Raw genomic sequence first — 144,179 nt, forward strand, 5'->3', positions numbered from 1 at the left:
CCAGATCCTGTATTTACTTTTTTAAGGAAAGAAGGTTACTAAACATTGTCGATTAATATTAATGTAGTGAGAAGTCAAGCAAAATGACACCTTTTAGTGGCTAACTAAAAAGATTACAATATGCAAACTTTCGAGGCAACTCGGGGCCCCTTCTTCAGGCAAGATGTAATGATAAGGGGGCCTGAGTTGCCTCGAAAGTTTGCATATTGTAATCTTTTTAGTTAGCCACTAAAAGGTGTCATTTTGCTTGACTTCTCGTGTCGTCAGTTTGCACACTTCTCGATGGTCTGGGATTTTTCAGGTGATTTTCTATGTAATAAATTTAATAAGTTATAGCGTAATGAAAATTGCATAATTAGATCTGGACCACCCTATACATCCATAATGGCTAACATGGTACAACCCCCTAGTACTACATGATTAATATTAATAAACAGTAAAATGAAATGTTAGATAGCAGTATGTTTATTTTGTCTTTGTATCTCAATGTACAATATATTCTTCTGCCTTAGGCCAAGGATACACAATGCATGTGCTTGAGAATGCTGCTACTGCACAAGCAATGTACTGAATACACTTTAAGTAAATCTGGAGGAATCCACCAGGTGGCAGTGTGAGCAATCATCACAGTGAGAAAACAACATCCGCTTTCGCTGTGTTGTGAGTTGAGGGAAGAAAGATGGTAAAGATCAAAATTCTTTGCATCCTGATGCTGTTGTGGGCAACAGCAGCAACATAGAAGATGGTATATGAGACCTTTAAATGTATTGCACTATTACAATGGGGAATATGCAACGCTTGTATTGCCTATGTGAGAAATGGAGGAGGAAACGCTCCATGAATACTTTTGTATGTCAGCGTTTAAGTTTGATGATTTGCTTCACCGCATCGAACTGTTCATCAAACAGCGAAGCACTCACATTGATTCTGTTGGAGCTGCAAGCCTGCTGTCACATGTTGATATTAAACAACATTGCTGACGTCCCGTATCAAAACTTGAACACACACATCACTCATGTTTTTGCTGGTACTGCAACTTGCGCATTCATTTCTGACGAGGTGCTCAGAGGACATGTCCAAAGAATGGCTGGGAACACATGGCAGCCATGATGCATGTACATAAGCATTCTGAGTGTGAAGTATAAACCAGACCTTAGTGTGACAAATTCTAAAACTTGTCTAAAAATAATGATACACCCAAAAATTTTGACAAAACTAAAACTATTGGTGGAAAGGACCTGAATGAGATAGAGAGAGAGAGAGAGAGAGGGACTTCAATAAAGGGATGAGACTACACTTGTCTATTAAGACGCTCTCTTTCAAGAATTCCATTCTTCTTAGCAGGTGGTTCCCAGCAAGTCTTAATCTTGGCTTGACTTGCCTGAAAATGGTGGGGAGGAAGAGGAAGTTGTTACTTCAGACACCACATGAGCAGAGGGAGACTTGGAATAGGCACAGGCAGGAGTGGAATCTTACAGCAGGAGCACCGCGGCCATTGTGGAACTGATGGTCCTTTTAAGGGTCATTATCTATCTATCTACTGTCACAAAACGAGTCAAAGACAGAAAAAGGTTTGGGGCAGCCACCCATGTAATTTGGTATCCTGGCTGCAACTTCGTTTTCTTTCAAATACCAGCACTGAAGTGCTTACAACAGAGTCCAAAACAAGACTGACACAGAAGGGAAAAGGGAAGGCTTTTAAAGGGGGAGACAGGAAGTGAGGTCATAAGGGTCGGCACGTGTTCATTGGTTTAGTCCCGGATGTGACATCAGGGTGGCCGGAGCTGGCAAGGTCTATCTCCATTGGCTCGGTCCCAGAAGTGACGTCCAGAGAGACAGGTGGAACCTCCCGGGTTAGGTCTACAGGGAAGTGAGAAAGAGAGTTAGTGCGCTCTGCCACATCCCGGCATGGCTCAGAACTGCCTTCACTCGAGCCCTTTAGCTGCCTCCCATGCGCGCGTGTGTGACACTATCTATCTATCTATCTATCTATCTATCTATCTATCTATCTATCTATCTATCTATCTATCTATCTATCTATCTATCTATCTATCTATCATATATCACCTTTTCTTTATGTATATTATATGTTATATAGTACCTATTCTATCTACCTATCTATCTATCAATGCCTTTCTTTCTTTCTTTCTTTCTTTCTTTCTTTCTTTCAGTCACAGGCTTGAGCAATACGTCCGGTGTCTTGTAGAAATGTTGTCCAGATGAAGGCCCGCTGTTCTGAAAGCAGGCACAACACACACACCACTGCATAGATGTACCAACTCATTGTAAAATCCATCATTTTCCATATACTCTTGTGTAACCCTTATTTTAAAATTCTGCTCTATTTTGACGGCTCAGTCCAGTCCTGTATCTTAATCTTGTATTCTTTTTAAATGGCTTTTGCATGTTGTGTGCTGTTACTGTACTTTATAAACTGAGACCTGCCAGATACTTGCATGTTATGCTTCAACTTCTTTCTCATTCCTTTTGTTCCATCTCTGAGGCTCCATCGCACTGATGCCAGATTTAAAGACATCTTTCTTCTCTTGCTACACCCATAACATTTCCAACCGATGCTGCTTTTTACAGCCTGTACAGGTCCCGATTCTACTGCATTATCAATCTGTTGTCAGCCCATCCATTACTATGCAGGCTTGTCACTTGTCACATATTGAATGAACTCGGATTTTTGTCTTGTTACTTTCGACTGTGAGCAGCATGGTGTTGTTATGATTCCTGCCGTTGCCTCATGAAGCCAGTGAGCCTGGGTGTTGTCTCTGTACAGCTTGCATATTCTCCCTTTGTCTGTGTAGGTACCTCCTGTTTACCAAAGATTTGTGTTTTAAGTTAATTAGTGATCCTAAATCAGCCTTTATGGTTGAGTCTTGTGAAGGACTGGCACCTTTTCCAGAGCTTGTTCCTGCCTTGTGCCCAATGCTGCCAAGGTAGGATACAGCCTCCTGTTGTGTTGGCTGAAGTGTTCACTCAAGTGGCACCACCGCTGTCAGCTTAGTTGGCAGAAGCATTACTTGAACTCAAGACCTACAGATTACAGAGCAGACCTTTTGGATAACGGAACTAAAGACAATAGTCCACCTCATTAAAAGAACATGTGTATGTCTATCTGGTTATCCATCTGGTTCTTTTGTCTCTGTTATTCCAACAGATGGTGCATCACAAACATTTGTAGTAATAAAATGCATTGTATGCAATAACACAGTAATGCATTTCATTACAACAAATGTTTGTGATGTGCCATTTGTTGGAATGACAAATTCAATGCATTGTATTACTACATGCATTACAAAATCCATTCCAGTCGATTGTGCACTGTAAGTGTTAATGCTGAGGTGTACTGTACTTTGCTTACTTAAGATTTCAGCCTGTCCCAGATGGGCAGCACAGCTAGTAATTCTCTGAAGCTGTAAAGCAGACCTTCTCCAGCCTCAGAGAGCCAATTGGGCTCCTGTCTGCCAGGACGTCTCACTCTTACTTGCGCTCTCTTGGCTTTGCTCTGTTCCCCCCACACATTACACCTAAGAGCCAGAAAATGAATTAAGCCAGCTAGAGAATGGCTTGGTAAGGGCTGAGCCAGCAAACTGCAACTCCTAGCGTGCTCTGTGGGAATTCGAGACACCGCTGCAATGCAGGGGGGCTGCCATCTAGAAATCTGGGGACCTGTTCATTATGAAGGCGTCCCGGCCAGAGCCCTTACCCGGCCACTCACCACATTGCTTGTGTAACTGATTTATTGGTTGACTGATCACATTATTTATTGTATTATTGCTTGATTACTTAAATGATTGAATTATTGCTTGCTAGACTGATGTTTAGAGTCCTTATTAATTGTTTGCTCAATTAATTAATTTTGGAAATTGATTTATCAAGTGGTTTATTGATTGCTTACTCACTTGATTTACTGACTGACTGGTAGATTGATTAATTATTTGATTGCTTAATTGATGTATTGAATCACTTAATTGATTGATAATGATGAGGTGAATTACTAATTGCTTGCTTAATTAATCAAAGGCATTATTGCTCGATTACTTAACTGATTGCAACAATTAATTATTAGTTGCTTGTTTGCTTGCCTGATAGACCGACTGAATAATTATTTGATTGCTTTATTAAACTATTGCTTGATTGCTTAATTGATTGATTGGTTGAATTATTCATTGCCTGCATGCCTGATTCATTGGGTGAATTGCTAATTGCTTGAGTGATTAAATTCAATTGTTATTTTATTGCTTAATTGATGTATTAAATTGTTTGTTGGACTGATTCATTGATTGAATTATTGCTTGATTGATTAGTGGAATTATGGCTTCACTGATTGAATAAGTGGATAATTATTTGCTTGCTTAATTGATTAATTGAATTCTTGCCACCTGATTTTTTCACTCATTAATTTAATTATTAATTGTTTGCTTTATTGATTAAATTATTTTTTTCTTTATTAAAGTATTGCTTGATTGTTGAACTGATTGTCAGAATTATTAATTGCCTGGTTGCTTGACTGATTAAATAATCAAATGATTGAATTGTTATACTGCTTAATTGATGTATTAAATTACCTGATTCATTAGTTGAATGATTAACTCTTTGACGGCTGAATATTTTTTCTAAAAAACATAGTTTCTAAAAAGTAATGGTTTCACACAGAAATCAACATAAAACGTCTGGTGCTGCGTGCTGCGGCTGCCGTTTGCCAAGAATGGGTGGCAGGCTTGCTGCCAGGCTGTCTTCGCGTGGCTGGGGCGGCAGCAGCATCAGTCACAGTCACAACGCATTGCAATCTGGTTTCTACTTCTTATCATTGTTAAGTGACAGTCCTCCTGGCAAACATTGCCGTAGGCGTGTCAGCTCCACGATTAGCTGGGGACCAGTCAGCTGAAGCTGGAACCTCACATTCGTTTTCGATCACTTGTATCAAATTCGGAGTCCGGCAAGTCATAGTCCAGTTCAGAGATAACAGGCTTCTTCCATGGAGTAGTTTTCTTTACGCATTCGTTTTGATCTTGCGCCATTATGTCAGTGCCATTTTTGCTCTTGTTTGTGCCTTGCTACTCACACGAGTGCAGGAAATCTCGATCAATCCAATGAAGCTAACTTTCCTTCTACCAACGAGAGTCCAACCAAAACATAACGGTTGGTGTTGTCACAATTTACAATTGATTACCATCGTCAACTCCTCCTTTTGACAAAAGTCAACATCAGCCTTAAAAGAGTTAATTGCCTACTTGCTTGACTGATTGAGTGAATTATGAATTGCTTGATTGAGTAAATAATTGAATTCCTGCTCGATTGCCTCACTGATTGATTGAATTATGAATTCTATGATCAATTGATTGGCTAAATGAATGAATGCAGGATGGCTTCCGTGATCGACGGAGTTATTAATTGCTTGCTTAACTGATTGATTATTGATTGATTGCTCGACTGACCGATGGCTTCTCTTGGTCTAGGGAGTCTCTGAACAGCCACCAGGTGAGCTCTGCCCGATGTGCTACTCAGAAATGGACAGCTGCATGTGGCTACCATGCTGCTGACACAAAGCGGTCAACATGTCGCTGGAGTTCTGCTCAACCTCCAGCCTTTCAGGCCTACTTCCCCTCCACCAAAGAAGGTCTCAAATGTCTAAGACAAAAAGCTAAAATAAAGCTGAAGGAACCTAAAAAAGTGAAGGCGGCCTGGAAGTATGCACATATGTGACTAAGAGGCTGGGTGTGTAGCAGTCATAAAGTGAAGAAGCAAGTTGATCAAACAGGAAACACACACCAACCCCCCCGCCCCTGTAGGCTATAAAATACTGAAGACTGAAAACCACATTTTTTTTTTCAGTTTTGCAGGAACTTGCAAGAGCTGCGATAAAAAAATTTCTTCCGAGCTGAGGCAGGCCCATGCAGCCAGCAGCAACAGCCGCGCGAGTGAAGTAGGGAACACTTGTCAGGGAGAGAGCAGAAAGGTGTGTCGCTCACTCGCTGTTTGCCTCACACCCCCTCTCTCTCACACGCTCACTCTCACTTTGGAGCTGAACTGATCTGGCTGGACACGCATCTTAGCGATCTGGAGTGGGTAAGACTGCAATGAAACTTTTGGGGAGGGGATGGGATGGTGGGTGGGGATGAAAGAAGAAGCACACGGCTTGCATCTGGCTAATGGAAATATTTGAGCATAGCGGTTCTGACTCTGGGTGTTTCTGTCTCAATAACTTACCATTTCTATACTTTCTCTTAATGTTTTCTAGTGGGCTTGTAGAAAAATGGGGTATTCTCGTTGTAGGATGGAGAACTCAATAGCCTTCTTGGTGTTTCTGTCGCGAACAGTCACCCAGCCATTGCTGCCATTGCAGAATCAACTTACTTGAAGGTCAAAGAGCTATTTGGTGGAAGGACATTCATAAGGGAGTGAAGGGTCGATCACAAGGCGGTTTCCCTCGTTTTCATTGTGCCTTGGTCTTGTGTCTTGATATTTATGGGGCCTCTAAATATGGTTCCTCTTTGAACTGTTAAATTGGATATTGATATGGCTTCTGCTAACAAGATTTACTTCAAATTCTCAGGCCAGTAAGCCTGGCCCAAATTACTTATTTCAAACGGGGTTCTCATCCGTTGTCTGTTGTCACGATTGCTAATTTGGGATATTAAAGTCAAAGTGGCCTGACGCCCCTGCGAGCGCACAACTGAGGAAGGAAGGAAGTGAGCTGTGACACTCCAAGAGTGGCCTAGTTGTCACTTGACTAGCTTATTTGTTTCGCCTTCGATAACCATATCTCAATCTGGTGGTTTCATGTGCCCCTCTCCAGGGCTTTCTGGGAAGGCAAGTCAGATGAGGTGAGGATGGGAAGGAAAGCAGAGAATCGCCTAACACGAGCAGGGTGCTCCCCACAATGAAAAGCTACACAATGCTAAGAAATCTCAGGAAATGTCGGTCTTTCACGGTTTCCACTTTTGCACTTGGGTAGTTCTGTTTTTTTTGTTTTTTTTTCATTTTGTTTTGGGACTTCCCTTGTGAAATGCAGACAGTCCCCAAGTAGACCACCACATTTCAGAAGTACCCCTTGACTCAAATTGCATTTTAAACATGATTAAGCCTTTAAGTGATTAGCTGCTGATCAAGACTTCCATGTTTGGGGGTGGCAGCACTTAATGCTGCTGCTTTACCGCTCCAGCTTACAAATCGTGGCCCTGTCACTGTCTGGGCGTAGTCTGCATGTTCCAGGTTTGACCCCTAACCATCTTAACACATGTCTTAGATTCATTAGAGATTTTTCACCACCCTCTTCTGACTGAGTGTGGCTGGACCCTCTGATGGACAGGTGCCAAACCCAGGGTTGGCTCCTACCTTAGCCCTGATGTTGCTGCCCTAACGTTGGCTTAAGTGGATTCAGGAAATGGGTGGGACAAGTTGTTTTTTTCCAAACCAAAAGCTGTGTGCCATTATAAAGGGATGTGTCCATACCTAATGTCCTTAAAAGACGTGCCTCCTTTTACAGAACATTTACCATAAGGGGGTTTCCAAGATGCAGAAAAATTATATTTTTTTTTTTGCAAAATGTTGCACATAAATAATCAAGCTTGAAAATGGCCCTTTGATCACAATGGTCCAAACATATGGAGCAGGAGAACAAAAGTAAGTGTATAAATGCAGGAATTTAGAAGACTGGAGTATGGATCGTAGTGCTATATATAGTTCAGTCTTTGAGGAGGAAAGAAACAAGAAGATCTGAACCAGGAAGAATGAAACAATAGGGCCATACTGTAAAAGACCACCTGCTGGAAGCTGTGAGAGAAGACAGAGAAGCATTGAAGACCATAGAAGAAAGCAGTTGGACAATGAAAGAGGAGAAAAATCTGATAAAAAATATTTAGTCATTCTGCAGCACAAGAGGAAAAGACTCATCCTGAAAAGGCAGGATCACCAAAACAGAGAAATGGAGGTGGTGAACATTAGGAAGCTCTCTTTAGAAGTAGCATCCCTGATTTTGAATTTATTATGGTACCAATTGTGGGCCACCAGTGCTTCAATAGCAAGGAATGTCAGAGAATGAGGCTTTTTGGATGATTACCTATACTTAATGAACATGATAAGTATCGTTATCCATAAGGGTAAATTGCTGTTGGGGTCAAAGTTCTATCCATATTCTGAACCCACTTATTCCAGTACTGGGTTACCAAATGCTGGAGCCTATCCTGGTAAGGTTAATCACAAACCAGGAACCAACCTAGATGGGATGCCTGTTCAATGCAGGGCACACTCACTCAAATGAGTTATTCTAGAGATGCCAATCTATCTAAATCTTCACAATTTTGAGATGAACAAGGAAACCAGAACAGCAGCATAAAATCCATAAAGATGCAGGGACAATGTGCAAATTCCACAGAGACAGTGACCAAACCAGGAAATGAACTTAGGTCTATGGAGTTATGTGGCAGCAGTACAAGTCAGTGTGCCATCATTCTGCATCTACATCAGACATTCATCATTAAAGGGAAAAAGAATCTACTATAAACTATATATATACACACACACACATATATATATATATATATATATATATATATATATATATATACACACACATACTGTATATGTATACATATATATACAGTATACATATATATATACACATATATACATATATATGTGTATATATATATAGTTTTACTGTCCAATAATGCAAAGAGTACGCGACACATGTTTCATCCTAATTCTGGGTTCATCAGGCATACACACTCATTGTACCCCATCTCTGGGAATCGAACCTTGGACATCTGCGCTAGAGGAGAAGCCTCTTGCAGTGCGCCACGGCGTGTGGTTCGTTTATTTGACAGTATGTAGATCGAGGTAGTTACATTCATGGCATTCGTAGTCTGAATCACAATCTGATTATATATACAGGTATATATACATACATATATACATATATATATAGAAACAATGAATTCTGGCACTTCAATCGATCAATCGCATCAGTTGTGCATTAGCAGCTAAGCGAGGTTCTCTTTCCTCGGTGGTTTCATTTTGCCGACGTGCTCAACTCCTTTGTCTATCAGTGCCTAAGTGAGTTTCTCTCTCCTCAGAGGTTTTGTTTTGATGATGTGCTCGCCTAACTTGTGTATTAGTGGCTAAGCGAGTTTCTCTTTTTTTTATTTGACAACAGAGTCACTTTCTTTGAGCTTCATGCTGTAGCCTCACACTTCCAGGACGGACAGACAAGACACACACACTTCCATGCGTAGACGTTTATATATAAAATACACCAGTTAGTCACAACATTAAAACCACCTGCTTAATAATGTGTAGGCTCCACTTGTATCCACAAAGCAGCTCTGACCCTTTGACGAATGGACTGCACAAGACCTCTGTGCGTATCCTGTGGCACCAAGATGCTAGTAGCAGATCCTTTAAGTCCTGTAAATTGTGTGGTGGGGCCTCCATTGGTTGGAATTGTTTTTCCAGAACATCGCACTGATGCTCAATCAGATTAAGTCAGTTTAAAGTCAGTAATCAACCTAACATGCCTGTCTTTGTGATATGCTAAATGGCCACACAGCTAGTTACCAGGCCAAAGCCACCTCTGGAGTTGAATCCTTTTACCTGAAAAAACGTCAGATACTACTGGCACTGTGTAGCCATCAGAACATTAGAACAATTGTGACATGAACAGAGCCAACAAGCTGCTCCATCCTATTCACTCAGTTTATCCAAATAACATCAAGTCAAGCTTTGAAGGTCTCTAAAGAGTTACACCCCACCACACAACTTGGTAATGTGTCGAGCCAGTACATTCCAGTGTTTTCAAAGTGCAGTCCATTTCATTGTACTGTCAAAAAATAAATTCAATTGAATATTTATGACTGGTGCTCTGTCTGCGGCCGTTTCGCACTTTGTTCCCAAAGCTCCTTGGATTGGCACCAGCTTCACCTCAGCAGGTTGGAATATGGATGAATGAACACGTTGTAGACAAGGAAACCAGAAGATGGGACAGGCCAATGTCAGCAGCAATCAAGCAAGAGAATTACCAATGAGATTTCTAAAAGGAGAGTAGTAGAGAATTTGGAATGGCTGGTATCTGAAATTGAGAGCAGCACTCAGAATTGGGCTCTGTTCTTCTTAACATTTTTCATGAGTGATCACAAAGAGAGCCCTGATCAGTCAACAAGAGTCATGGACACAGAGAGATTTTCACAGGACATGACTCTAATGGTCTTATGTTGAGAAAAGTGATGCAAGGTGGCTAAGAATACGATGGAGTATATATGTGGAGATCACACCCTGATTATCAGGTCTTATGGACAGGAGAGGAGGCTGGGCACACTGTGCTTAGCTTCTGTTCTTACTCAGCATTTCAGCTTGCAACTTCCACTTCACTAGGCCTCTGCAACTTTACACTTGGATGAGTTAGTTGGAACCTACCTGGCCTCTACCAAAAAAAGGCTCAAACTAACTCAGACTTGAACCTTATAGAATAGTGTAATATGGGGAGGCTGTCCTTAGTTGTTTGCATTCCGAGAGTTTGTTAAAATATGGCAGAATGATGATCCTTGGTTTTGGGTGGGGCTGGTGTTGTACTTTTGCTTCAGATCTACATGGCATTGGGTTCAAATTGGTGCCTGGTTCTCAACTTGTGGGGTGTTTTGACATTCTTCCTGTCTGTGATGGGGGATTTTCTCCTTTGCATGGTTACATTCACACAAGTCAAAAACGTGCATTATAGATCAGTGACTCCAAATTTTGAGTATTTGTGCCCTGTGATTGACCAGCATCCTGTCTTGCTTTGAGTCAAATGTAATCAAGACACCATAATATATAAAAAAAACCTTTTAGTTAAAAAAATGGTGCTGCTGCTGGTTGATTTCTACTTCAAGTGAATAGCAGTAAGAACACGAATATTGTAACGATAAAACAGGTATTACTCTGTCGAGTGAACCAACCTTCTCAAATTGGATAAATCCAGAAATAGTAGCTTCGAAAATTAATAAACAGTATCAGTTTTTTATTTCTACTAAATTGAGAAGGCCCTTATTTTTTATGTAAAGTGCATTTCCACAGCACTTCACTCTTAAATAATGTCATCTGATAAGTTGCACAAGACCCGGAGTTAGAATAACCAGGTTTAGAAAACGAATGGGTTCTTGACTTTGGGTAGCTACAAGGTCTGGACTGTATTTCCTATCAGAGTAAAGCTTGCTTGTTCTCTTTGTACACATACACATTTTCTTCAGGAGCTCCAATTTTTTGCTTCTCCAGAGATGGGCAAGTTAGGTTAAATGGCAACTGTGTTTGATTGTTGAGCATGACTGTGTGCTTGTCAAAGTCATGCAAGTGGATTCAGCAGATGGCCCTCGACAATACAGCTCTGTGGTGAAAGAGAATTTCACTTGTTTAAATGATTCAAGTGTTCCCTGTTAGATATTCCAGATGTGTGTCTACTTACTTAGTCACTTGTATTTATCCAGGTACATTGGCCCTTTAAAGTCATTGTCGCTGTCAAAAATAGTCTAAAATTCAATGAAAAACATCATTTCAATAGATTTCTCCCACAGCCCAAACCGAGTTTTGTATAAAGTTTGTTTGGCTGGCCATTCTGAATCAGAATAACCCAATTTACATCATCAATAAAGAAAATGGCCGTCATTAGAACTGTTAGAAGTGCAATATATTCTACTGCCGAAATGGGCAAATGCAAAGTGGACACAAGTGGGACCGACTGGTCATACATTTTGAGGAGCAATATCTCAATAGCGGCAGCATGGTGGCGCAGTGGGTAGCACTGCTGCCTCGCAGTAAGGAGACCCGGTTCGCTTCCCAGGTCCTCCCTGCGTGGAGTTTGCATGTTCTCCCCATGTCTGCGTGGGTTTCCTCCCACATTCCAAAGAGATGGAGGTTAGGTGCATTGGCGATCCTAAATTGTGCTTGGTGTGTGTGTGTGTGTGCGTGCCCTGTGGTAGGCTGGCACCCTCCCCGGGGTTTATTTGCTGCCTTGCACCCTGTGTTGGCTGGGATTGGCTCCAGCAGACCCCCGTGACCCTGTAGTTAGGATATAGCGGGTTGGATAATGGATGGATGGATATTGCAATAGCAGCTTACTTAATACTTTTTTTAGATTCTGTTTTGTCAGCACATCAGCTAAACCATCTCCATGACGTTTACATGCTCTCCCTTTGTTCATGTCAGTTCCTCTTTATGAGCTTCCTCTTTCTCTCACAGACCAATGACTACGCTACACAATTGTCCCAGTGAACCTTGTGTTGGCCTGGCCTGCTCATTCAGGGTCGATTCTTGTGCTACACTCATTTATGCCAAGACAAGATCCAGTGCTCCTAGTCAAGAAACTAGATCTGAATTACAAAGTTTAAATTTTAAATTATTTTTAGACAAACCTTTCATTTGAATTTCACCTCAGCCACTGTCCACTGAGATCTGTCTCTCCCCAGTCACTCCATGGCCATCACATAATCAACACTCACATTCAGATCTCGCGTCAGCTAATGCCAATACCCACTCTCCTCTCACCGAGATGCAAGTAGATGCTGCAAGCCAAAGATGTGTCAACCATTCTCCTCATTGTCTCACAGGATTTCATCCTACGATGGCTAACTGGGACCTGCAGGTGATTGTGGAAGATCTGGGACCTGAAGCTCCCCCCGTCAGCATCAGCGTAGCTGGAGATCTTCACATTGGGGGCGTTATTCTCAGAATTGTGGACAAAACACGTGAGTAGCAAAACTTGGCTTTCACAGTTTAATTTCAAAGCCTACCTCCATTATTCTATTTTACTCGCATCATCCAGCCAACCATTTTTAGCACCTACTTTGTCCAATTAACTGTTGCGGGGTATTATAGTCACATATCAAATATACTGTAAATCAAAGTGGAAGAACTCTTTTGAATGAAATTATTTCTGCTGCAGTTTTTACTATACTAAGATGGATTACAGAAAAAACAAGGCCAACACATGGCAACCAGTTCTTATCTTAAAGAAAGTGGTGCAGGGCGGATCAGGATATGATGAATGTGGGGAATCATGTCGAAATAGGACAGCTCATCAGCATCATGTTACTGAGTCAATGAGAAAAGGGTAGGATGGTCACACTGCTTCTTTTTATGGAAACTCCTATTTGCTTGACTTTATCTGTGAAAATAACAGTAAATAAATAAGGGGGGCACGGTGGTAAAGGGGGCAGCTGTGATAAAGGACGCAGGACTCTACTGTGCATTACATTTGACATCTTCATAAAACAGTCACATATTTATTTGCACAGTTTTACAATCCTTTCCCTCATCTAAGCATATGGGTCTAATTGTGACGATGGGTCATTCTGAGGAACATATGAGGTTATATATTATGGCCCAAGTAATGCCAAGAAGAAAGTAAATAATAAATAAATAATGCATTTCCAGTCAAAACAGAATGTCAGAATGGTGCACCAGTTATTCTTCTTTTCCTTTGTACTGTTATATATTTTTTTCTTGAGCTTCTGTAATGTTTTAATTGGCCCCTTGGGACAAATAAAGCAAGACTTTCTATTATACAGAACCTTATTTATTTATCCATGTATTTATCGATCATATAGTGCCTTATCTATCTACCCATCTATTTACCGATCTATAGAGTGGTCCAGATCTAATTATGCAATTTTCATTATGCTCTAACTTATTAAGTTTATTACATAGAAAATCACCCGAAAAATCCCGGACCATCGAGAAGTATGCGAACTGACGACATGAAGAACCATCTTCACGCCGAACTGGAATCGTTCCCGCATAAATCAAAGTCATCCAGACAATCTGGATCTGCATAATTAGATCTGGACCACCCTGTATTATACAATATAGCCAACCCGCGGCGTACCATACGCCACATAATCAGGCCGGTTTTTTAATGATTTTTAAGCACAGGGAAAGAATTAAGCAACATTGTAACAATGCACGGAACGAACCAACACACAATCGTCCGTGACTGAAGACTGGCGAACCGCCATCGCTCATGTGCCCACCTCCAACTCGTCACTTGAGTCGTTGTCGTCTTTGCACAGTCCAGATGCACCTGTGACTCACGTAGACTTTCCATATTCCTGCAGGAGCATCTAAGAAGACGCATGTTTGTCGCGGATGCGAATTGCTGTATGTAGTGTGTAAAACAGTTGCGTCGACTGCTTACTTCATTGTGTTTTAACCTCAGTTGTAAAGGATTGTTTTAAGGATCCCATGGGATACCCCTCGCAAACCGTTTTACACGCTGCATATGGCGATTCACCTCTGGCGTGGCTCCTTCCTGCGTGCGCCATAGGCGTCTTACTTGCCAGCGACAGTGAATCCATGCTCCTTCCGGTGTGCTTTCCATGGTTGTCTTGCCTTAGTGAATTATATATATATAGATAGTACCTTATTTGTTTATCCTTCTATCAATCTATCTAATAGTGTCTTTATCTATCCATGTATCTACCTATCTATCTATTATATAGTGCCTTCTCAATTCTATCCATCTATGTATGATGTAGTGCCTTGTCTGTCTGTCCGTTCGTTCGTCCATCCATCTATTTACATATTTTACTTATTATATAGTGCCTTCTCTATCTATCTATCTATCTATTATATAGCACCTTATCTACAGTATGTATCCATATATCTATTCAATTATGTATGATACTCTACCTTATTTATCTATCAATCTATCTGTCTGTCTGTCCGTCCGTCCATCCATCTATCTATTTACCTATTTTATTTATTATATAGTGCATTATCTATTTATTTATCTATGATTTTAACACACTACTTAATTAATCAACTACGTCTGGTTCAAGGAATTAAGCTGCTATTTTGCGCTTACCCAGTACTGTTTCGAGACCCTTCTGGGTTGCATTTTATGATCTCTAAAGGGACTTCTCCTTTAGCTTCCAGCTTATTAGTGTCCGAATTCTTTGCCTTTTTCCCTGGCAGAGCACTGTTGCCATTTTCACCGTTGTCCCTAAAGGAGTAATGCCCACTGTTGGTTTGTAGACTGGCACATGCTGTTGGATCTGTTTAATGGTGTCTTTCTGTTTCTCCTGTCTGTTTCTCTCTCTATCTCTCTATATTTTTTTCCCTGTTGTTATACAGCTTTCACTTGCTCTGATGACATGGACTGGATTTGTGTGACAAAACGTTAACCATCTCTTGAATATCTCTACTCAGTTCTCCTATTGGATGCAATGCAAGAACCAAGCCTAGAAGGGACAACAGTCCATGTTTCTAATGCCAGGCTAATTTAGAATTATTAAACTAAGTGAAGGCATGTCTTTGAATTATAGGAGAAAATTGGAACAAAGCAAGGACAAACATCAGCCAGCAGTCAACCAGTGCTGTGTGGTGACAGTGTTAACCAAAGTATTGCTGGGGCACCAGAGTTTCATCAATCAATCATAATAATAATAATACATTTTATTTATTAAGACACTCAATAACACTGTACATACATAAGTTAGAAAACAGAAGAATAAATAAGATCCATCCATCCATCCATCCATTATCCACCAATAACCCGAGGTCAGGTCACGAGGGGCAGCAGCCTTAGCAGAGAAGCCAAGACCTCCCTCTCCATGGCCACCTCCTCCAGCTCCTCTGGGAGGACCCTGATGCGTTCCCAGGCCAGCCAGGAGATATAATCCCTCCAGCATGTCCTGGGTCTGCCCCGTGGCTTTCTCCCAGTGGGGCATACCCGAAAAACCCCCAGGGAGGCGTCCAGGGGGCATCCTAATCAGATGCCCGAACCACCTCAGCTGACTCCTCTCAATGCGGAGGAGCAGCGACTCTACTCAGAGTCTCTCCTGGATAACTGAATTCCTCACCCTATCTCTAAGGGAAAGTCCAGCCACCCTGCGGAGACAGATAAGATCATACAATCAAAATTATAGTCAGTATTTAAACAAAAGCCTTTTTAAAAAGATTAGCTTTCAAAGCACAAATTGTAAAAGACCGTTGAATGTAGAGAGTTCTGTAACCTGGGAGCGGCAGTCCTTAAATGATCACTTACTCAGTGTCCTCTGTTTAGTGTGGGGGTCAAGTATGTTTTCGTCAGATGACCTGAAATTGTGACATACAGTATGTAATAAAGGAATGAGGCATAAAAGCAGACAGGGCTATTGTTATTTGTCTTTATTTTTAAAAAATCCATTAATTTTATAAAGTAATTCTCAGTGGCAGACCACTCATACACACACCACACACTTTTTCTTTCAGTTCTTCTACAGCATATATCCATTAACAAGCCGGAGAACCTCACACATTTTAAAATATTCCCATACATACGTTCTGAATCCAATTCAAGGCTCATCCTGACAGCACTGAGAGAGAGGCAGGAAACACTTTGGGGACAGGGGACCACTCCACTGTATCTCAGGGCCCACACAAACTTTCACATTTACTAAATTAGGTTCTTTACGTGCCTAACAATTAATACTTAAGAATAATGAATGTCTATCCATTATTAAACCCAATTAATCCAATTTTCAGATACCAAAGCTTCCCCCAGCAAACACTGGGCACAAGGCAGGAACAAACCCAGGACAGTGCGCCAATCTATTGCATCACTTTAACACTAGCTAAGCACACAGCACTTTGTGACATGGGAATAAAATGAGTATATGTGAGGGGAAATCCACACAGACACTGGGAAAACAAACAAATTCCAAACAGGCTGGTATTCAAAACCAGTCAAATAAACCTGTCAGGCTATTTTCCAAACCGCTGTGCCCGCTATGCTCCCCTACACTATGATAAGTCTAAAATATTATAACCCAAATAGTGTCTGCAAATTAAGGGGCACCAAATGAGAAGTAGATGGCAATGGAAAGAAATGCCATTAGTGTTTTTTATTTAATATAGCTGCTGCCCTTAAGTGACTGGTGAGTGTCATTAATTCCTCCTCATGCTTCACAGCAGTAGCCATGGCTTCAGTAACTTAGCTAAAGTGGGCGCTACAAACGGGGCAATAGTGGCCACTACAGTGACCATTGATAAACAGATCTCTGTCGGTGCAAATGGCCTGAGATGTCACTACTCTTGAATGATCAATAATACAGAGACAGAATTTCTACAGGTTTTGCCCCTAAACTTCCCTTGCCGTTCCTTTAACTGAGATGGCACAGAGCCCCCTTGCCTCTGCCTAGAGCAACATTATGCTTCAGTGCAGTGACGCCCTCCTGACAGCAGGCCAAAGGCTTGTTAAGTCAGGTCTGAGAATGGGTGATGGAGACTAAGGAGCCAAGCATAAACTGTATAAAGAAAACTCATTAATATGATTCTACTTAGTTATACAGGATTGGCTCCAGCGGACCCCCGTGACATTGTAGTTAGGATATAGCGGATTGAATAATTGATGGATGGATGGATAAAAGCACAGACACACACATTCCTTGCCACTGTGGTGACATTTACAGTCATAATGACAGCTGTAATCACACACTAACACACACATACATGCGTAACCACAGTTGCCAGTGCACAAACCTCAGGGCACATCAAGCGAATTATGTCATCAGTAAGTCATGTGATATAAACAAAGCAAAGATAAAGAAGAAAAAAAAAAAACAAGAAGAATGAAAGAAGAGTTCATGTAAAAAAAATGTACCAAGTACAAACCAGGTTCTATGGGCCTAATTTGAAGGTTACAAAAATGTACAATCCAAAAGCATGCTGGCGTCTCGCAGTCCTACCAGAATTTCCTCACCAAGCAGATCACATGCAGCATCTCAAAATACATAAAAAATGATGGAAGTGGGGAAACCCCATTTTATCAGTCCCTGCTTACAAATAATGCAGAACAAAAGCCAGCCTGGTGCTCTTTTACTGTAGCAGTGGGCCATATTGTGTGAGCTGCATAGTAGTGGACAATCATCTTCTGTTATACAAATCTCTCTTGTTTGTGCAACAGTTCAGCATGGACTAAAATACTAAAAACCAGGGGCCTCATGCATAACGGTGTGTGTAGAACTCGCACTATAACATGGCGTAAGCACAAAAGCCGAAATGTGCTTACACACAGAAAAATCCAGATGCAGGAATCTGTGTGTACTCCAACTTCCACGTTCTTCTGCTACATAAATCCCGTTCAGCGTGAAAAGTAACGCTCGTGCACGCGCATTATGTAACGCCCCAAATCCTCCCAGAATTACGCCTCTTTGAATATGCAAATCAATATAAACAGCCCTTAAGCTCAGCCTTCTATGAAAAGGCAATGGGAAAAGCACGGGGGAAAATATAACAATTTCAGCGAATACCAAGTGGAGGCAAATTAAAAACATACCATTTGTTGATTTAAACAATGGAATAAACAACACAAGGAAGCTGATCGAGTGACACAGCGTGTTGGAGAAACTTGAAAGCTCACATTCACAAAATCACACAGTGCCGGAAATAAAAAAGAAGTCACATATCAAAGTCGCCGTGAAAAGCCGAGTTGTAAGCCCACTGTCTGAGTGTCATATGAAAGCTTATTAGGGTACAGAGAAAAAGGCACACGGTGGGAAAAAGCACGAAATGTCAACTTCAATCTCGACATTTCCACTTTAATCACGTAGTTTATTTTGTCATTAAAGTAGAACATCATAAACTATATCTTAAAATCGTTTAATTAACCAGTTTCTCAAATTACATCGTAATTAAAGTAGCACGTTAAATGCTTTGTTTTGTATTTGATCTTCTACTCTTATGTGATCTATGTGTGTGAATCTCTTCCTCCGACTGGACACAGAATCCATTACATTTGTGATATTACAGCTCGGAATAACTAAAATACTGAGATGTATACCTGATATCATTTATATGATGATAGGAGTTAAAGCACGGTATTAAAGATGGGTTTCATGGCGCAGTGATTTTGGGCGACCTTCGATGAAATTATTTATTGCAGCAGTACTCATGGGTGGCTCTAGGTTCATGGCGGCCCTGGGCAGAGAAAGAATCGGTGGCCCCTTCACCCGCCAATGTCAATATGGTATCTTATGCATGGTGGATGGCCACGTCCGTTGCGGACACTGCATAGCTGCCTCGTGCTCATGACTCAAGCTTAACTTTTGTCAAAATTTGCTGCTGCGTTTTTAGCTGTGTAGTTATTTTCTCTTTCTGTTTTATATTCAATATATACACACCTAAAGGATTATTAGGAACACCTGTTCAATTTCTCATTAATGCAATTATCTAATCAACCAATCACATGGCAGTTGCTTCAATGCATTTAGGGGTGTGGTCCTGGTCAAGACAATCTCCTGAACTCCAAACTGAATGTCAGAATGGGAAAGAAAGGAGATTTAAGCAATTTTGAGCGTGGCATGGTTGTTGGTGCCAGACGGACCGGTCTGAGTATTTCACAATCTTCTCAGTTACTGGGATTTTCACGCACAACCATTTCTAGGGTTTACAAAGAATGGTGTGAAAAGAGAAAAACATCCAGTATGCGGCAGTCCTGTGGGCGAAAATGCCTTGTTGATGCTAGAGGTCAGAGGAGAATGGGCCGACTGATTCAAGCTGATAGAAGAGCAACTTTGACTGAAATAACCACTCGTTACAACCGAGGTATGCAGCAAAGCATTTGTGAAGCCACAACACACACAACCTTGAGGCGGATGAGCTACAACAGCAGAAGACCCCACCGGTTACCACTCATCTCCACTACAAATAGGAAAAAGAGGCTACAATTTGCACAAGCTCACCAAAATTGGACAGTTGAAGACTGGAAAAATCTTTGGGATGTGGTGGAACGGGAGCTTCGTGCCCTGGATGTGCATCCCACAAATCTCCATCAACTGCAAGATGATATCCTATCAATATGGGCCAACATTTCTAAAGAATGCTTTCAGCACCATGTTGAATCAATGCCACGTAGAATTAAGGCAGTTCTGAAGGCGAAAGGGGGTCAAACACCATATTAGTATGGTGTTCCTAATAATCCTTTAAGTGAGTCTATATTGGCGTGGCAGCCCCTGCATTCCTTGCTTTTCTTTCTCCATGTAACCGATCGCCACACAATCAGCTCTGTGATAGACGTTAAGCCATCTGTAAGCTTAGAGCGCCGATTCTTCAAAACGTTTTCCGATCAACTGCTGCTGTGATTCACACTCAGATACAGTGATATAAATACTCTGAGTGATGCAGTGAGAGTAATATGGAAAAAGATGATCCACTGTGGCAACTCCTAACGGGAGCAGCTGAAAGAAGAAGAAGAAGATTAAAAAGATGGTGCAGTGAGAGTAACAACGCTAAAGCAGTTATGGCCATTCCCCGGACCATTATATTGTTACTGGTTAATTACAATCAGATGCAATACACTAATAAACAATATGTGGTTAATTTCAGTGTATTTATAAAGCCACGTCAGGAAAGGAAAGGATAACCACACAGGAACTGTAGCACTGCTTTGACGCTGGGTGCCGCCAGTCTGCAAAACCGAGCGGAGAACTTGCGTACGACAAGGTATGAGGTACCGTGGAAATGTGTGTGGTTTTATGCCAAGTTTAGGGTTTATACATCGTGATTTGAACGTGGAAAAGTTCTTACGCAACATTTCTGTACGTACGCACCTTTTATACATGAGGCCCCAGGAGATGTTTGTTATGGTTAATCCCAAATATCTGAAGCTGTTTAATGTCAGCTGAAATTCTTTAGTTTTGCTACCTGAGCAGAAGTTAAAATAAAGCACCTATTTCTGCTCTAATTCTGCATATGGCAATGTTGACTTCACAAATAAAATTTGGTGAGGCTTAACTGTGGATTTTTTTAAGGTACTGTGGTGTAGTGGTTTAAGATTTTAGACTTTAGAGGTTGTGGGTTCTAATCCTCCTACTGACAACTGTGTGACCACGAGTAAGTCTCTTGAAACGCTTGTCTTCCAATTGGGAAAATAAATGTAACTGACAGTATTTCAAATGTAAGTTATCTTGGATAAAGGCCATCACTAAAATGAGTAATAATCATTTTTATCAAGATGCATTAGTCCCGTCATTTAATCAGTGGAAAGCAGTTATAGTGAGATTTGGCTTATTAGTGGAACATGGCATGTGCACAATGGATAATGAGGCCATCATTTTACAGTGCTCAGTTCTTAGCTGTGTGGTGTTTGTGATTTCTCCCCATGTTTGCATGTCCAACTTCAAGCCCAAATTTATGCTTTTAAACAGATTGATGACTAAAATGCTGAAAGACTGTGCATGTGTGAATCAGTGTGCTCTGAGTCCAATGTCTAAAGTTTCAACTTTCCTGGTACAAGGGACCCTGACCAAGAAATAGTATTTTCAAAAAATGGACAGATGGGGGTTATTGGTTTAGTATGATTGTAAAAAGATGTAAACACACAAATACACTCACATCTTATGGATCTATGCAGTTCCAAAAAGTGATCGACATAGGCATACAATACAGGCTGAAATAAGTCCTTCCTGATTCAAAACACAAACGCACTTCACCTACATCAGACATTTAAGTCTTACAAACAAAAGGTAATCTGAAACAATGCATGGACAAAAAAAAAAAACCCATAACAAATGTACTTACTTTAACAAAATGATGATTTGAGTCCTCTTCTTCTTTTGGCTGCTCCCATTAGGGGTTGCCACAGCAGATCATCTTCTTCCATATCTTTCTGCCCTCTGCATCTTGTTCTGTTACACCCATCACCTGCATGTCCTCACTCAACACATCCATAAACCTTCGCATAGGCCTTCCTCCTATCCTCTTCCCTGGCAGCTCTTTCCTTAGCATCCTTCTCCCAATATACCCAGTATCTCTCCTCTGCACATGTCCAAACCAACGCAATCTCGCCTCTCTGACTTTGTCTCCCAACCGTCCAACTTGAGCTGACCCTCTAAAGTACTCATTTCTAATCCTATCCATTCTCATCACACTCAATGCAAATCTTAGCATCTTTAACTCTGCTACCTCCAGCTCTGTCTCCTGCTTTCTGGTCAATGCCACCGTCTCCAACCCATATAACATAGCTGGTCTTGCTACCATCCTGTATACCTTCCCTTTCACTCTTGCTGATACCCATCTGTCACAAATTACTCCTGACACTCTCCTCCCTTCCCATTCCACCATGCCTGCACTCTCTTTTTCACTTCTTTCCACACTCCCCATTACTCTGCACTACTGAATTGAAGTATTTGAGTCCACCAAGTGAAAAAAGTACACTTTTAAAAACAAAGACAATGAGATTAAAAATTTCATACAAAATGTTTTCTGCTACAGTTTATACGTACATAATCACAAACGCAGTGGGTGGAAGGGTGGCACAGTGGTTAGCGCTGCTGTATCACACACCCAGCATCCTGAGTTTGAATCACATGCATGGTCAGTGTGTCTATGTGCAGTCTTCCGACTCTCCCTGTGCCTCTGTGTAGTGTTTTTCACCCCCCACATCTCACAGAAGTGCAGGTTAGGTTAATTGGTGATTCTATTTTGGCCTTTATGAATGAGTGTGAGTGAAACCAGCAATCAGGGGTCACAAACTCAGTTCCTGGAGGGTCACACCCTTGTTCCAACCACTTTCTTAACTGGCAGACAGTAATTGCTGCTAATGGAAGACTTTGCACTCTCAAATCATATAACAAAAAAGCAAATTGTATCATTATAAGCAAGAAGTTACTTCTAATTCTAAAATGGGTTCCTGCAAACAACTCAAGCCACTGCAACCCTGCTGGATCTGTCCTATTGATTGTTGGGAAGACACATTAAGTAAGTGTCAGCCTAGGATGGATGGATGGATAGATAGATAGATAGATAGATAGATAGATAGATAGATAGATAGATAGATAGATAGATAGATAGATAGATAGATAGATAGATAGATACTTTATTAATCCCAAGGGGAAATTCACATAATCCAGCAGCAGTATACTGATACAAAAAACAATATTAAATTAAAGAGTAATAAAAATGCATGTAAAAGCAGACAATAACTTTGAGCAATGTTAGCATTTACTCCCGGGTGGAATTGAAAAGTTGCATAGTGTGGGGGAGGAACGATCTCCTCAGTCTGTCAGTGGAGCAGGACAGTGACAAAAGTCTGTCACTGAAGCTACTCCTCTGTCTGGAGATGACACTGTTAAGTGGATGCAGTGAATTATTCATGATTGACAGGAGTTTGCTTAGTGCCCGTCGCTCTGCCACAGATGTTAAACTGTCCAACTTTAATCCTACAATAGAGCCTGCCTTCTTAACAAGTTTGTCCAGGCGTGTGGCGTCTTTCATCTTTATGCTGCCTCCCCAGCACACCACCACGTAGAAGAGGGCACTCGCCACAACCGTCTGGTAGAACATCTGCAGCATCTTACTGCAGATGTTGAAGGATGCCAACCTTCTAAGAAAGTATAGTCGGCTCTGACCTTTCTTACACAGAGCATCAGTATTGGCAGTCCAGTCCAATTTGTCATCCAGCTGCACTCCCAGATATTTATAGGTCTGCACCCTCTGCACACAGTCACCTCTGATGATCACAGGGTCCATGAGGAACCTGGGCCTCCTAAAATCCACCACCAGTTCCTTGGTCTTCATGGTGTTCAGGTGTAAGTGGTTTGAGTCACACTATTTAACAAAGTCTTTGATTAGCTTCCTGTACTCCTCCTCCTCCTGCCCACTCCTGATGCAGCCCACAATAGCAGTGTCATCAGCGAACTTTTGCACGTGGCAGGACTCCGAGTCATATTGGAAGTCTGATGTATATAGGCTGAACAGGACCGGACAAAGTACAGTCCCCTGCGGCGCCCCTGTATTGCTGACCACAATGTCAGACCTGCAGTTCCCAAGACGCACATATTGAGGTCTGTCTGTAAGATAGTCCACAATCCATGCCACTAGGTGTGAGTCTACTCCCATCTCAGTCAGCTTGTCCCTAAGGAGCAGAGTTTGGATGGTGTTGAAGGCACTAGAGAAGTCCAAAAACATAATTCTTACAGCACCATTGCCTCTGTCCAGGTGGGAGAGGGATCGGTGTAGCATATAGATGATGGCATCCTCCGCTCCCACCTTCTCCTGGTATGCGAACTGCAGAGGGTCGAGGGCGTGACGGACCTGTGGCCTCAGGTGGTGAAGCAGCAGCCGCTCCATGGTCTTCTTCAGATGTGACGTCAGAGCAACAGGCCGGAAGTAATTCATCTCACTAGGACGTGATATCTTTGTGACTGGGGTGATTACAATATGTTTTCCAAAGCCTTGGGACTCTCCCCTGTTCCAGGCTCAGGTTGAAGATGCGCTGTAGAGGACTCCCCAGTTCCAACGCACAGGCCTTCAGCAATCGTGGCGATGCACCATCTGGACCCGCTGCTTTGCTGGCACGAAGTCTTCTCAGCTCTCTGCTCACATGGGCTGCTGTAATTGTGGGTGGGGATGTCTCACCTATGCTGGTATCAGCAGAAGGATGGTTGTAGGAAGGCATAGCTAGGCAATGCACAGCTGAAAAAACGAAATAAAACATTCAGTACTAGGCTACAGAAGCGTTTTGAAACACGTGAATGGAAGTGTAACTGAGATATCTTATCTGGATGATTGTGTAAGGAATGAGAACACTTTGCAAATTTTTATGTTCATCATGCATAACAAGTTTGAAATCTTGTTTGACTCATACGGGTCAGTCTAGCCAATACAGTATGCCTAGAGGCTGACCATTAATTTGAATTTGGTTTCCGTTTAATGACCAGACCTTATCAACTGTATGTATTTGATTTATATTATGGGGACATTTTTTGTTTATGGCTGTAAGTAAGCCTTGGTTTCTGCTGCCAGCACATTAAAATATTATTACAAGGTCACAAGGAGCTGACAGTTTACCCAGCCATCCCAGGCACAGGAGTCCATGTCAGGGCACATTTATTATAAATGTCTGTTACTGTGAATAATTACATGAGCAGACGATGAACTGCTCACAAAAAGGCACAAGGTTAAACATGACACATTTCGTTAAAACTTTAAGCACATTTAATTTTTATTTCTATCATTCACAGTACAAAATACCAAAAACAAATGATAAGGCCCTGAAGCAAATGTTTGGGCACCTGACATGGTCAGTACTTAGTTAACACCCCTTTGTCGAGTATCACAACTTGTAAACACTCTTTGTAGACAGCTAAGAGATTTTCAATTCTTACTTGGTGTATTTTCACCTATTCGTCCTTGCAAAAGGCTTCCAATTCTGCAAGCTTCTTGGGGCATCTTGCATGCACTGCTCTTTTGAGACGTTTCCACAGATTTTTAATGTTGCTTAGGTTAGGGAACTGTGAGGGCCATGGCAAAACCATCAGCTTATGCCTCGTGAGGTATTCCATTGTAGATTTTGAGGTGATTTTCTTGTTGTAGGAACCATCCTCTTTGTAACTTCAACTTTTTAACAGATGGTGTGATGTTTGCTCCCACCACCAATGCCATGTTCCCTGTGCCACCTACTACAACACAAGCGCAAAGCATGATTGATCCCCCCCATGCTTAATAGTCAAACAGGCGTTCTTATCCTGGAATTCGGCACCCTTTTTTCTCCAAACATTTTGCACATAGTGGCCAAAAAGTTCTATTTTGACTTCATCACTTCATAGGACTTGTTTCCAAAGTGCATCAGGCTTGTTTAGATATTCAATTTGCAAACCTCAGGTATTAAACTTTGTGGCTTAAGCACAGGAAAGGTTTTCTTCTGCTGTCTCTACCAAGAAGGTCATATTTGTAAAGTGTCACAGCACAGTAGAATAGTGCACAACCACTCCTGAGTCAGAAGGTCTTTTGCAGTCAAACAGGGGTTTTTATTTGGCTTTCTAGCAGTCCAACGAGCAGTTTTCTTGGTCTTCCAGTTCTCAACTTGACCTCCACTATTTCTGTTACCTGTCATTTCTTAATAAAAAAGGAAATAGCTACCTGAAAACACTTTGCTATCTGCTTGTAGCCTTCTCCTGCTTTGTGAGCATCACAAATATATACCTATATATATATACACTAGCAAAATACCCGTGCTAGGCGACACGGTGGCACAGTGGTAGTCTTGCTGCCTCGCAGTTAGGGGACTTGGGTTCACTTCCCAGGTCCTCCCTGCGTGGAGTCTGCATGTTCTCCCCGTGTCTGCGTGGGTTTCCTCCGGGCGCTCCGGTTTCCTCCCACAATCCAAAGACATGCAGGTTAGGTGGATTGGCGATTCTACATTGGCCCTAGTGTGTGCTTGGTGTGTGGGTGTGTTTGTGTGTGTCCTGCGGTGGGTTGGCACCCTGCCCAGGATTGGTTCCTGCCTTGTGCCCTGTGTTGGCTGGGATTGGCTCCAGCAGACCCCCGTGACCCTGTATTCGGATTCAGCGGGTTAGAAAATGGATGGATGGATGGAAAATACCCGTGCTTCGCAGCGGCGAAGTACTGCCCTAAAAGTTTTATAAAGAAGAAAATTAAACCTTTTAAAACTGAGGGAAATTATACCAATAATTATTTGTTAAGGATCTCTTTGTATACCATATTTTGAGTTCGGCCCTCTGGTTATAATATGACCAAGCTGTGTGCTGAGCTTACTCTTGAGCATGCAACGTACAGTTGGCCATGTGAACAGTAATCTTGTTTCAAATCTCACAGCTTGGATTGCTGCTGTCATAATCGGTTTGAGTTTCATGGTTTGTTTCAATTACGACAGTATTTGTAGGACTTGTGTTGTAGTGACATTTGGCATCTGTCAAGCATTGTAAGCATACAACCAGTTTCATCGATAACTTTACATCCAGCTTTTGAGAGTTTAAACATTTCTAAACATCAAAGTGTCCACTACTGAAATCGTCACCTGTGAATCTAAGATGTTTAAGAGGCATTGGCGGTTGTACAAAGGTGTAAAATATTTGGCCATTTTGGTACACTTGAAAGCGACAACCGAACAATTCAGCGGCAGCCATCAACTCGCATGCAGAACCATAGGTGAAGGGCTTAAGCATTTCACTCTTCTAGTGCTCCTGTGTAGTATAATTATCTCCTGTACCGTCATCAGTCCACACCTTCAACCTGTCCCAGTCATTCAATACATAAGACACAATGTTCCTCCGGATATCAAGAGTGAGCCTGATATGGCCGTGCAATATGTACCAAAGAGAATGGAAAAGGTAGGTGCCATCTCCGGGCATGGAAACCACTCGGTAAGTGACAGTTCTTTGATCGATGGTGATCACCTCGATAGACATGTTAATGGGGGTACGGTTGGAACGATAAAGGAAATGGGTACCTGAACAATGTAAAGCAAGTCTAAAATACCTACACAATAACTATAATCATAATAAACGAACAATAAAACAGCAAGAAGCCGTGGATTAAATAAAAAGGCTGTAGTTATCAGCAGGGAGACGTGAATCCCGTGGCGAAGTAAGGAAGGGAATGTAGAGACTGGAGCGACGGACGGCCTTATATAGGCAGGCAGCCAACAACGTGGGAGGCGTTGGGATGGGGACCCAACGCCGCTCACACGGTGACCGAGCTGCAGGCTATGGACGGATATATGTACATAAGTAGGATTCAGTTAGCGTTGGGAACCCGCGTACCAAATTTCTTGAAGATGGGCCCATAAGTAACAAAGACTGTTGAAAAGTTCAATATGGCGGCCGACAGTGGCATCATACCACCGAAATAAGTACCAAATTTCAGCCTTCTACCTACATGGGAAGTTGGAGAATTAGTGACATTTGAAAATTCAATATGGCGGCTGACAGTGGCGTCATACCACTGAAAAAAGTACATACATTGGTTTCGGTTAGTGCAGGGAAGCTGCCTACCAAATTTCGTGAAGATGGGGCCATGAATAAGAAAGTTCAACATGGCGGACGTTGTTGACCGTTATAACCGTTACGCGTTGAATTTCGAAATGAAACCTGCTTAACTTTTGTAAGTAAGCTGTAAGGAATGAGCCTGCCAAATTTCAGCCTTCTACCTACACGGGAAGTTGGAGAATTAGTGACATTAGGAACTTCAATATGGCAGCCGACAGTGGCATCATACCACTGAAATAAGTATGTACATCGGTTTTGGTTAACGCAGGGAAGCCACCTACCAAATTTCATGAAGATGGGGCCATAAATAAGAAAGTTCAACATGGTGAACGTTGTCAACCGTTATGACCGTTACGTGTAGAATTTCGAAATGAAACCTGCCTAACTTTTGTAAGTAAGCTGTAAGGAATGAGTCTGCCAAATTTCAGCCTTCTACCTACACGAGAAGTTGGAGAATTAATGATGAGTGAGTCAGTCAGTCAGTCAGTCAGTGAGGGCTTTGCCTTTTATTAGTATATATATATATATATATTGTAATAAAGACAAGAACTATCTCATAAAGGTTTGGGGTTTTGAGCCCCGTACTGTATACTGTAAAACAAACAAGGTCAAATATTTCCACGAAATCACAAGACAAAAAAGGATGGGTGGACGGACAATTTAAAGAGCCGGACCGGAAATTAGGAATGTGGAATGCTGGGAAGGTGTGGTGGTGGATGGGTAGTGGACGTCATCAGTGGGGGACCAGAAGAGAGAAAGGGACCCGGAAGTGTTGTTCTCTTAGTTGTCCAGGAAGGATTATGGTGGCGGCGCTTCATCTTTTCTAATCTTTTCTATAGGAAGAGAGAGAGGTTAGTAGAAATTGTCGCGATGCACATCGGGTCCTTAAGCTGCTCCCCATGCACTCGTTTGTGATTTTATATACAGTATATATATATATATATACCAATGAGGTGCATCACAGTATAGAGTGTTTTAGGAAGTTTCTAATTGAGCATAAAATCTTCACTGTTTCTTTCTCAACCAGGAGCAGCATATGAAAGATATTACAAAATCACTTCTTGTTTCAGCTTTTCATTCTGTGAATGTGCAGTGAATTCAGAAAGTATGTGGACCCCTTCACTTTTTGCACATTTAAAGTAAACCATGCTAACAAAGGGGCTTCTACAAAGTATTGAAATAAGGGTCTGAGCACTTACTGTATATGAATGACAGATTATACATTTGCAAACTTTTCTGAAAACATGTACACTTTGTCATCATTGGTGTGTAAATTGAGTGTAAATTAATAGTCAAAAATGACAAATTTATCTATTTAAAAATTAAGTGCGCAAAACATGAAGGGGTCTGATTATTTTATGAATCAACTGTATAATTTACTTAAACCATTATACTTACATTATGCCCAATAAATATCCATTTTATCTACAAATTTGATTGATTTTACTAATCAGGACTTATATACTGTGTTTCTCTAATATTTAGTTAATTTTCCTTAATAATAAGCATTTAGAAGTGGATGTTGCTGAGCAAATTAAAAAGTACAGAAATATGGAAAAATGGCAAAGAAGTTTTTTTCTGCAGAAGAAGTGTCTAACCAGTTGCAGAGGGTAATGATATAGAATAAACTGTAGAGAGTACTGTGCGCTTAAATATTTAGTTTAGACAAATAATCTCAAATACTGTCTGGACTATACAAAGAAACATACAGTGGTGTCTGTGGTGAACACCAACCCAGGGCATTTTACATTTACTTATTATTATTATTACTATTATTATTGCCTATAAACAATGCAACTTAAAAAACACAGACACAAAAATGCATCTACTATTATTATTATAATTTAGTAAATGCCTTTCTACAGGGCCAATTCAAAAATCAGGACAAATATAAAAATGTTTTTATTATCTACTGTACAGCTATGTTATGTGGGTTGGAGACGGTGGCACTGACCAGAAAGCAGGAGACAGAGCTGGAGGTAGCAGAGTTAAAGATGCTAAGATTTGCATTGGGTGTGACGAGGATGGACAGGATTAGAAATGAGTACATTAGAGGGTCAGCTCAAGTTGGACGGTTGGGAGACAAAGTCAGAGAGGCGAGATTGCATTGGTTTGGACATATGGAGAGTATATTGGGAGACTGATGCTAAGGATAGAACTGTCAGGGAAGAGAAAAAGAGGAAGGCCTAAGCGAAGGTTTATGGATGTGGTGAGAGGGGACATGCAGGTGATGGGTGTAACAGAACAAGATGCAGAGGACAGAAAGATATAGAAGAAGATGATCCGGTATGGCGACCCCTAAAGGGAGCAGCTGAAAGAAGAAGATTAACAACAACAACAACAACAATCATTTTTATAGCACATTTTTTTGCACGAAATGAAGCTCAAAGTGTTTTATAAGATGTCAAAAAATTGTTACAAGTTGAATTAGGCCAGAATAATGATGAATAAGTAATAATAAATAAATAAAAATGAACTGACGTAACACAGATTTATAATTAGAAAAGTAATATCCTTATATACAATATAACATCATATTCCAAGTCTATAAAGATGAGTAATATAATAAGATCAGATGGCTGGAAGGAAAGAAACAAAAAAACTCCAGTTAAGCTGGTGAAAAAAAATAAAATCTGCCAGGAATCCAAGTTCAAAAGACACTGCCCCACCATAAATGCCAAGCGATTTCTATACTGTTATTCATGGATTTATTTAGCAGTCACCTTTATCCAAGGTGGCTTATAAAAATCATTTATATATACAAATGAGTGATCAAAATGTACGCAGTTTTGAAGCAGTTCAGAACTACATTTCGACCGGAACTCCAGCGGGTTCAGTAACTCACCTAGGGTCACAGTTAGTCACAGTAGGCTGCCTTGTGGTTTACACTTCAGTGCCTAAGCTAATAGGCAATGCTTTTTTTTTGTGTAGTTAATTAACACTAGTGAAAATTAAATTCATGCTTCCTCTGTTACAATACAATACAACTTATACATCTTAAGTCAGTTTGTAGAAATTTCAAGATGCTTCCTGTGAACTCAGACTAGGAGAATTTTTACTTTTATCAGACTGACAGGGAAGCTGCCCAGGATCATTAAAGTCAAAACCTGATACTGTATAATAATAAACAGATCAATTGATTCTAAATATAACCTTATTCTACTTTTTGGCGTTTTTTGTGATGTTTAATGACCATTTTAGACTATTTCACAGGGGACTGATTCCCATCCCAGTCACTCTCTGTGTGTCTTTTTCATGTTCTCCCAGTGGGCAGGTGGTCTTTCTCTGGGTATTTTGGTTTCCCTCTCGTATTCCAAAGATATGTGTGTGTGTCAGCTTTTTTAAATGCAGATTTAATTTTATTTAATGTTATAACCAATTAATCAGTATATGAAAAAACAGTCAAATCAAAAATAAAATGAATCTGATATACAGTACTAAAAAAAAGTTAAGATACATTAGTCATAATCAACACATGAAAACTCACTGTTAGTATAGAAAATCACTTTGAGGTCATCCCATTTGATGTTAACTCTGAACACTGCATTAAAAGACTTAGGAATAATTGTAAATCCAACACTGTCTGACAAATAAGCACATACCATCCCTCAAAATAGTCCTAATTTTGGGCAGTCCCAAAACATGATTTTACAAGGCTGGAAGGACATGGCATTGTTCATAATTAGGATCCTGTGTCTGATTTATTTTGGGTAATTTTAATTTAGAAAGACCATTATGATGTGCAGTTTTAAGATGAATTACAGTGCAGTTTAAACCGTTTGATGAAAAATATAGAGTATGTTATGAATGATTAAATTCCACACTTTCTCTGATATATTAATAGAGAGATTGTGTGCATTGATTTGTGTTCTAGTTATTATCATCAGTTTACTAGCATTTAGACTGTGCATCACTCGCTGTATATAAGAAGCTAATTTAAGAAACACTTTAAGGTAGAGACACTGTTCTCATAGTACCTCTACAGGATCATTTCATATTCCTGCCCTTCTTTCCTAATACAGTATATATCGTTTATGGAAGTCATTAAGTATCACAGTCTTTAGAAAACTTTATATTGGCAACATGCTTGTACCCTTTAAACAGGTCAGGTCAGGTTGGGGAGCATACACTTGTACAGAACGTTGTTGCACCCACCACATGACGAAACAGCTCATGATCCCGGTTGGCAAGCCCCCAGGCAGACACGCGGTCCAGTCCCACCCTCCAGAAATGACCCTCTATCTGCCACAGCCAGGGGTTACGTGGACATCCCCTTGGCCTGGTCCAGCCACTCGGGTCCTTAACAATGAAGATCCTGCAAGCCGGATGACCCTCTGGGAATCACGCTACATGGCTGTAGCACCAAAACTGACGGGCTCCCTCACGGACTCCATGAGCAACTGCTCATTCGACACTAAGTCAGACCAGCGGTATCCAAGGATTCTCTGAAGAGACACAGTACCAAAGGAGTCCAGTCTTCATTTCAGGTCACTGGATAGCGTCATGTTCCGCAACCATATAGCAAAACAGGAAGCACCGGGACTCCAAAGACTTGGACCTTCATTGTTTTGTAAAGATATCGGGAGCGCCACACACCCCTTTCTAGTGAGCGCATGACCCCCCCCTCCATGCTCTCCCAATCTGTCTACTGTTCTGTCTTAAATATGGCATTCCTTCACCACACTTCTTTTTCTACGTACAAGTCAAATACAGTGTTGAAAAGAACCCTTCTAGTTCACCTAATCTTCCATCACTATCCACACTTCTATATTTGAGCTACAAATCAGGAGAATATCAGTAGTGTTTCTAAAGTTTATCAATTCATGTCACACTGTGCACTGCTAGACAGTCTTAAGCAGCACTCAGAACGGGTATTCCCAGCTCTAAGTTAGGGTTGTGCTTGAAAGTTTGTAAACCCTTTAGAATTTTCTATATTTCTGCATAAATATGAATTAAAACATCATCAGATTTTCACTCAAGTCCTAAAAGTAGATAAAGAGAAACCAGTTAAACAAATGAGACAAAAATATTATACTTGGTCATTTATTTATATAAAGACTAAGTAACACAAGATACCAATAAGATGTTAATTCAGGTGGAGAATCTAAAAGAAGAAAGGTAATTAACAGAAATATACAATTAAATCCTTGCTTTAAAAAATAAACAATGAGAAAATACCAAAATGTTAAGATGTAAACCAAGAGCAAAACACTAAACAAAATACCTTTGGATAATACAGCTGAAAGTCCACAATCCAATTGCCAAACACAAATCCTAAAATTAAAAAAATGGAAAAGACAAAAGTGGTAAGAAGGCCACAAGAGTAACACAAGTTAAGAGAACAAAGGAGCGCAAAAGAACAACAATCAAAGGCAGTGATCATGGGAATAATAAACAGAGACCCGATTCAAGCCAGTTTGTTAAGTCTGACTCCATTGTATGTAATGTTACTTTCTTTGTTGCTAAAGTAAGTCTTGATTGTATGGAATGATAATTTCTTTAAGTAAACTCTACATAAAACAATCAAGTCAAGAGGTACAGCAGAGGAACTGATTATTAATTAGATTAATAACTAATAATTAAGCCACTTAGGGCCTGTGTCCTAATTAAGGGTCTTCAGCCAGACACAAAATGGAAGTTAATTGCGCTAACAAAAGAAACAAGGGATACATAATTGACAATTTTAAAACAGTAATCATAAACAGATAATTTTATAAAAAGGAGAAACAAAAAAGTAAAAAAAACAAAAACTCCAGGGGCCTCATGTATAAATGTACAGAAATGTTGCGTACGAACGTTTCCACGTACATTTCCACGGTACCTCATACCCTGTCGTATGCAAGTTCTCTGCTCGGTTTTGCAGACTGGCAACACCCAGCGTCAAAGCAGTGCTACTGTTCCTGTGTGGTTTATCTTTCTTTTTCAGATCCACATCTGTGACGCGGCTTTATAAATACACTGAAATGAACTGCATATTGTTTATTAGTTTAATGCATCTGATTGTAATTAACCTGTAACAATATAATGGTCCACAGAATGGTCAAGGTATTCTAAATACCATAGCTGCTTTAGCGTTGTTACTCTCACTGCACCTTCTTCTTCTTCTTCTTCTTTCAGCTGCTTCTGTTAGAGGTTGCCACAGCGGATCATCTTTTTCCATATTACTCTCACTGCACCACTTGCAGCAGCTGATCAGAAACAGAATTATCGGTATACAGCATCAAGCACACGCTGCCTCAGCCATGCTTCCTATTTGAACTGCTGTCATACGACATACGTCTTAAAACATTTCCTGTACAGACCTCGCAGTTCAGAAACAGTTTCATCCCAAGAGCTCTACATGCAATCAATCACTCTATCAACTGCTCCTTGTAGAACTGTTTGTACTTATGAGTACAATTACCTCACTGTAAACTTGCACTACAGTTATAATATTGCACAACCTGAACCACTTTATAAAGTGCGTATTTACATATGATGACAATATCATTTTTAAGATGAAATGCAGCAAAATATGTTTATTGTATTATACAGATAAAACTTTAACTTTATTTAAATAATCCATCCATCCATTACCTATCCCACTATATCCTAACTACAGGGTAACGGGGGTCTGCTGGAGCCAATTCCAGCCAGCACAGGGTGCAAGCCAGCCCACCGCAGTTTAAATAATCTATATTGTTAATAATTAAAGAACACGGTGTTGCTATGCTAGGAAGGATCTGGCGCTCCGTTTACGGATTGTTCCTGCCTCGCACTCTATGTTTCACTGGGACTGGCGTGAAGGATAGAATAATTAAACATGTACTACGAAGATATTTCAATATTCCTTAAAAGTTTTGAAGAATCAGCGTTAAAAGCTTACAGATGGGTTAACGTCTATTACAGAGCTGATTGTGTGGCGATTGGTATTTGGAGAAAGAAAAGGAAGGACAGGAATCGGAGGTTAGTATGTCTGAAAGAGACAATACTGCTGCAATAATTTATTTTATCGAGCGTCCCGCACAATCACTGCGCCATCGTGTTCCCATGTTTAATAACGTGCTTTAACTCCTATCATCATGAAAATGATATCACGTATACATCTCAATATTTTAGTTTTTCAGAGAGCTGTAATATCACGAATGTAATGGATTATGTGTCCTGTCTGGAGGAAGAGAAAGCCCGGAAGCACGTAGTGATTCACACACATAGAGCACATTGAAGATCAAATACAAAACAAAGCATTTAATGTGCTACTTTAGTTACGATGGGATTTGAGAATCTAGTTAATTAAACAATTTTAAGATTAAGTTTATGATGTTTTATTTTAATGACAAAATAAACTACGTGATTAAAGTGGAAATTTCAAGATTTTTTTTCTATGTACCCTAATAAGCTTTCATATGACACTCAGACAGTGGGCTACAACTCACCACTTCATGGCAACTTTGATATGCGACTTATTTTTATTTCAGGCACTGTGCAACTTTGTGGACTTCAGTTTTCGAGTTTCTCTGACTCTCTGTCACTCGATCAACTTCCATTTGTTGATTATACCACTGTTTAAACCAACAAATAGTACGTTTTTCCTTGCCTCCACTTGGTATTCGCTGATATTGTTCTATTTTCCCCCGTGCTTTTCCCATTGTCTTTTCACAGAACGCTGAGTTTAAGTGCTGTTTATATTGATTTGCATATTCAAAGAGGCGTAATTCTGGGTGGAGCTGGGGCGGGGCAGCAGGCGCGTGCGTTACTTTTCATGCTGATCAGGATTTATGTAGCGGAAGAACGTGGAAGTTTGCATATGCACAGATTCCTGCATTTGGATTTTTCTGTGCGTACGCACATTCCCGCTTTTGTGCTTATGCCATGTTATTGTGTGAGTTCTACGCATGCCGTTATACATGAGTCCCCTGGTGAGGCAAAAACGGACCCCTTTATCAGAATCATCTTTTCTTTTCCTTCCACATTCCCATTAAGTTATCTTGTCGCAACACCGAAAGTGGCAATCATGTAACAGTAGAAGTTGTGCTAGAATATTTGGCCACTGCTATGGTGACAACCATTCAGTGTTTCCTATTATGTTTGGATTTTATCTTACATTTTTGAATGCCTACTTCATTCTCTTATATCTAGCTTCTAGTCTCTGCTTTGAGATTAATCCTATTTCTTCTATAGCTTCCTAAAATTAACAATAACATACGTGTAAAGGTGTCATACCTTGCTGTTGGACTGTTTCACCTACATGTTGGTTCTCCATCAACAAGAGTGGCTCTGGAGTATACTGTCTTGGAGACACTGATTACTTGTGTCCTTCAATCCTAGTAATAATGAAAATCTCAGATGCTTTTCATACTGGTAAGCAACCGGAACTTCTGCTTTGCTTTACTAGCAGTTCTAAAACACTCATACTTATTTTTAAACTGAGTAAAGCGTAGCAAAACAAAAGCCACATTTGCTTCTTTCGATTTGAGGCTTAATAAAACATTGCCTATCCTTCTATATAAAAGCGGTCGGGTGTCCTTCCGTCCCGTGAGTGCTACGCAGGCGCGGAGTTTCACACACGCCCCGTCCATTTTGCAATGCATGATGGGATTTGTAGTTTCGTTTTTCCAGGTAAAAGATGATTTTCTACTCCAGACTGTGCGATATCTTCTTCTTCTTTCTTAATACTGTATATAAAAGCAGTCGGGATTGTCCCGTGAGTGGAAAGCGTAGCGGTATTCCACTTATCACAGACTTACTACTTGCAGCTTGCGGTACGAAGCGACATGATGTGAGCAGAGTTCTGGTGCTCCCATCGTTCCCTTGCTTTTGTGTGCGATGCGCTGGAAAAATAGACAAAATTATGCCTCTGGAAATAATTAATGTTGATGGGAGTACAAATGCCTCACCGCATAGTAAATATCAGGGGGGTTCAAAAGGGCGACCTCAATATAGAAGAAAAGTTTAAATTTCATCACAAAAATAACAGAAAGTACGAGTATTAAAGTAATACCGCTCAAATGCAATATAACCAAATGAATGAGTTTGTATAAAATACCAAATTGATCTACATATTGAATTGCCTTAAGAAGTGGTCAACTTAAAAGTCGGTCGCCTTAAAAGGCGGGTCAGCCTAGTCTAATATATAAGTTGTTAGTGAATACAATTTTAAATACATATGTTTCTATAATTACACTGAGATGTGTATGTTATGTTAATAGATAATTAGTGTGAGAGAGTACACACGGGGATGTCCTGGGTTGGTTCCTATCTTGAATCTGAAGCTGCTGGATCAGGTGGCGACACCCCATGACCCTGTAATGGAAAGAAATTTTTAGAAAATAAATAGATTTGTGGATAAATGACATTGTTTTTTTTTTTTTAAGTGAGGCACCCAAGATGATACACACATCAGACTTGGCATATAGTAATTGTGGCACTTCCCTAAATTCACTTCAATTACACAACTCATTGCCAACCGACCATTTTGCACTACATAGCCCTCCCATTCACAAAACACATATAACAACATTTGTAACATTATGGTGATAATCGATGCATTTAGTGGTTTTAATATCATTGAAGATCGCTTCCCCGGTCCTCCCTGCGTGGAGTTTGCATGTCCTCCCCGTGTACTCTGGTTTCCTCGCACAGTCCAAAGACATGCAGGTTAGGTGCATTGGCGATTCTAAATTGCTCCTAGTGTGCGTGTGCGGCCCTGCAGCTGGCTGGCGCCCTGCCTGGGGTTTGTTTCCTGCCTTGTGCCCCATGTTGGCTGGGATTGGCTCCAGCAGACCCCCATGACCCTATAGTTAGGATATACCGGGTTGGATAATGGATGGATGGAATATCATTGAAGAGGCTACGATCTTGTACAATGCATTGTGGGACAAAGTGGCAAATGCTGAAACCAAACAGATGACCATTTCAGAGAATTCATTAGCTCATGGGCTTCTCCGACACTTTTTTAGGGCACATTTAATTTCTGTCATGATCTAAACCTTGTTAAATTTTCTATGTAGTTACAAAGTCTCTAAAAATAATGTATAGATAAGCATAGGGGTTTTAGATAGCAAGGAATCCAATGGCCACGATTATTTGTTTTTTCAATTCATTACATTTTGTTTATTTTAAAAATGAATTAGACCCTTCCATAATGCTATTCTGTTGGTTACAGCCATTTTGAGACACTTTATATGTTGTTTCTGTGCTATTGCTAGCAGATGTTAACCTGAAATGTGAGTGACAAAACATCACCAGATGGTTAAGAATTCTTTTCTTCTGTTTCTTTGACCATGATTTTTAACTTATGTTTTGGCTCTATTTACTTGATTCTTGCCTTTTATTTTATATAAATACAACTGTCTCATTCCATTTCACTTGGCAATTTGCTGCTACTCTGTGCAACCGGTATAATTTCCCTTAAGTATAGCCTGACTTACCTGTCACCCATCAAAACATATGTTAATTTTTTGAGTCCACTTCATCAAACCAGGAACCTAGTGCTACCCTGGCATCATCGGTTGCAAATCAGATGTGATACCAGTCCCTTACAGAGTGCACTCATTCTCATAAGCACACACTAGATGAATTTATTGTTGGCAGTTATCACAATCTACATGTCTTTGATATATGGGAGGTAAACTAGGGAATCAGATAAAAGCCTACATAGACGCGATGAGCAAGTGCAAGCTCTACATGGCTGACATTTGAAGTCAGTCAGTCTTCTGGAACCACGAGGCAGCAATAAATAGCACAGCATCTCCTTCAAAGACACGGATCAAAAAAAGAAAAAACAAAGGGTAAACACTTTTATAAGTATAATTTTCATATCAACATACAGGAGAAACTTGGGGCTTGGTGTCAGGATTGGCACTGTTTCAGTGTGGTGTTGAGGTGTTACCTGCTGCACTCGGGTCCCAATTCAGGTGGTTCGGCGTATGGAGGGTGCGGCAACATGCTATCAGGACATGCTCCCAACCTCTCCTTCTGCCACTGAATGACTAACTAACCTTTTAACTGCACTTTACACTTTCATAACCTTTATCAAAGCTGCGTGTCATCACCTCTCTTGACTTCCACCCACTTGGAAGTCACGATTTGAAGATGAAGAAAGTACAGTAAGTGTCCACACTTTCAAGCATATCATGTACAGCACCCAGTAGAATATCCTGCAGGGAAAAAACTAAAAACAAAACAAAGCAATGAGGAGCTTCTTCACACTTGTCAATGTACAATAAACTGGCAGTGTGTTACCAAGAAAGATGGACTCCAGATTCTCTATGATCTCAGTTGAAGATCAGCTGCTTTAATAAATAAATACCATTGACTAGCTAATATCATAAAAAAACATGAATTACTGTCATTATTAGTCAATCATTTAGCCATTTCAGCTTCCTCAGTGATTAGAGGAAGTTTGTAACAATTAAAATAATTCGTCAGTAATCAAGGGGGTTTAAAACAGAGGGCCCTGTCCCTCACCCAAAGTTAGATTCTGGTCTACACCCCATGCTGCTAGAACAGACTGTGGCCCACCACAACCCTGAACTGGATTAAGCACGTCTGAGAGTTTTACGTTAACAATGTTTTTTAATTTATTTATAGTTGTTGGAAAGGATTTTTTAGTATGTTGGTCAAAGGAACACAACTGAATTATGAATAAAAGAAAAATAGGGTCTGAACTATTTTTACTTAGACACCATCTTTTGGGATTTTCTTCTTGCATTATGCTTCCTGTTTTCCAACATTTTGTCCTTTTTCTTTGCCTTTCTGGCATTTTGATGAGGGAGTCAAAGACGGGCCCTGACAGGCGTTCCTTTATCCCACCTTGCATTGCACTTCCTCTCTGTCTGGGGAAGTTATACTTAAAGAGGAAGTTTATATTTTTAATTTCTTGCCATCATATTTTGTCTGGGGCGGCATGGTGGTGCAGTGGTAGCACTGCTGCCTCACAGTTAGGAGACCCGGGTTCGCTTCCCAGGTCCTCCCTGCGTGGAGTTTGCATGTTCTCCTCGTGTCTGCGTGGGTTTCCTCCGGGCGCTCCGGTTTCCTCCCACAGTCCAAAGACATGCAGGTTAGGTGGATTGGCAATTCTAAATTGGCCCTAGTGTGTGTGTGCGCCCTGCCCAGGGTTTGTTTCCTGCCTTGTGCCCTGTGTTGGCTGGGATCGGCTCTGGCAGACCCCCGTGACCCTGTAGTTAGGATATAGCGGGTTGCATAATGGATGGATATTTTGTCTGAAAAGCTATATCAAATTCCTGTTACTCCGTCTTGCTTTCCTGCCCAGTAAGATACGTCTAGGTAACTACTGTCTACTGCAGCCTATCTCTTTTGACCATAATGAATGTTAGGGATACATCCAGGACACTTATTGTGAGAAAGAAGAATCAAGGAGGAGATGGTGGCAAAAGACAGGACCAAGCCATTGTCAAAATCAGTAATTCAAATGAAGCCAATGTATTAAATTCCAAGGGAAAAGGAGACACGAAAGTTGAAGACAAAAAGAAGATCAAAACCCAATGAAGGAACTTGACACTAGACAAACTTGAAAGGATGATAATTAATGCTAAGGATTGCTGTAAAAAATGTCTTTATCCACCAAGGCATACTGAATCATTTGGCTGCTGCCACATTTATATTGAATAGGCAGTGATATTACAGCAAAGGCTGTGATCGCAATAATGTGATACTTGCCTGAATATAAGAAAAACAGTAGTGTCCAAAATGGTGTCACAAAATGAAAGTAAAATAAATCAACAGAATCAAAATCATTCTGAACCTCAAAACTAAGAATAAAAATGAATTTTACATACTAGAAACACCCCCCTCTCCCCCAAAGGAGAAAGAAAAGTCAGCATAAAGAACCTCTCAAGTACAAAAAAAAAAAAAATAAGAGAAAAGACAGAATTGCAATAATGGATGGTTAAGGAAGTGCTCAATCATCCCTGCACATTTACATTCTGCAGCAATGCTTTGACTTCTTTATGTATCCGGGTGTCGATTCTAAGCTGAGTTGATGCACTATGCCCCTTATAGTAGGCTGTTACTCATCCACCCATGTAGTGATCCCATGTGAAAACGTAATCCATTCTGGCAGAATCAGGGCATTAGTTCACTAGATACACAGATATTTGTGAAAATACAGGTAAAGGAGAGGAAAACCCATACAAGATAATATGCCAAATCTACAAAGACAATGACGCAGCCCAAGAGTTCTGTGCCATCACTACTTACCAATGCCCCACTAATCATAGCTACTGTAAATTAATCAGTCTTATTTGATTTGTATGGTGTCTGTCATGCAATGCATCAATACAAAACGGTTTGTAAAGCAATGGATATAATGCAACATGGCTGGAGCAGTGGTTAATGCTGTTGTTTCACAGTTAAAATCCCAGCCCTGTCATTATCTTTATAGAGTCTGCAGGGGTTTTCCTCCCACATCTCAAAGTCAAAGTGTTCCCAGTTGGGTTAGTCTGGGCATGTGTGTGAGCGTACCCTGTGATGGAGGACCCTCTGTCCAGTGGTGTGGAGACAGACATCAGAGCTCGATGACCCACACAGGTTAGGCCGGTGGATTTCAAGTTCAGTCTTGGGGGACGCTCTTGGTCGCAGGTTTTTCTCTGACCAATTTCACAAGCAGTGCATCATTCTTAAGATTAATTGATCTCATTGTTTTTTTTTTTACCTGGTATTTGGATATTTCTAAGATATTTAGAAATATTTGTATTCTTTGCCATAACTTTTTTGCCAAAAAGTCATTCTCTACACAGCTTCCTCCATTAATTGTCTCCAAATGCTGATAATTAGCAATGAACAGTGCAGACACGGGTGCAAACAGCACTGAATGCTAAAGGTGGGCAATGACTTCACTGCCATTGTCCCTTGTCTGCTTATTAGAGTATTGTTTTTAATAAGTAAGCAAAAAAATTGAATGTGGCACTGAAGTTTCTGTGTTGTCAGCATTTGGATACAATTAAGGGAGCAAACTTTATGGAAAAGGGTGAATGAAAACAAAAATGGCAAAGGAAACATTTGGCAAAAATAAAATTATTTCAAAACTAGTAGCTGCACCCAGTGTAGCCTGGGTACGTAATTTTATCACACAACTATTTCACTTCTGTTTTGCAACTGAAAATACTTTGCACCCCTTTTCTTAGGAGGAATAGTTTTGACAAAAAAACATAAATAAATACGGATAACATTTAAAAATTAAATATTATTATGTGTGACAAATCACTTAGGACAGTGCCTTTTCTTGTACTGTGAGCCATGAAATAAATTAATTTTAGAGGCCAAAATCCAGAAAAAGACACTGTCATTAAAACTCAGAGTAGTAAAAAGGAAACCCACCACCCAAGATACCCTAAGAGTCCAGATTTTGGGTCTCTTCCTGACAAAGAGTAATTTGTGCGCAAAGTTTTGTTGAGATTGGACCAAGTGTGTGGTATTGTAAAAAGAATAAACACACACATCTATCTACATTGAGCTGTATATATAAGATATCTTATAATAGGAGACTTAAAAAAAGAACAGCTCACTAAATAGTGCAACCTAATTCTAACTCTCCTTCATTTCTAATTAAAACTAAGACTGATGGACTGATTATAATGTTAGTTGGAATAAAGACTCATAGTCAGAGAGTCTGGGTGCCACTGGTTTAGAAAATGGATGATTCAATGGATAATTTCAAACTGAGATTCACTAATGCATATACAAACAACAATTTATAATAAAAGATATATCAACAAACAGATTAACCTTATTTAACTGTATACAGTTAAACAAGACACTAAAACTGCAAGGCAGTGTGTCAACTTTTACACAATTAAAGCAACTTTAAAGTTGCATTATGGGAATTCCAAGGTCAAACTTCCAGTAAGGTAAATGAGAATTTAATGAACTAAATGTAGTGAGGCTGTGGAGTAGCAAAAGGCTGGTGTCAGAAGTTATCAGGTGCCCCTCGCATGGTTACACAAATACGTCCTATTTTGGGGTAAAATAATTCTACAATGAACAGAGAGCCAATGCAATGAAGCCAGATTAGGGCTAGTATGAATGTATTATGTAGTTTAAGCCACATTTACTTCTGAACTTTTCCAGGTTAACAGTTCATGCAGGAAGATTACAGTAATCCAATTCAAAGAACTTTCATACGTGAGATGTGCAGCAGCGGGTGCTTCATAAATAGCAAAATGAAGTTTTGACAGCAGTAGAGGTGTAAGATGGTCACCCTTAAGGGTAATGTCAAGGCTGAGTATGAAGGTGTGCTTACACGGTATGAATGATGGCGTACAGTGGGCTACACTATGCAGAATATTCAGATTTAGGCAAGAAGCGGACATCTTAGTCAATGTATGATGAGTTGCTTTCTATCATTAGGTGCCTGCTGCTCCCATTAAACCTGCAGACCATCATCCCTCCAGTTGATCAGGTATATTGCCCAAAATGCCACCCACTTGCTTATTTGCTCTCGATTACCAGTTAAGGTACTTTAAAACTTTAAAAGACAAACGAAAGACTGGAACCAAATTTTATAACAATCCTTTCTTGTTTTTCAGAAATTCAAAAGAATTGGTCAGACTATGCACTGTGGTGGGAGCAGAAAAAGCAGTGGCTCCTCAAAACCAACTGGACACTGGACAAATATGGCATACTTGCAGATGCCAAGCTTTTCTTCACTCCACAGCATAAACCTATTCGCCTGGTTTTGCCCAACAACTGTAACCTGAAAATCAATGCCAGTTTTGCTGCCCCAGTCTTGAGAACAGTGATGGACATCTGCAAAATACTGAGTGAGTATCCCTTGGCTGGGAAACATCTAAATATGGGTATGCCTGTGTGTTTTTTCCACTTTTCTATTACTTTCACTTTGTCGCTCTCATCCCTCTCTCACAGCAGTTCTGCCTACACTGTGGATCTTCCCTTTCTAGTATAGATAAGACCATTTATTACACTATATATTTTCTGCTTTCTGTTTTTCCCCCAGTGACATGTATGAAAATATACTACAGAAATTAATTAATACTTTTCCTAATTTATATTTATGATATAGACTCCTGTACAGTTACTGATGTGATAAAATTTGCAGAGGACACTAGAATTGGGGGGATAGTAAATAGTAAGGAAGCAACAACATTTGAGACCTTTAAAATTGGAGAATGCATTTGAATGTAGAAATGAGAAAAGTGCACCATTCAGACAAAAGGATTATTCATTAAAAATACAAAAAGAGACAGCGTATGTTATAGGAAATAACCTCTAAAATGTAATTCAGGGGTATACATTGTCACAACAGTTTTTTTACCTAGACAGTGTGCAGAAGCAATGAAAAATAATATAAAATGTGATGAAATCTTGAAAAAACCTGAATATAAATGAAGGGATATTGTGGTCAGACTGTGTAATGCACTAGTGAGGCCTCATCTGATGTAATGTCCTATGTGCAGTTCTGGTCTCCATACTTCATAGTACCATTTGAAACTGTGACAGAGGAGAGCAACCAAGTTCATGCCTGGGCTTAAGTAACAGAATCTGAGAACTAAACCTGTTCAGTCTCAGGAAGATGAGGCGTTGGGACCTCATCCAAGTCTTTAAAATTCTCAAAGGAATGGGAAAGGTGCTATATAAATAAAATGCATTATTATTATTACTATAAAGTTGATTTAACAGAATTACTTCAATTAAGTAAAGAATCATAAGGACACCAGTGAAAGTGAGGAAGTACTCCTTCACACACAATTTAAGTTTTTTGCATATAAAATTATGATTGGTTTTTGATGACCACCATATTGTATATAGCAATCACATTCCATTGTCATATTTATTCTCGGGAAACTGTCACAAGGTGTGACATCTCTTTGTCATGTTATTTAGGTTGGTGGTGGCCAATTCTTGTTTTGCACAGGGCAATGCAGTTTTGAGAGAAAGAGAATCAGGAGGTGGTACAGACCTATTATTATTCAAACCCTAACCCTACTGCCTTCATAGGTAGTGTGCCTGTGTATTTTTTGCCCTCTAGAGGGCAGTAGCTTTACACACCCTAACCTATCCCTAACTGGGAACATTAATAACAAATGAACACAGACCAAAATATATTGTATAACCAGAATTTCAAGCAAAGAACAGAGAAGTTAGTTGTAGGCCATAAAAGGTTAAATGAGCCAAAAACACATGACATCATTTGTGGACAGATGGCAGAAAAATTTGTCATAATTAGTAACTCAGAAACTAATAAAGTTTTATTTGTCCATGAATCTGAATCTTGGACAACCAGGAAGTGTAAGATGCCATCCATTATGTTTTTGCAATTATGATGTCACACATTGCCCAGTCCTGGTTGTTACGTTTAGTGACGGCACAGCAACTGTCAGCAAAACTAAGAATGGTAGCAACCATAAGGAAAACAACATGAATCACAATTAACATTGGTAAGAACACACAAAAACAAAAAATAAGTATTTCAAATAGATTTCTTACCCTTCAAAATTCCAATAACTACATATAAATCATTTTCAAAGGTCAAGGAACACTTGGAAAAAATGTAAATCATAAGGCTGATCATGACAGAAATATTGGATTTTTCTAAATAACTCAAATCTTTGAACCAAAATTCTTAAGTGCTAGTTAGGAGCAAGACAATAGTTAGTAGCCAACCTCCCTCATGTTTCTTCAAGTTTTGTGCTTTGTTTCTGTTTTTTTTTTCTTTCTCTTGTTGTTTAGTTATTACAGTAATTTGACACTGGCCTGCTTTCTTGCCAACTGAAAATCAATTCTCAGCATTTCCTAGTCTATTTTTCTGTAATCACACCTTCCAAGCACTCACATTTTTAATTATCATCTCCATGCCAGACTGGGCAGCAGACTACAGTATGCTAACAGAACATTCCTGAGGGATGAAGAAGACAGCCCAGGGAAGCTGCGACTGCAGCTTTCCATTTATACATGTGAGTCAGCTGAGCAGGTGACATACAGCTGTCAGATCAGTGTCACATTTAACAAAAACATGTTCTCGTCTCATGGTATTACATCTGTTTCCACATATTAGCATCAACACTCAGTCACTCACAACTACTTTAGTGAAAATAGTTTGCCTAACCTGCATATGTTTAATATGTAGGCAGGGTACAAAGAGAATACTAATGTGTATACAGGGGCAACATGCAAAATGTATATAGCCAATGACCAGACCAGTACGGAAGAAACAAAGCTGCAGTCTGGTTAGGTGAGAGATATCTGTTGAGCCTTTATTTAAACCATGAGGGAGACTGCGCACACAGTCTTATTTTGAGAACGTTACAGGCAGTCTTTACAGTTTAACTCACGGCAGCTTATGACGTATACACCTCTCTGCAAAATGGTAGTATTGCACTTTGGATGTTTTTATTTAAAAAAAACATGTAAAATATAAGTTCGTTTATAAAGTTATGGGGTATGTATTGAGGACAGCAAATAATTTGATCAATAAAGGTTAATAACCCCCAAGCTTGCCCAAGCAAAAAAGGAAGATTACAGTTTATGGCTCATATTATATCATTAAGATTTAATTTGTTCACAGGCTAATATGTGTGGTAAATAATAGGCAGCAGACAGAAAAAGGTTTGAGGATGGCCACCCGTATACTGAGAAAATCAAAAGAGAAATCAACCGTGTCGTTACAAGGTGGAGTTCAAAACCAAACTGACTGACAGGATGAGCCTGGGCTATAAAGAGGAAGAGGTGGAGTCAGGGAGGCCAGAACCGGAATTGATGTGGCAGGTGGATGGGTTCTGGGTAATGGAAGTGACATCATCAGTGGGTGGACCGCTGGTGATGTCACTGAGAGGCATGGTCTTCGGCTGGTCTGCAGACAGACAAGAGGAGAAAGGATCAGATGAGAGCGCCGACCCTTGATCTGGCTGACGAATAACACTATTTGAGCCTGTAAACTGTCCCCCATGCAGACGTGTGAGACATAAGGTAGCTGACTCAAGTCTGCCAATGGTTTTTTCACACCAGGAAGTGAACTTAGCCTCATATGTCATACAAATGTCATGCCATGAAAACAACTGTTTTTCTATGGCAATGTTTGTCTGCAAATCATTTTTACTTGAATTTTTTCCATTATTCGGGGATATGTGTATTTTATCTCAGAATTTTCTAGTTTTCATTTTCTCACAGGTGGAACGTTTGCTTGATGGAGCGTATTCTAGATTTTGAAAATATTCTGTTTGGTTAGGTTTGGTCTGCTTTTGGTCTTTTTTTCCCCTACTTTGACTATGAAGTCATTTACTGTTTGACTTGATTGCATGCAATGTTATTTTCTTCACATACAAAAAGGTAAAGTAGCATACAGCTGCTATTGTTCTGCCAGGGCATCATTCCTGGTTTGAATTAATTTTATTTTTATCTGTCTATTTTGGTATTTTTATTTATTGTTTAGTGACAGCTGTTACTAATTTCAGGAATTTTTGCATTCTTTTCTCTTAATTTAAAACCAGGTTAGTTTTTTATCTTTCCAGTGGTCTCTATGTTGATGGGGCCACCCGAGGCTAAAGATGTGAAGATGTGTAAAGATGACGTTGTTAGACAAGGCCTGTTTAAGAATCTGGCAGGCCTTAGGCTAATTACCAAAGCATTAGCTTTCCTGATCATGTTGTTTTGTTGTTCCCTTTATGATTCTTCTTGTTGGTCTTTTTTTGTTTAGATTATTTGGGTTTTTGGATTGAGGATTTGTTTTGATCATTTTGGATTACGTTAATAAGTTTTTTTGTATTATTTTTGATTTTTTGTTCTTTTAGACCTTTTCTTTGTTTTTTGCATTTATTCTCCTTGTAATAAAATAAGTTAAATAACAATATTTTTTATTTCATGGTGCCAGAGGTTTTAGGATTTCCCTCTCCCTTAAGTGACCTTTGTAGGCCACAGATGTCTTTAGGATGTAGCCTTGAGGGCTGATTTAAACTATTCAGGCCTTTTTGTAGCTGTGGGCCCCACAGGGTTTGTCCTAAAGTTCTCATGATCTGAACTTAGATTTTTTCAGGTTTTCCATGGCCTGTAAAAAATAATACAACATTTTTGAGTGTAGAGGTCAAGGAATTAATTGGAAAAGTTGCTTTTCTGATTTAGAATGTTTTTGAATATATATATATATATATTTTAATAGTCTTGTCATAGCGCCTTTTTTATTGGGATGCTATCTTTAATTATCATTTCTTAAGTAGTGTTCTTAGGCAGAACGACAGGGAATGTGCATGCATAACATCATTACTGTGACTGTATAAAGGTCAGCATCATATATTGTGGATAAATCAAAACTAAATAAAACTCTTACATTATTGTTTAAAGCTTTCTCTGGTTACAAATTCTTTTCTGTTCGTTGACTTTGATTTACGTCTTGCTTTTTGGCTTTGACTGCATGAAATATTCTTGTTAATGACTTGCATTTCTTGATCTTCATTTTCTGTCTTACGTCCTAGCCTATGTTTATTTAATTCCTGCACTCCCTTGTAACAACCTTGGCTAGTTATGACACATATGATTTCACCTTACTTTATACTGCTGTTAGCCTGCACAGTCAGTACAACAGTGAGCTTATGAGAAACTTTTCTCAGAATGGACTTGCTCTTGACAAGGCTAACACTTTAAGCAGAACGCAGTGGATGATGCAAGTCGGTAAACTTCCAACAGGGCTTCCGAATATTACTGCCCATATCATGCTACATGTCTTTTTAACAAGCAGGGAGCTAGGATGACATGCAATCACCAGCAATTGCTGACAGTTATTAATTTATTAAGAGTCTGTGATTAAAAGTCAGGTGCATTTTTCCAAGGATATACTATATTTGTATTTGTATTTGCCAAGCTCTGACCTGAAGCAGTTGTGAACCCGTTGTGGCTACAAATTGCAAGACAGGCTATTCAGGCCATGTCTATGGCAAAGCAGCTTAGACGATGCACTCCTCTATGCTAACAATAAGTTGATTTACATGACTGCTCAGTTTTGTTAACTGCCACAAGATCTTTAGTTGACAATTACTTGACAAAATGCTGTCATTATCAAACTAGCCAGTTCCTATTCCTTCCAATTTTCTAACTGCTCTGTGGTTTAAATGCTGGCAGACTGGAATCAATGATAAACCATATTTGTCACCACCGTTATTCCCAGACATCGCTTCTGCAGCACACAGCAGCAGGCTGTGGTCTCTAAGGATGTTGACAAGGCAAATTTCGAGCTTTTCCTGGGAGGGACTACACATTAAAAACAGAACGAATACTGAGAAAGCCCCCCTCTTTGTTTTATTAGAAATTTTGCTTCTTGTGTCATTCAATAGAGTCACAGACCCATGACAGTGCCTAAACAGTTTGTGTAAGATGTTAAGTAGTAGGGTTTGACGCATAGGACTCTATTAATTTACTTCACGTATTTCCTCTGTTATTTCTAAAGAGTTTCTTTTAAATAAAGCACACTGACTGTGGAGCTGATGTTAAGTGCAAATAATAAAACAAAGGAGGTTATGGGTAATTCATTGAATGCATCTATGAACTTAACTACATGAGAAAAAATGAGAGAGTAAAATTCTTACATTTGGAAAAAATATTCACACCAGTGTGTATGTGTATATAGTGTGTAGTGTGTTTTCAGGCATAAAGAACTGTTTCTTTGTGGACTAAAAGAATTATATATAAAGAATAAAGTTTCTAGAATTAAAAACCCAGAAGGAGCATCAATGTGGTACAGGCCCACTGAAAACCATACTGGTGACTGGAAGGCCCCTCCAACTGCAAGTGTAAGTAAAAAAAGTAAGAGGCCTTGAGGATGAAGTTAGCAACTTTTTTGCTCCTGTTCATTCATACTGCTCAGTGGTAACAAGAAGATCTAATATTTTAAAAGGGGTATGCTGATATGTATCATTAAACTCAATCAATAACTCCAATTAGGGAACATGGATCAACTGATCATCCTGCCACAAAACTAAAAAGTAGCAGGCTACTGTCCCCTTGGTCAGGGACTGGTTGATCTGAGGTTGGCATCATGTCCCCTTTCTTCATTCTTAATTTCTTTCTTTTTTTAAGTTTCTTCTCTGATTTGAGATCTCCTCCCATTTTTAACAGACATGAATGTCTCTTGATCTTTTTGGGATGTTTTTATAGGGCATGGGTGGTGATCATCATGGTAGCGTAGGTGCTATTCCTTACCTTGACTATTGGAATTTAGTGTAAATTGATTTTCATGAGTTTTGTATGTTACACTTCAATTAAGAAAATATATATATATATATATATATATATATATATATATATATATATATATATATATATATATATATATATACATATATATATATCATAAAAATAAATTGTATATAAACAGTGACAATTACCTATTACTTGTAATTCAAAGTATAAATCTATCTGAAAATAAGATTGGCATTGTTTTGCAATTTTGTTTCATATACAGTATATATAGGCCATAGCAATGGTGGATGGGTAAGGGGCCACATTGTTTAAGTTGCTGCGAGCCATTCCATTCTTTTAGGGATGGCCCTGTCCACCAGGGATTACTTGCAGTAGATGAAGAAATCCATTATTACTTGATATTAATCGGTACTGTAATTGGGACACAAACTTTCTTCTGGAAACTCCTCTTGTCCTCTCAGTCTGTCAAGATTGGTAATAGGATTTCAGCCACCATTATCACAAACACAGGCACCCCACAGGGATGTGTCCTCAGCCCCATCCTCTACACCTTGTTCACCCACGACTGTGTCGCCTCCCACAAAGATAACATCATTCTAAAGTTTGCAGATGACACCTCAGTGATTGGACACATCACTGATGGGGATGAGGCAGCCTACAGGACAGAGGTGGACAGTCTGGCTTCATGGTGTGAAGACAACAACCTCACCCTCAACACAGACAAGTCGAAGGAGATGATGGTGGACATAAGGAAGGAGAGGAGACCTCATCGGCCACTGTTCATCCGAGGGCTTGAAGTGGAGAGGGTGAACAGCATTAAATACCTGGGGTCTACATCAGAGAGGACCTCACTTAGACACTTAACACCACACAGCTGGTCAAGAGGGCTCAACAGCGGCTGTATTTTCTGAGGAGGCTGAGGAAGTTTGGTATGTCAACTAAGATCCTCGGCAACTTTTACAGCTGCATTGTTGAGAGCATCTTGACCAGCTGCATCACCATGTGGTACGGTAACAACAACAACAACAACATTTATTTATATAGCACATTTTCATACAAAAAATAGCTCAAACTGCTTACTACTGCTATGGACCGCAAACGCCTGCAAAAAGTGGTAAAAACTGCTGAGAAGATCACTAGGACCCCACTGCACTCTCTGCAGAGCATCTATAACTGCAGAGTCCGCAGGAGAACTGCCTTGATCCTCAGGGACCCCAGCCACCCCCAACACAAACTGTTCACACTTCTACCCTCAGGCAGGAGGTATAGAAGTATGAAATGTAGGACTTCCTGGCTAAATAAGTCTTTCTTTCCCAAGGCCATTAGACTCCTAAATAACTGACTTAAGTTTATAACCATGGTTCACCTCATTCTATCTACCTCACATAACTGTATTTGACTTGTCTATCACACAACTACCTGCACAATTACACTTTATACTTCTATTCTGTTTTTGTACTTTATGCTGCCTCTGTTACTTATTATCTATCTGCTACTTATTATTTATGTTTATCTTTATACATTGGTTTAATCATTTGGTGTGGACAGCAAAGAAAGAATTTCATTTTACAGGCAAATGTGTTTCCTTACTGTGCACATGACAATAAACTTTGAACTTGAACTTGTATGCCACTCTCTGTCAGTCTTAGTATTGTTTGTAGCTGACTTGAGGTATTCAAATTATACAATTCTAATAAATCGCCTTTGGAAATGTGTCCTCATATGCCAAATTCCTCTTTTCTTTGTAGACATTCGGCATCCAGAAGAGCTCTCACTTCTTAAACCTGTAGAAGAAAAAGAAAAGAAGCGGAAGAAAGATAAAGAAGAAGGAGTTGAAGAGATATATGATCTTACTGGAGTGATCTTATCAGGTGGTATTACATGGAGGGGAGTGCAGTGAACAGTGGTCTATCTAAAGTAGAGCTCTATTATGGGTTAGTGAGGATGGCTTTTAGGCAGTCTCAGAGTAGACACAAGCATGCTTATCAGATAACTGACAATGGCTGCAGAGTTTGGTCATTGTGTTAGGATGATGACTGACTCTAGGCAACCAGAAATGCAGGACAGGTCACCTAAAACATGGACAACTGAGTACCAACTTAGAAGTACGATTACAATGATCAAACACATGTCAGAGAAATGACAAAAATGAGTAAGAGGTATGTGTTATACGCATGCAAAATTGCTTGAAGCCTGTTCATGGAGATTGAATTCTACGTAACATCAACACTCTATGGTTTTTTTTTGTCTTCATCCTATAACATATCACATGTATGCCAGCATGTGAGTGTGTGTCAGTTAAATACTTGAAAGTATGGCAAGATGTTCTTTGAAGTAGGCATCTCAGCTCAAGCTCTCATGGTGTCACATGGTTTCCAGGTGGCTTCTTGTTATAATAAGAATAAAAAGAAAATAGCTGCCATTTATATCTACCATATGTATGTTTTTTAAACATTTAAAATCAAAACTGCTACGCTGTTAGCGTACAACACAATGAGATTTTTTTTAAGTTTCCCTAATATATAGAAGAATGGATAGATGGATTTCAGGCCTCTCACAGTAAAACAAGAACATTAAACATTTCCGGCACCAGTATTCTTCATAAATGCTGAACTTTGTATACAGTTACTGCACCATCAATGTAACAGTAGACTGTCTGTTTTTCTGATATTATTTTTTAGTCTTTAGTCAAATGATCTTTATTTTATTTTTTTTCCAGGAGGAACACCCACTCTATATAACGGTATACCAGCCCACTTTGTTGACTCTCCAGAAAAAGAAGCCATTTACAAAATGCTGTCTGTCAGCCAGCCAGCTCCATCACCTGAAACCATGAGCAAGATGTATCGGCCAGGAAATCTCATTGATAAGGCACAGATCAACAGCAGGTGGGACAGACAACTCAAAATAAAGCAAAGTGTGTAATGTCAGTGCATGCTTTTATACACCCAGACAGCTATATAGTCAGCCGCTGTATTGTGATCAAAGTTTTAGAATCCCTTTGACATTTTTAAAAAATGTTTTTTGGTATATTTTACCCGTTTTGGATAATGTTAAAATATTTTATATGTCATCATCACAGCACTGTCTTATTTGTTTTCTTTGAAGATGCTGCTGGCTTGTGTGTTTTCTGCATGGTCACAGCTATGTTGTTGATGGTCGCTACCCTTGCTTGCAAATGTTAAAGCGTTGTTGTAAGGACTAAATATTTTTCAACTTTGGATATTGTCATATGGTTTTATTTCTTACTATTTATAGTTTTCGTTTTGGTATTTGCCCCTGCTTGTTCATAAACTACTTTTGTGTCTCTCTTTATAAAAGAAATTCCATTTTCTGGTCTTTCTTTTACACTTCTGCCAGTGTTTGCCTCCCCAATTTTAATACACTGAACACGGGCAAAGAGCAGTAAAAAGATCAGACATATTGAAATGTTTTACAAGTAATGGGGGTACAACACTCCTTCTAGTGAATTCACACTTACTTAACATGTGATCATGCATCCCTACGGTTCAGTACAAACAGAGGACTCCCTTTATAAATACCTGAGAACTGATGAACAAAAAAGAGGTTTGTATCTGAATTACAATATATTTTAAGTATTTTACTCATGCAACTTAAATACAAAGTTGCCAACACTGTTTAAATATTCGATGACAAAAATAGATCAAAATGATGAACATTTGGGGAGAAAATAAAGCAAATATTAATTCTGACAAATGAGCAAAAAAATGTTCACTAGTCTCATAAAACACAACTGCTCAGGCTAGAAATAATCATAACAAAAAATACAGCCTTTTCAAAACATGTCGATTTGATCTATTCTGGTGTTTCTTCAATTCTTTGACATTACTACCAAGACTGACTCCTTTTCACTGGATGAGGAAAATGCATTTGATTATTTGAACTGAGTCTAACCTTGCACTTCAGAACTGAGTTATAAATAATATTAGGAAATTATATTTATACATCTTTCACTGTCATTTTCACAAACTCAACAAATCTATCCAATTTACATAACTTGTGCTACTTGAACTTTCATTTTAGCTCCTAGAGTTAAATAAAAAATAAAAACCAACCTCATTATCACTCTTACATCACTTCATATTCCCCCCCCACAACACTTTGCTTTAGGCAAATGATATCCTTTCATTCTGAGGTAATTCTGCATAATGTTCTTCCTCATAGATGAACATCTCAGACATCATAGTCTGGCTAGGCTTCAGCCCCTGTAATCCTGAACTGGTTCACAGTGCACTGGTTAGGGGAATGGAGTTGAACTGAATATTTGGATATATGGTGACTTTTAATCATTTTTTTCTACCTTTTCCTTTTATGCAGTCCTTAATTTTACGTTTTTTTTTTTTTTACCGTATACACTCTGTGGCATGATTGGTGAGATAAGGTGCCTACTTGTAGCAGTGTAAATTATTATCTGCACTTTCATTTTAATGCTTATGGACAGTCAGAGAAGGGGGTGAGAGATTTACTCACTCTCCATCTGTTATCCCATTTACAGATTTTGCTATTGTAATTATAATAAGAGTGGTGCAGTGGTTTACACTGCAGGTTGATAGCTCAAGTTCCTCAAGTTCCACTTCCACACTAGTCAATATCTGTGTGGAGTAACAATGTTCTCCTCATGCCACTGAAACTTTTTCACTGGGAAGTCGTATTTTTCCTTCCATACATGTAAAGTTAACTGGTGATTCTAAATTGACCCTCTTTGAGTGATGGAAAATCTTTCTGGGAGTAGGCCCAGAAATGGACAAGCACACTGTGCAGAACTGCCTCCCAATCAACCGAAGACAACACTGGGGGTTTTCGTTAAATGTTTGAAGTTGTGCACTTCAAATTACAAAAATTACAAGTGAAGAAATGCACTCCAAACTGAAGGAGGCTAATAATGTATTTGTCTTCCCTGGCAGGTGGCTGGACTCCTCACGATCACTTATGCAGCAAGGTATTTTGGAGAATGACAGACTTTTAATGCGATTCAAATACTACAGTTTCTTCGACTTGGAGCCCAAGGTTTGGCCTTTTCTTTCCCACTTCAATTTTTACTCACTTTTTTACCCTGCAACTCCCTCCTTCATTTTATTAGTGCATTTTCATTTGTGTTCACCTTGTATCTTAAAAAACAAAATTATTATTATTATTTTCATGGCAATGGTTATATAGTAGTAATAAATCTTTGAGAATATACTGAGCAATGTTGGCTGGAACGCTTTCAGTTTTAGAATTTAAAAGGGCTTTCTTCCACAGCCCAAAGACATGCAGGTTAGGATGTTCAGAGACTCATAAATTGTTCAGTGTCAGTGCTCTGGAATAAATTGGAGCCCCATTCAGCATATTTTCTTGTCTCGCAAGAACAGCCTACAGGTGTCCATAACACTGAACTGAATAAGTTCAGAACATGGACAGACAAATCTTTCTATTATATAAAAAAATCCAGGGATTAGAAGAGACTTTTTAGCCTGGGACGAGATGTGACTTTTTCAGAGACACTTTCACATTCTGCAAGACAAGAACGTCGTAAAGGATTCAAAAACGTTGGCGCAATACACATACAGAGCAGGTTAGAGATAATGAAAGTAGTAAATTGTCGAAAGTCTCAAAAAAATCATAGTAAAGATCGCATTAGCACAAACAAACGGAAATTATTACTCAGTGAAATAACGGAACAGCGAAAAGAGATCGAAAATATTCTTTGGATTTAAGCTTTTAAGTCAGAGACTTGTAGATCGTCTAATTTGTGTTGCCATCAGGGAAAAGTAGTGTTTCTTCCCAATGAAGAGGCATATCCGCGAGAATTAAAAGATTTGTTGTTTGGTGAAAGTGAAATCCACATACGCAAGTGAAAGAGACGTGAAGTGGCTGGCATGTAGCGCAGGCCAGTGGGGTTGGCGAAGCTCCCTAGTAATAATGATAAATGGTAATTCAGTCATTATTGTTGCAACTGCTTAGCTTGGTGTGTCTTGATTTAAAAACAGACACACAATCAATAAAAACACATTCTGTTCTGATCCTGTAAGTGTATACATATTGAATATGAGTTTTCAACATTCAGAGATTGTGAATTTAAGGTCTTATACTGCTTTTTTTTTTACAAAGTCCAAAATGCATTTATGTTTTGCTGTGACTCCATTTTGTTTCCATGATGGACTAATTCCCCTAATATTCTATTAGTCTGGAGCATTCTCATTTGTGACATCACCTGGGGTTTCTGAGTTTGATTGATAAAATTTGAATCGCTGTGGAAAAGAGTTTCTCGTTTTAAATTTGCACAGTTAACAAATTTCTGCCAACTTTTTGACGCTCAGTATCAGAAACTTTTTATTTTGGTTTTTGGTGAAAGATCTTTTTGACTCTCTGTATCAGACTTTCACCCATTCTTGACCCACAAATCTTCTGGTCATTTTTATTTTCTCTTTACTATTTGAACTGAGTCAGTACACTCCCTGTGTCAGTCTTCCGGGTGCTTCTTTACTTCCAGTTCTAGTAGGATAGGTTTTGGTTCCCTGTGACTATACTATGGTTCAGGAAATGGAAGGATGAGTTGATGTTTTGTATTACATATGAATTATAATTTTATTATTATTAGTTCATTCATCCATTTTCCAATTCTTATTGCCCCATTTGTGATATTATATTAGCTTGTGATTATTATTATTTCTATAGTTCCAGTTTCTTGTATTTAGCATACCTATTTTTCAATCTGTATCCCTGCCCTGTTAAGGTTAACTTTTCATACTTAGTGGAAATTCCCCCAAAAGAATAATCCTGAATAAAAAGATTACCTTACATTCATCCAGAAGTATGAAGCCTGTCAGTTATATTTCTGCTGTAAATTAGTGATCAGTCTGTAACTTTGGTAGACAAATCAGGAGAGGATCTATACTCACTTTGTAAGATTCAGAACACTCCTGACCTTTTTTTTCTGTTTTCTTTTAGTATGATGTTGTCAGGATCACTCAAATGTATGAACAGGCACGATGGGCAATTCTTCTGGAAGAAATAGACTGTACAGAAGAAGAGATGATGTTGTTTGCTGCTCTGCAGGTGAGCTATGGAAAGTAATTGCCTGTTTTACAACAGTTTATTGTGTTCTGTCTCAGTCTAGAGGAAAAAACAGCACAGCCATAATCCTCGGAAAGGGTGAAATGTGTACAAAATTCTGCGGGGATCAGAATCTAGAAACCTGAAGGAGAAAAGATTAAACAACATCATAAGTGGCCAGTTATATGTAAGAATACCATGACAGCAACTATTGCACTCAAGGCATCTAACCTCATGTTTTTCCATTGTCTTCATTCCTTGTGCTCACTTCTCTGGGTTATATATAAAGTAACAAGAGTGTTATTTGGTAGGCAGGTCTTGTTTAAGTCTTCAAGATTTACTAAGTGTTCTGTTATTCCATCACGATAAAAAATGAGAATAAACCAAGTTAGAACATTTTTGTGTGACAGAAGGTGACTGAATCCAATCTAATTTAGTGGCTCAATCACACTCATCACATTAGAAGTACATGATAGTATAGAAATGAAGGCTTGCAAGCAATCACGTATCACACATCCCAAACAGACTGGATTGTTTCCATTTCTAAGAAGATGGGCATGAGAAAACCAGTCATGGCTCATACATTATTATCCAGATTATAGACTGATCTACAAAGGACACCACAAAATCAAACAATTGCCAAAAACCATGGACATGGTTAACATCTCCCTGGGTTAAACATGAAAAGTATAATACTGCCCGCTCCAGTGTCCTGGTTTCAAATCCCAGGTCAGGTGCTTTCTGCATTGAGTGGGTTTACTTTAGACAATTAGACATTTCAATTCAGGATCATGCATTAATCATACCAAAACTGAACATAATCAAAAGATCAAGCTGCACTAAAAGGTGGGGTGGGGGACATCAAAAGTTAAAATTAAAAGCACCACACATTGCACTGCAATGTAGTTATTAACATGTTGGATTGTGTTTAATTTTGGCATGAGTAATCTTCTATATAAGCATTTGAAGTTACAATATGCTACTGCCCATTCAACCCAGGGCAGTGTTGTCAAAGTTTTGGAAAATGCTATCTCACTTGACACTAACACAGACAGAGAGACATACATTAAAAGACCACAAATTATATTTATTCCCACAACATGGGGTAAATCAAGCTTTTAGACTCATGACTGAATTCACCATTTTACAACATGACAATTATTCTTACCTATATACCATCCACTATTTCACTATTTTCAATGGTAAATATCTCATTATCCAAATAACTTATAATGAAATGATGAAGCAGTGAAAATCAAGAGTGCAACTTTCTCACCATGGCTTATTTGTTAGATATATGTGAACATCATTATTTAGCCTTTAGAGTGAGAAAATAAATATTCATATTGCTTCTCAAATATGACTCAGGCGCCACCGCGAGTGGCAGCCTTTCCAGCGGCTCCGCTAATGACCTTTATCTTTCTACCTTCTTTTCTATTTCACGGATCACTCCTACCACTTTCTTTTATGTGGACTCGTTCCCTGGACACTTTTTACTACTGTGAATTTCCCCTTGGGATTAATAAAGTATCTATCTATCTAATCTACTTCATTCGTGAAAGTGTTTATGAGTTAAATAACCAAAAAATGAATTTAAACTTTTTTGATTGTTCTACTCAGTGGTAAAAGTGCCTTTTTATTTTTAATATTATTTTGTTCTTTCTCCTTATCCTCAGTACCACATCAACAAGCTGTCCCTGTCCTCTGACCATAATCACAGGTCCGGCAATGACCAGGCTTTGGAGGACCTTGACTCAGCTCTGCAGTCTCTGGAGGTCAAGATGGACAACAGCTTGAGCTCCACGGAGATGTTGGTGTGTGTAATTTTTATCTTTCTATGTCTTCATTTTCACATGGAACTTGCCCAGTTCAGGGACACAACAGGGAGCCAAGGTCTATCGAAATGCTAGGTATTCTGTCCCTTCATGACACACCAGTCCATTTTGGTGTTGCCATATAATTTAATGGAATGTCTTTTGACTGGGACAGAAAAAAAACAGGCAGCAGCTAGAAACCCATATGAACATGCGGAAAACATGCATAGAAATAGAGCACTACAGCTTTACAGCTTAGAAACAAAGTAGGTTATCAATGCTGTCTCCTGCAATATAGATATTTCTTTTCACATCTCTTTTATCTATATAATTATTTAATCATTGTTAGCTCTTCTGGGCCCCTCATACTAACACTATACTGTATACATATGCAGTACAAAGAAAGGATAAATACCTCTTTCCAATTTGTAGCCCAGCATTTCTCAATGCAGGGTCAAGTGGAGCTTTTCCAGGCAGCATCAGTCACCAAGCAGAGATAAGCTCACCACAGAGCACTCTCATGCACACACCTACATTCACTTATACTGAACCAGTTTAGAGACAAAAAAAATAGTCTGCAGAGAAATCATGCACAGAAAAAACATTCAAATTTCACTGATAACAACTGAGCCAGGAATCAAATGCAGGTCCTAAGAGGTGTGAGGCCACAGCATGAGTCACCATGATACCCAAAGCCAATATTGTTTGAATAACTGACTACAACAGTATGGGGTAAAAGAAATAAATGTTTTGTCTTTTTTTGCAGGAAAGCATCACATCCATCCCAGAATTGAAAGACTATCTGAAGATTTTTAGGTTTGTTCCTTTTTGGCTTGTAGCAGAAGAAACAAAATGGAAGACTGGCAGTATAGTGCCAATAGTTGAACTGTTGCTGATTGATCTTGGTGGCATTGAAAGAAGTCATAATTACAATTGAGCAAATAAGATTTTCACTGTGCTCTGTACACGTGATAATAACATGAACAGCTTCCTTTACAGAGGGGCTATTTTTCTCAGCTAATTAAGCACCTTTATTCTAACCACTCTAAGGGATAAGCCTTGAATTTTACTCCTTTGCTTTTCTGACTTCTTGTCATGCTGCCTCTGCACTTAATCAGTACATTAATGTTAATATTATAAAACTTAAGTTCACACTGGTGTATTTGATCTAAAGCTAGTTCATAATCTATCCAACATCAAACTTATACCAATCTATTCAGTGTCACGGCTGCAGGCACCTATTCACACACAACCACATTCACTGAACCTCGTCTAATTTATAGTTGTACGTTTATTTACATGCATGTCACTGGGGAGTGATCCAGAGCCCCAGGGGAAAAGTCCACATGCTTATAGGGAGAACATGCAAACTGCACACAGATAGCAGCCCAGGTGCAGGACCCGGACTCAGGCCTGGTTGTGAAGCAGAAGCACCAACCATTTTGCTGATGTTTCCTGATTTGTTACTGTTTTTACTTTTACTACAGAGAATATGCATTGATAATGCCCACAATTGAGGGGCAATTAATACGTAATACATCATCCCTACAAGAATTTATTGAAATTGTGCTTTCCATGTCAAAATTAATAGTCTAATGTTTTGCAAATTAAAATTCTTGAAGGCCTCAGATTTAGCAAATATAGTCATCAAAACAATCAAATTGACCTCTCAATTTACTTCTAGACCAAAACGCCTGACCCTGAAAGGCTACAAGCAATACTGGTTCACTTTCAAGGATACCTCCATCTCGTACTTCAAAAGTAAGGAAGAGTCAATGGGTGAACCCATACAGCAAATGAATCTGAAAGGTGAGATCATCAGTCTTGTCTTGTCCAAGCAAGCAGAATCAACAACCACTCTTGCAGAAGCGTAGATTTAATATTTTAATTACACAAATTATGTCAACAGTGTAGACATGCAAGGTCCATTAACTTATCAACTTAACCTTGGAGTCTTTTGCACTAATCTGATGAATTTGTTTAAGTGTGTTTGTTAAAGAGTTCTTGTGGTATGTTGGGAAATGATTATTCATCTTGTCCTTATATTGTATGCTTCTATGGAGCTTTTATTTGTGTCTACTTCACCAAACCAAATACTACCAGCTCTGTTCTGCCAAAGTAAATGGGGCTTGCTGCTTTTCACATGAAATTTCCCAAGAATCATTTAGAACTTCTTATGGCATGTCAATGCCGCATTTACCTGCAAGGATCTGACTTCCAAGGCAGCTACCTGCCCTTTATCTTGGCCAAAAGGATCCCGACTGTCTCTGCTGTCACCAGCCAGCCTGGAGAGGTTATTTGCTGGCTTCCTACAAGCCTTCTAAGATCTCACACACTCATCTACCAGTATCATTGGCTGGGCTTTCTACCATGACCACCACCATGTTATTCATGGGTTCCATTTGCTACTACCTGGTGAGGCCTTCTTGTGGTTTCCTACCAGTTCTCCATGACATTTCTCTTTCTGAAGCTCTTGATGTAGGTAGTTCTGCAAAACCATTCATCATGATTTGTTATACCAAGCTCAAAGAACCCAATCAACCATACTGGCATATAGAGGTGCTCTTCAATTGTCAGTATGGATTTCACTTTTTCCCTGTCTCCCTTTCTCCTTGGCCCCTCTCAGACTGTATTCTGTTCTTTTGCTAACTACATTCCACTTCACTTTGCCAGGTTTATAACACTTTAGATTGAGATATTTTCTCATTCTACAAATATATGTAGTAGGAATTAGGACGATGGGGACAACAGCCATACCATTTGCCTATTTTCTATACAGTTTATATTTGAGGGTTAACTAAATCCTATCCCAGAACTACTGGGTGTGAGGGGTAAAAACCCTGGAAGTAGCACTAATATTGGAGGGCACTCTCATTAACTCACAAATGGCCAATTTACAATTTACAATCAACCTAATACTCATTTGTTTGAAAAAAAGATCTTAAAAACAAATGTAAAACATGCAAGACAGTGCCTGCTCAGGGGGTCAGATCTTGACTTATTCTTTTGGAAACACTAGAGCAGGGCTTCTTAAACTATATGTTGTAAGTTCCTTTGTTATTTAATCGAAATGGGTTGTGGATGGTTTGCAAAGTGGGTTTTGGTGGGTCAGTTAAGCAATGGACATTGTTTTCACTATCATCCTTCATTACTCTCCCTTTGACGATTATGCACGTTTCTCTAAGGGAGAAACTCTGACGATTGTCCATCCAAGGTTCCAAAGGGGCCACTCTCAACCCATTCTGACAATCAGCCAAAATTCTGCAAGAGGGACCACTTGCAGCACTGACGGTTGTCTGGGTTTTCAACAGGTAAATGTATCTAGAAGACAGTAAAAAGAGCAAAATTGGGACACAACAAAAAAAAAGTTTAAGAAACCCTGTACTAGATGAACAAACACTGACATGCTATATCTAGCTCATCACTTGAGCAGTTACTTAAATGCCTGTAAAACAGCCTACAATGTCAGTTAACCACCACCACAATTTATGTCCATCCATCCATTTTCCAACCCACTGAATCCGAACACAGGCTCACGGGGGTCTGCTGGAGCCAATCCCAGCCAACACAGGGCACAAGGCAGGAACCAATCCTGGGCAGGGCACCAACCCACCGCAGGACACACACAAACACACCAAGCACACACTAGGGCCAATTTAGAATCACCAATCCACCTAACCTGCATGTCTTTGGACTGTGGGAGGAAACCGGAGCGCCCGGAGGAAACCCACACAGACATGGGGAGAACATGCAAACTCCACGCAGGGAGGACCCGTGAATCGAACCCGGGTCTCCTAACTGCGAGGCAGCAGCGCTACCACTGCACCACCATGCCGCCCCACAATTTATGTAAGGCATCAAATTCAAGAACAGGTCAGTGTTGCCTTTGTATAATTTATCTAGTTGTATATTTATGGTCAAAAGGAGTACAAGTAGAAATTATTAAATAATTGCACAATAAATCTGGTAAAGAAAGAACAACTAGTAGTGGTTATTTGCAGGAGTTTTAGAATAACACAATCCAAAGCCACAATAACAGCAACAAATGAAAAAAGTGAACAGCAGACATTATATTAAACAAAATGAGCCACTGAATGACCCTCACAGATTAGTATGTAAGGATCAGTTTATATATAAAACCTAAAGCATGATAAGGTCCACTGGTAGGTACACAGTCAAAAAATGATGTTTACATTAAAATAAACAAATAAATAAACATGGATAAGGCCTTATCGAGTGTAGAAAGGTGAATAAATGGGCTGCAGACAATTTTGTGGTTTTCAAATGAGGAATATCTAAAAGCAACATTCAGATCAAGTTGTGGCATGTTACTGTCCCAGGGTAGAGAGACAATGAAAAATGAAGTCTATATAGTTCTGGAGATTTAGTATTTGGTCTAAGAATAAGGAACACTTTAAAAGCTGTTTCTAAACAATAGGTGATTTAATTTAATAAATATGCCATAAATTACACTACTGCTACAAAGCCAGCAGAAGATGTCAAGATCTGGTCTCAAATGTTAAGCCATATTGTTGCTTATCCCAAGGACACCAGGATGCTCAGTAATGAAGCATGCTTTTTTACTATTGCTTTTTTGTCCTTGGAGTATTCTTATTAATGTAATTTCTAAAAGCTATTGCAGTGGGTGCTGTTAAGGGTAAAAAAGGAGAGCACCGATGAGCCTAAAAATTTATGATGTCTTTGTCTACCTGGTGGACAAGTGGACTAGCCACTACTCCAAAACAATCCAGATATTACCCGAATAAAGGCATTCTCAGGACCCTTACCCTTGCTAGTTCAGCCAGCTCCACTCCCAAGTACAGTATATATACCATCAGTCTTAATATACCAGGATTTTGAGCTGCCAATCTTCCATCTTCCATCTTCCTTCATACTGGACAGGACAGACATTTGCAATTCCTGCCCCTAGATCAAAAGTCGGGTGTACGTTTATCCTCATTTTTGTAAATACAGATCACAAACACCACTTTAAGCGGTTTCTTTTATCGACCTTATTTGTTAACTATGCACAGCTGTAAAAAGATATAAAATCTGCTTTAAAATCAAAAAAATATTTGGTTCTAAGATTTTTTAAAATTACTTAAGCATCTGTTTTAACATTGTACAGAATGCTCCAAGAAGAAGCACTCTTGCCTGTTCTCCAGTATTTTACATACAGTTGTGCTTATAAGTTTATACAGTGGTGTGAAAAACTATTTGCCCCTTCCTGATTTCTTATTCTTTTGCATGTTTGTCACACAAAATGTTTCTGATCATCAAACACATTTAACCATTAGTCAAATATAACACAAGTAAACACAAAATGCAGTTTTTAAATGATGGTTTTATTATTTAGGGAGAAAAAACATCCAAACCTACATGGCCCTGTGTGAAAAGTAATTGCCCCTTGTTAAAAAATAACCTAACTGTGGTGTATCACACCTGAGTTCAATTTCGTAGCCACCCCAGGCCTGATTACTGCCACACCTGTTTTAATCAAGAAATCACTTAAATAGGAGCTGCCTGACACAGAGAAGTAGACCAAAAGCACCTCAAAAGCTAGACATCATGCCAAGATCCAAAGAAATTCAGGAACAAATGAGAACAGAAGTAATTGAGATCTATCAGTCTGGTAAAGGTTATAAAGCCATTTCTAAAGCTTTGGGACTCCAGTGAACCACAGTGAGAGCCATTATCCACAAATGGCAAAAACATGAAACAGTGGTGAACCTTCCCAGGAGTGGCCGGCCGACCAAAATTACCCCAAGAGCACAGAGACGACTCATCCGAGAGGTCACAAAAGACCCCAGGACAACGTCTAAAGAACTGCAGGCCTCACTTGCCTCAATTAAGGTCAGTGTTCACGACTCTACCATAAGAAAGAGACTGGGCAAAACAGCGTGCATGGCAAATTTCAAGACGCAAACCACTGTTAAGCAAAAGAACATTAGGGCTTGTCTCAATTTTGCTAAGAAACATCTCAATGATTGCCAAGACTTTTGGGAAAATACCTTGTGGACTGATGAGACAAAAGTTGAACTTTTGGAAGGCAAATGTCCCGTTACATCTGGCGTAAAAGGAACACAGCATTTCAGAAAAGAACATCATACCAACAGTAAAATATGGTGGTGGTAGTGTGATGGTCTGGGGTTGTTTTGCTGCTTCAGGACCTGGAAGGCTTGCTGTGATAGATGGCACCATGAATTCTACTGTTTACCAAGAAATCCTGAAGGAGAATTTCCGCCATCTGTTCGTCAACTCAAGCTGAAGCGATCTTGGGTGCTGCAACAGGACAATGACCTAAAATACACCAGCAAATCCACCTCTGAATGGCTGAAGAAAAACAAAATGAAGACTTTGGAGTGGCCTAGTCAAAGTCCTGACCTGAATCCAATTGAGATGCTATGGCATGACCTTAAAAAGGCGGTTCATGCTAGAAAACCCTCAAATAAACCTGAATTACAACAATTCTGCAAAGATGAGTGGGCCAAAATTCCTCCAGAGCGCCGTAAAAGACTCATTGCAGGGTATAGCAAAAGCTTGATTGCAGTTATTGCTGCTAAGGGTGGCCCAACCAGTTATTAGGTTCAGGGGGCAATTACGTTTTCACACAGGGCCATGTAGGTTTGGATTTTTTCTCCCTAAATAATAAAACCATCATTTAAAAACTGCATTTTGTGTTTACTTGTGTTATATTTGACTAATGGTTAAATGTGTTTGATGATCAGAAACATTTTGTGTGACAAACATGCAAAAGAATAAGAAATCAGGAAGGGGCAAATAGTTTTTCACACCACTGTATATACCCTGGCAGAATTTGTAATATATGTACATATGTATGATATTTAAAAAAAAAAAGATGAAAGTCAGGCAAAACCCATTTCCTTTACTTTTAATGGAATCCAAATTAAACTATAAGGCATTACAGAACAGCAGAACCATTAAACAAAACATAGTAATAAGGAAAATAATGAGATGGTCTCTGTTGAAAAGTTTGCATCCCCTTAGTTCTTACTACTGTGTATTAACCCCTTTAGCATCAATGATGGCATGCAGTCTTTTGAGATAGTTGTGGAAGAGGCCCTTGATTTTCTCAGGTGGCAGAGCTGCCCATTCTTCTTGGCAAAAAGCCTCCAAGTCCCATAAATTCTTGGGTTGTCTTGCATGAACTGCACATTTGAGATCTCCCCGAAGTGACTCAATGATATTGACTTCAGGAGATTGTGAGATGGCCACTATAGCACCATCTCTTTTTTTTCTGCTGTAGTAACTGAAGGGTCAACATGTCCTTGTGTTTTGGATCATGTTAGAAGATCCAAGTGTGTCCCATGTGCACCTTCCGGATTCATGAATGCAAGTTATCCAGATCCAATATTTTCTGATAACATGCTACATTCATCTTGCCATCAATTTCCATTAAGTTATCTGTACCACTGCAGCTGACACACCCCCAGAACGTCAGAGATCCACCTCCATGCTTCACAGTAGGGAAGGTGTACTTTTTGTCATAGGCCTTGCGTTTATGGTTGTGAGTATAAAATTCAGTTTTGGTCTCATCACTCCAAAGGAGTTGTTCCTGAAGTTTTGAGGCTTGTCTAGATGCTGTTTGGCATATTGTAAATGGGCTGTTTTGTGGCCATGGCACAGTAAAGCCTTTTTTCTTACAACTTGACCGTGCAGATGGTTTTTGTTCAAGTACCTCCTTATTGTTCATCTTGAAACAGCAAAACCACTTGTTTACAGAGAAACCTGTATCTCAGCTGAAGTGCCTTGTGGGTTTTTCTTGGCATCTCAACAAATAATCCTGGTGGTTCGTGGCTGAAATTTCGATTGGTCTACCTGACCGTGGCCTGGTAACAACAGAACCCTTAACTTTCCACTTTTTTATCAGAGTTTGAACACTACTTACATGCATTTTCAGATCTCCAGATATCTTTTCCTTTTACTGATTTTATACAAATCAACAACCAATCCTCACAAGTCCTTTGACAATTCCCTTGCTTTCCTCTTGGCTTGATATCCAGCAAAGTGAATGCAGCCCTGCATTAAATTAAATGAACTATTTATACATAGACACTGATTACAAACAAAGACGTTACAGATGTGGACACTCTCCCTTAATATGAACCTGTGTGTGTCAGCTTAAGTGTATATTATCAGCCCCAACATTCAAGGGTATGCAAACTTTTGATCAGCACATTTGAGTGATTTCAGTTATCAATATGATTTAAAAAGGGCACACACAATTATATCATAATACATTATAGTTCACCTGAGTATACTCCCTAACTAAAAAGAAAGCTTTCTGCATGATTGCTTGTATTTTCCAAACAATGCCCAATGCTTCACAAATTCTGCCAGGGTATATAAACCTATGAGCATTACTGTAGCTTTCAAAGAGCTTCTGCTGGTAACCATAACTTATTTTCCTTATAGAGAAGAAGAACCCAGTTGTTCTGTCAGGTGCCATAGCCCATTTGTGACAAGTATGGTGTACTAATGTGTCCTTGTATTTTGCTGACTCAGTATATCCGCCCTACCACACTGTACAGAATGTCAACAGCCTCCACTAGTTCATTTGGTCTTCTAATCACAGGGCCACCATCTACAGCTTTTTAAGTGGTAAGCCATTCCACACAAATTTGATTTATTCCTGATTGGCTCAATACCACAACACATTCAAAGTTACTTAAGTCTTTAATCTTGCTCTTTCCTTTTCAGAATTGTATACACACATACACACTCAGGCGAATCTAGGGTATTTACTTTAAAAAGTATTGTCTGCAGGTAGGGGGTTTCTAATATGACCGCTGTTCCATTGGCACTGCTTTCATTATCTGTAAGGGGTCATACATTTAAGAAAACAAACAAAAAAAAATGTCTATATGAATATATGTGTAAATATCTACTTTTACAAGCATACCTAGTGTTTTGAGTTATATGCATAAATATGTACACCAGTCTGAAATTATCTAATAAAATGTGTGCAATCCAGCTAAGCTGAATATTATGGAGGATGCAGGTGTTGCCCGGGCAAAGTGACCTGATTTTTTTTTTCTTCCTTCAGGATGTGAAGTGGCTCCAGATGTTAATATCGCTGGACAGAAGTTTTGCATCAAACTTTTGATACCAGCTCCCGATGGGATGAATGAGATATACTTGCGCTGTGATGATGTAAGAAATAAACAGCAATTAATATACATCCAGGACTGACGCTATGTTCAGATTAGTTCTAACTGATGCTGCCGGGATACACTTTGGGCCCCTGCCACACTGAATTAGATTGTGCAGCTTTAACAAATATTTTGTTATAGTCCATCTATCTTTCAATTTTTGAGTCCAACACAGAATCTAAGGGGGGGGTTGCTGAATCTGCAGAACTATAATGCACTGAATATCTGCATTCAAGGAACAATTAACTTAAACAGGATTTCTTAGTTATTTTGCAGTTGCTGTTTTGTCCTTAACGACAAGATACTATTGAGTCTGCTTGCTAAAAGAAGCTAATGCAGCTTCACAATGCATATATTGCTTAACATGCAGTTAAATATAGAGGAAAAATCTTGAACTGAAACAAGGCGATTTCCACAAATTACTGATCTACATACAGCACATGTTGCAGTTATTAGGGGCTATGCAGAAATGAAAACCAATAGGCATCTTGGGTAATAGGATTGTTGTTGTGGCTGTTGCAAACTACCCTGCTCTGCCTGACAAACCATACTCAAACCTATTATTTCAAGGTCACAGTGGGTGTATGTTATATACAGCATGTATAAACATATATTGTTCATTTATAACAGATTTTGTTTTGCTTGTTCTTTTCCATTCATGTAAAAAACTTATGTCATGACTGTAATACTAACTGGACACCCAAGTCAACATTTGCCATTTCTCTCTATGTTCTCTTTTCAGGAGAAGCAATACTCACGATGGATGGCAGCTTGTCGTTTGGCTTCAAAAGGAAAAACGATGGCTGACAGTTCTTATCAGACTGAAGTCCAAAATATCCTGGCCTTCCTGACAATGCAAAAGAAAAATCCAGGCACACAGGTTGCCTCTGACGAGAACATTAACACTCACAGCCTGGTGTCTCCACGCTACCAGAAGAAGTACAAGGCCAAACAGGTACTGCATCCAGCCAATTTCAGAAGCTATACAGTTGTGCTCTACAATGGTATCATCACAGCTATACCTCGATTAATTAGAAACCTCATGAATGGCATCTCAGCACAGGAGAAAAGACTAAATTTCAATATATTGTTACTGACAAGTAAATAACTAAAAGCAGATCCAAAAGAGTGAAAACTGGAAACACTAATTTTAAATTGGTGCCATTGCGAGTATGGTGCTTGTGTGAGTAAGCCATGTGATCGAAAGGTACTCTGTCAAGGACTGCTTCCTACTTTGTGCCCAATGCTGCCAGGATAGGCTCTGGCCCTCTGTCACACTGAATTACATTAAGTAATAAAATAAACTAGTCCTATGCACTGATGAGGTTTATTGATGTTAACACCAACACCAAATCCTGGGAAAAATGTAAATAACAGGTAAAATACATTCCAAAAAGAAATTCCATTTTTAAAAATAAATTCCTTAATGGTATATACAGGTATTTGGTTACATGTGTGCTACAAATACAAAAGTATTAGAGCAGTTACAGGCCAAACCCGATTTTAGGACAAACTAGTTTAGACTAAGCCAAACTGATTCATGCTATCGGCTTGGCCTAGTCTAAGCTAGTTTGTCTTAAAATTGAGTTTGGTCTGTAGCATAAAGATATTATATACTGTATACTGTATCTTTATATATAATATGCTACCATGGCTGTTCATTTGTCTCTACAGGATTTTAAATCACCTGTAGCTCACAAACCATTTGAACTATTGACCTGAAATCTGGTACACATATACTGCGTGACTTCTACTGTCCACTTTTGGGGTGATGATTGACCTGCAAGGTTATTCCTCTTTTTATTTTATTTTATTGTAGAATCAGCTCTTGGCAGCGGCCAGCAGGGCACCTGTACGGCACATGCGTATGGGCACTGTTCTCATGCCCTACCACCATCGCCGTCACTTCCTCTATCTCTTTAAATCGGAAATCATTCTTGAGGCAGATTGAACACTTAAGTGAAAAATTAAAGAAAACATACTAAGTAATTGCAACATAAACAATGACTTAATCAGTTTTAACGCAAAAAGATTTCGATGGAAGAAGAGAAGAAGCAGGCCGGTGGCATTGACCTCTGAGCAAATAAATGCTAAACATACAGAGAAAGAGTAGGAAAACTAGGAATGCTCAAGTCGAGTGTATTCCGTGCAGTGCACCGTTACTGATATATATATATATATAAATGAATATAGAAATAATACATTTACATCAAAAATAATAATTACAGAGGTATAAAAATAATAATTCCACAAAAACACACATTTTTTGCTTTTCTCTAACAGACTCCTACCTATCTATCCTAAATAAGCTATTAGATGACAGGGCAGAAATTTGTCTCAACCTGAGCTTTTCTCGTCAATAGAAGCTGTACACTCATATTGAGTATAATATTATACTAATATTATCCCCCTTTGCATCCTATACAGTTAACTCCTCGTATCCTGGAGGCTCACCAAAATGTTGCCCAGCTAACCCTTATGGATGCAAAGATACGGTTCATCCAGATTTGGCAGTCCCTACCTGATTTTGGATTGTCTTACTTTGTGGTGAGGTAAAGCAATAAATATCTTAATGATGATATAATGTGTTTTCTTCTGACCTTTACCTGTTCCATTATTTTTTTTAATTATATTTGGCTGACAACTTTGCACTAGGTGAGTAAGATATGAATACAGTGCAATTGTTTCCAGTCTTTAAACAACTGGAACATAGGAAAGTTAAGTGGCCTTCTATTGGTAATATGACCTTCTGATTTAAGTTCCAATGTTTTTGCCATTACAAACAACATTACAACTATACCATATCAACATAACTGTTGATATACTGTACATATAAGGTAACACAGGCAAGTAGAGTGATTTGCTAAGGATCACACAGTTGGTCAAAACCAGGATTTGAGTCTTGAAGTTTGGGTCTGAGAGGCCGGTTCCTTAGCTACTGCACCACACTTACCTGTATAATGATGGAAATTAGTTACAGTTTAACTGTTGCCAGTGTTACATCAATTACAGTTTCACAAGAAATCTGTCAAACCATATGGTTTTAGATGCATTCCACTAGTAATACTTGCTGATTGTGGGCTGAACATTTCATGGTACTGTGCCCATGGAAGAATACACTTGAACATGAAATTTGAGGTTTGTTGCATCAGAAATATAATTTTGATGTAGTCTGAACATGACTGCCATATATTAAAATTTACTATGTTACACTTTTTAAAAGAGTGGTACCATTTGTAATGTAATCAATTAGTGTAACAAAACACTGGATTAAAGAAAAAAACAGTTATTTACATACCATGCATTCAGATTTGCCATGTCTTCCTTTAGATATTTTGACACATCTCACATTGTAGTAACTGACACTTACTAGAAATTGAACCATAATTAATAGTATTTATACTTATTCCTAAATTATTTACAAAATGAAAACACATACATTTCAGTAGTTACAAAAACAACAAATTAGCAATGATAATGAAAATTACAATAAGTTTAAAGGCTCAGCATTCTCATAAAACTACATTTAGTTTATGTTGCCGTTTTGCTTTTGATGTTTTTGTTTGCATTTATTTTACTAATTTTATATGTACTGACATCTGACTATATCTGCTTGTCTTCAAGTTGTCAATCTTATTAATCTGAATAAATGTTTCAACAATTACACCAACCTTTTAGGCATCCCACATTTGGTAGAGTCATTCATGCTGAAACCCTGCTCCCAAATGGTAAAGATACCTTGACAATCCATAATCATAATCAGGACTAAGCGTATGATACTGTAAGTTAATTCCTCTTTTACACTGTGCCCACTGCCATTCTGTAACTGAATTATCACCAGAGCTCACTTAAAATAAGAATGATGCCCTTCCAGGTAAACCTGACCTTGCATGCCTGAGTAGTCTTAATATCTGACCAACAGATCTTAGGACAATGGAGACAAGAGTTTCCAATTAAACACCCTACCCTCCCTGTTCTTCAAATGTAATCTTCCTTCTGCCACATCAAGAGATGCAGTCATTCTCAAAGTAAACTGAGTGACACTTGATGAATCATGTGGCCCCAAAGAGAATATTCCATGGCAAGAGTCTCCCAGCTAGCCTATGAAATGGGTCAGAATAGAATACACTGATGTTCTACTGGTAAACAATTCAGTGTATTGTTGGGTGTAGCCTGTATTGGTGTGTCTTTTGACAACTGCTCAGTTTGCAGTGAATGGTGGGAACCTGCTGGTTCCTTTCCGCATTAGCTCAGTTCATTTGGAGTAAAGAATACGAAAAACAAAACAAGATTTTTTGTGAAGGGGGTTGAATATAGGAGTCAGGTGGAAAACTTTGTTTATTGGTGCAGAAGAAAATGTCTGCAGCTTAACATCAGCAAAACAAAGGAATGGGTTATTGACTTTTGCTGCACCAAAGAGTCCCTCTGTCTGGTCACTATTCAAGAAGTGGATGTAAAAGTGGTTTGCTCCTTTTTTTTCCTTAGGAGACTTTATTTCTTTAATGTGGGTAGTGACATCCTTCACATAAATTTACAACTCTGTGATGGCCAGTGCGATTTGCTATGATGTGGTGCACTGGGCCAATAACATCAATTCAAGAGTGGCTCACCAAATCAACAAGCCAATAAAAAGGGCAGGCTCAGTTGTGGGACACAATGGACTAACTGGAGGTAGTAGCGAAGGCAATAATTAAAAGAAAAAAATGTTGCACACCCTCTATCTGATACATTGTCATGAGTACTTTCAGCCAATGATCATTCAGTAGAAGTGTGTCAGGAAAAAGCTACTGGGGCTCATTTGTACCAACTGCAATACGCCTGCATAATGGCTTATTGTGAGTGCCAAGTTAGAAGTGTGTTTTCTTCCTTTGTAGTCATTCTCGTGTTTGTTCAGACCATAGTGTGTGTATTTATTTATAAACAGTATATACATTTATTTAATTAGATTCTGTGAAAAGACACATTTCCTCCAGGGGACACATATCCATATTTTTTACATGGCCTATTTTATTGCTTTATTTACTGATAGATTGAATTAATCCTGGCATATTCTACTTTTTAATGGATTAGAAGAGGTCCCATCACATGACCTCCCAAAAGTAATTTACCTTAGGGCATTCTTTGCCAAATGTAAGTGCATGGCAGTCACCTGTGACTCATTTTAAGCTCATCTGCTTCTTTTTTTTATTTTGCTTTAAAACTCATGTCTGTTACTCAAAACTTGGTTTACTTGCTTTGTTTTCTTTCAGCTTCTTATGTTACAACTCAGCTACATCTTTAAATAGGTTTTTAAGAATCAACCTGTGTTTTGTTTCTGACCACATCCTCTCTACTTTCTTTGTAAATGTTTTTTTAACGAATCAGCACCGCAACACATCTTATAATCCTGTTTGTCTATCTGTCTTATTACCCTGATTAAATTCTTTAATGAATGCCAGACACTTCAGCACCATCCTTACTCATTTGATTCATATTGAGAGCTCTGAGTGTTCACAAAATCCCTCGTTTTCCAAAATGTGAACATCCATTATGAAAAAGGCACACAGACTTATTTAACTGTCAAATTTAGGCTAAAGTACTTTAACATATCTATTATTTCATAATTTCAGTTTTGTTTTTAGTTTGTAATTATTTTTAATACCTGAATCTCATTACTTATTGTACAAATAATGGATGAAAAATTGGAAAAAAATACTGTTAAATGTTAAAAGAATAATAAATTATTCCAGGTCTTCAGAGAAGGCTATTTTCACAATGACTGCCTAGAGCATAGGTTCCCAATTCGATAGCGCCCCTCTTGGGTGAACTATACTATATATTGAAAAACAAGGACAGATTTTTTAAATTATTTTATTAGAAGATATTAACAATATTGGTGTTTTGCTCAAAGTATGATTAAAAAAATGTATATTAAAAAAATGAATATAATATTATTAGTGAGAGGGTTGAGCTTGGTGTGATGACGCAAATTTTTCGATGTTTGGTGCCACTCTTGTCATCAGAAATTCCACTATTGACAATCTGTTTCTTTTCTTTGTTAATAGATTGTTGATCATGCTAAATCCTCTTTCAGATAAATATGATGACGGGAGACTTGTAGATCGTCTAATTCGTGTTGCCATCAGGGAAAAGTAGTGTTTCTCCCCAATGAAGAGGCCTATCCAAGAGAATTAAAAGATTTGTTGTTTGGTGAAAGTGAAATCCACATACGTGAGGGACAGAGATGCGAAGTTGCTATTGTGTAGTGCAGGCTGGGCAAGCGAAGCCCCCTAGTTCTTAATAAGTAGGTCCACGTAAGTTTTTCTTTGAATGTGATCTGTAGGTCCCACACTGTAATTTTAGACTTACACTTGCTCTGAAGGAATTTTGAAACAATCTGGTATTGATAAAAAAAAAACTTCTCACATATTTATAGTAATTTTCAATGAACCTGTCAAAACATGCATAGATTCGGTCCTCTGCATGTGCGTTAATCTTGTAAGGACTTGCACGATCTGAGAATGCATGACTTGTGCAAACTTGTAAATATAATGTACCAATACCTACTATTTAATACAGACAGGTCTTTCTTAACGAACATTAAGAATAATTGGTTGAAACATGCGTTTGATGATTTTTAGTATTAATGTAACTTTTTAGTGCGTACTTGTGAGTATTGCCCAAGGCGTCAGCAGCTGGTCCCCAATGCCCCCTTAATATGTCTTGGACCAGAAATGCCCCCTTAGATTTCTTCAGCGCCCACCGGTGAGTGGTACCGCCCCTGTTGGGAACCTTAGGTCTAGACTTTCAGCCATTTTTAGGTGTCATCCATAAATGTAATTAAAAGGTTTACATCCTCATCACTCTCTGCAAACTTATTTCTTTTGTTCTCTTGTTATGATTTCTCTTCTCCCTTCAGGTTTAAAGGCTGCCGTAAAGATGAAATCCTCGGAATCTCCAACAACAGACTGATCAGGATTGACCTAAGCATTGGGGATGTGGTTAAAACCTGGCGCTACAATAATATGCGTCAGTGGAATGTGAACTGGGATATCAGACAGGTGAGCACTATTAGAAAGTGGGTCTTAAGTAACACAATTGAGGTTTTGAATGAGGGTTAAGACATTGTTAATGTGAAAGATCTCTGAGCAAAATCACAGCAAGTACAGAGGTTTCTTCATTCAGGGACAATAAAAAATGGTTTAAAGGACAGCTTTGTGCTCAAACAATTATTCTCCCTTCTGTAAAGAAATGTATTTTAATTCTTAACATTTGATGCAGAGTTAACAGAATCACCTATTGGGAGTGATTTCCCATAATTACAGTGAAATGTAAACACTTTTATTTGTAGTGGCACCCCACTGCTTTTAATTTCCATTCCCCTTAATGCAACTTTGTGAGACTGATATGGTAGTGTTGCTCGGACCCAGCCATGAATAAAAAGCTCTAAATCATATTTATCTGACACGATTATCAATTGGTAAACATGCATTTATGTCTCTGAAACCCCTTGCATTTTTCTTACCACAGGTGGCAATTGAATTTGACGGAAATGTGAACATCGCATTCAGCTGTGTGACTGCAGACTGCAAGATTGTACACGAATACATCGGCGGGTACATCTTCATGTCAACCCGGAACAAAGATCAAAATGATGTGTTGAATGAGGAGCTGTTCCACAAACTTACAGGAGGGAATGAAGCTCTGTAATATGGACAAAATACACTGCATTTCTATATTATAGAAGCTCAATGTAACCTAAATGCAATCATCGCCTTCTACAACATGAAAACAGTGAAATATCAAGATTATCTATAGTATGAGTCAATGGATATGATTTTTTTTTTGTTCAAAGTTTTATTTCTCCTCTTACATCTAATATTTATGTCGAGAAGTTCTAACTTTCTGTACACGTGGTAAAAAGACTTTAACCTTAAATATTAACAAAATAAAACAGTTTGGAATTGGCATTAGTTTAAATGTTTATAAAAAATATATTATTGGCCACTTGAAAAATCCACAAAACTGCTAAAGAAGAGAGAAAAAAGAAAGAAAATCACTGTTGCTGCTTAAAACAAAGCAAAATCCAAAAGCTCTTAATAAAATAACCATGGATGATTTTTTTAATACATCCCATATTAGATCTTTTCATCTTCTTCCATAATCTGATATGGAAGCTCTAAACCAAACATGGTATAATGGTTAATGAGAATCGTATAACTGACCTACACTGGATGCCAATGCTACATGAATTTTCCATGAAAGAAAATTTGCAAAACATGCCAACAAACTATCAGGTTACCTTGTGTGGAAAAGCAGGAACTCTTCTCAAAATTGCGTACTTAAGTGTGTGTTCAAGACTGGGTCCTTGATAATGTCCCCCTTGGGACAAATAAAACACTTGCTTGTTCGCTCTCTATCTATCTTTACACAAAGAATAAGTACTGAATAGTACAACTTGTATTTTTCTTATAGTTATTCTTGTCTTAAGTACCTTATTATGAAATGTAATCCATTTATCTAATCAATCCTAAAACAAAATTTGGAAACCAGTTACACCTTTAATTAAAGAAAAATTAAAGCACTCATTTAAATTCAGAACCATATCATCACCAGTAATGTACTGTGCTTTTACAGTTTGGTGATAGCACTTACAGTGGTGTGAAAACCTATTTGCCCCCTTCCTGATTTCTTATTCTTTTTGCATGTTTGGCACACAAAATGTTTCTGATCATCAAACACATTTAACCATTAGTCAAATATAACACAAGTAAACACAAAATGCAGTTTTTAAATGGTTTTTATTATTTAGGGAGAAAAACAATCCAAACCTACATGGCCCTGTGTGAAAAAGTAATTGCCCCCTGAACCTAATAACTGGTTGGGCCACCCTTAGCAGCAATAACTGCAATCAAGCGTTTGCGATAACTTGCAATGAGTCTTTTACAGCGCTCTGGAGGAGTTTTGGCCCACTCATCTTTGCAGAATTGTTGTAATTCAGCTTTATTTGAGGGTTTTCTAGCATGAACCGCCTTTTTAAGGTCATGCCATAGCATCTCAATTGGATTCAGGTCAGGACTTTGACTAGGCCACTCCAAAGTCTTCATTTTGTTTTTCTTCAGCCATTCAGAGGTGGATTTGCTGGTGTGTTTTGGGTCATTGTCCTGTTGCAGCACCCAAGATCGCTTCAGCTTGAGTTGACGAACAGATGGCCGGACATTCTCCTTCAGGATTTTTTGGTAAACAGTAGAATTCATGGTTCCATCTATCACAGCAAGCCTTCCAGGTCCTGAAGCAGCAAAACAACCCCAGACCATCACACTACCACCACCATATTTTACTATTGGTATGATGTTCTTTTTCTGAAATGCTGTGTTCCTTTTACGCCAGATGTAACGGGACATTTGCCTTCCAAAAAGTTCAACTTTTGTCTCATCAGTCCACAAGGTATTTTCCCAAAAGTCTTGGCAATCATTGAGATGTTGCTTAGCAAAATTGAGACGAGCCCTAATGTTCTTTTTGTTTAACAGTGGTTTGCGTCTTGGAAATCTGCCATGCAGGCCGTTTTTGCCCAGTCTCTTTCTTATGGTGGAGTCGTGAACACTGACCTTAATTGAGGCAAGTGAGGCCTGCAGTTCTTTAGACGTTGTCCTGGGGTCTTTTGTGACCTCTCGGATGAGTCGTCTCTGCGCTCTTGGGGTAATTTTGGTTGGCCGGCCACTCCTGGGAAGGTTCACCACTGTTCCATGTTTTTGCCATTTGTGGATAATGGCTCTCACTGTGGTTCGCCAGAGTCCCAAAGCTTTAGAAATGGCTTTATAACCTTTACCAGACTGATAGATCTCAATTACTTCTGTTCTCATTTGTTCCTGAATTTCTTTGGATCTTGGCATGATGTCTAGCATTTGAGGTGCTTTTGGTCTACTTCTCTGTGTCAGGCAGCTCCTATTTAAGTGATTTCTTGATTGAAACAGGTGTGGCAGTAATCAGGCCTGGGGGTGGCTACGGAAATTGAACTCAGGTGTGATACACCACAGTTAGGTTATTTTTAACAAGGGGCAATTACTTTTCACACAGGGCCATGTAGGTTTGGATTTTTTCTCCCTAAATAATAAAAACCATCATTTAAAAACTGCATTTTGTGTTTACTTGTGTTATATTTGACTAATGGTTAAATGTGTTTGATGATCAGAAACATTTTGTGTGACAAACATGCAAAAGAATAAGAAATCAGGAAGGGGGCAAATAGTTTTTCACACCACTGTACAGTATGTATATTATTGAAAATCTAACTTCAACCATCTTACACATTCACCTAAAAGGTTAAAACCAAAATTACAGTATTTCAATGCATTACTATGAACAAAACTGATATGTGACAATAATAATACATTAGAAAAATTAGCATAGCTTCAAAATGGACGTGTCTTCATACATTTAAGAATATGTTTTTCAGTATATTATGAGAAGAACGAGTATAGGGACATTTTAACAAGATTATGATTTGTGGATTACTGGAGCTGCCTGTCTTTCTGTAAGAGAGTTCCTCACTGCAGAACATCTCCATGGGATCTTGTTAAAACATATTTTAGTTGAATGAATGTTGTACACAAACAGAATTTTTCTCTAGGTGACAACACCTTATACAAGTTAAAGCAAGTTAAAGTTTCATAAGCATGTTTTCCTATCAGTTGTGCGTGCTCATAGTGGCCGATATATTTCACAAGAACTAATCAATGTGGGAACAGCATACTGTATAAACCAATACAAGGATCTTAAAAACTTATGCTTACCACTCAGACAGCACAAGTCATTTCATGTAATATTACTTCACTTAAGTTAGCTTTAAAACAAGTCTACATTATCTGTTACATTAGTCCTCAATCACATCTAACAAAAATCGCATTACTCCATGTATCCTGAAGGAGCTCTGAATTTCAAGAAATTTTACTAACACATAATGCACATCTAAGAACGCCAGTCTGGGCTAGTGCCAATATTTAGTTAATTTATTTTGACTGCATTTTTATTATTCATTGAGTGAAGAAAACAAAAATAAAGAAGGGTAAGTAAATTATCGAACTGTAGCCAAAGTGCCTAAAATGTTTCTGATAAGCAAGCAAGACTTGCAAAACAATTGCAAACAGCTAAAGAGCTGTCTCATCTACTATAGTGATAGCACAGCATGTATCTAAGAGGCAGCAGGGGTGAGATGGACGAGATCCAGCATATATTCAAATGCATCAAAAAGAGTACAAATACAAGTATTATCTATGCATATCATTCAGTTCTTAAAAGAACATGCTGGACTAATAAAAAGATCTGAAAAATTGATTAATCACATTTTATTGATCATTTACAAGAATTAATGATAAAAATCTACCATTAACATACATTTTTATTAACCTTTACTTTACAGGCAACAGCTGCATGCTGTAGTACAGCTGACAGATATCCTGTAGAGTCAACTGAAAAGATTAGGGTCAAGAAAATAGAGAAATTTTATATATACCAGTTTCTGATTTGTTAGGGAAGTATCAGTAGATTCTTGGAATATAAGAATGCATTCGGTGTAGAATAAGTACTGAAGTTTATATGCAACTTTAATGTCTGGTCACATTGTTTCAACTTGACATCTAATTCAGAGGAAGGTCAGTCCCTGTAAAACAGAATGTCAAATCAGTATATTTCATTATAAAAGTAAAAGATTATTAATGAGTGTATTGTTACAGATATCAGCACAATACAAACATGCAGGTGAAAGAAGCCATCCTTAAGCTGCGAAAACAGAAATAACCCATCCCAGAAATTGCTACAATATTACGAGTGGCAAAATCTACAGTTTGGTACATCCTGAGAAAGAAAGCAAGCACTGGTGAACTTAGCAACGCAAAAAGACCTGAACGTCCATAGAAGACAACAGTGGTGGATGATCGCAGAATCATTTCAATGGTGAAGAGAAACCCCTTTACAACAGCCAACCAAGTGAACACCACTCTCCAGGGGGTAGGCGTATCGATATCCAAGTCTACCATAAAGAGAAGACTGCATGAAAGTAAACACAGAGGGTGCACTGCAAGGTGCAAGCCACTTATAAGCCTCAAGAACAGAAAGGCTAGATTGGACTTTGCTAAAGAACATCTAAAAAAGCCAGCACAGTTCTGGAAAAACATTCTTTGGACAGATGAAACCAAGATCAACCTCTACCAGAATGATGGCAAGAAAAAAGTATGGAGAAGGCGTGGAACAGATCATTATCCAAAGCATACCACATCATCTGTAAAACATGCTGGAGGCAGTGTGATGGCTTGGGCATGCATGGCTACCAGTGGCACTGGGACACTAGTGTTTATTGATGATGTGACACGGGACAGAAGCAACTGAATGAATTCTGAGGTGTTCAGAGACATACTGTCTGCTCAAATCCAGCTAAAATTGATTGGGCGGTGTTTCATGATGCAGATGGACAATGACCCAAAACATACAGCCAAAGCAACCCAGGAGTTTATTAAAGCAAAGAAGTGGAAAATTCTTAAATGGCCAAGTCAGTCACCTGATCTTAACCCAATTGAGCATGCATTTCACTTGTTGAAGACTAAACTTTGGACAGAAAGGCCCACAAACAAACAGCAACTGAAAGCCGCTGCAGTAAAGGCCTGGCAGAGCATTAAAAAGGAGGAAACCCAGCATCTGGTGATGTCCATGAGTTCAGGCTGTCATTGCCAGCAAAGGATTTTCAACCAAGTATTAGAAATGAACATTTTATTTCCAGTTATTTAATTTGTCCAATTACTTTTGAGCCCCTGAAATGAAGGGAAAGTGTTAAAAAAATGCTTTAGTTGCCTCACATTTTTATGCAATCTTTTTGTTCAACCCACTGAATTGAAGCTGAATGTTTGCATCTGAGTTGTTTCATTTAAAATTCATTGTGGTAATGTACAGAACCAAAATTAAAAAAAGTTGCCTCTGTCCAAATATTTATGGACCTAACTGTATATCTAATAAGAATACTGTTGATCAAAATAAAAGAAAAATTCTTTAGGCTTTACCAGACACAGAAAAGCTTAGAGGCAGTATTAAGTATGAACTCTAGAGTCTTGGGTCACCAGCAACTGACCTTTTTCCAGTTGTTACAATTACTGTTAGAATATACATAATTAAGCTTGATATATAAATAAAAGGGTATTAATAGAAGCCAGACAATATACATGATACAAACATGAAAAGGATAGGCAACGGGAAAATGGAGGGAAGTTCCCTGGAAAAAAAACAAACATAACAAATGTATGATTAATTGGTTTGGTATAAAATTTCTAAATGTGTTGTAATCTACTTCCAAAACAAAGAACTTTCCCAAAATTTTAAAATGGGGGACGCAACCTGAAAACAACTTCCAAGTTCCTAATGGTGCCAGGGAGAAATGCCTCTTTTAACTTTGAGGAAAACACAACTAGTGTTGGTGTTACTAAAGCAACAATGTGATGCCCTGTGATATTTCTTAAGCTTGCTTTACTCCGGAGAGTATGTCAGCATTAGAAAAGGTTAAAATATCCCTTCTCTAGGGTAATGTTTATAGTACAAGGTCTTGATGCCTGAACTGTGGTGCTACCACTGCAGTCTAAATGTCGCCAGCATCATTTTGATCTTTGTTCCAGGTTGATAGCATTTAAACGAGCATTTATATATTGTACACCTCCAACTTTTGTGAAATGTATGCTATGTGTGTTTTGGGAGTTTACAATACAATTCTATCTGTGCCAGATATGTAGAAAACAGGTCACATTAGAGCTGAGGTATAAATACAATAGTGCTTTACTCCCTCTGTTTCAGTAAACTCTGAAGGTTTTTTTTGTTTTAAAAGAAAAAACATGATCAAAATTGACAATGAACCCCTGACAGGAACAACTAGGGTTCAATCCTGCCTGTAAAAACTAATGCCCTGCCAAGTTATATGTGTGCATGCCCACTGTTTACCTTTAAGGTGGTTTTCTGTGTAAATGACACAACAAAGAAGGGTGGTGAAGGAAGCCTAGCTTTAAGATGGGAATCTTCAAGGAATACTCCACCCAAAATGATACTAATGTTGCTTTCCCTATGTATTGCGCTCAGAAAAAGTTTTAATCTCATGTTTCATACAAAACGGAAATATCAAAGTTTCTGATAGAATACACGTCTATGGTGACCAGCGCTTGACTACAGAACAAACAATATCAAAAATGTCAATGAAAAGTTCTCATATCACTCTACTACTACTACCACAACTACTGTATATCATATTTTATTTGGATGTCACTGGCCCAGTTGCATTTTCATTACCAAGTTACAGATTACAAGGCAAAGAACCCACCAAAAATAGTAAGCTGAGGAGTCAGACAGACGACAAACTATCCACTATCCAGAAGATATATATCATGTCAAGACCAAACAGCTACACGTCAAAGTAAGAGTGTACACTCTGTTACATTTGTCACAGTTCTTCACTACAACCTGCATCACAGGTGACAGCATTAGGCCACAGAAAAGCAGAGAATCAAATGTACTAAAAGAGATTTTTAATTGGATCACTTCGTAGTTAGCCAATAGCCGGCCAAATCACTGCTCTGTTTTCTTTTTACGATGTTTAGCTGTTACCATTTAAGTTCAAGTTTTAAACACTTTTCTAATTTAAAATTACATGAGCAGAAACAAGGAGATTTATCTTCACAGTGTAAAAATTGCATTTCTCCAACTAAAAAAAGGCTAGACAGACAATTACTCAGTTTAATTATTTGGATTCAAGTCAAATAGTTAAATTCACAATTTACATAGAAAGGTAGCCACCATATTAGCATTTACATAAAATCTTGTTAAATTGTATTTTTCCAAAAGTGAAATCAATTTTCAGGTATATAATAAAAACAAGGTGGCATAGTGGTGCTGCTGAATTGAACTGAGGAGTCGAGGGTTTATGTCCTGGGTGCTTCCTAAATGGAGTTTTCATAATCTCTCCAACTCCCCATAATAGTTTCCTCACACAGTCCAAATATATGCAGGTTAGGGGGACTGGAAAGGCTAAACTGGCCCTACTGTGACCATGTATGCACACCCTGTGATGGGCTGCCATCCGGTCCTGGTGTTGTCCCAGCCTTGAGCCCAATGATAGCTGCTACAGACTCCAAGGTTAAAAAGGTTAATGAAACTTAGAGATGGATGGACAATAAATATACTCATCTCTCACTACAGTGTACAGTTTTGAAAACAATTATATAACTAAGTCGCTTTTGTTAAGGGAACTATAGCCAATTAGCATTTTAGTACCATCTACTGGTTCTAAAACTGCAAGACATTTGAGCTCAGTCCTATTCTTCAGCTATAGTCACATGGTACAAAGATGACTGTTCATCAGATGTCACAGTTTATTCTAACAGGTTAATATTTTATCATGGAAATGTATACATAGTTTAATTAGCTGCTTTATACCAGCCCATGTGTACAGCTTCATCTGTACGTGGGTAGCTCCTTCAAGCAAAGACCAAAAAGATCAAACCAAGTGGACCAAATGGCTGTCTTCAGATCTAAGTTACACCTGTGCAACTCACCAAACAAAGTACCACACTGTTACTTTTTGAAAACATCTCTTCTCAGTTGCTAAAAACTCTGTGGGAAAATGGCAACAACTCTCGCCAGGCACTCTTAAAATTATACCTTGGGTATATTATTATGAAAAGTTCCTCTGTTAATCATTTTGGTTCACCTATGCTATAGTTACTGTTAACTATGTTGTATGAGTGTTGGGGGAATCTATTTTATAGCACCCCATTTATACAACTTTACCTGCACATGCTTTTGAACTGAAGATATGCCTCTCCTCCTCAGTCATTAGTAATTAGTCCTGTCTTCATTTTAAAAGCACAGTATTATAGGAATTCCTTTCCAGTTTATGATGTACTCTTGACTTTTCCAGAAGTAATAATTTATTAATATTGTAGCAAAAATGGGCATGCATCTGAATAACACACATGTCAATTATGCAACATAATTAACATGAGATTTGTTTTCTGTTTTCCCCAAGAACAATTTCACATTGTTTGCCATTGTATGGCACCGGTCAGTTTTGGGTTCTAATATCAAACTTTGCTCTCTGTACTCTGCATAAAAACAGGAGATTATTTTTTTCTTCATGGCCATCACTAGAAACTACATTGGGGAAGTAACATATGAAAAAATATCGCTTTTGGGCAGTGGTGGGCTGGCGCCCTGCCCGGGGTTTGTTTCCTGCCTTGCGCCCTGTGTTGGCTGGGATTGGCTCCAGCAGACCCCCGTGACCCTGTAGTTAGGATATAGCGGGTTGCATAATGGATGGATGGATGGATGGATGGCTTTCGGGTGGAGTATTCCTTTGAATATGACTAGATGAATAACCAACACCCCTAAAATTATGTTTGCATTACATTTTTCTTTCCCAGGCTGATGTCCCTTCTGATCCTAATTGCTTGAGGCTAATAATTCCAGAAATATGTCTAGCAATCTGATTTTTAGGATTCTAAAAGAATAACCTAAAAAAATACCAGGTTCAAATCAATAAAGATACAGAGTTTAGACCAGGAATGGGCAAATGTATTTCCTGGAGGGCAGCAGTGGTGGCAGGTTTTTGCTCCAACCCAATTGCTTAACAAAAAGCACTTATTGCTGAAGTAACACTTCTGCTTCATTTTAGTTGTCTCGCTTATTAAGATTTTGAACCCTTATTATTTATTTTAGTCTTAAAAGGCTGTATTCTCAGTTTTTAATTACTTCTTAATAGCAATGAGACGCTGTAACAAATTGACTCCAGTTTGGGGCAGCCACCCATATAATATGATCCTGGCTGCAAAAGGTTTGGAAAACAGAGTTCTTTACAAGACAGAGTCCAAAACAAAACTGATTAAGTGGAGGTAAAAGTTTTAAGAGTTAGAAGAGAAAATTATGTCATCCACGCCGGAACCGGAAGTGGCATCATCAGTGGTGCCGGAACCTGGTGGGATTTCCCAGTAGTGATCTGTAAGAGACTGAGAGAGACAGTCAGCACACTCCACCACCCCTTGGTCTGACATAGTATTACAGTTACTTAAACCCTTTAGCTGCCTCCTAATCGTACGTGTGTGACAGCGCAAAACCAGCAGTTCTCCTTTTATCCTGTTTCCATTTACACTTGTGTGTATTTATTGTGCACTATTTGGTTTAATTAAATACTTAGAAGGAAAGTGAAAAGAAAAAATGAAGGACAGAGAATTACTCATCCGTTTTAGGCTTCAAATCATTTGGATGATATCCTTAGAAAGAAAACTAAAATCCAAGATATGAGAATGACCTGACATGGCAGAGTTAAATCACGAACATGCCATGAAATTAAATTATTGGCAAGGATTTTTTTCTAATTAAGCAAAATGTAGCCACTGCGGCCCTCCAGGACTGACTTTGCCCACCCCTGCTTTAGACCAATCAGTCATTTAGGATGTGCCAGTATTTCAACACAATAATTTGTTTGGGGTAAGACTGAGTCCAGAAGTCTGCAATTCAATTTGAGATTATTGGTAATCAGTTTTAGTTTATGACAGTGTAGTTTAAATAGGTTTCGTTTGTAGAAATATAGGTAACAGTTCAGGTATGATGATAGCTGACTGTTCAATTAGTGTTAGCTTTGTGGTATGTCATCATACAGCTTAAATTTTGACTTGTTTGCGCTCTTTGTTAAACTTTTTACTTTATAGGTTTTTAATTCAGTATTGTGAGCTTGAATATTTATTAAAACAATCTTCCTATGGTGTATTTCTACTACCATACAGCTATTCACGCTGCCTTTTGTTAATCTTTTGCAGTCTCCCAGTGTTGTCCCTTGAACAAGCTTTACTTCTAACTTTACATTTTAGGATTGTTTAATAGAATATTATTCTGCATTTACTTGTATGAGTAAGGTTGGAATAATGTATAACATAAGTACCCCTTCAATAAACACGTGTTAATCTTTGATAATAATATCTCTTGTTTTTTGTGCTTTTTATAAATGGTTATTCTTCTTCCATATTAAATACATTTGTTTTACATTTAATTCCCTAGCAGAATACAGTACTGCTTTGGAAAATCTGCATTTATAATTTGTATTTGCTGAATGTATGACTGCCTTTTAGGATGTTATTTAAAATTTAAGTCCCATAAGTAAGGGGGAAGAGCGAAAAGGAGAAACAGAGGTCTGCTCAAAATATTCAGGTAAAGGCACCTCAACCTTGCTTCATTCAAGTCTTTCATTTCTTAGTCATCCAGCATTTATCTATGCTTAAATACATACAATATCACACTGTGAGGACAAAATAGTGTTTAAAATTTAAAGCTTAAATGCATGCTGAAACTTCTATTTATTTTCATGACACCAATCACAAAATGCTGCACTTGATCAATTCAAGTATAAACAACATTGTAGGAGATTAAATATAAGATTGAAATAGTGGGTCATAAGAAGGTTCTATTTGCAAAAAATTGTAATGAGAATTATCTAGTACAGCAGACCTCAGGCTAATTTTGAACAGCAATTCATTAAAACAAAAACATTTTTACAGAAGAAATGACATGCAGATGGCATATGAATCCGGATAAAAACTGAAAGTCAAAAACATTTCACTGAGAAGGTAAATTATTAGCTGTACATGGTACATGGCTGTGTTGACAGCTGCTAAATAATCTTTGCTCAGTTGTGTTAACAAAAGATAAATTCAGCATTTTTAAAATGCCTAGCCTATAAGTGTGTTACATATTAAAGTAAACTGAACCAAGTTTCAACGATTCAAACCCATTTATTCAAACAATGTCTAGAATAGTAGAATGACATGACTAGTGGTTTACACTGTGACAGCTACTGCACAGCAAAAGTAGTTAAGTTCTAATTTCGGTATATAACTCTGTCAGAGGTATCAAAACATTTGCAATATGGGAGAAAACTTTATTCATTAATAAGTGGAGTCTTTTTGTTTCTGTCTCTGCTATAACATCTTGCTGAGAGAAGTACAAGTGACAAGCGAACAGCCGAGTCTGTATTTATCTCACACATAAAAATGTCACTTTCAATGCTTTCATCAAGGTAACCTAGAACTACTAAAAATATCTTATTAATGTTCTTCATATGTACTGTGCATTCTTAACATTATCAAGTTGGAAATAATTCTACTGCAAACCTTTGGCAATACCTTGTTTTAGGTAAAAAAAAATTAGTTCTCTTCTCCAGCTTCACTTAATCTATACACGTGATGGACAAAACAGAAGAACTTAATGTATCTGGTGTTGGGAAATCACAAAACAGCTGTTAATACAATGTGTGTACCTGTTGGTATTTAATGAAGAATTTGTGATACTGCTGAAATTGAACATAAAGGGCACATAACCACAAAATGGAAAAAAATAAAATAGGATATGAATGTCCTTAACATTGAAGTCTTCAGTAACCTTGATACTTTGAGCTATGTCTAGGAGTGAATAGATTGGAAGGCAATTCTTAGATCTCGAGGTGCAGCAGATTGCTTTGCATATTTATTGTGAAGCCAGTGCGATCTCACATGTCATACCACACTGTAACAGGCACTTAGCTAGCAGCAATGTGCTGCAGCTAAACAAGATTAATACTGAAATTTTAATGAAAGTTATCTACTTGGTCTTTCTAATCAGACCTAGACAGTGGAAGTAGAAAGCCCTGCCCCCTACAGCATGACCATTTATCCTCAAGGGACATTATGTGACATTTCTCAAAGATGGACAGTGAATATCTCCTTGCCTGTCTGAACAATCCCATCCCTCTCTTCTCCTCAGTCTGTTGGGATTCTTCAATATTAGTGTATTTGTAAAAGTAAGACTCAGCAACAAGATTAAATGTTATGTCTCTGTCACGATCACAGCCAGCGAAAATGGAACTATAACTGACAACTTGTTAATGTAAATGTTTAGAAAAAAATTGCGTAAAGTTTAAGAATGACAATTACATTATATTTGTAACTTTAGCTTTCACAAAGCTAGCTAGAAGCATCCATGCCCTAGGAAGTTAAAAGAAATCATATAGAGAGGAGAGCATGAAGGACAGAAGTGATGAGGAATCATGGGCCTCTTTCAATGAAGTCTCAAAAAAGAAAGGAATATATCTTTGTGAAAAAGACTTTGCACATGTATCAAATTACTTGGTCCTAGGTCTATTCAATCTCAAGACATGAATTAATATTAAGGAACAGTCCCTGCTTCAGTGTGGACACATTTGATGATGCCAGAGAGCGACAACATGTTGCACATTAATTAGCACATACAAGTATAAAAATCTCCCTGTACTCTTTGTACATGTGACAATATTGGACCTATAAACCTATACATTTAAAATCTTTTGTTTCATGTCTAAATTATCAATACTCATTCTACCAACTGCAATCTATGAAGGAGATTTTTGCTTTTATATCATTTCTACATACAGCTTTACTCAACAAAACATAAGTCAAATTACAACATGTCGGCATTGTGAAAAAGTAAAACTTTTCTTCAAAAATACCAGATCTGTCTTAAATGTGCCTAACATGTTTCATGCAGGTTTATAGTTGCTGCAGATTTTCACTCCAAAAAGATTCAAAGTAGAAGCCAATTATCTCAGTAACGGAGCAGATTTGTTTTACCGTAGCTTTAGTTTCCTTCATTTTTAGATTCAGAATGCTTATTTGCCTTCTTTCTCTTAAACTACATTTAAAACCTTAAATTCTTTTTTCCTTAAACAGTATTAAATTTATATTTGCTTAATGAACACAAACCAAAAATATAATTTAAAAATGCTGCCACTTATGTCAGCTTTGTTTTCACTACAAAGGTATGCATTAGTAAGATGAGCTGCTGCATAATTTGTAAAGATAATGGACGGATGAACAACAGCATCAAGGCAAACATGCATAATTATTGGAGTTACAAAAGAATAGGCCAGCCATCTCTTCTTGAAACTAAGCATGTTTGAGCCCAGACAGTACTTGAATGAGAAACCATCTAGGAAAAACTTGTGTTGCTCCTGGAAGAGGTGTTGGTGAGGCCAACAGGGGGCGCTTACCCCGTGGTCTGTGTGTGGATTCCAATGCCCCAGTGCAATGATGGGGACACTATCTTGCAAAAATGGTGCCACCATCTGGATGAGATGCAAAACTGTGGCCCTGGCTCTTTGTGGCCATAAAAGATCCCAGGGCATCTTGTCCTGGCTGAATTGCCCATAATGGGCTAGTTTTTCTGGCAACTAATAATCTCCTTTCCCTAGTTGGCTAACTATCTCTCTCATGCCTTCACCACCTATACTATATACTACACGACTAGTAGGTCCTTTAGCTAATGTGTAGTGTACGTAATGGCACAAAAATGACTACCGTCACATCGCCCAGGTGGATGCTACACATCAGTGGTGTTTTAAAGTGGCCCACCCTATCTATGTAAAGCACTTTCAGTGTCTTGAATAGTGCTATATATAAATGCAATATCTTCTTCTTTTTCTGCCATGTTAGATATACAGTAGTAGAGTTACTTTCAAAATAACAGGACAGTTGCACACTCCAATGAATATTGACATCTGATTGAATAACTGAATTGAATCCAATTTGATTGTCAGCTTGTCATAAATCAGAAGATAAGAAACTAAGAGTAAAGCAGAATTTACAATGAATGCTATGTAATAAAAATGTTTGAAAGAAGAGAAAATGTCAACAAGAGACCTCAAAGGCCATTGCCAGCTTATAATAATAAATGTTTTAAGATGCAGCAGACTTATGCGTATTTGAGAACTTGGGGTTTATTTGAAGCTGTGTTGTAATGAGATCTAATGCGATATTTAGGTGACTGAGAAAACGAGTTTGTTTCAGTTACAAAGTATTGAGAATATTTATTTTAAAGCTGAAATTTGGTTCAGTCGTATTAGCCAATATTGAGGTACTAGTTTTAAATACTAGTGACTATACAAAAGCTGCAGGTTAATTTATGCAATAAATAAATAAAAAATAACAAGCCACTTGATGTCTCCGTTCTTGCTCATGCTGGCTAAAGCAGGACTTTCATTTTATTATTATTAGACAGCATTTGTTTGAAAGTTTTAGAAATGGCTTATCTAATTCAGAAATAAAACTTTGAAGAATGAATAGCTGTAAAATGTAGTAGATCACCACTGCATTTGCACTCTGTCACACTAAAGTTACTATTAATAATACATTTTATATATATTTTTAACATATTCACAATTTGAATTTACATTAAAATAAACATGTACATGGATTTTGCCTAAAGAACTTTTCATAAAAGAACATATTTTAAATATTTCATGATTTAATCTCAAAAGTGGGACAACATAAAGGAATGGGGAAAAGCAAATTATAAAGTGCACTGACAATTCTGCGTATAGATTTTCCTAAAATGTGATTTAACAATTTCCTTTGATAGCATCAATCTGCTATGGCTAATTGTTGTGGACAGTGGAAAAATGAATGTAAAGGGCTCCTTGTTTACAAAGCACCATTTAGTAATATAAAATCTTGACAATCCCTCATCAATGCAACCCACAATCTAACATGTAGTGGAATTTAGCTGAAAGATAATTATGTAAAATAGAGAAAAAAGTTAAAGTGCTGCAATTTAAATGAAAGTAACATATGAGCAGGCAAATGTGGGGAGTATTTTTTTCTTTCTGTAATGCAATGCTCTCTTCTAGGTAGAAAGCAGAGACCCACTCCAGTAGTGATGTAACATCTCTTTTAAACTCCTTAGCATTGCATTTTATTCCAACAAAACATTTAAAAAGTGTTGCATTTTTTTTGGCATGAAAAATTACATTTTTATTAAATCTCAAAAATATAATAATGATACAAATAGTAATAGTAATGATGAATAAAAATAATAGGAAATGAACAATAATAACAAAAATAATAATAACAATACTATGAACGATGCCAAAACAGTACATAATCTCAAAATGAGTCCTTTGAGTGGTAAATCTTAAAGCACAGTGAAAGTTGGGACAATAATAGCATGTTTCTTTTCCAGATTTGTCAGTTTTTGAAAAGCACACTGCACAGGTATGAGTAGGATTCTGTTTTTTTCTGTTGGAGGTATATAATCAATCAAATGTCAACCAATAAGACACTCTGGATTGATCCACGATGTGCTGAGCTGACCGTGTTTCTTTAGCGACAATATGGACAGTGGATGTGCGGCAATGATTTGTTCTACAAGCTGGCATGTAAAGTTTGCATGAGATACAGTTTAGCCAGCTTTTTGTTTGCACAAGACGAATGCATTCCAAATGCACTGTTCCACTAGATAACGAAATATCTCTTTGAAGTCCCTTTGCTGCCTCCACATAACAGGATAGAAAGTCAATTCTTGATTCACATGATCTACGTCACCCAATGTACTATTGTAATCGGCAACAGCACAAGGCTTCATAACGTGCTTGTTGCCTTTTGCCTGTACAGTGACTGTAGCTGCATTATGTACAATGCTTAGAAGACAAACATCTTTCTTGTCTTTCCATTTCAGACCAAGAACTTTACCCTTTTGCCAAGCTAGTAGCGCACCTCGTTGTAATGTAGCTCTGCCAAAAAGTCTTCAGGCATGCCACTTTGGTTGTGATGCACTGTTCCATATGTGTCAGTCTTTCTTTGCAGCAAGATGTCAAATACTGTAGTTCTGGTGAAGTATAAAAATTTTCCATGGGAACACAGTAACCTTGATCCAGCAGAGCATCTATCAGAGTTGGCACTAATGACGTAGCAATGTCGTACCGATTGTATTTCGGATCAAACATTGTCCCTTTCCCTGTATACAGAACCCAATTCCAAATATATCCCATTTTAGATTCACAAAGCTCGTAAAGCTTTATGCCAAATCTTGCCCTGTTTGACACGATATACTGTATCCATGACAGTTTGCCATTATAAGCCATGAGGCTTTCATCGATGCTGACATCACAGTTCGGAATGTAAACGCTCTGAAATTGCACTCCTGGTCACCTAGTAATTCTCCCAAATTTTCTTCATTTTGGGCGCTGGATGTGTATTCTCATCAAAGTCTTCATTGTTGGTAAAGTGTAGATATTTCATAATTAGTGAAAACCTACACTTACATAATTTCTCCAAAGAATGGCAGCACTGACAGCACTTTTACAGTCAGAGTGATTCTGGGTTCTAACACTTACGCAAGACATGTCTGTACAGTTGCCCAAGTGACACTTGGGACTAACACTTTTAACGTGGTTTTCGCAGCCTGAGCAATGCTCGGATCTAATGCTAAGGAGGCTACACCATTGTTTGTGCATGGGCTTGGTACTGGAAGTAAACATGCCCTGGAAGTAAACGTCAGCTTTCCTTTCCACGAACAATCATGTTAAATACCATTGTGTAGATTTCACTAACGGAAACCAAACCACATGCTTCAACATAATAAAAACTTCATGAGGGACCCCCTCAAACCCTCAATTTATAACTTGAAGGTGGGACTTCCTTGTTATCTAGAGGGATGTGGTGCATAGTGCGGTTTATGACATGGAGTACCAGGAAGGCTGGAATAACATAATGGTGTTTTGGAGTTATGTCTTATTTGCTTCAGAACTATTCTGATACCAGTACTGAGGTCCAAAAGCTGGTATCAATACCAAAGTTAAAATTTAATTATTGATCTGAAACTAGTCTGTTGGTGGTGAAGCTAGGACAGTGTTACCATTTAAAGACACCTTGGATTTTCAAGGCATGTGCGTACTGTTTTGTTATACAAGTATTATAGGATGTGAATAAACTTACTTGGATGTTTGAGCTGCAGTGCTCTGCTGAAATAGAGTGGAGGAATCAGACCTTCAGAGTTTCCTGGTGTCAGAATCACTCTGTTTGCTGACCAAAAAAATGGAATCCCATCTGAATGCAAAATAAACCATAATACATATTTATCAGTCCTACAATATATATTGAAAACATTTCATTAACTTTTACAAATACCAGCAAGGCTTCCTACACTCGTGGAAGCTTACGGGCCTAATGTAATTAACATTCACATACCCCTGAGTGCTTGCTGTAGATCAACAAATATGGCCAGATCACAGTCCTTCCTCATGCCTACAGAAAACAAACAAAAAGAATCAAATGGCATATAATGAATTTATGTTTGTTAATAACTAAGTCATTTGTTAATTTTGAAATTAATTTACACAAAATAAATCACCAGTGTAAGACAATACTTCAATTGTATTTTGAAATATTACATTTTACAGATTATAAATTCAAGAATTTACCTGACATTTCTTGAATAATCAAACTCGGTAATAAAAATGTGTTCATATTAATTTTTGAATACATTATACTGCTTTTATTTTTATTACAGATTATTTTTCAAAGTCTTAATGTGTTTTTCAATGTCTATACATTTATTTAAAATTATTGTACATACTATATTTAAATTAAAAAATGTCTGATATATGCACACCATCTTACTACAGTATTTTAATTTCTACTATATAGGCTACAGTACATTTTCTATAGACAGATAAATACTAAAATATTCATGTTACTTTTTAAAATACGATTCTTTGCCATCCACCATCTATCTTAAGGAATATAGCAGGCCAGTCTGATACTCTCAGACTATAGTAGTTTTTGAATGGTGTACTCCAAGCAGATATTTACTGTATATAACAAAATAAAGGTAATTTCTGTGCATGATTACCTTGATTTTTCAATTACAACTTAAGTTGTATTATTTTTTATTAATTTTACTATGTGTACATCTGCATGCTTACCACTAACTACCTGCCCCTGACCAGGCAGTCCTGGTGCCAGATGAATATGAGTTCGATTCATTCTCGACAGGCCATGAGATCGAATCGCATTCCAGTTACGCAAGTAAGTGCCATGAACTGCAGTGACAGGCACATCTTCTGAGCTAGTATGAATAGGTGTCAGTTCTAAATCTTCAACCTTTATTATCAAAAAAAAAAATTAAGAAAAAGGTGAATCAAGCATATTATATATATATATATATATATATATATATATATATATTTAAAATATATTGTACATATTATATATAATATATATAATATTATAACTGAATATATAAATCAAAACATCTAAAATGATTTACTTCTGTATTCTTTGAAAATGCACAAAATAAGTTAATAATACAGGCAGCTAAACCAATGTATTTAAAAACGCTGCAGATAAATACCATCTATATAGTATTCAATACCTACTGGTATAGAGTGTCCTTGATTGGCTCGTATTTGTAGCCGACCTGAATCAGGATGTGGACACATGGCATACCGCTGTTTATCATTTGTCTCCACTACTCTTTGTAGATCTTCTATTGAGTGACAACGAAACCGTGGGAGAGAGAGGAGGTCATCCACAAACACAAAGCCATCTGTAAAATACAAAGAGATTAAAGGAAACAGATGAAATAAGGGAACAAAGTGAGTATAGCCTAAGGATAAGTTATATGACTAATAGGACATGTTGTAAAGTGAAGCAAGGGACATAATAAAAATAAGAACCCTAGATATAAAAAAATAAATTGAGCAGTATTATTCATGATTTAACACATCAGCATTTGGACATATTGTATTATTTTATTATATAACAACAACAACTAATTGTTGCACAGACAATTCAAACATTAAATATTTAAAGAGTCTTATCTGTTGAAAGAACAGGCGGTATTTCATTCAGCATGTTGTCATTATGACCCTTACAAGGACAAGCAGATGGAGAATGAGCTATAGCATTTATTAGTGAAGAATGGTTTACTTCAGTTGAATGCATTAAAGGTATCCTTTTTCATATATATAATATACTGTAATTCTAATGATTTTATTAAATAACACCCTCAGGGAAAGGGGGGAATACTAAAACACTAATCCTAAAAAAACAGATTTCTCTTAATTCATACCCAATCCCCAAGCGAAGAATTGTTAAGCACAAAACCTATACAGTATACAAACAAAAAGGGAAAAACTTATAGAAGAAGAACCTAAGTTAACAATAAACAAAGGCAGGAAAATAAAGGGGGGAAATAGAAAAAATTGCACGCAGGAATAGGAAATGATAAGCACTAAATACTAATTACATAAACTAAAGCTAAGAACTAGAAAAATAAAAGCACAAAAGATTAAAAAAAATAAAATTCAAAAACCTAAAATATGAAGCTGAAAGTCAAGGATGGAAAAAAATTAATTAACACAAATCTCCAAGTCTGACAAGCAAAATCAAAAGCAATTACAGAAAGAGAGTACAAAACACCAAAGAAACTTGATACCTGAAAAGGGCACAATGCAATGCCTCAGCAAAAAAACTGAGGCTGAATTATCTCTTATTACCTTCAAGTGACTGCTCCATTATTAGTAGCAGCATATGTGAATGAACCAGAATTTGGCTCTAATATTAACTGGAAAGTGGGAGAACAATTAACAACCTTTAATAGGACACGTTTCGTGCTTGAGGATTTGCGTGAGACCAAGACCAGAAGTTCAAAAAGGAGCCAAACGATGGAGTTCAAAGGAGTATCAAGAGGTCAAAACCAGGACAGCAACCAGAATCAAATGAATCAAGCAATGGAACAAGACTAGGATAAGGTCAAAGTCAGAAACAAAGTTGAAACACAGTCCAAACAACAAAGCCTACTTGGAATGAAGCCTGCTACCACTAAGAAGTTGAAAAGTATTTTGTACTTCAAATTTATATATCATCAGCACGACAATCGCAGTCAAAGGTGTTGTATAAATAAAAAAATATGATGGTAAGCAAAATCAAATTTTTAGATTTTAAAATGTGAAATTAACCTTACAAATCAAATATTCAAATGTAAAAACCCAAGTTTGGGCAAAATCACAAAATATAAAAACAGCAATATACTCCACAACTAAAAGAAACAAACAGTAATTATGAAATAAAAGTGTCATGAGCTTGACAATTCCTTAGTATAAAAAGTCCTGAAAATACTAAAAACCGCAGCTAGTAATGACAAGGGCCACCTAAAATCTTTATAAATAAAAAGATTTAGTTTTTAAAAATGCTCTGATCAAAAGTAAGCTTTGTGGAGCACAAAAGGCAAAATGCATCACCTGCAAATACAAAAGAAATCCAAGGCAAACAAGTCTAAATCACAAATGCAAATAATGGACAAAAAACAGCACAGATTTCAAAATCCAGAAAAAGCACAAGAGTAAACATAAGAGAACTCCCCACACCACAAGGGCATTCAGATGAACCGCAAAGGACTGAGGGTTGTTCCCACTTAAATTGGACTGAGGGCAGTCCCTCAGTGATGGACATGTGGCCCTGCATCCTGAGTAGCCACCAACAAAACATAAGATACATAAACATATACAAACTAAATAGTCAACAATATTAACATCAAGAAAAGACTTAAAAATTATCAAAAAAGTCATTAAATATTAATTTGAACTCCAGCTAGGAGAGGAACCCTGGATGAAATAATACAGCCAGGTGACTAACAGAAAAAATAAACACTTATTATTGCATCTGTTTTTTACACTGATGGCTCATGTAATTCGTAAAGTATTTCTGAAAAAACATAAATGGCAACAGTAAGTAGGATAAAACAAAACCGTGTTAATGTATGTTGTTTGCAAATAATTTTATTTTATGCAATAGAATTGAGTATTGAGAATTGAGCAGCAGAACAGGGTAATTACATTTAAAAGAAGGAAAATATTAGAGCAAAATAAATGAACTGAAATAGAATCCATAATTTTTAAATTAATATTAGTATTTCAGTTTGGGGACAGAGGATTTTGGCAAAACGCAGGTACTATATATACTGTAACTCACTCATCTAATGTGGCTGCAACATAAGATCACAAACATTTATGCATTAAAATTTAAGCATGACAGTTATCAGAAACATTTTAGGTGAAAATATTTACTGGGAAAAAAAATACTAATAACACAAGTGTGTACATAATTAAAAATCTTAAAATATGTGAAAATAAACATATGGAAGATTAGACATGCAACCATGAATCCTTCTCTTCTAAACCTCTGTTCTAAAATAAGAGGAGCATGTCCAGAAACAGAAAATGGTATTATAACTGCAAAATCTGACAGAAAGTAGCAACTTATAATCAATAATAATCAATTTGTAAATAACAATAATGTACTTTTGACAAAAAGCAATATGTTCACAAACATGGTGGACAAAATCTGCTTTGGGCTGATAAGTTAAAGGTCAAGTTTATTGTAAAGTAAAATTCTTACTTGAATGTGTGACCAACACATAACTGATCCAAAATAAAATGTAAAATTAACAAGGTTGTTTTAGATATTATTTGATACCCTATTTAAAGATTTAATTACAGTTAACATCTCCTTACATGTTTATAGATCTCAAACTGGGAATTAAATTGAGAGTATTGGCTATAAACTCTTTATTGTCACAAACAGGCACATATATGTGAGCCAAAATTATTTTGGTTTCATTCAGCTTCCCTACCATGTTAGTACAGCACCCTTTATAACTGCTCAGCAACTACAAAAGGCATTGCTTTATTCCCACTCCTGTCATCTTCTTATTAATGTTAGAGTAAGAAATGTGACCATCTCTAAATCCTGATTAAGACACATTTAATGATGAGCAAAGTGGGAAGAAGTATAATATCTAGATTAAGTATGTGCTCATGTATATTTATATTTTTGGGTCAGATACAATCTCATTACTGAGATTTTTTTTCAGAGAATTTTAATGAGCGATGGAGATTACTTTTAAAGGGGTAGTTCTGAGAGGGGTCAGATAAGTAGAGGTTAAACACTAAAGTCACAGACAAGCTGAGTAATTCAAAGTCCAAACAAAACTTGAGAATGAAAAATGTGCATTGGCCAAAATCTAAATTTCTTTTTCCCTATAGATTGCTCTGAAACAGAATTCTCTTGTAAGGTTTTACCTATACTTTTTACTTTACAAAATTTGGTTGCCACTTACCATGTGGTTCCATTTTAAACAAATAAGAAAAAAACCTTCATGTTACATAGTGCATAGCTCTTGAAACATAGTGACACAGTGTCATATGAACAAACTGAAAAGACAAATTCCCATGAAAAGACAAAACAACAAATGGGCAAATACAAGTTATCTATATTTTAATGTTTAAATAGTGACATATGTACACTTTTTCCCTTACAGAGCCATGTGGTAAAGAGCAAATAAAACTGAACCTGAACTGTATGAAATAGTTTTTCCATACCTGCAAGAAACTACAAATGTTATGTTGTCAGTGGGACTAAACTTAACTTGTGAAAGCCAACCTACATTGTCAATATTTCAAAAATAAACAACCCTATCTTACATTGATTTTATAATTATTACCCCACAAAACAATATAACACAATAAAACTCACTATTTTGCTATTATTTCTATGAATTAACAAATGATTTACCTATGGCAATTTAAGAGATTTCACCATTGGCACCTGCAAATAGTTCTCCACCTCTACATCTAAAGCTGTAGGCACTTTCACCCATTGCCCTCTCTTCTTAAAAGCCCATACTCTACTACACAATACATTCCTCCAACAACCAATTAAGTACCAGAGTGCAGCTAATGAAATGAAAACCAAAAGATACTGTTTCCCTGGAATGATTCACTGTTTGACTATCGGCTACTGTTCTGTAGGTAGCAAAGTCCTACTGACACAAATTTATTTTTCCTTAAGTTGCAGGAAAGTGAATTCATATGTCCCTACTCACCTGGGTTCATGTTCAGTCCCACCTCTGCTGCCCCATGCCTTAATACAAAGGACAAAGCTTTAGACAACTTAACGTCAGGGTCCTACGGTACAAGAAGAAAAAGTAATGATTGAATTTATTTGACATGCTAGAGCAAAATTGATGCTGTAGCCCTAATGTACTGATATCAATTCACCCATTCATTTTTGAACCCACTTAAACCACATTTGTGTCTGCATCAGGGCTGGGGTCAGCAATTTAAAACTGGAAAGGATTCCAGTCCATTACAGGGCACACGTATGAATACACCCAAGATAACTGATAAGGGGATAATGTACAGTTAAAAAATTAACCTATGTAGGCTGTCCTTGGACTTCTCATTAAGCTTATTATATAAGTTGTTAACCAATGACCATCAACAGTCAAAGGCAATTGCTTAATTAGAAACCAATACCTGCCAATCTGAGGCCTTATTTAATTTTATGGCTTGCTAGTCTGCAACGTAAGGTTCTTATATCATAGATGTCTTCCTTTGCAAGGATATCATCCAAATGATTTGAAGCTTAAAACGTTTGATTTTCAGTCTGTCACATTTTTCCATTAAGTATTTTATTAAATCAAACAATGCATGATGAACCCACAGAGATGTAAATGGAAACAAGTTAGATGGAGAACTGCTGGTTGCTTTGTCATTTACATCTTATTGTTAATAAGGAGCCATTAAACAGTAAATGCAGCTCTTTAAGATTGAAATAAGCAATTAAAGGTGGGGAACCTTTACAAACGACCACTAAAATGAAGCATCAAAATGTCACTTAAGCAAAAAGTGCTTCATCAGCAATAATTGACTTCTCATAAAGAAACTGAATTGGAACAAAAACCTGCAGCCATTGTGGCTCTCCAGGACCTGGTCAAAGGTAAACCTAAAGAAAATATGGTTCTCCATTTTCTATCTTATAAGCATCTACATTATGTTCCTCTAAACCATGTAGGCAGCATAACAACAGATTTTACAGGAATAAACTTACTTATTTTTCTTGAGAATTAAATTGTAAACAGCAATTTACTACTAGTCTGTGTTACCAGTTTAAGTCTAAGCAACTAAAAATTAATGTGTCTGAACAATAATATCAGCATATAAGTAACTTACTTTCAGTTGTCCAAATCTGAGTTCCTAGTTAGTCATGCCACTGGTTTCCCAGCTTTCATGCATAACTAACAACTGACATGTGCTTGTTCTTCCATATTCATGCTATGTTTAAATATTAAGTTTTACTTTTTTAAAGCTCCATCTAAACAAGATTCCTCAATTGATTAACACAGTTTGTTTATTTTGTGTATTTTTCACTTAGATAGCCCTGCTAACGAATGTAGGACCACATTATTATTTTTCTATTATTATGTTCTCAAAATACCGTATAGCCTTTTACAATAACCAATTAATTTCCCTGCTGTCTACTCTGATCCTTCTCCATAAACTCAAATAGGCACAAATACTACACATGATTTCAACAGCTCAAGACATTTTCATAAAAATGGTCAATCTAATGTATAAGATTTGTATACAGATTTGATATTTGATGAACAGCATGTTACTGTCTACGACCATGTTCTCTACAGCAGCTAGGAAAAGTTGCTACCTTTGGTTTTTTCTCCCTAGCCTCAATATGTCTCATTACACATAGGACCAGGAACCCTGTTGGGTCATTCTGTTATCCTAATGGAGCATTAAATGTTTCTGCTCATGTTATACCTCTCTTTAATGGTGGTACTTTTGTTAAATGCCACGCCTCTTATCTAAGATGTACCATCCCTTAGCAGCCCCACACCCCCTCCCCTCATTAGCATACACAGACATTTCCTTGCTGCATCCAGTCTGTCTCTCTCTCTCTGTCCTCATATTCAGATCCAGGATTACACTCAGCCCTGTGCCAGGCTGGTGACACCCTTTTCCCCAAGCTACCCCTTCTTGCCTGCCAGACATGCTGTTACAACCCTAGTGTTTTCAAGTAAGCCAAAATACTCACCTGTTCTCGATTTCTGTGTTGCCATCTGCCTCTTCCTCTGCTTCGACCTCTACCTGGTTCACCTTGGCTCATTTCTCCAATTTGGGCCGCCACTGTATGATCACCATCTCAAAGGGCAAAGGCCACTATAAAATAAAGGATAAAAATGATTTTAATGCAATGCCATATACTGGTATAACAGTTTATGTATTTTATATATTTCAAAAATATTTTTTGTTACCTAAATACATTAGTATACCACAGGCAAGATTTTTAACCGAAACCAGACAGTGTACAGAAACAATTGAGAAGGTTAAAAGGATCGTACAATACATTATATAGCACGACATGTCAAGCAGACATCAAGGAAGGTTTAGTATAAGCTTCATTACATGTGAGGCCTCACCAGGACTACTGTGGGTGCGGTTTTGATCTACAAAAAAACAAGACATTGCAGCTCTGGCGTACAGTGAAGATGGACCATGCTGATTCTGAGACTGTAAGGTTTGAGCTATGAGGGGAAAAATGTAAGAGCTGAATCTTTTCAGGTCAACAAGATATTTAGTTCATCTTGTGCGTTTAAAATTATGACGGGGATTAGTACATTGCAGCCCAGCTGTTACTTTAAAATATGTCCACGGGGGTACAGATGCAAACAGACTAAACTGATTTTTTGCTTTTATCACAGTTAAAGGAAGTTATTAAAACACTTTAAATTTAAAGATGTTAACTGCAGATGTACCAGTGGGTGTTTACGCTTAATAAAACACAGAAGACATCATACCCAGTTGCATTAAACAATGCCTTAACTTTAACAATCTACTGTACATAAATCAATAAAAACAGTGGAAACATTAGTCCACTATAAAACACTGAACGCTGCGGTTAAAATCAGAAATTTAACCATAACCCGACAAAGATCGTTTGACAGATTTACAACCAGAAATACAAGTACAATATAGCTTATGCGGTAAACGATACCCTTGGCGTCGATTCGAAAAACCGAAGGAGCCCTATAACCAGGCTAACGCTCTTTCCGAATTTTAACAGAATTAATATGCTGGTCAGCTGTGTTTGCATGATTTAGCTAACCTCAGACTAACATACACGGCGATTTTCAAGAGAACCTTGAGTGACAGTGAACACAGGGCACTTCTTACGTACGTGGGACCCAACAAATAGACTTTCTGGAGATATGAGAGATTCACTGTTGACATCGCTAAGAACCCAAGGCGCGTGTCAGACAGTTTTCCAGTCGGAAATGTTATACCAAAGCACCAGCAGAGGAACGAGTTTTTTTAAACTACAGTTCCCAAAATACACTGCGAACCGCCTTCCTCTCCTAGTGTGGTCGGCTGAACATTTGATAGACAAGGGTGGTGACCACTCAGCAAAAAGTAAAAAGAATTGCAGGCCGCTTGTTGACTTTTAGATTGAAACACCAAATGCTGGGCGGGTTTTATGTAATTTTGCCCGGAAGAGGAGTGCAGAGGTTCCAGCTGTTAAACTCGGTGAGTGTCTGCAGGTTGAAGCATGTATTAAAGATGTTGTTCGTCGTAATATTTTAAACACTTTCTTTGTGAAAGCGTTAATTTTATCGTTTTCTATGCGTGAAGTGTGTGTGTGTTGTGACAGCCGTGGTTAGCGTCTTGAACGTACTAAGGCCTCTTCTCTCTATGCAAACAGACACCGTTGTATGATTTCTGAATTCGGGTTCCCAGAAACCTTTCACAATGTACTGTAAATTCGTTCGGTATCGGCTCCTTGAGATTATTTTATCAAGAATCCGGGTGTACAGAACAGCTTCTCGAAACAGAACAAACGGCAATGCGTCTTCAACATGCAGTGCAAGTGACATCCAGATTGTGTGTTCAGTTCCATTCATAGTTAAACATGTAACACTTTAAATAACTGAGTACAGTGTGGTTGCATTTGCGCGTCGTTTTGCTTTCCAGGTATATGTACATTTCATACAGTAGAATGCGATAGCACCAATAGTCTTTCATGTATGCGGTGGTTCCCAAGAGAGTCACCAGGCAGTATCGTCTATGCATGCTGGTTTTCATCATTATTTTACGGACCACAGTTGTACGGTACGGGATATCCTACCTTCATTGAGCCAACCCCTGGAAAGTCCAACCCTTAAAATGCCTGTCACAAATGTCCAGTCTTTGACAGCATGGATTACAGGGGGAAAGTTCATGTGAGCAGAGGCAGGCATTGTAAATCCTAAACGTTTGATGTGAGAAGCTAGTGCACCTTACTACATCCCTGCCTGTCCCATCGCAGAATAATGATAGTTACTGGGTGATGCTTGCACGTTATTATTATTTGTATTTATTTAAATTGCAAATGGCCTTTGATTGTTCTTTTTTACTCCCATATCTGAAAAGCATGCATTTTGTGTTAATTTGCCCAATATAATTAAAGGTGTTTTGGCAAATGGGGCAGTCTTAACGTATGGACACAATGACCTCTGGCCAGGGGCCCACAATGTTTCTTATGCGTATGTATTTTTCTCTTTTGTTATCAAAACTGGGGCCCCAGCGTTCTACTTTGCCTGGGGGCCTATGATGCTGGTAAGATGGCCCTCATGGCAAAATTGAGTAACTGAAGCAAACCTATGCAAACATGGAGGGGATCTGCAGACTATACAGTGTTTTGTATTTATCAATACACTTCTAGTACACACTGGGGTAATAAAATGCCACCTACTCAATTATTTATCATATGTGGGATGTTGTGCATTATGTATTTTTATGGTTGCCTGAATGTTTATTTCCCATACTATAGATTTAAAAATGTTCATTTTTAATATGGTGAGAAGTTAAGCAAAATGACACCTTTTATTCCCTAACTAGAAAGATTACAATATGCAAGCTTTTGAGGCAACTCAGGCCCCTTCTTCAGGCAATTTTCAGTATGAAGTTCTTGTTTAACACAAATAGGTGCTACTCTCCCAAATATTATATGTATATTGTATGTTTACATCTGATATCCATAATTCATTTTTAACCTGCTTACTCTGTTCAGGTTCATGTTTTGCTCCCAGTATACCTTAAATTAATTAAATCAGTTTGATACTGTTGCATATCTGTGGTTATTATTTATTGTCATTGTTTTGTTTGGTGATCACTGTTCTCTGCACTTCATTACTTTACTATATACTGTGTTGCTCCTGCATGTTTGAGCTTTCTACACCAACAAGACTGGCACAAATACTGTAGTATCATGATTATGAGTAAAAGTAAAAGAAAGGTTGTGTATCCATATATCTTATGTATTGTTGCAATTTCTTGGACTTTCTGATCTATGTATACAGTGGCATAAGATTGTAACAGAAAAGGAGTTCAAGTTCAAGATGTTAATATTTTAATGAAAAGACCCTACCCAAGAGTAAAATGTAAACTCTCCCACTTTCTTTGCAATTTCTAAGTAATGTTGATTGTAAGAATACAAAGAAAGTCTTGAAGTACATGGCTGCAATAAAATATAAATAGCAAAAATAACAATTAAACCCTGAACAACAATAAATGAACACCCCTTCTACTCACCGCCATGTATACAGCATTACAACACAATCCTAGAAAAGAAAAGCTCACTAATTTCAAATTGCCCTCCTGTGGTCAAAGATTAATATATGACAGTATAAAACAAATGAAGTTAGGTCCATGTACAGTTTGTTAAGTGGAAACTCCTGATTGAAAGTAAAAACAAGGCTTATAGCAGTTTTTGAAAGCACCCTGTGGTGTGACCTCCTCCAAAAACCCTGTTATTTGTCCTGCAATCATTGAAATATCACTTTTATAATTTGTCTTTTAAAATAACTAGACATCTGAAATGTATATTATATTGATTCTAAGTCATATACACACTAACAAATACTGAAACATGCACTGCCAAGTGCATTGGCACACCATGCAGCATCATTGCTTTTGGTTTATTAGCCAACCCTCTTTTCACTAAGTTGAGAACTATTGGGTTACTCAAGTATTCCCTGTCATTTTCTAAAGAAACATCAAGAAAAACGTTACATGTGTTCATCAGACTTTTTAGAGATTTATAAAATCATAGCAAAAGCAAAATGTATTATACAACAGTCCATTGTAAAGCAATCAGTTTACAAGAGTAGAGAAACTAAATTGCATCATGATTGTAATCTTAATATAGACATTTTTCAAAGACATATCGCAGGACAACAAAAAAAAATTACATAATGAATGTCCAAAAGACTGCGGTGGGCTGGCGCCCTGCCCGGGGTTTGTTTCCTGCCTTGCGCCCTGTGTTAGCTGGGATTGGCTTCAGCAGACCCCTGTGACCCTGTAGTTAGGATATAGCGGGTTGGATAATGGATGGATGGATGTCCAAAACAACTTTAGGAAAACATCAGAAAATCTCCTGTACTGCCTAGCTGTAGATGGTGTTTGTATATACTTCAGCATAACAAAACAAAGAAAATATCACTGGCAATTATTAGATGGTAGAAGAAGAAAAACAACATGATTGCTCAAGTAATCAATGGAAAAAGCCATTTTAAATGGTATAGATAAATGTAAAATTAAACTATCTGAACACAACAAAAAATTGCACGTTTTATGAAAACTTTGCTCAAAAATAGTCTCACCCCCAACCTGACAACGGATTGGCCACTTTGAGAATGCAATGTTATGTCAGCTTTTTTTGCCTAGAGACTTGGATAACTCACCCACTGTTGACTCCAGATTTGTGCTGTTCTGGTAGAGAGCATTGGGTCTTGTGTTAATAAGTTTAAGTTGTGCCAAACATTTGTCCTCCAGCAAGATAAAGATTCTGATTATTTCAATAGGTCTACAAAGAAATGGACTGAGAGAGAATTTTCATTTTTTGGAATATCTGAATGAAAGTCCTGTATCTGAAAAAATTATTATGAGGTATGAAGCAGGTCATTCATTTAATACAGTCATTGAATCTGGAGCAATCAATGTAGTTTTGTATGAAAGAATGGGCAATTAGTCGTTAAAGCACATTACTAACCTAAACCTACGTTGGCAATGATTACTAAATTAAAAGATGCACTTGTTTTGAACACAGCAAACTCCCTTTTCAAGGTAATTTCACACCTTAAACCCTGTTTTGCCAAGCTGAAGCCCACCTCAACCTTTAATTGTTTTAAGAAGGACTGTGAATTTGTGTATATAGTACATCCTCGAAATTCACGGGGGTTATGTTCCTAGAGCACCCGCGAATTGTGAAATACCACTAATTATGGATGTGGTTGAAAAATGCCTACTTCTATAGCTTAAACCCTAAATATGCTCCCAAAACACTTTAATTTTATTTCAGCCTCTGCTTAATACATCCATCCATCAATTATCCAACCCACTATATCCTAACTACAGGGTCACGGGGGTCTGCTGGAGCCAATCCCAGCCAACACATGGCGCAAGGCCACCACAGAGCTTAATACATTACCTAAAAAAAAAAAAATGTAAAGGTAAACTCATATACTGTACAGTACTGCACTGATATGTCACCAGCAGTATTAGAATGTAAAATACCGATGTTACCACTATATCTACTGTAATTCATGCAAGTGTGTTTTCATTGCCAAAAGCCTTAGACAGTCCAGGGCGTTTCGGCGGCATCTTGGGGCTTTAACCCTTAAACTGCCACATACTTGGGGGTTAATGCATCCCTGGATGCCAAATACTTTTTTGCTGCACTTTTTAAGTAAATGTCACAATTCACAAAGAAAATTTTAATGGAACACATTTTTTTTTCATGCAAAGAGCATCACTGATCATTTTACACACTGCTAATGAACTGTAAAAACTATATAAAAAACTACTGGAACAATATGTGCAAGGTGCAACTGACAACATTGATGAAATTCAGTAAATCACCGAACCAACTGTGCTTGAACTGGCTGCACACAAACACACAGAGGTAAACTCTGACGCTGGCAGGCTAGTGCAGCGGCTCAATCCCAGAGACATTGAGGCTGCGGTGCTGCAGGGGTCGGCAGTGGTCATGAACTGGCTGCTCAACGAATGTATGGCACTGACTGATCAGCTCTGGCGTGCTGGTAAATTGCACTGAGAACAACAATACCCGGTTGCGGAGTTCAATGAATGTGCGTCGCCGAATATACTCAACTTCTACGTGCTGGCAAATGGCACTGGGAAACCACTATAACTGGTTGCGGCGGTTTAAGGATTAAGAAGAACAAAACGGAAAACATACAGTAAGAACACTCAGCTGGAGATGCGTCACAGGGCAGCAGTCAATCAGCAGCAAGGAGAAATGAATAAAGCTGTAGTGGTCCAGTGCCACTATGATTCACACTGTCAAGAAGACGGTGATTTATTTATTTTTATGGTGAAGATTTCAGGGACGCACCCAGCCTTGACCTGACCTGCACGTACTCGCAAACAGAGACAAAAAAAAAGCAAACCGGTAATCAGACAGCAAATAAAGAATGTAATGAAAATAAATGAAAACAATGATACCACCCCTGTTCTACTTACGGCGATTATACATTAAATATATTAAATACAAAAAAGCACCAACAAAGCACACAGTAAAGTCCTTGAAAAATGGCAACGGATGAAATGCAATGATGAAGATACTGTAGATAGTCCAGAGAGCCGCATGTTGAATGGGAATGTAAAGATAGTTCTTCTGGTAGTTTCTGAAATGGTGAAGATGGGTGGACGGGTTCAGGAGTGCTCCTTTCTTTGCAGGATGGTAATGAATCCACTTTCAGTCCTCATGTACACAGGCAGACGGCAAACAATCCAGGCCCCAACCACGAAACGATCCAGGACAAAATGAGTACAGGTAACCCAACAGAAGGTAGGCAGAGAGACATGAATTTGAAACACAAATTACAAAAACCTTTGTTTTCTTTTGGTCACCGGCCCCCTTTTTAAAAGCCGTACTGACATTCTTTGACCCCAACAGCCCCTGCACCATCAGCAGAAGTCCAATCGGAGCCACTGCGGGGACTGCTGGGAGTTACAGTTTCAAATTCTAGTAGAGTACAATGCTCTCAGATTGGCTACTTTCACCATCCCTAGCTGCGTTTTCCTCTATGGTTGCTTCCTGTTCTCTCTACAGTGCAGTATTGCCACGAAAAAAGCCATAAAAAATTGCGGAGGATATTTGCGTTTTCCGCTAACAATTATTAGATAGGTTCTAAGGAAAATTCCGCAAACCCTGAACCAGGTCTTCATTTATTTACTACATTATGAAAGACAGTTTAAAGTAACGTGTGTGTGCAGTGTATTATGCTAAAAGTACAAAAAAAAAAAAAGAATTTATATCACCAACAATGAAGAAAGGAAAAAAGCAATGATATAAAATAATGTCATCTGTGGTATGGGGTTCTTTTAGTTGTCTTGTCCTTTATGTGTATTTAGTATATTGTAACATTACTGGCCGTTTTTATTAGGTACCCATTGACTGCTTTATAAATGCTGTTCAGATGGTGCTGTTTGCAGCAAGTAAACATGTATAAATAAATCATGTGTTCTTAATTCAGAAGAAGGATTGGAAAAACATTGCTAGGTTTGGTAAATTCCAGTTTTTGCTAATTTGTGTTCCTGGAAGGAATAGAATATGACAAAAACCCAATGATACTATATGTCCATCCTGCCAGGTGTCAGAAATGCAGGTTGACAGTGTTTATTGGTTTGTGATGTGCTTCCATGGCACATACTGCTTTTGTTTGTATGAGTAAAACAATATTTTTTTAAAATATATAAGTATTGTTGTAGGTAAGGTGCATTTAGTTTTGGGACTGATATACCCATCTGCATATGACTTTTATCCTCAAGGTTGTTTTCCATGCCACAATGAACATGACGGAAAATTCATCTTAATACAGTGGCCTGCCTATTCAATTTGGGTGCTTTTAAAAGCACCAGTTCTCTGTTGAGTCAGTGCGCCTAATAAAGTGACCACTCGGTATATTTTAAGGCTTTAATTATAATAAATAATCATTAATTTAACGAGAATATATTTATTTGTGTATGCATGTATATAATACTGATAATGTATAGCTAATGTTTTGGTCTGTTTAAAACGTTTCACAAATGATCTCTGGGGTTCATAACTACTTAATATGTGGTTAAGCAAATGGCAGTTGACGTATAAAAAAATAAATAAAAGTTCATTAATATACATACTAATAAAATATGTACAAAATATTTATTCATAATATATATGGAATACAAAAATAAATAAAATGCTTCTCATAATTACAAGCTGCCATATTGTTTCATTTTCTTCTGTAACGTACCTATGTGAAACAAGGCTTATTAAAAAAGTAGTTTTCACATTTCTCTAACAAATAATACATACGCAATCAATTAATTGGTACTCACAGTTAAACATTAAAAATGTAAAAATATTAAAATGTAAATATACCTGCACTTACAGGTTATAACGATTATTAATCAACTGCACTACAGCTTTTTTTTTTTTTTTACTATTAAAGTACTACTATAGTTATACATGTGGGTTTTCTTTCTTCAGTGTATCAGCTAGACATTAATAATTCTTGAGCTGTAATTATAAATATGTATTACTATATTAATAATTCAGTATTTGTTTCTTACCAAAATGTATACTGTGTGACACCAAGCAACAAATAAACACTGTATATAATCCTTTAAAAAGGCCACAAATGTGTCAAATAAGTTGATTATCAAGAGGACACAAGACTAAATTGGTTTATAAGTAAAAGACACATTTTGCTGTTAAGCTAACATTAGCATTGTTAACTGAGCAGCTATTTCAAATTCATCTTTATCTTTTCTTTCTCCAATTGAAAATATACACTGCTGCACTTAAAACAAGCGCACTGTCCAAAACCAAACAGGGTCCATTTTAATTTAAAGGACAAAATAAAAAAAGGTATGAATTCACTAAAGTGGCGTTTCTTGTTGTTTGTCTAATTACACAGGACAACTTTTCTAATCCCTTTTCCTCAGTTTATTACTCCACTTTCTTTTGAATGCTAATATTTCAATTGTCTCGCTCTCTCTTTTGTAAAACAAAGGGATTTGTTTACACTACAGGTAGTTCGCTGTGTGAGATGTGAGCCAGCTCAATTACTGTACTTTCTTGCATAAAGGAGCACTGCAAGTAAATTACTGTAATGCCTATAAAAGCAGGGGCTGAAAAGATCAGTTTTTGTGATCGTCCAATCTAATTTAGATCAGCAGCCAATTGATTGGAGTATCTCTAGCTATGAGCAAAAAAAAAAACACATTCAGTTGACCAGGTACACTATACAGATGGTTTTTGAACTGATATTTAAAGATGAATACAGTTCCCATTGACAAGAAAACTTCTTTAAATTGTTCAGTTTTTTTAAGTAATCATGTAAACATGCATAAATATTTTCAGAAGCATGTTCCTTGTAAATACAGTTCTATAATGCTACTGATGGTGTTTCTGTCATATTTGATCTCCTATGAATTTATTTAATTTTTGGTTAAGCATAGCAAAAGCACTTCTTCAGCTTAGTTCAGATGTGTCTATTAGTAGAATGTTTTTCTCTGAGTTCATGTGGCATCTCTTTCTCACCTTCTCTCTGTACATTGTTCTACCAATGGAAGACTGTTAAATGCTACAAAAGCTGTAGGAATTCACTCAATGCTAAATATGCAAGTGCAGGGACCAAAATGACATGTAGAAGTTGCCCTTGAATTGTTCAGAATATAATGCCAAAGATTAGAAAATGTTTATACTGCAGTACTATTCTTATATCAAAGTCACTTATTATAACTATACACTGTTAATGTTGGGTATGAAACATCAGTTAATTACCATTAAAAACACAGTGAGTTGCACTGCTGCTTTACAGCTCTCAGGAGTGTTCTGTCAGTATGGGTTTTCTTGAGGTACTCCAGCTCCTGCCACATGCCAAAGATAAGTCTTTTAGGTTTGTTAGCCCCATTTTTGTGAGCATGCCCTGCAATATAGCCTAAAGGGTCGAGGTCCTGCCTTCTGCCTAGATTTACTAGAATGTGTGCTAGTTTTTCTTGACCATGGAAAAGCAAACTCAGAACATGTGTGGATTGATGAATCTTTTGGTGGACAGGAGTAAAAAATACCTATAGTACTACATAGTAGGTAAAAGTTTTTCCAAGCAGAAAATAATTTTAGTGATATAATTGTGTTGCTGTAATATTTTGCTGATTTCTTTTTTATAAAAAAAAATAATGATTAGCCAACATCTGTCTGTTTTGTTTGATTAAGATGATTTTAGGAGTGGGCATAAAAGTTTTAGTTATGACTTTCATTTTTTGTGTAACTCAGAAATTAATTTGTAAAATAGGGTTTCGTGTTCAGTTACCGTTTCATTAATGAGATCAAGCATTTTGAACAAACACAAGTGAAAATGACAAAATGACAGCCAATACTATGTATCAATGTATCAATCAACATTTGCACATCTGTTTGCTTAACATAAACTAGTTTCATTTATTTTACAGTCCTACAAACTGACAAGTTATGCCACAGTTCAGTAACCTGAAAGGCAAGGCTAAAACAAACTTTAAAAAAAAAAAAAAAATCCTAGGAAAAATAAAACTGAGAATAGGAGCAGAGAAAATATAACTTCTAATTAATAATAATAATAATAATAATAATAATGATAATAATAAAGAGTATATGCCTGCTGTGACTGCCAAGTAAGATGTTTTCTACTTAAATCTTCTACCTTTTTCGGTCATGCTGGTGTGTGTGTTCAGACTATAGTGTATGTTTATATGTATTTATCTATTTCATTATGTATTTATTTATTTAAAGGGATTCTGTAAAAAGCCACATTCCCCTCAGGATTATCAATATAATCTGTACACAAAATAACATTGTCAGTAAATATTAGAACAATGTAGAGGCCTCATGATGGTGCAGTGCTTTGAGTTGCTGCTTCACAGTCCCACAGTTCTAAATGTTTTTTTTTTCTGAGTACTAAATGTCAATGATGTAATGGTTAGATTCATTAGCAGCTTTAAATTATGTGTTTAAGTAGGGGTGTGTGCATGAGTATACTCTACAGTTGACTGGTGTCACAAGGAGATTCTAGTAAAGAACTTGTTCCATTGCTGTCAGAATAGTCTACAGGTGCCATAATCCTGAACTGAATTAAGTGTTGTTGATGGTGGATGAATAATAACCAAGAGAAGTTTTGGTATTAATGCCTACTGTATCATGTTTTGCATCTGTTGATCATACTGTACCTCAATCTATGGGTTCATAACCCCACCATGAAATGATCATACAGTTAACCTCTCCTCCCAAATTCCAGTCTCTGCAGTGTAAGTGAGAACAAATAAAGTAATTTCCAGACTGCACAGTTAAAATCTTATCATCTGATTATGAAAACAGTTTTATTTTATTCCCAAACAGTTAAACTGGAAATTGTTTAATTCTACTCAGACACATTACTAAAAATCTATTTAAATTGCTTGCATGACTATGTTTAATAAGGAAGTCAGCTGTAGTCTCTATATAAATGGTTTCTTTTTTAGTTTCTGTGTGTTTCAATCCCCTGTTTCTGAAAATCATTTGTTCTGATATGACATTTAATAGAACTATATCCATTTGTCAGTATGTTGAGTTTATTACACAACATGTTTAATAAAAGATGGGTGTACAATTGTACCTTTGTATGTTAATTTTCTTGTAAACTCAAAATTATCTTCATGTCAACTTTTAATAAAAAAAAGTCTAAGCAACTGAGTTAAAGATAATAATTGGTCACTTTTTAAGAGGTGGGTTGCAAACATGATTGTTGGTCAAAACAGTGTATGACTGCAATATTCTTCCATACATTTAAGTAAGGAGTAACTTTTTACCATTCACGAGTTAGGCCTGTTGCAGATTTTTTTATAATTGTCAGCAAACCTCATGTGGCCTCCAAAGTTAATACTGTTATTCACTTTTTAAGTATATCTTTTAAGTATATCTATCATCAGGCATGTACTTAAGTATATCTATTAATAAAATCCATTCATCTATTTTCTAATACAGTCAGAGATTTAAATATATACCGTGTACATCCAGAAGATTGATATAGCCCGTTTCAGATAGGTCTTTCTTAATCCAGGATTTGAGTGTGCTTAATTAAATGCTGTGTCCCACTCCACTAATTTTTATCAATGCTTTTATTCTGCAGGGATAAGTATAACTAGTGGAGTTACATTGGCATCAAGTGTACATGTTTTTACCTAGCTGCCCTTTTGCTTCATGGTATTCAATAAACTGGTGCATGCTCCAAGCCTTGCAAATGTAATAGGTTATAACAAATTGTTGCTGACTATATACTGTGTTTTCCTTTTCAGTGTGATGCCTTCTCCCTCACCGCTCTTGAAGACAAGGAGTACTTTTAATCATGGAGTTCCCCAACCATAGCCGTCAGCTTCTAGAAAGCCTACGGGAACAGAGGCAGCAAGGATTCCTGTGTGACTGCACTATACTCGTTGGCTCCAATAAATATCTTGCCCACCGAGCAGTCCTTGCTTCCTGCAGTACTTTCTTCCACATGTTCTACACTGAACAGCTAGACAAACGTGATGTAGTGCGAATCAATAGTGAGATTGTTACTCCTTCTGCCTTTGGACTCTTGCTTGACTTCATGTATGATGGCAAATTGCTGCTGACCAATACCCCAGCAGAAGATGTATTAGCTGCTGCCAGCTATCTACATATGAATGACATTGTACGTGTGTGCAAACGCAAGCTGCAAGGACGGGGGCTGGCAGAGGCAGACAGCACACGTAAAGAGGATGACTCTTTTGTTGACAGAGAAGTTGTTGTTGTAAATGGTGTAGGAGAAGGCACACATCCTTGCACTCCTAGGCTAACAGATAGAAAAATGCCTGCAGTTGATGGCAGGGTGCCTGTTCTGGAGGTAAACCATTGTTCTGAAGATGAAAAAGAAGGTAGACGAATTTTGGGGCCCTGTGAAATTAAAAACTCTTCAGCCAGAGGACTTGGCTCTCCTGTTGGTACTAGAGAACTTCAGGTTTCTGGGCTGTCTTGCTCAGACATGGCAGACACAACACAGCCAGGGATGGATGCTGTTCTTCCACCTGCTCGAGTACAAGTCTTGAATGAACACCCATCCTGCTTCCCCATCTGTGCAAGTGCTCGGTCTCAGACTTGTGCACAACCTGCAACACCTCAAGCACAAACAGAATCCACATTGGCCAGTCCCTGCAGCTCAACTGAAATTGTGCAACATCAGCAGTGTATTCAAAACCAGGCACAAGCTTCTGCCAGCCTCTCTCCTTCTTCCCTCAGTGTCTCTCAGATACCACCATTTCCGCACAGCAGTCAAAGTGTTCCAAGCACTACTTCCATACAGCACCAGCATCAATGTAAATCCCAAGACCCCTCCACCTTCATTCAGAGAGGAGCCAGTATCCAGCAGCAGAGATGTCCAGATCATCGACCTCATCTCACTGTCATGGCTTTAGCAAATGACAGACTCTCTGAGGAGAGACTGGAAGAGGAGGAAAAAGAGGAAGATGATGAAGATGAAGAAAGTATTGACAGTCAAGAGAGGGACATGGTAAAAGTGAAAGTTGAAGCTATCATAATTTCTGATGAGGAGTTGGAGGACATGGAAGAGAGCATGGAGAGCATATTTCAAGGCTGTCGATCAGAAATTGGACAAAGCAGTGGCAATGGAGAGAACCTGAGTCTTGGTGGGCTGGACTCTGGAGTTGGAGGTGATGGTGGTAGGAGTGGAGTGGGAAATAGTGAGGACAGTTTAACCCCTCAACCTTCTCAACCCCATCACTTTCTACCCCACCACCATGACCCTTTGAGCTTTTCCCATTCTCAGACACACGCTTCCACCATAACTCAGTCACCTACTTGTGGAAACTCTGGTACAGCAGCACCTTCTGTTTCTTTTCCCAGCCTCCTCAGCAACTCCCAACAGCATATTTTGGCCTCCAGTGAGCAAATTTACTTCCATGACATTCATGACTCCTTGGGTTCTTATGTGGAAGATGTTCCCACATGCCGCACTTGTGGCAAGACCTTTTCATGCGCCTACACCTTACGGCGACATGCTATTGTGCATACCCGTGAGAGGCCTTATGAGTGTCGCTACTGTTACCGCAGCTATACACAGTCTGGAGACCTCTACCGACACATCCGTAAAGTGCATAGTGAGGGTCTGCCACCAAAAAGAGGCAAGATTGATAATGAAAATGGCACGTAAAAAAAAAAAAAAACTGCCCATAAGGTGGATGGAAGATTCCCCACTCTTTATCAAGGTTTACAGCTAAATGTACATTAAAACACAATTTATTGAAAACTTAACAGCTGGTTGTAACAAGGCCTTTGGTGGTGGTGACTTTGAGGCAATACTCAGATATAGTGCTTCTCGAATGGTGAGCCATATCGCAGTATTGTCCAAATGCACCCCTGATTGTTAACCAAATTAAGCTGATAGGAATAGTTATAGATGTGCATACAGTTTGTGGCCTGTGGTATAAGAATAAGGTTGTGAAGATGGTCTTCCCCATTGTGGAACACTTGAGATGCCAGTTTAGATATAAAAGGAACCAGCCAGCTAATATTCATACTTTATTTTGACCTTTTATAAAGGCAGTGATATTGTAGAGACATATCATGTGAAGAACTTAGTTTGTTTAACTGTAACACAGATTTAGACATTTTTGCGGACTATACCAGCTTGACAGCACCAGCTGCCACAGGTTGACAAATTCATGAATTCCTTTCAGTCAGCCAACAAGCACTTGGGTCATTTCGGTGTGCTGACAGGGAACACATTGGTTAAGGCAAGGATTTACAAAGGTATGCCAACAACCCCCCACAAAGAAGTGATCAATGACAACACTTGAACTTGCACCTCTTTTACACAACAGACCTCTTCCTGAAACTGGAGGGTGTCCATAGGACATTAAGTGCTTCACCCTGCGGTGAATGCGGAGTATGGGTGGGTTACAGTCACTATTGATAATGTCACATGCTAGACAAGCACTGTAGCAAATAAAGAATGCTTTTATATCATTTGACACTGCTAGACATCAGAAACAAAATACTTAGATGACCGGTTTTTAAAGAGTACTATGTACGCTGCACTTCAAGTTAGGGATTTTAATGGTTAGCTATTACTTGATTAATGTACATTTAAAGTTTAAACCAAACATTCTTATTAAGTACATGGTTACATTTGTATTGGGAAATGTATCTGCCTTGCTTCATTCCAGTGTCCAATGTAGGCTTACTTTGATACTTTGAGACATGGTGTTCAATTAGATAGATTAATAAGGGCAGTATTTAAGCTTTATGTCAGATTGTTTTACATCTAGAAAGAGATGTTTACTGCAGCCTCTGTAATACTGTGCCGAAATACAGAAAGCAGCATTTCTACCATGTATCACATATACAAAACAATAATGTCGCTTGTGGGATCAGATAACAGTAACCTACCACAGCATTTCCCAATTTGTATGCCACATGCAGATCTGCTGCAACCGACCCTGGATTAAAATAAGCCTCACCATCAAAACCCTGTGCTCCAATGATCGTGCTCAATTCACAGCAGCAGGATCGCAGATCACAACCGATCCTGGAAAACTTCCCCATCCCATGCTCTGACAATCTTGCACGATTCATCAAGGAGGAAAAGTTGACGATTTAACTTGATTCATCTAACTCTCTGATGATTGAGTGGGACCGACTCCCGCTTTAATGGTTGCACTTGATTCACTGAGGGGGACCATCCCTCTTCCCCTGCTTAGATGATCACACTAAATTCACAGAGATGGACACCCCCACCTTGCCATGTGTCACAAACACACTGGCATGTCAAAACCTGGGTTGCAACACCACAGCAGTTGGGAAAAGCAGTGTTCTACCATCATTAGGAAAATTGATAACTGGTAGTCATAAGAAATCACACTGAGGGCACTTAAACTGATAGAACAAGACATCATTTTAAGCAGTGAGGGTTAATCGCTAAAGCTTTCAGCCAGTAATCAGTTATCTTGAGCCAGGGTACCTGATTTGGCAGCCTTTTTTTTTTTAAAAATTACATTTACTGACTGATACAATGGCCAATAAACACACTCATAATTGACTTTGGAGGACAGTCCAAATGATCTGCAACTATAGAAATGAAGAGTAAAAGATGAAATCCGGGGTTTTGTATGCAAATGTTTCAGTCAAATCTACAGTTAATAAGTCTGCTGTGAACCAAACTGCTGACATGTAAACGTGGGGACTCCAAGACAAAGAGGTTTTACGTTTTCATGATAAAACACAAACCTTTGGCATTGCACTACACAACACATCCTGTAGCCCTCATTTACATAATCTTGTAGGATTATGGACAGTCATGGCGCATGCTCATGGCCACCGTTGGTGTAGTGTGACATCCCCAGTCAATCTGTCGTAGCAGTTTGGCACTTTTAAGTCATAGGGGTGTGTGTATGTAAGAGAAAGCTGACAACCAATGAGCACTCCTTGTTACTGCATGGAATGAAGGAAAGCAGTTGTTTTAGACTGAAAACAGAAGTGAGGCTTGTTTCCCCACTTTTATGTTTGTTGTGCTACAGCAGAATGACAAATGCAAGCTGAACTTGCCTTACCCGTAAAACCTTCGTACATATATGGTTTCTCTTAGTCAACATGTTAATCTGCTGTCAAAATAAAGCAAGCTTGTGATACTTTAAAAGTTTAAAACTGTGCTGAGAAGTCATGAGGCAAGTGTATAATCTGTCATCCATTACAGAGTTTTAGTCATCTAATCTGACATTCTTAAGGCGATGACATGCAACAGCTACAGTCGCTAAATTCAAAATACTTTCTGAATTAATTGTCTTGTATTGTGCCGTCTGCCTTAGTTTTGCTTTTAAACTCCAAGTCACAGTCAATGATTGATTTAACATATATCTTAACTGTGGTGAGAGACTACCTCAGCATAACTTGAACATTAATGGTACGAAGTGTGGTTTTGGTTTATGAAATGTGATTAGAGTTTACAGATATATGCTACTTTTGTGGGTCATTTGAATAAGTGTATAGCATGATTTTTTTTAATGTAGACATACCAAGATTTGATCTTCATTTGAACAGTATTTTTAGGTAAATGTGATGTAATTGAAAAAATGAAAATTTGACTTTGCAGTAATGGGCGACTTTATGTTTAGCTTCAATTGTCTGACCGATAAGTCTCACATTATCCTCAAGCACCCTCTGGTACAATGAAGAATTCATAGTGATGAGCTAGGCAAAACCCAGCAAAGCAGAACCAAACCATAACATCTCCACCTCCATGCCTTACAGTTCTTCTGTCTTCGGTTTTCAACAAACATGCCCTGTGGTACTGTGGCCAGATAACTCTGTCTTTGTCTCTTCTGTCCTGAGCACAATGTTCCAGATGGCTTGGTCTTTGCTCGGATGTTCTTGCTGAACAGCAAAGGGGTTCCTCTGGCATACTTCCCATGTAGATCTAATTTGTGCAGCCTATTCCTAATAGTGGACTATTGCACTTTGATATCAACAGTGGCATGAGCAACCTGTAATCCCTCATGCTGAAATTCTGGGGTTCTTGGAGACTTCTTTCAGTGTCTTGCATTCTGTTCTAGGGCTGAATTTGCTGTGGTGGCCTGGTCTGGATAAGCTGTCAGTTGTTTGTAATGTTCTACAATTGTACATGATCTTCCTGGCAGTGGAATAGTTAATTTCTATTTGTTGGAGATCTTTTTAAATCCCTTCCCAGATTCGTAAGCAACTATTGCCTTCTTTCTGAATATTGATATAGGCATGGTGATCATACACTTCAATAGCAAAAAGCCAACCAAACCAAATATCTAAGGTTTAAATAAGATAGGGCCAGACAAGATCCTCTCTAATGGTGTTCTAATTTTAGGTATTTGAGGTAGTGATAAATATGCATATGAAAATTGCTTTTATGTTTATTCAAATTATGCAGTGGATTACAAAATGTGTGATGTTTGTTATATTGTGTCACCTTTTTTATAAATATTATTTAAATGAAGATCAAATCTGATATGTCCACATATTTAAAAAAAGAAAAAACATTTCATGGGATGCACATACTTTTTCACATAACTATGTGAGTGAAATTCAGCTGCTGTACAAGAAATTCCCTGACCTCTCGTTTTATGACAGATTAATTCTGTTCAGCCAATTTGTTGGCAAGTATAAGTATAAGCACTGAAGAAAAAACAGTGGTAGCATGAAACACAAATGTCCATTGATACACCAGTCACAGAGTCTGCTAAATGAGTATTTAGATTGTAAGTTTTCAAAAGTATCTGAATTACTAATAATACTTGCAGATCACATTGAATCTTAATTTTTATTGCAATCTCTGTATCCAGTTTAGGGCTAGAGAAGCCAGAGCCTATTCCTGAGGCAGGAACCAATCAGAATCTAGAGAAATAATAAAAAGATCCAGTAATAAACTGGTTGGTGTTTCCTATTAAATAAACTGAATTTTAAAAGATTTTTGCTAATCACCGCACCAAACAGTGCTGACCTGTTGTATGTTGGTCAGAAATGAAAGTAAGAATTTCACTGTAACCTGTAAACAGGATGATGCAGGTTCTATTTCTTGTTTATTGAGCCAACAGTGCCCTGATGGGGACCTGAACACATTAATATGACTTTGAGCTGTTTCCCTAGTCTACTGTGTATATTTTTCTCACATTATATCTGGCTAATGATCTTTAGTCTTTACCTTCGCACCCTGCTGTCACTTTCATCATTTGCTCAGTGACTCTCAAACAAACTAGAGTTTTTAATCTTGAAGTGACTTCAGTGTTGCACAGAAAGAACACAATGGGATGACAGCTCTAAACTCATTAGGATGATGCAAGCAAATAGAAAGCACAGGTTTGAATTCTTAAGCAAGTGGCAGATTTAAGTTCTTGCTAGAGCAAGATATGTCAAAAACCCTATTCAGACGGGATTAGTTTTACAACACATTGAGGGGTAAAGTAACTATTACTGGAGAACCTCGGTAATTTTAGTCTTGTCCGTATCACTCACATCAGTAAATTTTTAAAGACTGTGCATTCATGTTTCAGTAAAGATTATGGAACCTTTTATCTTCTATAAAAAGTATGTAAAATTTAACCCCAGGTTAATCTAGTCACATGGGAATCAACATTTCATTAAATTTCCATCATTTGTAGGATTCAGATTACGGAAGTCCACAAGTAATAATTACTTTACCCAGCACCAGAAGTGGGGGGAAAAAAAAAAAAAAAACTGGCAGATTCCTTGTTGTGCATGCTGAATAATGGGTGGGCTAGTGGTGTCCTCGCAGAGGTCCGAAAGTTCACTGTTATACACACACCGTAACTATTGTTAGAGAGTAAGGTGTGAATCAGCCCACCTTAACCCTTTCAATTCTGCTCTATTATTTTGGTCCCACCTAAGGAACCAAACAATAATGCGAATTTTCTTTAAAACTGTATCCGCAGTGCTATAATGAAAGTGCAGTGTTTCGCCATTCAAATGCCATAATGCAGACCACTTTACCTTGTTGCAATGTTTTTCTTTTTCGCTCAAAGATGACTGAATTTTTGTGTCACAGCAACACCTGTCCCCATGACTTTCTCAGTTGTCCTGATTGAATTGCATACAACTATTGTCTGCTAAATGAGAGTGCCGTGTTATCTTTCATATGATAACAAATTCCACTTTCTGTGTTTTCCGCTTCCTATATTTCATCATTTTTTTGTTGTAAAGATGTTTTTGAATCTTGCAACTATTAATGTTGTAATTTGGATGCATAGTATAATTTATTTACTACCCATTTGTATATATTCTGACAGAGTAAGATGATACATATGCCATGGGTCTTCAATAATGGATATGTATGCTATGGATACTTATATGAAAACAGTAAAAACGGAGAAAAAGAATCCTTTTTTTTATATTGCTTCAAAACAGTAAAAAATTTGAGATACAACTTGTAAATATTTCATAACAATTGTATCTCAGACTGTTGTTGTAGTGTTTTGGAAGCTTAGTCCAAAAGCAGTGCAAATAGGAATAACAGTCAAATTGCATTTTCTGATAAAAACGTTATTGACTTTTGCAACTTATTCTGCTGCAACATTGGAACAATAAAACAATGTTGAGGAGAACAGGCCATTCAGCCCAAGAAAGCCTGCTAGTCCCATCCCCTTAGTTCTTCTAAAATAAGTCAAATTTTGAAAGTCCCTAAAGGCTTACTGTCTGCCACACTACCTGGTAGCTTATTCCAAGTGTCTATCCTTCTCTGTGTAAAGAAAAACTTCCTAATGTTTGTGGGAAATTTCCCCTTAACAAGTTTCTAACCATGCCCCCGTGTTTTTGATGAACTCATTTAAAAATAACAGTCTCGATCCACTGTACTAATTCCATTTTTTAATTTAAACATGTCAATTATGTTACCTCTTAATCTTCTTTTGTTCAGCTCTTTTACTCTTTCTTCATACTTCATCCCCTGTAGCCCTGAAATCAGCCTAGTCGCTCTTCTCCGGACCTTCTCTAGCACTGCTATGTCCTTTTTGTAGCCTGAAGACCAAAACTGCACACAGTACTCCAGATAAGGCCACACCAGTGCATTATAAAGCTTGAGCAGAACCTCCTTGGCCTTGTACTCCACACATCAGGGTGCTGTATAACCTACAGTAGCATTCTGTTTGCCTTCTTACTGGCTCTTGAACACTGTCGGGAAGTTGATAGCGTGGAGTCCATTACAACTCCTAAATCCTTCTCATAAGGTGAACCCTCGATTGTCAGACCTCCCATTGTGTATTCAAATCTCACATTTTTACTTTCTATGTGTAATACTTTACATTTACCAACATTAAACTTCAGCCATAAATCTGCCCAAACCAGTATGCTGATCAAGTCTCTCTCTAAAGATTTAATGGATTCTAAATTATCTGCTAATCCACCTGTATTGGTATCATCTGCAAACTTAACCAGCTTGTTACTTATATTCCTATCTAAATCATTTATATATATTAAAAATAGCAGCGGCCCTAGCACTGACCCCTGTGGAACACCACTCTTAACATCAGCCAGTTCTGATGAGGTTCCTCCCACCCTCTGCTTCCTGTGTCTGAGCCAATTCTGCAACCATCTAAAAACCCTGAACTCCCACTTATTTTAGTTTGATGCCCAACCTCTCATGTGGCACCTTAACAAATGCTACAACATAACTAATTCTTCAGGTATAAAAAATTCAGAAAGGGAAAAAGTCTAACCTCTAGTTTGAGGGTAGAACATGAATGTTGAGTGAAGGATGATGAAGTTGTAACCAGTTAAATCAAAGTAGTAGAAAATGAGACATAAATGAGGTGGAGTTTAAAAGGTTAAGCAGTGACTTTATGCCACCTCCTGGTGTAAAACTAACCCCATCCAAATAGGGCTGAAGACTACTGAAAGACAAGGTATTGCCATCTTTTATGTACTTATCTTGGAGCCAATGACTGTTTAGGGCACAAGAAGGGTATGCTACCTGTCTTTGTTCTTCATCCACACATGAACACTCCATAAATATTATTTGCTATTTTTGTGTCTGATCTTGAAATTGTAAGCAAGTTAATGCCCCTCAAAGCATATGAAGTGATGTTGTTGTACTTTTCCGTTGCAATCTACAAATTACAAATCCATTTTATCTTGTCCTTATCAGCCTCACAAGATCCAATGACAATACACTGTCTTAGCCATAATAAAATTCATAACTCCTGTTTATTTAATACAAAATATAACTTTTTGGATCTCATTGTCAGGAACAGGAGGGTTGTCCAGTGTCAAAAGAAGCAAGTTTGAGTGCTGTCAATGAAATGAAAAGGCCTTGCTATGAGTGCAGTTGCAGGGATGATCCTGCTGTTTCTTGGTGCCATGTCCCTGCAGTGTCTCACCTCAGTGTAGGCATTTTGGATGTCCTGAATGCAGATCTCCAGGTCTTTTACTAAGAATGAGTGCTCCTTCGCTGACGCCAAACTGTACGCCCTGCTTTGCCTAGTCTGAGCACACCGGTACTGTAAATGGAAGAACTATTTATTAATTTGTTTGTGATGTTGCTCTAATAGTGAAAGGTTGTTCATTACTTCCACTATACAGTGATTTTTTGTAACACAGCTTTTTTCTCACGTTTGTTGACAAAAACAAATCCTCACTTGTACAGTTCTGTAGACATTATTTATAGTGTTTTCTATGTTTGTTTTCATTAAAACTTGGGGGAAATGATACTCTCTTTCTTTAACATGCACAGTTAAGACTCTGACCTAGGTGAGGACTTGAACCATTCTAGGAGAGGCCTGCCAAATAACCAAACATCATCTGACCTCCATAAATAGTTCACAGCTGTGCGCATTGAGCATTTGAAGGGACGTGAATGGCGCAACCCATAGGATTTATCATAAAACTAGAGCATTGGGTAAATTATTTGCATTTTCCGCATTTATACAGCATTCAAACTGTGTAAAATGCAATTTACATGCATACAGTTAAGCAACGCAACAAGAATCATGAGAAGCAACTCCTCTGTCTACTATGTTGGAATCTCTTGGGCGACCAATCAGGGAATGAGGAGCTGTGATGAGCAGGATCCAATCACAGGAGGGCTATGTAATGAGGAGAAACAAATCAGATTTCAATTAGAGTCTGCATTTTTTAAACATCTGTTTTTGTCCATCCACATTGCAAAGTCAAGCTGGCATTTTCAGAGGTATACAGCTATGGAGTGAACAGAGTGAAACTGCATTTTCAGGGGTTAAAAATGCTGTGTAGCGGGGACAAAAGGCAAAAATGAATACTAGTAGCTGTGGTTTTAAATGAAAATGTAGTAATATGGATTTAGCCTTAGAGGTATGGTGTCTTTCAGATTGGTCTGAGGGGTGAAGTAAGACAACAAACAATCCATCATTTGACTTTCATGGGTATTCAAATGAAACCAAAGAGAACCTCACCCAGGATAGGACTGAAAGTGGCATTCTGTGGTCAACAGCTAGTGACCAGGCCCCCATGTGAGCTCAACACCCTCAAAGACAAGGGGCAAGATGAGGTGGAGTGAACACTGGCTCTTGGTGAAAGATCAGAACTTATATGGGGGGTTGAAAAACCTCAACTAGATATAGTTGGAATAACATATCCACACAGGATTTACCAACAAATCAGAAATCTGCAACTCTTCTATTTAAGAGTTTGTTCCACAGGAGAAGACTTTGGAAAGGTAGGAGGGTATTCACAAGCAGACAGTTATGTGCCATACATTTCAAGTTTGTTCCAGTGGTCATGAGGGTCACATCATTTTTTGATTTGTAGAGAGAAAACCTTTGACAGTTGTTTGCATGTATGAAGAAAAACATCCCTCTGGAGACACTGGATTCAGTGCTCAAAAAGGTACTCTGTAGCCCCACATTTAAACTTTAATGCTTGTGGAGAGAATAGAAGAAATACCTAAAGGACTGTGATTAGATGAATGGCCTGCCTGATCTTAATGAAGAGGTGAATTGTTAACATGAATTTTTGTGCAAGACATGAATTGTCCATATCAAACACAATGAGACAAGTATACCAAAGTTTCCAGAACCAATGGGGAGTGATCAACTATATAGTGTAGCCATTTCATCTGATGCCTTGTATTCTGAACATACAGGGAAAGAGAAGTGCCGAGCTATCAACTGATTAGCCCTTGGTGGTGAGCTGCCTCATATGAATAGTCTGAATTAACCCTGAAGAGCCAAATGTACAGCGATTCACTTCCCAGTACCATAAGAGCTCCACCGCAATGTGACAGGCATAGACTCAAAATGGATTGTGTTTAAGGCATCAGTACTGAAAGCTGCAGCAAGGAGCTGTAGCCAGAAGATAGTTGTTACTTGTCATGGCATCAGTTCTAGGACCCATTGGTTGACACCTTCATTAAGGGAAGGAGTCAATTTGAAGAAAGAGGCCCTCCACGTAATGTTTGTTTGAGACACCTCCACTTAGACTGAGAGGTACTGACACAAAAAAGGCAGCAGTGATTGAAGTGAAGGCTTCATGTAGGGTGAGCAATTTCCTAAGGGAATGGTCAATCACTTTGGAAAGACTCAAAGATGTTCTGACAAACCATTCAACAATTACAAAAGTGTAGGTAGAACATCTCCCATGTTATTCTCAGCAGGAGTGGGAGAAATGTTAATCCAAACTGGGGATATTGCAGAGGAATGGAAGGAATATTTTGAGACACTCCTTATGCCAGAAGCACTGGCTATGGTTGGGCACTTCTGTGTCTGTGGTTAATGAAGCATGTATTTAAAAAGCTCTGTAGTGACAAGGCCACCCAGGGAGGGAAAACAACCAGAAATGCTCAAAGCAGTGGATATTTTGAGGATGTTTGGCTAATACACTTCTTCAGTGTTGTATAAAAATGTGGACAATGTCTTAGGACTGGTAAACTAGGGTGGTGGCCCCCATTTCCAAAAAGGAGGGTAGGAAGACATGTCCCAGTGACTAATGATTTACACTCCTTTGCCCTCACTGTGCTTTAATATTTCTTGGGCATTGTTCAAGGCAGAAAGAATGTCCCACTTAAGAACTGGTGGATATAATTTCCTTGAGGATGTCAAATTACACATTTAGGAATCGAAGGAGATGACAGATTGCAGAACTGCCTCACACCTTCAAAATTTCCAAACCATGCAAGTGTACCACATTTTGACAGCTACTTCATGTGTTACCTGACAGAGTCAGTGGCTGTATGAAAGTTTTTACAGGTATGGTGGTTCAGCCAGTCACTGCAAGTCTTTTTCCTTTTTGTGGTCGGCCATGTTACAAACACGAGATGTCTCACAGATAAGCCTCCATTCAGTTTAAACAGTAAACAACACCTGCTTTACATTTTTTTTTTATTATTTCTTTAGTTATAGTTAAGTTTGATAAATAATTCTGAAACACTTGATCACAACTGAACAGACCAAAAGTGACAACTGAACAAAACTAAGTCTGTCAGTGTAACATTTAAGGAATTGATTTTAAAGTGCTATTCAGTGCAATCTTCAGTTTTTGCATTAGTTAGGTATGTGGCTATATTGTGGAACAATAAAAACAATTTCAAAACTCAATATAGAAAATACAAAATTATTTTTTTGATTGAGCAACCTTGACCATCTTTAAGTGTCAGACTCAAACCCATTTACCCAACACCAGTTCCATTCTCTTCTCCATATTCAAAGTGCACCTTGTCACCAAGTCATTCATCACCCACATCTCATTTGTCTTTGCCTCATCATATAGCCCAAACGTTTACCTTCAATAACAGATGCTCGTTTAGCAGTTGGAATATAGGATAATTGAAGTTTTTTGTTCTGTTAGGGCTGTCACGAGATGGGACTTTCCAGTGATTTTCAGTCACAGCCTTCATTTAAAAAAATGTTAGCGAGTTAGAATTAGTTGGCGACATACAACTCACTCTAACTAGTCTACGAGTCAAAACTGATCAGGTTTGATCTGGTCTTTAGTCATAGGGGCAGGCTTGTGTGTATGAGAGTGGACAACCAATGAACGCTCATCTGGGCTTAGAGGGGGGCTGAACTCTCCATACTTGTAAACCCTTAGTACAACACTGGCTTGAACAGGCAGCACACTACTGGCTGTCACAAAAAGGGGTGAGCACAACTGTGCTGGAAGATTGTCATACAGTCACTAAATGTGACATGCCCAACAATTTGTAGTCATTTAAACCAAAAGTCCAGCAACGAAATCAGCAACTGCAGTTGCCAAGTCAGACATACCCCACTAACTAGAAATCAATTATTGTGACATCTGCTTTACGCGGTTAAGGGTTTTGTCAAGATTGTATCTCAAATTAATTTTCACAATAAAGTCTGTACTGGCCATGTTCACTACTGCCTCGAGTGCAACTCCACTGCCAATATGGAACTTTATAATAGCTACATCAGCATGTGGCATCCTCATTACAACCTGTGGACATTACAATAAAAAACCAGAAAAGAACAAACTGACAAAAAGTCATATCATACTTAACACAATCTCAAATATTTTTCAAGAACTCTTGAAAAATAAGGCTCATTTTCTTTTCTCTTATGAAATATAATTTTAAACTACATAGAATGCATCACTGAATGTTGTGATGTGATGTAATATTTTATCTTTCAGATACAGTAAAGATGTGCTATCACACTGCACACTGGTATTTATGCAACAGAAAACTTAAATCCAAGCATGCCTTTTTATTGCATTAACCAGAGTAATACTTTCTTATAAAATATTGCACTTTAGAGAATTACTAAAAACCAACCATACATGTTTCTACATTTACTAGTGTGTCATAACAGTTAATAGCCACACCATTGGGGGTTGGTATAACACAAAAAACTCTAGTCATCATTTTATTGCAAGTTTTTTTCCTACATGTAACAAAAAATGCATTAAAATTACAAAAACATTGATATAGCAATATATTTTATTGAAAAAGGGGTACAAAAATAAGTTTTTAAATACATTAAACAATTGGAATGCTCGGTATCACCTGCCAGGATTTTTACCTGGTATCCATGAACAACCATGGACTCCTTGCTTCTTTTTAAAATACTGCATTATGGTGTCTGCTACAACAAACCTGCAATTAGACTGATATGTGCTACTGCACATTCAACAATGGCAGGACTTAAAAAAATTTCAAGTCTATTCTCCCAACTCTTGGAGAAAAATTTAGAACTGTAGTAGAAAAAATGCCAAACACTACAAAAACTCAAATGTGTTCATCAATAGACAGGATTTTCATTATCTTCTTCTGCATACTTCACCTGGGCACATATACGTCTCCAAACTAGAATTCTAGTGATTCACAATAGAAATGATTAGAGCTTGTATTACCAGGGAAAAGAATGCCAGGAATCATGCTGGTTAGTACCACAGAAATGAACTAATATCATAATTTCTATATTTAGATAAATAATTTAGAGCCTAGTTTTACTTTAATCGATTTATATACAGTTCAGCCCTGATGTCTCTATTTGCGATACACAGCCAGCCTTTATGTGCACAGAGTCTGTATAAAAAAAAATTTAAATAAAAAAGTGTTAGTCTTATGAGCATAACAAATCCTCATGTGTAAGATGACATTCACCTATTGTCTGCCCAGTTTCCCAGCAGTTCTGTTATAAACCAAGAGAGTGTAGGGCAATGCACCTCAATAACCAGTTTAATATCTTCACTGACTAGGGCAGTCTGCACAGAGTAATCTCTCGTATTGTTCATCATAGCTGAAAAGAAAAAAAAAAATAGTATTTGTTTAGACAGTACAGCAAAAAATCAAAATCACCACAAGTAAATGTCTAACACTTCAAAATGTACTTATTATTATACCTCAAATAAAAACTGCCTGCTGCTTAAAGCTAACTAGGGGAAAACTAGTCAGCGTCTAATTGCCAGACAAGACTGTATATACCATGGTCGAATCTGAAAGGTACTATAGCATATGAGGTGAGACACAAAAACAACAGGGCTGGACTTGAGGCTTTCCTGGAAAACTGTCTGGTGGTCGGCTGGATGCGATTCATAGAATTATATCTCTTACTACATACCCTCACAAACCACCAACTGGCTAGGTATATCCTGTGATTAGCCCAGTCAGTATTTGCACAACAAATCACTACACAAGTTGCCGCTATAATGTTGTTAAAAAAAAAAAGCGAATCAACCTCAATTTTTTTGTGAATTTTCTCTTTTTCCATAAAGTAGCTTTTGACTGACAAACATTCCTATCCTCAATCATCCTCCCTATTCACCAGATTTAGCTCCCTGTGATTTTTCCCCCCCAAAGATCAACAGTGACCTGACTTTGTCTTCCCTCCATCCATTGGAGAGAGAAAAAAAAAAAAACAGCAAGCCTGTTGAACAGCCTCAAGCAAGAAGACTTCCAGCACTGTTTCAACCAATGGAAGATTACGTATGGAGCGGTGTAGAGATCAGGAGGGGGAGTATATAGAAGGTGACAATGTTTAGAATACAGTAAAATTCAATTTTTTTTGGTACCAATCTGGTTATTTTTGTGTCTCAAAACTCATGTATCGGAGGCTCAGGTCTATCAAATAAGAATGACATTAGAAAATGAAAGGAAAAAAAATATATAAACGAACAGGAATCTCATTCAATATTTAAGTTGCCCTATTCACATCATTAACAAAAATAGAAAGGAGTGCCTAGCATCCTCCAAACTGGTTAAATGGGTCCAGAGACAACATTTCTATTTGTTTATTTTGTAGTGATACTGTTATTATGTGTGCAGCTTAAACCTGTATCATATTACGCAACTTCTAGTCATGGGGTATGTCAGACTTGCAAACTGCAGTTGCAGATCTCTTCACTGGACCATGTCAATTGAAATGGCTGAAAATTACTAGCCAGGTAACGCTGAATGAAAGCCGAACTCCCAATACAGTCGTACTTGTCTCTTTTGGCGACAGCCAATTACATGCTACCTGACAGAGCCGGTACTGTATACATTTTTAACAGACATGGCAAGTTCAGCTGCAATCTCAGCCAGAGACACCACACTGATTAGATTCTCTTCCGTTTGTGAGTTCCTCAACACCCACTTTCCTTATTCCTCATTGCTGGACTATATGAATTGTATTTCTGGATGAGAATTTATTGGTTGTCAGTTCTCATGCACACAGAGCTGGTCCCTATGACTAAAGGGAAAACTCAGGTTTCACAGGAGCCAAGCGGACTGCCTCCAATTTGCCAAGATTATGTAAATGAAAGCTACAAATGAAGATTGCTAGAAAAGCCAACTAATGCGATGTGGTCTTAAGCAAAATATACAGTCTCTCATTTATCTGTGGTTGAATGTCTTATCTCCAAATCTGTAACCACACCACAATTAATGTGTAAGTATTCAGTAACTAAATGGTGAGGAGTTGACCAATTAACCTCGTGTAAACTTACATGAAAAAGCTCAGTTTCTACCTATTCTTAATAAATGTCTTACTTGACAACACAGCACATGAAGCAGTAATCTCTCTGGCACTGCGAACAGCAGCGCTGGCAGTTCCTACAAGCCGATTTCTCACAATGGGCACATACAACACAGGCACCAGCCTGTCGAGTGCAAAGAGCACATGCCAGGTTGGAAGACTGGGGCAGATCTGTTGAAGCAAAAAAAAAACACACACTTTTGTTATTATAACACCACCAGTTGCGGCCACAATATTAGTAAATTCTGCAAAAGTAAAATTTATTGGAGTCAAAAATCACAAAATTTATAAATACGTAAAAGAATTTTTTTTTACCAGAGTAAAAATCATGAAATGAGAATAAAATATTTACTCTCTTACCGATTGGAGTATTCCCATTAAACTGAGGTCCACTATGCTCGATGAGTATTTACTAAACAAATCAATCCATTCATTTTAACTGACATTCGTATATAGATAAAAACTTTAATTACTCATTTAAACAGGGGAAAAAAAAAAAAAATCACCCGAAAACTAAAGTGGTATGCAATGGGTCATCGTAACTTTACCTTCAGCTAACAAAATCACCTAAATACAAACATTGGTGTTATTGTTATGAACAGTTTTGTGTTTGTTTGTGTGTATATGTATATATAGCAGTAATCCGAGCAGAGGGTGGCTATTTTGAAGAAACTAGAATATAAAACATGTTTTCAGTTATTTCACCTTTTTTTGTTAAGTACATAACTCCACATGTGTTCATTCATAGTTTTGATGCCTTCAGTGAGAATCTACCAATGTAAATGGTCATGAAAATAAAGAACATACATTGAATGTGGATGTGTGTGGTCAAAAATAAAAACCATGACTAAAAACCACAACTCTGATATTTTAGTTTAGAATTTAAAAATGAAAGAATCTGACAATTTAAACACATTAAAGTTCGAGAAATTCTGAAAAGAATGATACCAAACATATGTAGGTTTTAAAATAAGCCCAATTTAAAGTGTGACAAAATCGTCACACACATAAAAGAAGTACATTTGGCTGTGCTTAGATAAGCTGGGCAGATGGACTAATCATTTATGATTATTTTCAAATTAACACAATGTTGGTGATTTAAACACAAAACCGTGTCTAGCTATGTGTTCATTTAAGTTACTGGAATACACAATTAAGTTTACCACATCTGCGCAATCTATATGAGTGCACAAGCCCGGGGACTAACATTCAGCCCAAAAATCTGTTTAAATACTAACATGGGCCTATGTCAAATGAGTTTCTAAGCAAGTATTTGGTTATATAGGAATATAGTATGTGGCTCCTTCAGTTATTTTGACATTTCAGGTTATTCAATGGATTTAAACTGCTTAACTTCAAGAAAAACAAAAATGGAGATGTTGTAAAACCTGACAATTAACGTGTATACACACAAACCACATATATGACAGAGTTTGGAAAAGTGCAAGTAAGACCAACGTTGATGCAATAAATTGACTACCACCGGTTTGGGTTACTTAAATCCTTTTCATCTATTGTGTGAGCTGATTACATCTTTGGGCAACCTCTGTGTATACATTAATGGGCTTAAATTAAACCCTGCCACTTGTTTAAATTAACTACAGTTTAATGTTCTCCAGTGCCTTATCACAAGTTTGGTCAAAATGTGGAAAAAAAGAAGAAGCTAAAATCAAAAAAGAATGGAAGAAGGGAAACACTGACAGAGGCTGGGATCAAAACAGATAGAACAATAATTTTGGACAAGAAAATAACTCTACTATTACAGGTAAACTGGGGAAGACTACAAGTCTCACAAAAGATAAGAGCAAATGCCACTCAATATAAAATTCTACAGATTGATACAGATCATCTTTCCAGACTGAAATATTTTCAATTAGCTCCAAGACAAATTTTCATTTTGTACCTTTCTCTGGAATCTGAATGAATGAATTTGAATAATGGGTTTTACAAAGTCACAGATGAGTTTAATCTTAACAAGCTTTGCTTCTGAATGTTTAACCACTGCAATCTACTGTAAACCCAGATAATCACAAGTGCCTCTGATCAAAGTAGAACAATAACCTTTGAATCACCGGGTTAAGATGAAACAAGAGTTTTTAATTAAGTTTAACTTTTGCTACAGATGCAGAGACTCACTGGTTAACTACATAACTAACATCTATTACTGTATGCCAGTTCGGGGGGGGTAGGAGTAATGAACACACACAAGACAAACTTATTAAATCTAACATAAAACTTAAAAGCAATGATATTCCCATTAGCAATACATAGCATGAATGAATGAATGAACTTCCACTTTTCAATTTCAAATAAGTTAAGGGCCCTAGGGAGCAGACTATCACACTCACGTCTAAAATATCAAATGTATTTGAAAATAAAAACTAAATACTTATCAAAACTTTTTTTCCCACTCAAAATTGAGTTTCTCCAGAAGCTTCTTGGATGGTAATGGGAACACTCTTGGCATTATTACTAAGATAACTGTATTCACATGCGAGTTTCAGATGTCCGCTCCATAGTTCTGGTTAGTTAGCTTGTTTGTTTTAATCACTGAAAACGGCAAAATTTCCATCCAAAAGGAAAGCTAAAGTTGCACACCGCAGTTTTCTTCCATCTTCTCTGTGCCAGTGGGGGACGGACAGACAGACAGACAGACAGACAGACAACTAGATAACAGCCATCCACAAAGTAGAGTGGCACCAAGCTGCAAATTATATCTGCAAACAAAAAGTAAAAACACCCAAAAACATCTTAAGAGGACACGTGTTTTTATTTTAAGATTTACATTAACGGTCTAAATTCTGCATCTTTGTACATTATAACAAAATAGCTCCATCATAGTAAGAGCTTCCATTTGTAGCACTCCACTTTGATCCATGAGAAGTCTGAAGGGGTGGGTATCTCTGTCAGACCTACAGTTACACCGTTGTCATTTATCCTTCAACCAATATGAAGCGGATTAAATTGAATATCCTATGAATATACTGGCCTGGATCCCTGTTGAATCCAATGAGGTGTTCACTAGACAAGTACTTCTCAATTTTCAGTTTTCATGGCTCCCTGTGGCTGCAGGTTTTTGTCTCAACTCATTTCTCTTCTTGATTGGACACCTACCTTAATCAAAAATGCTGTTACTTCCAGAGGTGTAAAGCACCAAAGTACAATTACTTAGTTACTTAAGCACATTTTTCAGCTATTTGTGATTTACCTGAGTAAATTTCATTTAGGGCTAGTTTTACTCTTACCCCACTACATTTTCTGATTGAATCACATAATTACTATTCTTGCAAATTACTACATGGTCAAACCATTATAAATTCATAAAAGAGACCCATCAGGTGTGTTGTCAACTTGGGCAATAGTTCAGTGTTGCACGGACACAGCCAATAAAAATGCTGTACATCATTCAAAAATAAAAATTGAGAAGTGCACCTTCTACTGCTCATTTGTTAGACTGTTCCTATGCTTTCCTGTCACTGTCCTGTTGAGACATGGAAACCGAATGTGCACTTTTCCCAAGGTAGTATTTGGAAATAGCACTTAAACAAATCCCTGCTTTCAGGAATTCCACTTCAAATTTGTAGAAGCGTTTTGAAATGACTTTTTCCACATTTCTAAAGCTATCTTATATGGAGCCCCTGAAGTCCCAAAAAGCAGTGTCTTTTTATAGTGGTGCAAATAAGTGTAGACAAGTTATATACTGCGCAATAAAAATCTGTATGTTGATTGCACAAGACATTATGTCAAATTCTTATAAGCCCAATTACTGAAACATTAAAGAGAGTCCAGCTGTAAAAGTCGCCGATTGACTGCAGAAGACAGACTCAGAGTTCCAGAAAGATCTTGTGGCCTGCAAGGTGGTCTTGTCCTTCGTTATGCGAGAGATAATAAAATGGGTGTCAAATTTCTTTCAAACAAAGTAGTATTTTTCTTGCTACCTTATGGAATTTTAATGTATGTGGTGCATTTCTGGAGCAAAAATACAGTGTGAGGATTTAAAAATTTTAACCAATATATATTATGTTCTCTAGACAAAGCCATGCACCTTCTCATTGTTATAAAAATGTACTTTTACTTTTGGTACTTGCGTACTTTTGAAACCAGATACTACTGTATTTTTTTAAAACTTATTTTTTTTAGCTGAAATACTTCTTACTTCAGTGAAAGTAAAAATTTGACAAAGTACTTTGACTTTTACTCAAGTATGATTTCCAAGAACTTTTTACAACTTTTAATTTCTCAGTTTATATTTTTTACAACCTCACAAACTGGGTTATGCTATATTTTACTGAATGAAGCAGGGAGTTGTGATAGAGATATGGTTATGTGGTACAGGTAATTCATGTATGGGCAAGAATGAATACTTTTTCCTTTTAATTTTTTTTTTTTATTCTGGTTATTTAGACAATTATTTACTAACTAGCGGTGTGTGGTCTTCTGGACATAAATCTAGTCACTGCTACAGGCTAAGATGGCATGATTGCTATCCTGGCTGTTGCAGAAGGGATGTTCTTTTCCTAACAATCACTGTCTAATGGGATATACAATAGGCAGAGAGAATACACAGAAATTGCAAACTTTGCACAGGTTGCATCTTTGTCCTATGCTTTCTTGCATTTGTTCAGATTGGCTGGGTATTTGGTTTAAGTACTAATAAAAATGAAAGTTACAGCCTCTTTCCAACAAGCTCATTCATTAAATTCATTCAGCACTCGCCCAACATCTTGGCAGTGCTACGTTTTGACTATACACATGTGACCAGCTGATGAAACTGGAGTGATTGATGGCCCGTTTTCACCCATCCCAACTCCAGAATTCTACAAAAAAGTTAAACTTGGCAGAACCATACATTGTGTTTATAGTTAAGTCATCTGGAAGGTCAATGTTCTAAATTACAGATGTCCAGATTTTCTGTTCCTTCTATTGTCATAAGGTCAGTTCTCTGCACTCCGTTCCCTCTCTCAAAATTTTTCTTGCTTGTTATCTCCAAACTTTAAGCCAGTGTCATCCCTATATGCAAGTCTGCTTAAGGCATCTTCTAAACCTCTACCCTTATTTTCAGTCTGGCAGGGCATCCATCTCCGATCTCATCGGAGCTAATTCTAACCATTTCTCTGCATCCTCTAAAAACTGCAACTAGCTTAGATTATTCTATCTAGGTATCATCTCTGCAAAACTATGCTAAGCCCCTTGCTGGAAAATTTCCTGACTCACTTTGTTAAGTTGTAGAACATTTCTCACTTTAATCTAATGTTACTTTCAGTGGCATGGATTATCTGGCTCCAATAAAGACAAATGACAAGCTGCAGTTCATTTGACTAGGGGCTGGAGGTCTCCATCATGTTTTTAATATTCACCCTTAATTCTTTCCATTTCTGATTCTTCTCTTGGGTTAACTCTACCTGTTGGGCCTCCCTCATCAGTCTATGGTACACTCGGTAGCTTTTAATCCTTTAGGGACAGACCCGTTTTACAGGGTGTTATGAAGGGAGGCAGTAGGAGTGGTGTTGTTGCCAACGGTTACCTTGATTTTTCTTTCTCTATGATTGTTGGTTTAGATTTTTTAACTCAAAACAAATTTAATCACAAAAAAGCTCCATCAGATCTGCTGTCTTGAAAATCAATAGTAAATTAAGACATTTTTAAGACTCCCTCAAACAGCACTTGCATTGTCTGAAGTTGGACCATTTGCTTTCCTTTGATCTACATGTTTATTGGTCATTGCGTGTTATCAGTTCCAATAACCAAAAGATTACCTGTATACTATAAATTCCTATGCTGCTAGCTAAACGTTATTCACCTGCCTCTTAAGTATAACTAAAATGGAAAATGACTGTACACTCATTGACAATCATTTTAACTGTACTGTGAATTTTGAGGTTATGGAAATTCTGCACAAAAAACTGTGCACTTATTTTCTTATTTCTGCCTGCATACGATAGTGCTATTTTGGTTGGAGCTTACTGCTCCAAGTGTGGATGTGAAAAGTACATATCAAAAATCTTTATAATGCCTGCCTGTTTTTAATTTTACACGCCTGCTTAATCCAGTCTTGACAGCACAGCACTGCATGCAAAGCATGAACAAAGTCTTGATGGGCAGCAAGTCTATCATGAGGTACATTCATGCAGACACATGCACAATCCTGTTCAGAGTTGTCAAATAACCTAACAAATACTTGTGTTAAAAACTGCAGTACCCACAGAAAAACCTATGCAGACACAAAAAACATTGTACCATTTTGATACCCAGAATTAAAGGAAAAAAGGTACTTCATTACTTATTGTTCTCTATATGGTTAAAAGTCACTTCTAAATGCATAAATCAATTTCTATTTAATATTTACATAAGTAGTTAACAGCAGAAATAAATTACTCAGCTAATACATTTAATTTGTTCTTTTGTTAACATGTGAAATGTGCCAGATCAGTAGCAAGAGAAACCTAAAATAGTAAGTAACAAATTACACAAAAATAAAATGAAGTCATCATTTATGCTTTGCACCCTCCCCCACCATAAACCATCATCTATAGGGGATGAGCAAAAGCTTTAGATTCGTCAAAAATGTTGATCTCTGGTTTTCAACGGATCTCAATGTTTTGGGGTACCCAGATACCAAAAACATCGATATCTCAATGATGTGGGGGTGTGTGTGTGTGCGCGAGTGCGTAAGTTTGAGGACGGTCTAGCACTAAAACGGCTGGACAGAAAAAAAAACAAACTCAAAACTTGAGCCTGTTATGAGATGTGCCGATCAGTTTTTGAACCAAATTATGCAAGAGAAAGAAGCACTCTAGAACAAGGGTTCTCAATGTCGGTCCTTGGGGGCCCACAATGGCTTCAGGTTTTTGTTCCAATCAGATTCATAATCAGTGACAACACCCGATAACACTGATCTCAATTACCTGGCATTTCTTTTTCCTCTTCTCTTATTCTACATTAAGAAAGCACCACAGCATGATGTTTACATTTATAAGACATTTAGGAATATTTCCATTTAAATTCTTAACTACCTTTTGTTGATTTCATTATATTTTGCCCTTTCTCTGGGAAGTTTGCTCCCTTCATTATATCTTAATAATGACAACCAGCAGAGCAGCCTGCCAGGCAAACACTGAATAATCAAAGGCTGCAACTACTTTAGCGTTAGACCCACCAATTAGAAAGTAATGAATTAAACAATTGGAACACCCGGCAAAAAATAGAATGAAAATCAAGATGAAAATATTATTAAAAAAAAAATCCACACATTCTCCTTTATCTGCTTGGTACATTTTTTAATTATATATATATCTCAAAAAAATTAAAGGAACACTTTGAAAACACATCAGATCTCAATGGGAAAAAGAAATCCTCCTGGATATCTATACTGATATAGACTGGGTAATGTGTTAGGAACGAAAGGATGCCACATCGTTTGATGGAAATGAAAATGATCAACCTACAGAGCCCTGAATTCAAAGACGCCACAAAAATCAGAGTGAAAAAATTATGTGGCAGGCTAGTCCATTTTGCCAAAATTTAACTGCAGCAACTCCAAATTGTACGCAGCACTTTGTATGGCCCCTGTGTTCTTGTATACATGCCTGACAACATCGGTGCATGCTTCTAATGAGATGACAGATGGTGCTGTGGGGATCTCCTCCCAGATCTGGACCAGGGCATCACTGAGCTCCTGGACAGTCTGAGGTGCAACCTGGTGGCATTGGATGGACCAAAACATAATGTCCCAGAGGTGTTCTATTGGATTTAGGTCAGGAAAGTGTGGTGGCCAGTCAATGGTATCAATTCCTTCATCCTCCAGGAACTGCCTGCATACTCTCACCACATGAGGCCAGGAATTGTCGTGCACCAGGAGCCACTGTACCAGCATAGGGTCTGACAATGGGTCCAAGGATTTCATCCTGATACCTAATGGCAGCCAAGGTGCCTTTGTCAAGCCTGTAGCGGTCTGTGTGACCTTCCATGGATATGCCTCCCCAGACAATCATTAACCCACCACCAAACTGCTCATGCTGAATGATGTTACAGGCAGCATAATGTTCTCCATGGCTTCTCCAGACCCTTTCACTTCTGTCACGTGCTCAGGGTGAACCTGCTCTCATCTGTAAAAAGCACAGGGCACCAGTGGTGCATCTGCCAATTCTGGTATTCTATGGCGAATGCCAATCGAGCTGCATGCTGCTGGGCAGTGAGCTCAGGGCCCATTAGAGGACATGGGGCCCTTGGGTCACCCTCATGAAGTCTTTCTGGTTGTTTGGTCAGAGACATTCACACCAGTGGCCTGCTGGAGGTCATTTTGTAGGGCTCTGGCAGTGCTCATCCTGTTCCTCCTTGCCCAAAGGAGCAGATACTGGTCCTGCTGATGGGTTATGGACCTTCTATGGCCCTCTCCAGCTCTCCTAGAGTAACTGCTTGTCTCCTAGAATCTCCTCCATGCCCTTGAGACTGTGCAGGGAGACACAGCAAACCTTCTGGCAATGACACATATTGATGTGCCATCCTGGAGAAGTTGGACTACCTGTGCAACCTCTGTAGGGTCCAGGTATCGCCTCATGCTACCAGTAGTGACACTGACTGTAGCCAAATGCAAAACTAGTGAAGAAACAGTCAGAAAAGATGAGGAGGGAAAAATGTCAGTGGCCTCCACCTGTTAAACCATTCCTGTTTTGGGGGTCATCTCATTGTTGCCCCTCTAGTGCATCTGTTGTTAATTTCATTAACACCACAGCAGCTGAAACTGATTAACAACCCCCTCTGCTACTTAACTGACCAGATTAATATCCCATAAGTTTTATTGACTTTATGCTATACTCTGATTAAAAAGTGTTCCTTAATTCTTTTGAGCAGTATATACATCTTTTTTTTTTTTAGTTTTCTGATTTCTACATTTTTCCCATAACACAGAATCTGGCAAATAACACATCACTTAATTAGCCCAGGAGTCCAATTAAAAATTGAAGCTGGTTGGAACAAAAACCTGCAGCCACTGTGGGCCCCCAGGACCAACATTGAGAACCCATGCACTAGAGGAACCCTCAAATACAGTAATTCTGCAATTATGAATTCTTCTCACCAATTGCTATCACAATGACCTATTTTATGATGAGAAAGATCAGCATAAGAGCAGTCAATTACTGAAAGGTTACAGAATAGTTTGGGTAAACTGGTTCCAAGGGTGCAAAGACTACTGATGCTCATGTCCACATTTTTCTTTTTATTCTCCTGTATACCTTTAGAATTCAATATTATTCTACAGATAAGTCATGCACAAAATAATGTCATTCAAAAAAGAATTAAGTATGCAATAAGAGATGAAAAACAGGCAAAAGTCTGTAACTTTTAGATTATCCAGCTGATCCGAGAGGTAAACCTGCCAAACATCCTTTATTAATCAATTGAACACGAAGAACAGCCCATTGCCACTTATTCTTCATATACAAAAACAACACTATCCAGTAACGTCAAACAATTATCATTAATCAGCTATGTAATTTACTGGAACACTTCCAAAGTTTAAGTTTAAAAAAGGCACTAGTTAATCTTACAACTAACCTACTACAGCATGAGTAGTGGGTGTCTTCAGTAGTTTGCCTTGTGGTCCCAATCGAAGTTGACCTCTTGATGGTTCCTGCAACAAGCGCTGCTGTTGATCTTGCAAAACTATTTTCATTTCACCAGTTTCAGAATTAATAGTCTTCAGGGAACGTGCCCCAGAATACAGGAGTTCTCGAGTACGGTCTATAAATAAGAATACATATACACTCAGTACGTGAAAGTATTAGCTCAGAATTACTTGCACATTTATCAGCTTAAGATGCAGAGCCAGTAAAATATTGAAATGATTTAAAACCACATTCTTTACAGAACCTTACAAATATTACTCCAACAGTTGCCACTTTGTAGAAACATAAGTGTCATCACTAGGTTTATTTTAAATAAAAAAAATACACTCGCATGAGCAGAAGATGAACTGATTAAAATGCATGCAGTTAAGGATAACATTTCTTTAATATATTAAGCAAGATTATATTTATATTTCCATCACTCACGGGTTTAAAAAAAAAAAAAATGTAAAGGGCCTGAAACAAAAGCTTGGGCACTCAACATAGTCAGTACTTTATAACATCCCCTTTGGCCAGTATCACAGCTTTTTGTAGCAAGCGAAGAGCCTTTCAATTCTTACTTGGCATATTTTCACCCATTCATCCTTGCAAAAAAGCTAATTCTACATGATTGGGCCATCTTGCATGCACTGCTCTTTTGAGACCTATCCACAGATTTTCAATGTTGCATAGGTTAGGGGACTGTGAAGGCCATGGCAAAATCGTCACCTTACATCTTAAGGTACTCCACTGCAGATTTAGAGGTCTGTTTTGGATCATTATCTTGTTGTAGGACCTATCCTCTTAACTTTTTAAAAAAAAAAAAAAAATGAATCTGCAAAATTCTTCCCTCTACCAATGACAAATTACCTGTGCCAGCTGCTGCAACACAAGCCCAAAGCATGACTGAAATTGAATAGAATAGAATTGGGCACCCTTTTTTCTCCAAAACGTACCTTTACACATTGTGGCCAACAAGTTCTATTTTTTACTTCATCAGTCCACAATACTGGTTTCCAAAAGGCATCAGGCTTCTTTAGATTCTCACTTGCAAACTTCAGGTGCAGAATTGTGTGACAACGACACAGGAAACGTTTTAATCTGTGGACTCTACCATAAATGTCATATTTGCACAAGTGTAGCTGCACAGTAGAATATTGCACCACCACTCCAGAGTCTTAATTTTCCTGAAGGTCTTTTGCAGTCAAACTGGGTTTTTATTTGCCTTTCTAGCAATCCAATAAGCAGTTCTATCAAAAGGTTTTCTTGGTCATCCAGACCACAACTTGATCTCCACCGTTCTTCTTAAATATTACGAACTGAAGAAACAGCTACTTGAAAACACATTGCTATGTTCTTGTAGCCTCCTCCTTTACAAGTATCTCTCTATCTACTTAAAAAAAAAAAAATCCTGGGAGAAAAAGTCTAGGGAGACGAGATGTGATCTTCACGTCAAGATCACGGAAGACACCTAAAAGACTCGTGAGATGAAAGAGATTGGCCACGAAGCATGTCACAGGGACCTTAAACATGAGACTTTGTGCCAAGAGAATGACCCATAACCATCTCACGGGTACATAGAACATGAGATTCTTACAAGACACGCCCTACTTACAACCAATATCAAATAAGACCACGGGCAGCAAAACACTCAGTCGTGTAAATGATTTGAGCACACACAGATCCATGGCTCTGGTGCAGCGCGAAGAAAAGGAGACTCAAGTGTTGGAGAGAAAAAAAATGCAAAAAAGAAAAAGAAAATTCTAGGTGCAAATTCAGAAAATAAGGAAAGTAATAATCAGCCCAGAATAAGTGGAATTGAAAAAAGCACGTCCAAATGGGCTCAGGATTAAAACACAAAGTAGAACTTCATAAAGACGTATAAAAATGTTGGTGCTATACACATCCAGAGCAGGTTAGAGATTATTACTCTAAAAATGGGAAAATAATCATCACGGACCAGGTGTCATTGGAAAAAAGAAAAAAAAAAAGAGGAGTTAAAAAACATGCAGAGCAGGTTAGAGATAATGAAAACTGAATTCAAAAGACAAAAAAAACGTAGGTACAATACACATGCAGAGCAAGACACAGAATAGGAAAGCAGAAAAAAAAAGAATGTCCAAAAAAAATCGCATTAGTGCAAACAAAGAAATTACTCGGAGAAATTAAAAAAAAAAAAAAAAAGGCCAATAGAGATCGAATATATGGACATAGATGATATGTCAGATCTGATGTAGATCGTTTTATCTGTGCTAAAATTCCAAACAGAGAAACCTATCCTGAATTATGGTACAAATTAAATTAAAACACGTCTCACAGACCTCATTTAAAAGATTCAGCATGTTGGGACTCGAAAGATTCCAAATATTGTTTTTAACGAAGTTCTGAAATAAGTGAAACTAATGAAATAGCAACAATTCAAAGGAGGAAAAAAAAAAATACACACACTTAAGTGTGTATCCGGAAAATGAAACATGAGGGGTTGGCGAGCGCAGTCCTAGTTTTTTAAATTTTATTTTTCTTAGAGCTAGGCAGTTGTTTAGATGTCCCCATGGCTCCCGATTACTGGGACCAGGTTTGAGGAGTCAGAGTTTATAAAGCTTTGCAATTTGCATCACCCGGGGTTTTCTAATGATGACTGAACAAGCCATAACCTAACTTGCTAGTTAAGGTGGGAAACCTGGGTAAAGGTTATCTGAGACCTCAGATATCTAGGGGTGCCCAAACATCTGCATGGTGATGCTTTTCCTTTTTCACTGCACAACTGTATAAAAAAAATCCAACACATTACACTAATCTTGCATAAAAAAAAAACTGAAAAGAAATGTCATTTTTAGCTTTATGCCTTTTGGTGACCAGTTCACCTTTTGCTCACTTAACTATTCACATTAACAGACATTTTAAGCAAGGGTGCGCAAACCTGTGCATGCCACTGTACAAGGAAAGGAGAAATTGATTTAGAGAATGGGCCACACACATACCATAGACAGCCTTCATGTTGACATCCCTAGCAACCCCCTCATTCACCTCCTTCTGTGTTACATGCATTTTCATCTGCACTGGAATGCTCTCTCTCCATGGGCAACTCCGTTTGGGCATGATGATCTGCAAGAAGCTATAAAACATATTTGGTCAGAAAAAATGCATTTATGCGTATGCATAATTTTTTCTCCATTTTAAAATGAGGCACCAGAATTGGGCTCCTTAGCACTCATACTGTTACCATACAGAAATATGTATCATGCTAATGCTACTTCACTGTTCCAATCATTAGAATACCAGTATATAATTCACACTACAGTAAATTATGAAATGGTATCAATCGGTTTCAGTTTATTTCTTTACTTGGATGAATGCCACAGAGCCATTCCAGTGCTTCTCAACAAGCTCTGCATTAAATCTGCAAAAGCAGCTCTTGATAAGGGCGCAATTTTAGTACCTATTGGTCATAGATTTTTCTAGTGCATTATTTTTATTCTCCTCTTACTTCGAAACCTTAAAATAAGCTACAAAATCTTACTTGCAGTAGCATCTTCTACATTATCTACTGCTGTTACTAACAGAATTTAAAAAACACAACAGGTGTGATATGGAATGTATTTAATGTACCGATATAAAAATATGTAAAGTTTATTGTATAGTGCAAGCAAGATATTGATATCCTGTTCTTTATTGAAAAAAATATGAGTGGGGAGCTAAGCTAAAGTTATAAAATGAGACTATTAGAAACTGGAATTTGCCTTAACAAAACTGATGTCATTTCTCAATGCAGTCTCCACCCTTCTCAATGCACTTGTGCACTGCTATCTTAACGTCATCATCTATCTTGAATCAATGACAACCCAGATGATTTTTTAGCGGTCCAAAATCACACAGTGACAAATCTGGCGAATAAGGATGATGTGACAACACCTCAAACTTCAGTTTCTCCAGACAAGCCTTGATGCTTTTAGCAGTTTGTGGCCTGGCGAGCATGGCCTTGCAGGAAAAAGGACTCCTTGAGGCAGCAGTCCCCAGTGCTTGGATCGAATAGCAGGCTTCAGATTGGTCTCCAGCAAGTCAAAGTAACTTGCACTGGTAACTGTAGTACCCCTCAGAATTTAGTGTTCCACAATAACTCAGGTGCATGAGTGGTTGCGAGGACAAGACAAAACCTTTTATTCTGCTGGAATTCAGGCACTTCTGGGCAGGTGGCACAAATGCATTGAGAAGGGTGGAGACTACATTGAGAAATGACAGCATCAGTTTTGTTAAGCTTCGTTCCATTTTCTAACTTTAGCTTGACTCCCCCTTGTAATTCATGCAATTATGTATTTTCTATTTTGGTAAGAGCTACATCATAGCTTTGAAATCAATACATAGTGATAATATACAACAAAAGACGACATTTAAAAAATAAATCTCCATCAACAGATGCGTGGTGTACCCCAATAATTGTTTAAGTAAATGCAAGTTTAAATTTTGACTTTAAAGTTGTTGTGACCTGGCGATAAATGGTCGATTCAGAAAACATTACAAAAGAATGATTATCTTAGAGCTGCTTAGCCAAACTAGTAAATTCTTTGATATGCAACACTATTCCTTCCATTCATCCATCCATCCATTTTCCAACCCGCTGAATCCGAACACAGGGCCACAGGGGGTCTGCTGGAGCCAATCCCAGCCAACACAGGGCACAAGGCAGGAATCCAATCCCGGGCAGAGTGCCAACCCACTGCAGGACACACACACACACCAAGCACACACTAGGGACAATTTAGAATTGCCAATCCACCTAACCTGCATGTCTTTGGACTGTGGGAGGAAACCGGAGCGCCCGGAGGAAACCCATGCAGACACGGGGAGAACATGCAAACTCCACACAGGGAGGACCCGGGAAAGCGAACCCGGGTCTCCCAACTGCGAGGCAGCAGCGCTACCACTGCGCCACCGTGCCG

General features: G+C 38.1%; 4 protein-coding genes across 8 annotated transcripts in view; 2 read left to right on the top strand and 2 right to left on the bottom strand.

Moving 5' to 3' along the window:
- Positions 1-5,836: 5,836 nt before the first annotated feature.
- Positions 5,837-75,878, top strand: LOC120533767 (fermitin family homolog 3-like). Its single transcript, XM_039760708.1, has 15 exons — positions 5,837-6,078; positions 12,585-12,722; positions 43,271-43,504; positions 51,635-51,757; positions 52,606-52,774; positions 54,812-54,914; positions 56,838-56,945; positions 58,619-58,756; positions 59,523-59,572; positions 60,441-60,565; positions 67,824-67,930; positions 68,672-68,884; positions 70,357-70,481; positions 74,828-74,969; positions 75,439-75,878. Exons 2-15 carry the CDS (start codon positions 12,599-12,601, stop codon positions 75,616-75,618), a joined length of 1,941 nt encoding a protein of 646 aa, XP_039616642.1. The 5' UTR covers positions 5,837-6,078; positions 12,585-12,598; the 3' UTR covers positions 75,619-75,878.
- Positions 75,879-79,237: 3,359 nt separating this feature from the next.
- trpt1 (tRNA phosphotransferase 1) lies at positions 79,238-101,889 on the bottom strand. 4 transcript variants are annotated; one of them, XM_039760711.1, is made up of 8 exons: positions 101,802-101,889; positions 100,659-100,783; positions 98,653-98,734; positions 94,145-94,314; positions 93,692-93,869; positions 92,955-93,011; positions 92,703-92,813; positions 79,238-79,567 (listed from the first exon to the last, which is right to left on the bottom strand). In XM_039760711.1, exons 2-8 carry the CDS (start codon positions 100,728-100,730, stop codon positions 79,545-79,547), a joined length of 693 nt encoding a protein of 230 aa, XP_039616645.1. In that variant the 5' UTR covers positions 100,731-100,783; positions 101,802-101,889; the 3' UTR covers positions 79,238-79,544. The 4 variants fall into 4 exon arrangements, with proteins under 4 accessions (XP_039616645.1, XP_039616647.1, XP_039616646.1 ...); XM_039760713.1 differs by having other exon boundaries at positions 101,765-101,860; XM_039760712.1 differs by having other exon boundaries at positions 101,730-101,818.
- On the top strand, positions 99,518-118,677 carry zbtb3 (zinc finger and BTB domain containing 3). 2 transcript variants are annotated; one of them, XM_039760710.1, is made up of 2 exons: positions 99,518-99,548; positions 112,976-118,677. In XM_039760710.1, exon 2 carries the CDS (start codon positions 113,026-113,028, stop codon positions 114,865-114,867), a length of 1,842 nt encoding a protein of 613 aa, XP_039616644.1. In that variant the 5' UTR covers positions 99,518-99,548; positions 112,976-113,025; the 3' UTR covers positions 114,868-118,677. The 2 variants fall into 2 exon arrangements, with proteins under 2 accessions (XP_039616644.1, XP_039616643.1); XM_039760709.1 differs by lacking the exon at positions 99,518-99,548 and adding an exon at positions 102,060-102,148.
- An 8,194-nt stretch (positions 118,678-126,871) lies between these two features.
- The window catches only part of siva1 (SIVA1, apoptosis-inducing factor), a 25,933-nt gene continuing 8,625 nt past the window's right edge, over positions 126,872-144,179 (bottom strand). Inside the window, exons 2-5 of the mRNA XM_039760715.1 lie at positions 142,224-142,357; positions 139,193-139,378; positions 129,652-129,808; positions 126,872-127,921 (exon numbers count right to left, since the gene is read on the bottom strand). Coding sequence (XP_039616649.1) covers positions 127,870-127,921; positions 129,652-129,808; positions 139,193-139,378; positions 142,224-142,341 — 513 coding nt within the window. The 5' untranslated portion in view covers positions 142,342-142,357 and the 3' untranslated portion in view covers positions 126,872-127,869. The remainder of the gene's footprint in view (positions 127,922-129,651; positions 129,809-139,192; positions 139,379-142,223; positions 142,358-144,179) is intronic.

Source organism: Polypterus senegalus, chromosome 8 (genome assembly GCF_016835505.1).
Source record: "Polypterus senegalus isolate Bchr_013 chromosome 8, ASM1683550v1, whole genome shotgun sequence".
NCBI classification, from domain to species: domain Eukaryota; kingdom Metazoa; phylum Chordata; class Cladistia; order Polypteriformes; family Polypteridae; genus Polypterus; species Polypterus senegalus.

Coding starts and splice junctions, on each gene's coding strand:
- LOC120533767 (XM_039760708.1), top strand. CDS start 12,599: ATGGCTAACTGGGACCTGCAGGTGATTGTGGAAGATCTGGGACCTGAA. Junction 12,723..43,270: donor CAGAATTGTGGACAAAACAC/GTGAGTAGCAAA, acceptor CTTGTTTTTCAG/AAATTCAAAAGAATTGGTCA. Junction 56,946..58,618: donor TGTTGTTTGCTGCTCTGCAG/GTGAGCTATGGA, acceptor CCTTATCCTCAG/TACCACATCAACAAGCTGTC.
- trpt1 (XM_039760711.1), bottom strand. CDS start 100,730: ATGAGCCAAGGTGAACCAGGTAGAGGTCGAAGCAGAGGAAGAGGCAGA. Junction 98,735..100,658: donor AACACAGAAATCGAGAACAG/GTGAGTATTTTG, acceptor CTTGTACCGTAG/GACCCTGACGTTAAGTTGTC. Junction 93,870..94,144: donor ATCAAGGACACTCTATACCA/GTAGGTATTGAA, acceptor TTGATAATAAAG/GTTGAAGATTTAGAACTGAC.
- zbtb3 (XM_039760710.1), top strand. CDS start 113,026: ATGGAGTTCCCCAACCATAGCCGTCAGCTTCTAGAAAGCCTACGGGAA.